The sequence below is a fragment of the Sinohyriopsis cumingii genome, chromosome 14 (genome assembly GCF_028554795.1).
Source record: "Sinohyriopsis cumingii isolate HCF-2022 chromosome 14, ASM2855479v2, whole genome shotgun sequence".
Lineage (NCBI taxonomy): Eukaryota > Metazoa > Mollusca > Bivalvia > Unionida > Unionidae > Sinohyriopsis > Sinohyriopsis cumingii.
The window spans coordinates 3,287,501-3,393,309 of record NC_142974.1 but is presented as its reverse complement, the minus strand read 5'-3'; the positions used below and the strand labels follow the sequence as shown (position 1 = coordinate 3,393,309).

The window sequence follows — 105,809 nt, the reverse complement described above, 5'->3', positions numbered from 1 at the left end:
ATTCCAGTTTCTTGTGTTCGTGTGTGTGATATGTATTCCAGTTTATCTTGTGTTCATGTGTATGATATGTATTCCAGTTTGTTGTGTTCGTGTGTATGATATGTATTCCAGTTTGTTGTGTTCGTGTGTGTGATATGTATTCCAGTTTCTTGTGTTCGTGTGTATGATGTGTATTCCAGTTTCTTGTGTTCGTGTGTATGATATGTATTCCAGTTTCTTGTGTTCGTGCTTATCATATGTATTCCAGTTTGTTGTGTTCGTGCTTATCATATGTATTCCAGTTTGTTGTGTTCGTGTGTATGATATGTATTCCAGTTTGTTGTGTTCGTGTGTGTGATATGTATTCCAGTTTCTTGTGTTCGTGTGTGTGATATGTATTCCAGTTTCTTGTGTTCGTGTGTGTGATATGTATTCCAGTTTCTTGTGTTCGTGTGTATGATATGTATTCCAGTTTCTTGTGTTCGTGCTTATCATATGTATTCCAGTTTGTTGTGTTCGTGCTTATCATATGTATTCCAGTTTCTTGTGTTCGTGCTTATCATATGTATTCCAGTTTGTTGTGTTCGTGTGTATGATATGTATTCCAGTTTGTTGTGTTCGTGTGTGTGATATGTATTCCAGTTTGTTGTGTTCGTGCTTATCATATGTATTCCAGTTTATCTTGTGTTCGTGTGTGTGATATGTATTCCAGTTTGTTGTGTTCATGTGTGTGATATGTATTCCAGTTTGTTGTGTTCGTGTGTATGATATGTATTCCAGTTTGTTGTGTTCATGCTTATCATATGTATTCCAGTTTATCTTGTGTTCGTGTGTGTGATATGTATTCCAGTTTGTTGTGTTCGTGTGTGTGATATGTATTCCAGTTTCTTGTGTTCGTGTGTATGATATGTATTCCAGTTTGTTGTGTTCGTGCTTATCATATGTATTCCAGTTTGTTGTGTTCGTGCTTATCATATGTATTCCAGTTTGTTGTGTTCGTGCTTATCATATGTATTCCAGTTTGTTGTGTTCGTGTGTATGATATGTATTCCAGTTTGTTGTGTTCGTGTGTGTGATATGTATTCCAGTTTGTTGTGTTCGTGCTTATCATATGTATTCCAGTTTGTTGTGTTCGTGTGTATGATATGTATTCCAGTTCGTTGTGTTCGTGTGTGTGATATGTATTCCAGTTTGTTGTGTTCGTGCTTATCATATGTATTCCAGTTTGTTGTGTTCGTGTGTGTGATATGTATTCCAGTTTGTTGTGTTCGTGCTTATCATATGTATTCCAGTTTGTTGTGTTCGTGCTTATCATATGTATTCCAGTTTGTTGTGTTCGTGCTTATCATATGTATTCCAGTTTGTTGTGTTCGTGTGTATGATATGTATTCCAGTTTGTTGTGTTCGTGCTTATCATATGTATTCCAGTTTCTTGTGTTCGTGTGTGTGATATGTATTCCAGTTTGTTGTGTTCGTGTGTGTGATATGTATTCCAGTTTCTTGTGTTCGTGTGTATGATATGTATTCCAGTTTGTTGTGTTCGTGCTTATCATATGTATTCCAGTTTGTTGTGTTCGTGCTTATCATATGTATTCCAGTTTGTTGTGTTCGTGCTTATCATATGTATTCCAGTTTGTTGTGTTCGTGTGTATGATATGTATTCCAGTTTGTTGTGTTCGTGCTTATCATATGTATTCCAGTTTGTTGTGTTCGTGCTTATCATATGTATTCCAGTTTGTTGTGTTCGTGCTTATCATATGTATTCCAGTTTCTTGTGTTCGTGTGTGTGATATGTATTCCAGTTTCTTGTGTTCGTGTGTATGATATGTATTCCAGTTTGTTGTGTTCGTGCTTATCATATGTATTCCAGTTTGTTGTGTTCGTGCTTATCATATGTATTCCAGTTTGTTGTGTTCGTGCTTATCATATGTATTCCAGTTTGTTGTGTTCATGCTTATCATATGTATTCCAGTTTGTTGTGTTCGTGTGTATGATATGTATTCCAGTTTGTTGTGTTCGTGCTTATCATATGTATTCCAGTTTATTATGTTAATTTGTATCATATGTACTTTATGTTTTTGCTTCAAGTATTTCAGCATTGCTTTATTATTTTGTTTATGTTTACAATAGGTTTTTTTCACCCTGTTGCCTCAGGAAGAATAGTATATTATAACCAAAGGGAGAATAGCAAATTATCACCAAGTATGGAATACTATATTATAACCAAAGGGAGAATAGCAAATTATGACCAAGTAGAGAATACTATATTATAACCGAAGGGAGAATAACAAATTATGACCAAGTAGGGAATACTATATTATAACCAAAGGGAGAATAGCAAATTATGACCAAGTAGAGAATACTATATTATAACCGAAGGGAGAATAGCAAAGTATGACCAAGTAGAGAATACTATATTATAACCAAAGGGAGAATAGCAAATAATGACCAAGTAGGGAATACTATATTATAACCAAAGGGAGAATAGCAAATTATGACCAAGTAGAGAATACTATATTATAACCGAAGGGAGAATAGCAAATTATGACCAAGTAGAGAATATTATATTATAATGAAGGGAGAATAGCAAATTATGACCAAGTAGAGAATACTATATTATAACCAAAGGGAGAATAGCAAATTATGACCAAGTAGGGAATATTATATTATAACCAAAGGGAGAATAGCAAAGTATGACCAAGTAGAGAATACTATATTATAACGAAGGGAGAATAGCAAATTATGACCAAGTAGAGAATAGTATATTATAACCAAAGGGAGAATAGCAAATTATGACCAAGTAGAGAATACTATATTATAGCCAAAGGAGAATAGCAAATCATGACCAAGTAGAGAATACTATATTATAATGAGGGGAGAATAGCAAATTATGACCAAGTTGAGAATACTATATTATAGCCGAAGGGAGGATAGCAAATTATGACCAAGTAGGGAATACTATATTATGACCAAAGGGAGAATAGCAAATTATGACCAAGTAGAGAATACTATATTATGACGAAGGGAGAATAGCAAGTTATGACCAAGCAGAGAATACTATACTATAATGAAGGGAGAATATGAAATTATGACCAAGTAGAGAATACTATATTATGACGAAGGGAGAATAGCAAATTATGACCAAGTAGGGAATACTATATTATAACCAAAGGGAGAATAGCAAATTATGACCAAGTAGAGAATACTACATTATAACCAAAGGGAGAATAGCAAATTATGACCAAGTAGAGAATACTATATTATAACTGAAGGGAGAATAGCAAATAATGACCAAGTAGGGAATACTATATTATAACCAAAGGGAGAATAGCAAATTATGACCAAGTAGAGAATATTATATTATAATGAAGGGAGAATAGCAAATTATGACCAAGTAGAGAATAGTATATTATAACCAAAGGGAGAATAGCAAATTATGACCAAGTAGAGAATACTATATTATAACCAAAGGGAGAATAGCAAATTATGACCAAGTAGAGAATACTATATTATAGCCAAAGGAGAATAGCAAATCATGACCAAGTAGAGAATACTATATTATAATGAAGGGAGAATAGCAAATTATGACCAAGTAGAGAATACTATATTATAGCCGAAGGGAGAATAGCAAATTATGACCAAGTAGGGAATACTATATTATAACCAAAGGGAGAATAGCAAATTATGACCAAGTAGAGAATACTATATTATGACGAAGGGAAAATAGCAAATTATGACCAAGCAGAGAATACTATACTATAACGAAGGGAGAATAGGAAATTATGACCAAGTAGAGAATACTATATTATGACGAAGGGAGAATAGCAAATTATGACCAAGTAGGGAATACTATATTATAACCAAAGGGAGAATAGCAAATTATGACCAAGTAGAGAATACTATATTATAACGAAGGGAGAATAGCAAATTATGACCAAGTAGAGAATACTATATTATAGTGAAGGGAGAATAGCAAATTATGACCAAGTAGAGAATACTATATTATAACCGAAGGGAGAATAGCAAATTATGACCAAGTAGAGAATATTATATTATAATGAAGGGAGAATAGCAAATTATGACCAAGTAGAGAATACTATATTATAACCAAAGGGAGAATAGCAAATTATGACCAAGTAGGGAATATTATATTATAACCAAAGGGAGAATAGCAAAGTATGACCAAGTAGAGAATACTATATTATAACGAAGGGAGAATAGCAAATTATGACCAAGTAGAGAATAGTATATTATAACCAAAGGGAGAATAGCAAATTATGACCAAGTAGAGAATACTATATTATAGCCAAAGGAGAATAGCAAATCATGACCAAGTAGAGAATACTATATTATAATGAAGGGAGAATAGCAAATTATGACCAAGTTGAGAATACTATATTATAGCCGAAGGGAGAATAGCAAATTATGACCAAGTAGGGAATACTATATTATGACCAAAGGGAGAATAGCAAATTATGACCAAGTAGAGAATACTATATTATGACGAAGGGAGAATAGCAAGTTATGACCAAGCAGAGAATACTATAAATAATGAAGGGAGAATATGAAATTATGACCTAGTAGAGAATACTATATTATGACGAAGGGAGAATAGCAAATTATGACCAAGTAGGGAATACTATATTATAACCAAAGGGAGAATAGCAAATTATGACCAAGTAGAGAATACTACATTATAACCAAAGGGAGAATAGCAAATTATGACCAAGTAGAGAATACTATATTATAACTGAAGGGAGAATAGCAAATAATGACCAAGTAGGGAATACTATATTATAACCAAAGGGAGAATAGCAAATTATGACCAAGTAGAGAATATTATATTATAATGAAGGGAGAATAGCAAATTATGACCAAGTAGAGAATACTATATTATAACCAAAGGGAGAATAGCAAATTATGACCAAGTAGGGAATACTATATTATAACCAAAGGGAGAATAGCAAATTCTGACCAAGTAGAGAATAGTATATTATAACCAAAGGGAGAATAGCAAATTATGACCAAGTAGAGAATACTATATTATAACCAAAGGGAGAATAGCAAATTATGACCAAGTAGAGAATACTATATTATAGCCAAAGGAGAATAGCAAATCATGACCAAGTAGAGAATACTATATTATAATGAAGGGAGAATAGCAAATTATGACCAAGTAGAGAATACTATATTATAGCCGAAGGGAGAATAGCAAATTATGACCAAGTAGGGAATACTATATTATAACCAAAGGGAGAATAGCAAATTATGACCAAGTAGAGAATACTATATTATGACGAAGGGAAAATAGCAAATTATGACCAAGCAGAGAATACTATACTATAACGAAGGGAGAATAGGAAATTATGACCAAGTAGAGAATACTATATTATGACGAAGGGAGAATAGCAAATTATGACCAAGTAGGGAATACTATATTATAACCAAAGGGAGAATAGCAAATTATGACCAAGTAGAGAATACTATATTATAACGAAGGGAGAATAGCAAATTATGACCAAGTAGAGAATACTATATTATAGTGAAGGGAGAATAGCAAATTATGACCAAGTAGAGAATACTATATTATAACGAAGGGAGAATAGCAAATTATGACCAAGTAGAGAATACTATATTATAGCGAAGGGAGAATAGCAAATTATGACCAAGCAGAGAATACTATACTATAGCGAAGGGAGAATAGGAAATTATGACCAAGTAGAGAATACTGTATTATAACAAAGGGAGAATAGCAAATTCTGACCAAGTAGAGAATACTATATAATAACCAAAGGGAGAATAGCAAATTATGACCAAGTAGAGAATATATATTATAATGAAGGGAGAATAGCAAATTATGACCAAGTAGAGAATACTATATTATAATGATGTTGTTGTTGTGGGGTTTAACGCCATTTTTCAGCACACGGTAGGCTATACATGGCGGCCAGTATTAATGGTGGAGGAAGAACCCGGGAAAACCCCGGAAAGAACCACCGACCCACGAGAAGCTACTGGCAAGCTTTCTCACATACCCACATTGGCTCAATCTTAGACTCGAACCGCCGCAGACAGAGGTGAGATGGCAGTGATCCGTAACGAAGAGCGCTTTAGACCACTCGGCCACTCGGGGCCCCATATTATAATGAAGGGTAAAATATTATATTATTTTTGAGAATACAGTATTATAACCGAGTAATTCTCATAAAATGAGTAATGTTGATATAATGTTTACCGTTACAATGGCATCATTCTGGCTATCAGTAAGTCTATGCAGTACACGCGCTGTGATAGGAGTTCAGTGCCTTCTCAGTTGAAACATAATGGAATTGTTACGACTCTATGCTCTTAAAATATGTAACAAAAGAGTGAAAGACAACAAGCTTTGTAAAATTTAACAAATAATTTATTTCTCTAGACTAGGAAGTGAAAATGAGAAAAAAAACTTACGGTATTGCGAAATAAATCCCGACATAATCCAAGATATACAGACACAAGTCCTAGTAATTTAAAGTCCTGAATACAATTCAGTAAAAGTCCATAATAAATCCACAAACTGAAGGTGATGACGTGTCTGTTATAGCTCCTAGTTTGTTTAGTCTTTTGTTGAATCACAGAAATATAATTCCAGGCTTGAATGTACAATAAATTCCAGTGAATGTCTCTATCCAAGAATTATATCAGAGCACTTTTGTATTTCTAGTGAAACTAATCGCTTAAATTCAGTAATTAGACGAAATAAATTCTCCACCCAACTGGACACAAAATAATACAACTTGAAAGTGCTAGATGTTAAGGCACAAATGATAAAATCCTCTCAGTTACAATACATATAGTTCTCTACTTGACCTCACATCACAATTAGCATTTCCTAAATATAAAAAACATTACCTACTGGAAAATAACTTTCTAGAACGATCCTGATATTTTTTGTAAAGTCAAAACCATGACTAAGATTATACACGGGAAATTCCAAAACATAGACCCAAATAAACATATTTACTTCTATTAATACTGATCATGATATTAGACCCATACACAGAGAGAATAATTTAGGTATGCATTAGTTGTTTACACAAAATAATAAAGTCAATCAGGTCAAGCAGAAATGAACTCAATTTTGGACAAGGTCAAGTCCAACATACAATGTTACATTTCAATAACATGTAATGGATAAAATAAAACTAACAAACTATGTAAAAAGTTTGAATCCATTAATTAATTGCCTCTTACGAGATACAGGAGAGAGCATCGGACTTAATGTATACAATCCACAGGGATATGAACAACGTAAATATACAAATAGTGCACAGCCCACAGGGGGATCAATAGCGAAAATGTATGCAGTGCACAGTGTAAATATAAAACAAACACTTTTGGTTCATTTTATCTTTATATGAAGGCCCCACCCATCCTGGTTTCGTGTTTGCTTGCTCGCTATCGTGCCTTTTCAATTGCTTGACTCCCATCCCCTTGCTTGCTCACCTACAGTAGCGACATTCACCAGTTAAAGCATGCATTTACAACTTTCCACAATTTCATGCGTGAAGGGTTACTATTCTCCTTTTACATGATGATTTCTGGAAAGAAAACTCTGCTTGAGATGAGCATTACCGCGGAATGGTGAGATGAGCATTACCGCGGAATGGTGAGATGAGCATTACGGTGGTATGTCTGCTATATATGAAATGGACTAATAACCAAGATTAGGTTGTTTGCCACCAGCCATTCTGTCGTTGAATGGTTTTTTAGCGGCACTTTCAATATTTTCTTTTACTATATAAAGCCCAAGAAATGGTACTGATTGCCTTTCTCAAGGGGGGGGGGGGGGCCGAGTGGCCGAGTGATCTAAAGCGCTTTCCGTTACGGATCACTGCCATCTCACCTCTGTCTGCGTAGGTTCGAGTCTCGGATTCGGCCAATGTTTGTATGTGAGAAATCTTGCCAGTAGCTTCTCGTGGGTCGGTGGTTCTTTCCGGGGTTTTCACGGGTTCTTCCTCCACCATTAATACTGGCCGCCATGTATAGCCTATCGTGTGCTGAAAAATGGCGTTAAATCCTACAACAACAACAACAACAACTTTCTCAAGGGCACACAAAGCAGCAGATTTATACAGGCCTTGGCAGGTATTGAACCGACCATTGCAGGCTATGTATAAATCATTACGATATCTCACCTTAAATGCCAAGTTTGTTTAATCTTGGGAACAGCGTGGTAAGACAACATGGCTATGGATAGCATGGTTAGACGACCAAGCAGTTTTCATCAGATGTTCTGTACAAAACCAATTTGTTATAGTTCCACTTTTATCGTGTCACTGTGGCAACATTTTCAAAAGAAGCCGAAATTTTAGAGTTTGCGATCTTTTTCAAAATATTGACCTGTATTACATTACAAACGCTATTTTTTAAATGACATATTCTTTATTAAAACTTAGAAACAATGGCATGTGGCGTGCAATAATACGCATTGGCCTTCACGACTGTACAGTATCTTCGCTTTCCTTGACAATTGCGTCACAATTCAGGTCCCCGTGAGACATAATATCAACCTCCATCGTCGTGAAAAGTACCGAATCGATATATTTTTTTCCTATGATGAACCGTGCCCATTAGTCTGGTTCGGTCATTGCATGCTACACGTTCATTTATACGCCTTACTAATCGGGACAATTGGACCACTTCGGCAATTTCTGCAAGAAAAAAATGTTTGAAATGTATGTCGGCGCACTAATTGACAGAAAATTAACTTTATTTTGCTCGCCTGAAGCTTCTTCTCGAAAATAAACTACAATTGATTGGGACTGTAACGGCTACATCAGCTATATGAATGACTCTAAAACTGAGCGTGAAGTTACGAATGAAAAAATAATTCGATCCATTAGCAACTTCTGGGTTAATCATTGTTTCGTAAATAGCCGAGGTGGTCCAAATGGCAGTTATCGGCATACTTTCGAGGTATGATCTGTACTTGACCTCAAAATTAAAAAGGTAATTGAGTGATACAGATCACAGGAGTCTGACATTTTATCAATAAAGTACGATGAAATCTCTGACAACACGAAATCACCTTATTGATTAATATAAATTAACACAAGGGGTGCAAGTGTGACCCCAACCATCCGCTGGATTCGACTTTTGTCATTGTGTTAATTATCTGATGCCGATATTCCTCGTGAAGTAAAGTCATGACTGGTTGAGCATGCGATATTTCTCGTGACGTAAAGTCATGATTGGTTGAATGTGCGATATTCCTCGTGAAGTAAAGTCATGACTGGTTGAATGTGCGATATTTCTCGTGAAGTAAAGTCATGCCTGGTTGAATGTGCGATATTTCTCGTGAAGTAAAGTCATGCCTGGTTGAACATGCGATATTCCTCGTAAAGTAAAGTCATGCCTGGTTGAATATACGTGAAGATGTGATGCCGATATCTCGTAAGTAAAGTCGTATCTGGTTGAAAACAGCGCGAGAGATAATGAACATGTGCACATAATAGCTTAACTGTCGCGAATACGCGTTATTCGCGTATGTGTGTGTATGTGGGGGTGATCAACCTACCGCGTTCCATGGATCCCCCCATGGCATCGAATATATGCCACTTCAACTCACTTTTCCCATAGTGACTATATGACATAATGCTTTCTGTCGTTATGGCATCAGTACTAAGCTAAACTGAAAGAAAGGCTGGCATATGATAAAGCCCAATCCACCCCTAACACGTCAACAGTTAACAGTTAAACTGTTCCTCATAATGACTATTTGACCATAACTATGTTTTCTGTAGTTATAGCAACAATACTAAACTAAATTGAAAAAAAGACAGGCATGTGATCATGCGCCTTTATCCTTCTCCCCCTCCTTCCGATTTATCCCTGACATTAATTTTAATTAAGTTTCACTCATTTTCTCCATCATGGCCCACTTACCATATATAATGTTTCCATCATTTTTCCATAATGGCCCATTACCATAAATAATGTTTCCATCATTTTCCCTTAATGGCCCACTTACCATAAATAATGTTTCCATCATTTTCCCTTAATGGCCCACTTACCATAAATAATGTTTTCCATCATTTTCCCGACCATGGCCCACTTACCATAAATAATGTTTCCATCATTTTTCCATAATGGCCCATTACCATAAATAATGTTTCCATCGTTACTTCAATAGCAATGAATTAATCAGGCGCCACCCCTACCCCTCTCATTTACACATATGATCAGTATTTGCAAAGGAGGAAAAAAAATGTAATCATGCGAGTAGAAAAAGTGAAATTTTAAAAAATGCAATGAAAATACAATAAATAAAAACCACTATGTTTAAGAGCAGTTAATGAATGCATTAGAAAGGACTGGAGTAGAGACGCCATAATAAATGAATGCATTAGAAGTAATAGGACTGGAGAAGAGACGCCAGAAGAAAATTTTAACTGATTTATGATCAACAAAAATTCTAAATCTTAGAAAATGTTACTGCCATTGTTACATGAAGAAATCGTGAGTACAATGACGTGATAACTGTACAAGCTGATTAATTAATTTTTTACAACTAAGCGTAACGTAATTGAACGCACGTAATTAAAACGGGTGTGTGTGTGTGTGTGTGTTTTGGATTTTAAATTAGCTTTAATAATTATTCAGTCATATCTCTACGATGTCTGCAGTGTGGCCGTTTCTAGCGATGTCTAGCACTGGGGCATCATGCCGCAGACACGTAGCATGATCACATTATCCTGACACCGGTCTCGTAATGCTGAGCGCCTGGCGAGTAGCTGTTAATACCATTTGTATAAGTCTTTGGTATGACTCGGCCGGGATTCGAACCCGCGATCTCCCGCATCCGAGGCGGACGCTCTAACCACTAGGCCACCGAAGCGGTCGAGGTGTGAGAGATATTATGTATGTATGTATGTATGTATGTGTGTACGTATGTCTGTATGTACGTACGTATATATGTATGTATGTAGTTACCTGCTACACTGAACCCACCAGCACACCAAAATGCAGAAAGATAAAGCATTTACAGATTTCAGGATAAAATAACATATTTCTGTGTTTAATGTACTATATTAAATGATTTTCCTTTAAAAACAATTCTACTAAAATCATACACAATTACATGCTCTGCTTAAAACATACACAATTTCATGCTCATCTAAAACATACACAATTTCATGCTCATCTAAAACATACACAATTTCATGCTCAACTAAAAACATACACAATTTCATGCTCAACTAAAAACATGCACAAGATCATGCTCATCTAAAACATACACAATTTCATGCTCTGCTTAAAACGTACACAATTTCATGCTCTGCTTAAAACATACACAATTTCACGCTCATCTAAAACATACACAATTTCATGCTCAACTAAAAACATACACAATTTCATGCTCAACTAAAAACATGCACAAGATCATGCTCATCTAAAACATACACAATTTCATGCTCTGCTTAAAACGTACACAATTTCACGCTCATCTAAAACATACACAATTTCATGCTCTAAACCGATGTTGATTGAACTAAAGCTATAATTTACGTCAATACGTTGAACAGTTTGTATTTTTACACAGTTCTAGTCTAGAGTAAAGATTGATTTTATTTCCCCAAATGAGTGAAACACGGGGTGACTGTAATTTAAGTTATTTGATCTTCCCTTATAATCAACCTTCTTACCGTGAGCTATTGCACAGTGTGCTATTGTTTGATAAAGCCTAACCTAAATAGCTTCGATCAACGAAGAATAGAACGACCTATTCCGTGTTCACACCGGTTGGTCGTCATAGCTACACGTGACGCCGTGCTTTTACAAGAACTGTGTAGTAAGGCTTTAGAAAGGCAAACAGTATTACAGTCTTATCTGATACATACATATATACATACTAACCAGTCATCATGGAGGATGAAAACAGAAAGGTAAGTTTGTTTTGTTTTGTTTTATTATTTTGTAGCTTTGTCATTTCTTTCTTGTGCGTTTTTTAACAAACTTTCCGAACGTTGTTAAGTGCGTGTTTTGTGGTCCAGATGTGAAAATAAAACATTTTCCATCTGCAAACTGCAAGTTTCCATTTCTAAATATACAAGTTTATCCACAACTAGATGTCAGTTATAGACAGGTACCCATTTTAAGCCTTAAAAAGAAATCCATGGAATGAGCTGTAAGATATATGTCTTTTGAGGCCGATCGTTCCACTTTGACTACTATATCCTCTGACAAATAAAGCACACTTTACTGTACACACCTGATCTGTCTGACAAATACTACAAATTTTACTTTGCAAACCTGCTCTGTGTCTCTCACTTGAAGATTTAAAATGGGCTTGTTCGTGGTGGTAATTAAGAGAAGAAGAAACGCAACAACAAGAACAACAACGTCAACACTGAATCAAAACAACCACAATAATAAATACGCAGACGACATAACACATTTAACTAATAAATGAGACAATTTGCCCCAAATAGTTTCCACCTGTCTGATATTGTTTGCCTTGTAGATAAGGGATAACCCTTAGATGGAAAGGGTATCGGTTGTGCCATTAGGACGAGATATAAGATCAAACAGTCAAACAAAAAGCGGCTAACACAGAATCAATCTTTTGAGGTTGTAGGAGGAAATATTCAATGCGAATAATTTAGAAAATATCAACAATTGTAAAGAGCATACAACATGTATCGTCAGTAGTGGCGTTTGCAATGAACATTATTTTAAATATCTGCTTTCAGAAGCAAGATATGTGTGTTATGAAACCGCCCGTTACTCGCCATACACATTGCTGGTAAATACCTTTATCAAAACATAAACCCAATGCCTCTATATTTCTGCAGCTGCTTCTTTATTACTTCAAGAGAACTTTTTCTCATTGCAAATATATATTTCATTATGCATTGTTTTACAAAGCCCAAAAAGGTGTATTCGTTCCTCACCCAAAGCTGAGAAGAACCGTGTTTCATAAACTAGTGCCCACGCATAGACTCTCTCTCTCTCTCTCTCTCTCTCTCTCTCTCTCTCTCTCTCTCTCTCATTTAATTAATAGGTGCTGGAATCATCTATGTGGACCTACTACGTAGCCACTACTATCTGAATATAGTTATTATGATTATTATTATTATGATTATTATCATCATTATTATTATTATTATTATTATTATTATTATTATTATTATTATTATTTTCAGTTGAATGTCAGTCCAATAACACATTTGTTGGACCTTAGAAAGCTCATCTATTTTGTTTGTTTCTTCGATCTGTTTTTTTTTTATATTATAGCTTTGCCCTTGCTGCCATTCGTATCAGTATCTAGTCAAAATAAAATGGCTGCCATTCGTATCATTACCTAGTCAAAATAAAATTGTTGTCATTCGTATCATTATCTAGTCAAAATAAAATTGCTGCCATTCGTATCATTATCTAGTCAAAATAAAATTGTTGCCATTCGTTTCATTATCTAGTCAAAATAAAATTGTGGCCATTCGTATCATTATCTAGTCAAAATAATTTTTTGTGTGCATAAAGGTTGCATTGTGCGACTTCAGTATGATATTTCATATACAATGATATGCACTGCACCTCCTCATTTAGCATTTTATTTCATAGTCAGAACAGATAAAACCAGTGTTTTGATAGAAATAAATTATAGTTGTGCTCTATGTCGTCAGTACTAATGTTATCATTGGATTCTCTCTCTCTCTCTCTCTCTCTCTCTCTCTCTCTCTCTCTCTCTCTCTCGTGTTCATGGTCTCGAGGTTGCAGAATAATATATCATGTCAATTCGTTAATGTGTGTATACAGAATTACCTTTCGCTCTGCGTCAAAACAAATTTGGTTTATCGTCACAACCGCATGAAGACGGTTAGTGATTAAGTACTGCTAGACAGGTTATTGAATCAGATGTATACATCTAAACCCGGTTTGCCAAAAATCTTGACATGTTACAACCTGCGATGGATGTAATCGAATATTGTCCCACACGGTCACCATCAACTCTTATGCTAACTTATAATGAGCAATAATTATTTACCTGTATTCCATGCATTTACCTTTAGGTGTATGGTCACGTGATTTAAAGTCTATCGTCTTTAAGATAGAGGTTTTGATTTTTATGTGTGTGTGTGTGTGTGTGTGAGAGAGAGAGAGAGAGAGAGAGAGAGAGAGAGAGATATGGGGGGGGGGGGGACAATGCAGACTGATTTCGCTGCATGGTTCGACAGTGTCTACAATGTGAACACTACATTGGAAAATCGACTATGCTCCTTCTCTGCAGGGGAGAAAATATTTCGTTCTGTTTGAACCATTCTTGTGATACGTGTTTGTTGAGAAGCTATGAATTAAAACATTATCGTGAGTAGTGAGGTACACATCCTGCCTGCATAATCTTTCCAATAAACAACATGGTGTATTAATTAATTGTAAAATTCTGTATTGGAATGCATACCATCGATTGACTTCTGCGTCACGATTCGCGAAGTAGATCGAATGTGATTGCTAGCAACGTTGCACTGATCCCACTATAAAAAGTGTTTTGTCTCTCGGGTCTGCTTGTCTCATAACATCGTGCTATAGAGTGTTTTGTTTCTAGGATCTGCTGTCCCATCACATCATGCTATAGAAGATGTTTTGTTTCTAAGATCTGCTGTCCCATCACATCATGCTATAGAAAGTGTTTTGTTTCTAAGATCTGCTCCCCCATCACATCATGCTATAGAAGATGTTTTGTTTCTAGGATCTGCTATCCCATTGCATCATGCTATAGAAAGTGTTTTGTCTCTATGGTTTGCTGTCTTATCACATAATGCTATATAATATTTTTTGTCTCTAGTGCCGGCTGTCCAATCGCATCATGCATCGAAAGGTAATGTGTCTCTAAGGTCTGCTGTTCATGCTATAGAAAGTGTTTTGTTTCTATGGTCTGCTGTCCCATCACATCATGCTACAGAAAGTGTTTTATCTTTAGAGTCTTGTATCCCATCACATCATGCTATATAAAGTGTTTTGTTTCTATGATCTGCTGTCCCATCACATCATGCTATATAAAGTGTTTTGTTTCTAGGATCTGCTGTCCCATCACATCGTGCTATAGAAAGTGTTTTATCTTTAGAGTCTTGTATCCCATCTCATCATGTTATATACAGTGTTTTGCCTTTAGGACCTGCTGTGCAATCATCCCATCACATCATGCAACAGAAAGTATTTTGTTTCTAGGATCTGCTGTCTCATAACATCGTGCTGCAAAACGTGGTTTGTCTCTTGAGTGTGCTTTCTCATCACATCCTGCTATACAATGTGTTTTGTCTCTAGAGTCTGCTTTCCTATCGCATCATGCTATATAAAATGTTTTGTTTCTAGGATCTGCTGTCCCATCACATCATGCTATAGAAAGTGTTTTATCTTTAGAGTCTTGTATCCCATCACATCATGCTATATAAAGTGTTTTGTTTCTAGGATCTGCTGTCCCATCACATCATGCTATAGAAAGTGTTTTGTTTCTAGGATCTGCTGTCCCATCACATTATGCTATAGAAAGTGTTTTGTTTCTAGGATCTGCTGTCCCATCACATCATGCTATAGTAAGTGTTTTGTTTCTGGGATCTGCTGTCCCATCACATCATGCTATAGAAAGTGTTTTGTTTCTAAGATCTGCTGTCCCATCATATCATGCTATAGAAGATGTTTTGTTTCTAGGATTTTCTATCCCATTGCATCATGCTATAGAAAGTGTTTTGTCTCTATGGTTTGCTGTCTTATCACATAATGCTATATAATATTTTTTGTCTCTAGTGCCGGCTGTCCAATCGCATCATGCATCGAAAGGTAATGTGTCTCTAAGGTCTGCTGTTCATGCTATAGAAAGTGTTTTGTTTCTATGATCTGCTGTCCCATCACATCATGCTATAGAAAGAGTTTTATCTTTAGAGTCTTGTATCCCATCACATCATGCTATAGAAAGTGTTTTGTTTCTATGATCTGCTGTCCCATCACATCATGCTATAGAAAGTGTTTTGTTTCTAGGATCTGCTGTCCCATCACATCGTGCTATAGAAAGTGTTTTATCTTTAGAGTCTTGTATCCCATCTCATCATGGTATATATAGTGTTTTGACTTTAGGAACTGCTGTGCAATCATCCCATCACATCATGCAACAGAAAGTATTTTATTTCTAGGATCTGCTGTCTCATAACATCGTGCTGCAAAACGTGGTTTGTCTCTAGAGTGTGCTCTCTCATCACATCCTGCTATACAATGTGTTTTGTCTCTAGAGTCTGCTTTCCTATCGCATCATGCTATATAAAATGTTTTGTTTCTAGGATCTGCTGTCCCATCACATCATGCTATAGTAAGTGTTTTGTTTCTAGGATCTGCTGTCCCATCACATCATGCTATAGAAGATGTTTTGTTTCTAGGATCTTCTGTCCCATCACATCATGATATAGTAAGTGTTTTGTTTCTAGGATCTGCTGTCCCATCACATCATGCTATAGAAAGTATTTTGTTTCTAGGATCTGCTGTCCCATCACATCATGCTATAGTAAGTGTTTTGTTTCTAAGATCTGCTGTCCCATCACATCATCCTATAATAAGTGTTTTGTTTCTAGGATCTGCTGTCCCATCACATCGTGCTATAGAAGATGTTTTGTTTCTAAGATCTGCTGTCCCATCACATCATGCTATACAAAGTATTTTGTTTCTAGGATCTGCTGTCCCATCACATCATGCTATAGTAAGTGTTTTGTTTCTAAGATCTGCTGTCCCATCACATCATCCTATAATAAGTGTTTTGTTTCTAGGATCTGCTGTCCCATCACATCGTGCTATAGAAGATGTTTTGTTTCTAAGATCTGCTGTCCCATCACATCATGCTGTAGTAAGTGTTTTGTTTCTAAGATCTGCTATTCCATCACATTATTACCCGATTCTATTTTGTTACCACAGTACAGACATATACATATTTCTTTTACGATTATTATTATTATTATTATTATTATTATTATTATTATTATTATTATTATTATTGACCAAGTGAATTATGGTGTATGGTGGCTCACAAAATGGAGGAATGGACGGAAATTCACGCATTTTGTGTGGGCATCCACCAACCTTTGCACAATGTTGATCATGTGGATTTAACAGAAAATTACAGAGGTACAAGCAAGTTTGTTACAACTGCGTGATAACAGTATAATATATCTCTGGTTCATATATCGACCGGCTTAAACCCCTGAATCAGTATTGTTGATATTAACACAATGGTCTCTTGGACTAAGAAACTTTATTTTTGCTCGGCAAGACATTAACAAATAACTAGAGACCTTATGGATCTTTTTAAGTGAGTCAGGATTACGATGATAGAAACAACCGGACCGACGATATATATATATATATATATATATATATATATATATATATATATATATATATATATATATATATATATATATATATATATATATATATATATATATAGCTAAATGGCGAATAGATGGGTATGTAATTAGTATCCAATGTACGACCCAGGGAGGTGGATTTTGGATGGACCTCAAAGTCAGTGTCAGTTACAACAATAAATCTTGTCACGTCTAGTAAGTGAGCATACGGTTATGGTTTGAGGATCTAAGTGACATGTGACACGGCTTTTGAGGATCTAAGTGACATCTGACACGGCTTTTGAGGATCTAAGTAGCATCTGACACGGCTTTTGAGGATCTAAGTAGCATCTGACACGGCTTTTGAGGATCTAAGTAGCATCTGCACGGCTTTCATTCTTGGGAGTTTAAAAAGGTCAATTATCTGACAGAGTTCAAGATTTAGTTTAATTTATGTGACAGTACCATTATTTAACTCTTTAGCCTCATCACCATAGGCCTGATAAAAATTCAAAATTTGTTCCAAAGTACCATTACTGACCCAAAGTTCCTATGCATACCTTTAACAGTGATTAAGAAGTCAAAGAACCTCACACACGTAGCACCATACGTACAGACGGATGGACAGACTTGTCAATCTCCCGGAGTTCTTTGAAAACACGGATATAACAAATATCTACAGCGCACATAATTAAGTTTCCAATAAACAGCAGCCACAATATATAATGCATGTAGATACTGAGGGGATTGCTTTAACTGAAGGAGTTCTTGCTGTTATGGGTTTAACGCCATTGTTTTCAACACATTAAAAGCTACGTATGGCCGCGAGTTTTTCTGGTGGTGGAAGAACCGGTGAAAAAACCCCCGAAAAGAACATGACCACGTTGACCGAGCCCAAGATTCGACTCAAACCCACGCGGACAGACATAAGACCGCTCGGCCCCCCCCCCCAGGCCCAGGCCCCATATACCTTAAGGAATATGAATGTTATTTGAAGACGATGAAGGTCATGTTAAGAGGTACAGCTAACGACATTGCAGATTTTTTCGTGCAAACAGCCATAACTCGGAGACGTGTAATATTAAGCGAAGTTACCTTGGTTTAATTAGTTGTAACAGAATAAATAGTTCCAAGAAATACGGATCATAATGGTCATTCCAGTGTTTTTCTACTTTGTGAATATTGGTACATACATAAAGATGAAGTCGCATGCTATGTAGGGATCGATTTAAGAATATTATACCAGCCTCTGATCTAACAAAATACAGGGGCCAGATGTAAGCCATGCCCAACTGCTTATTTGTTTCTGAAAGCTCATCCTTTATTTACTATCTTTCTCAATATTCTATTTTGCAATGTTTCCGTTTCTCATTCCATGTGAGTTTGAGTCGTCTCAACCAACGTGGGGATATAAGAAAGCTTGTCATTAACTTCTCATTGGACTGTGGTTCTTCTTCGTGTCTTCCACAGTTTGTCTTCGGTCAGCAGGGTTCTTCCTCGGTCGGACATACCTACCTACCTACCTGCATATAGAATGTCATGACCCTCTAGATTGACAGAGAACCTCCGTAAAATGACATATTATGCTCTGAAAGTTATCACTTAAATAATAAGAAAGGTGATGGTACCAGCGACGAATGAGTTTAAATCTGAATATAGCGACCTCTATTGACATTGTAACTTTTACAAATTAGTTGCCCTCAGCAGCTGTATTTACATTTTTATTACTCAAGGGCCTCCAATATGTATATCTCCAAACGTTTTAGTACTATGATCTCTCTCTCTCTCTCTCTCACACACACACACACACACACGCACGCGCGCGCGCACGCACAGGCACACACATTAAGGCTTGTTACGCATATTTGATTTAATTTATATTCGATTTAATTTGTATTTGATTTAATTGTTTGTAGGTTTTGGAATGTTTTTATTTTCTTTACATGTCAATATAATGTAATTTTGTTTACTAGGAATGTGATATTTTCCAGAAAATTCAGTTTGACCTGAATCTTTCCATAAATGTATAATAATAAAAACACAATTTCTATTTTTGACTTACTTCCTGGCCTTGATTGAGGGTCAAATAAACAACTTTTATTCTCGGAGTAAAATTATTGGTTCTTATCAAGGACATGCTGGAGCTACGTAATTTTTATATGTAAACATGATCACGTGATCCTGTATTTCGCAATTAGGCATTTCCAAAATGCGAAATACTTAGTATTAATAGTGATGTTTCGGGAGAGATCTCAGAGTTTTGGGGCTTTTAAACACTTGGTGTCAAGTTGTTTTCTTCTGTTGTGACCAGTATTGAGTTTTGAGTTTTATTTTAATGTTTTGGATTCTAAAAGATTAATTCATTTCTCAGGAGATATTTTTGCTCATACAGAATTCTTGAGTAAAGACATTTCTTAAAAATTTTATTTTGATTTCCAAGACCGGAGGAATAATTATTGTGTTTCTACAAGGAACTGTAGACTTCAACACAGTACAGGTTACAGCATACATCATCGCCTTCCATCTTGGATTCTTCTTCGGGACTCGAACTTGAAATCATTAGAACATTTCAATATTAGGACTTCTAAAGTTTTATTCGTGGATTATTCTTGGATTATTTTTGGATTTGATTCTTGAAACCGTAAGTTCTATTTTTTAAATTTTTTACAGTAATTTTCCAGGGAAATAAATAATTTGTTATTTTCAAAGTTTGTTGTTTTCACTCTTTCTTGTGTTGCTGTTTATTCGAGCCTAAACACGTAATAGACTAAACTACGCTGATGGGGTGTTATTACTTTCTACACATTTAATGTACTGACCAAACGGAATCTATGGACCCAATGAAATTTTGAGATTTGGAAGGAACAATAATTTAACTTTACCTCCATAACTATGACAGTCTATAAATGTATGAGACATTACGCAGGCTTTTGTTTTAATATTATGCATTGTCTAAACACTCAAGTTTCATATTCTCCAAATTAAAGATATGCTTACAAAATAAGTAATTTTTTTTCAGAAGAATATTCGACGCCCTTTATATCATACATCTACTCGTGTTGTTTCATGTAACGTAAATTTTGGACAAAATGAATTATCTTTAATTTTAGATTTCTGAATGGAAATTGACTTATTTTTCTTCTCGTGCATATCTTAAGTAATCTCATTATCTGAAAGGCTGGAAGACACAATTCATTCGTCTGAGATCAAGTGATGATTAATGTACTTGAACATAGTGATTTTCTGAAAGGTTAGGCTTAGATTTCTGATGGGGGGGGGGGGGGGGCTAAATACACTCACACAAGTCAAAGTCGCTGTTTCTGCATCGAATCAAGAATCTGCGAATTACAACCTGATCCGTATACTCGTGTTTAGACCCGGAGCAAGAAATTGCGTCTGCTACCAAATCCGTGCTTGCCGTTACTGGTATTAAATCCAGGCATATGGTTATGTATATGCATATGGGAATAAACAGACGAATGGAATTTGCTAAGTGTATTAACAAACAAATAAGCATTAGGAGGTTAGTGGTAGGACTGGTCGGCCTGATGTCAGGATAATGTGACTGGGTGGGTGGACATTATGCGACATGTCTGCGGCATGATGCCCTAGTCCTAGACAACACTATAAACTTGCTTCACTGCTGACATCGTAGCGATATTACTAAATGTGTTCACGCTAAGTTAAAAATCCAAAATCACACACACTTGATTATATTTGATCATATATCCCCATATATGCGTACCGTGCAAAATACGGAGACAAAGTTGGATATGCCATTCCAATACTCCATATCACTATGTCGAGTCGGTTACCGCATAAGCCCCCAATTTTCGCTACAGAAATTACAGCCATACTAAAATCTTTGAAATACATCGAAACCTCTTAAAACAAAATTTTTATCATGTATTCGGATTCCCTTTCAACATTAAAGACCTTGCGAAACCTTAAATATGACAGCCCTTTAATCTCAGAAACATTATGTGCTCCTTCAGTCTGGGAGACGTATTTTGTGCTTGTGGTAGTCTGGTTCCCTGCTTCGTATGGTCCCTGCGTTGCACTCAGCTAAACTTATGTACAGCGGAGTGCAACGCAGGGATCATGCGAATCAGGGAACTAGACTATACTTGTGGCTTCCTAGATATTGGTGTATAGGCTATTCAAAAAGCGCTTAAAAGCAGTCGTATGTGCCTTGCATTCGCCGGTTTCCGAATGTAAGATTCCATATATGACTTCAGATCAGCATGTGCGTGATACTTAACAAAATATACGGAATGAAAACGAAAGCAAATTTAAGAATATCAAAACTGCAATTGACGAGTTGCAGCCCTCTTATAGAACAAATCTCACATCTGAGGCGGTATTGTGCCGAAAGCGCATCGGATACACATACCTGGATCGTGCAATACTCTTGTAGGGGGGACCTCTTTCTGAGTGCATACGATACCAGTGCCTTCTGGTCAAGTGTGTTGACTTCCATTATATACTATACATCATCGTTAGTACAGAGTATACAGTAGTATGGTTATTACTGAGGATTATTACATAGCATGCAATAACACTATCAAATAGCGTGATTATTACTTGGTGCGCAATATCATGGTTATTATATAGTATGCAATATCATGAGTATTACAGAGTAAAAAAGATCATAGTTATTACATAGTATATAATACCTTGGTTACTGCCTAGTACACAATACCATCGTTATTACATAGTCTGCAATATCATGGTTATTACATAATATCCAATATCATGATTATTACATAGTATACCATATCATGCTTATTACATAATATACAATATCGTTGTTATTACATTGTATACAACATCTTGACTATTACATTTTCTGCAATATCATGATTACTACATAGCACGATTATCTTGATTATTACATAGCACACATAATCATGATTATTATATATTATACAATATAATGGTTATTACATAGTATACAATATCTTGACTATTACATGATATACAATATCGTCATTATTACATAGTATACAATATCTTGACTATTACATGATATACAATATCGTCATTATTACATAGTATACAATATCTTGACTATTACATGATATACAATATCGTCATTATTACATAGTATACAATATCTTGACTATTACATGATATACAATATCGTCATTATTACATAGTATACAATATGAATATTACATGACATGCAATGTCATGATTATTACCTAATGTATAAATCATGATTATTAAATGGTATACAATATCATTCACTTCTATTTTATTTATATCATATCTCCCAGTTAAAATTATTAAAATGTATGAAAACATTCAGAGTTTTGTCCTTGTCCCAATATAATCTTCGTGTGGTATTCGTTCTCATAGATCGTCTCAATTTCGTTGCTTGTTATATTTTCATATCTACCTTCGCGAATCCAAGTTTTGGTATGTAACAGTACCGTTGTAGATAAAAATAAAACTCTTCTATCCAAATTGTTAGAAATATTGATTCATAACCATCCATTGCTAAGCAGAAATTTGAAATAGATACGTATCTGTGTACGACCTAAATAAAGTTATAAATTTGAAATAGATACGTTTCTGTGTACGACCTAAATAAAGTTATAGATTTGAAATAGATACGTATCTGTGTACGAACTAAATAAAGTTACAGACCACAAGCCTGTCGCTTATGTTTCAACTATTTAGACCCTGTGAGGCTTTCGTTTTTGGCATATATGAAACTATTTATTGATCTCCGTTTTTTCTAAAGTCGCTAAATATCCCGCATACTAAGGTGGCTGTCTTATCCTACTTTGTGGGTGTCAAAAGACCGTTGCGATGTCTCGCTAAACTAAAATGGTTCAACTTTAATAGGTACAAAAGATTTTCAAGTGCTCTCAAAAGTTTCTTGGAATGTTGAATTATGATGAGATTCAAAAAGATGAAAACACGATTATTTCATTTATATTTACTTAATGGAGCATGAACACTGAAAGCAAGCATAGCTACATGAGGGTCAGAGTAAGTCAGTCAAATAGAATGATGTAGATTTGAATTTGCCACGAGAGAGAGAGAGAGAGAGAGAGAGAGAGAGAGAGAGAGAGAGAGAGAGATGGATATCATGGAAAATGAAGGATATTAATTAAAGTGACCATAAGTATTCTTGCCAGAGACATTTACGACCATTGCGATCAAGCATAATGCTTTTGAGAATTTTCTCAATAAATAATTGCGAATGAAAGTAGTACCTTTAGTACTATTTGAAATACCTGGATGATAAGTCAGTACGTTCCAAAAAAAGCGATTCTGTTGCGAAAAACGCAGTTTTAACTTGGTTGATAACTGCATCACAAATTCAATAAGCATTCATAATATTCGTAGTAGCATTGACAATAGTCACCATTAGGAATAAGCACAATACACTCAGTACATATTATTTTTATTCACAGACATATTGCTAATATTAGCATTGGGAATAATCGCACCTTTTTCTCCCTTGACAAGTTAGAATTGTTGCGCTGCCGTATTCTCTCGTGGCGCTTGTCCTGTGCACTAAGTCTTTCACTCAGCAATCCCCTCCCCCTCCGGTTTTAATACTCTAAATTTTTAATTTGTCCTCCTCCTCCCCCCCCCCCTCTCAGTGATAAGAATCCACTGTTCTTTTGCTATGTGCATTATATAAATGAGTAGCGTAAATCAAGTTTGACTGCAAATAATTTCCCTCTAATCAATCAATGACCAAATACATAATAACTTCACAATTACATGGCTTCTCCTTGTTAGAATCCCTTAGCGTAACGCCAGTTCTTCTCACCATGAAAATGCAAATCACAACTCAAGCACCCAGTGCGGGGAACTATTTTCCGATTCAGTTCGCAGGTCAGCCGAAACACAATTCTCAACCACATATCACATGTACGCATCCTCCAAGTTATTGTTCACAACAACAATAAAAGACATCTCCAAATAAAGGAACAACCCCTTATCAATGGCACAAAGTATTAGTCCCTGTTACATTCATACTGAAAGGCACAATCAGTCACCATATTTAGATTAAGATAGGAACTACTTCGCCCATCCCCATTTATCCGGCTCTGGACCAATCTCAGCTACAAAACTAATCCATGTCATCATAAGAATCTCCTGTTACGGTCCACTGTGACGTCACAATATTTCACAATTCCGACTTCCCATAGTCAAACAATTAATAATATATATACGGGCTTGCAGTCATATAAGATCTATATTCAACCATGTATCATTCTTTCCATTCCACATATCAACCAGTCATTGGTAAATACGTTCAATACTTTTCGTTTCATTTTTTTATATTCACTGCTTGTTATGGGCATTCTCAGTGCAACATATTATAGATATATTGAGTTAGTTCTGATTGCCTATTTACTAGCATAAATTGACTGTAATTCTGATTGCCTATTTACTAGCATAAATTGACTGTAATTCTGATTGCCTATTTACTAGCATAAATTGACTGTAGTTCTGATTGCCTATTTACTAGCATAAATTGACTGTAATTCTGATTGCCTTTTTACTAGCATAAATTGACTGTAATTCTGATTGCCTATTTACTAGCATAAATTGACTGTAGTTCTGATTGCCTATTTACTAGCATAAATTGACTGTAATTCTGATTGCCTTTTTACTAGCATAAATTGACTGTAATTCTGATTGCCTATTTACTAGCATAAATTGACTATAATTCTGATTGCCTTTTTACTAGCATAAATTGACTGTAATTCTGATTGCCTATTTACTACCATAAATTGGCTGTAATTCTGATTGCCTTTTTACTAGTATAAATTGACTAATTCTGATTGCCTATTTACTAGCATAAATTGACTGTAATTCTGATTACCTTTTTACTAGCATAAATTGACTGTAGTTCTGATTGCCTTTTTACTAGCATAAATTGACTGTAGTTCTGATTGCCTTTTTACTAGCATAAATTGACTGTAGTTCTGATTGCCTATTTACTAGCATAAACGGGCCGTAGATCTTCACTTCCATTTATTAGCCTGTAATAGAAGCATTTAATTAGGATCCCAGGCTGGGTTAGAATTCAACAAGTCATAAAGTGATGATAATTCACTTCAAGGAGGTGATTACAGGTGTATTTTAAGTACTAAAAGGAAAATAAGCATAACATCAGAGGTATACCAGTAGATTTTAGAATTGATATCTAACTTAATGTGTTATTATGGGTTTCTTTACATGTGAGGGAAAATTGAGAACATGTGTGCTAAAAGTGAATAAGCAGGCAACAGCCAAAGAAAACAAACTGACTACCTATATGTGTATGTATGTGTGTGTGTGTGTGTGTGTTGTCTATATTTCGTATTTGCCTTTGAAAAAGACTCATTAAAAGAGTCGAAAGCACTCAGGCTAGCTAGATACTAGTTTCGCACTGTCTGTTGTCAGTTTATTGCATATATATATATATATATATATATATATATATATATATATATATATATATATATATATATATATATATATGCGCAGATTTAGCTTATGTGTTAATTTATAAATGCTAGGTTTGTGATACTTAGGCTCATGTTTTCTACCTTCAAAAAATGGTAGGCTGGGTATGTCAAAATGCGAAACTATCCAGTGAGACTTCTGTGCGTGACTTCTGGATGGGACACGATTAGTGCAGATTAAGCCAGCAGCACACGCAGGGACCTAAAGCAGGCCAGGGCACTGTAAAACTAGAACACTGGATTATGAATTCACAGCGCCTACCACTAAGATAAGCTGCCTCTAAAAATAGGTGGAGCTGTGAATGTTCACATGTCGTCACTAAGGACAACGAGAGGTGTTTCATTTCATTCTTCCTTTCTTATTTGTTTTATTTATTTTTCTTCGTCTTTATGTGTCATCCGCCCTTAAAGGTCTGCGGGGTTTGAATCATGCCCTTTCCTGTCTTTTAAGTATTAGTCTTTCATGCGCCTATACGTGGTTAAATAACGGCCAGTCAAACAATCAAACAATAATTTTCTTGTTGCTTTGGTCGAAACTCAGATTTTGAATTTCTGGTAATTTTGCTTATCCTGGAAATATGTATTACTATGCGTTTGTCTCAGAATCCAATATTTCTGGAAATGTGTATTAGTCTATCTAGCTGCACGTGCGTCTGTTGATCTTCTATACGTGGCGGTGGAAGCTATATGGAGTATTCATTATTGATATCCGTTTCGAACAGTACGACAATCGTATCGCTGCATATTCTTTTCTCTCTCTTTCTCCGCGCACGCGCGCTCGTGTGTGTGTGTGTGTGTGAAACTCTTGCATATATCTGAAGTTGCCATAGAAGCCTAAATTGACAAATAGCTCACTGATGGCAGGGTAACTTCCGCGGACGACCATGCAACGAACAAAATTTGACCTATTGGATTATTTATGGTAAAACGATAAATAAATGATTTTATCGGTGTTCTAAAACAACTATATATCGACCGAAGGATCTCTTCATAACACATACTAGTCAATACACTGAACAGCGTCTAGCACGTGGTAAGGAGATAAGTAAACACAATCGTTACGACGGTGTTGTTGGTTACCCAAGTGCTTACCTCACGAACATTGTTTACGCTAACTAGTTTTTCCAATGTATACCCGTTGACAAATTCACGTGCTGAAGGAGAAAAGTTCACCGATACTGTGTTGATGAACGTCTTTTCATAAAACACAAATCGTTCCACGAACGGTTTTGAAACTTGGCTGTGGTTATATACTTGAGGTGAACACGTCCCTGTCTCTATGTGGTTATATACATGAGGTGAACATGTCCCTGTCACCATGTGGTTATATACTTGAGGTGAACATGTCCCTGTCTCCATGTGGTTCCCTGTCTCCATGTGGTTATATACATGAGGTGAACATGTCCCTGTCTCCATGTGGTTATATACATGAGGTGAACATGTCCCTGTCACCATGTGGTTATATACTTGAGGTGAACATGTCCCTGTCTCCATGTGGTTATATACTTGAGGTGAACATGTCCCTGTCTCCATGTGGTTATGTACATGAGGTGAAGATGTCCTTGTCTCCATGTGGTTATATACATGAGGTGAACATGTCCCTGTCTCCATGTGGTTATATACATGAGGTGAACATGTCCCTGTCACCATGTGGTTATATACTTGAGGTGAACATGTCCCTGTCTCCATGTGGTTATATACATGAGGTGAACATGTCCCTGTCTCCATGTGGTTATATACTTGAGGTGAACATGTCCCTGTCACCATGTGGTTATATACATGAGGTGAACATGTCCCTGTCTCCATGTGGTTATATACATGAGGTGAACATGTCCCTGTCTCCATGTGGTTATATACATGAGGTGAACATGTCCCTGTCACCATGTGGTTATATACTTGAGGTGAACATGTCCCTGTCTCCATGTGGTTATATACTTGAGGTGAACATGTCCCTGTCACCATGTGGTTATATACATGAGGTGAACATGTCCCTGTCTCCATGTGGTTATATACATGAGGTGAACATGTCCCTGTCACCATGTGGTTATATACTTGAGGTGAACATGTCCCTGTCTCCATGTGGTTATATACATGAGGTGAACATGTCCCTGTCACCATGTGGTTATATACTTGAGGTGAACATGTCCCTGTCTCCATGTGGTTATGTACATGAGGTGAAGATGTCCTTGTCTCCATGTGGTTATATACATGAGGTGAACATGTCCCTGTCTCCATGTGGTTATATACATGAGGTGAACATGTCCCTGTCACCATGTGGTTATATACTTGAGGTGAACATGTCCCTGTCTCCATGTGGTTATATACATGAGGTGAACATGTCCCTGTCTCCATGTGGTTATATACTTGAGGTGAACATGTCCCTGTCACCATGTGGTTATATACATGAGGTGAACATGTCCCTGTCTCCATGTGGTTATATACATGAGGTGAACATGTCCCTGTCTCCATGTGGTTATATACATGAGGTGAACATGTCCCTGTCACCATGTGGTTATATACTTGAGGTGAACATGTCCCTGTCTCCATGTGGTTATATACTTGAGGTGAACATGTCCCTGTCACCATGTGGTTATATACATGAGGTGAACATGTCCCTGTCTCCATGTGGTTATATACATGAGGTGAACATGTCCCTGTCACCATGTGGTTATATACTTGAGGTGAACATGTCCCTGTCTCCATGTGGTTATATACATGAGGTGAACATGTCCCTGTCACCATGTGGTTATATACTTGAGGTGAACATGTCCCTGTCTCCATGTGGTTATGTACATGAGGTGAAGATGTCCTTGTCTCCATGTGGTTATATACATGAGGTTAACATGTCCCTGTCTCCATGTGGTTATATACATGAGGTGAACATGTCCTTGTCTCCATGTGGTTATATACATGAGGTGAACATGTCCCTGTCTCCATGTGGTTATATACATGAGGTGAACATGTCCCTGTCTCCATGTGGTTATATACATGAGGTGAACATGTCCTTATCTCCATGTGGTTATATACATGAGGTGAACATGTCCCTGTCTCCATGTGGTTATGTTGTAACGCTCTATTCCATTTATCTTGAGGTGTGCCTCCTTATGGTGTTTAATGCATATATTATGTATGTTACTTTGTGTGGGCACAAATAGTCTACACATTTTGAGGCCGATATTGTGGGCACAAATAGTCCTACACATTTTGAGGCCGACATTGTGGGCACAAATAGTCCTACACATTCTGAGGCCGACATTGTGGGCACAAATAGTCCTACACATTTTGAGGCCGACATTGTGGGCACAAATAGTCTACACATTTTGAGGCCGACATTGTGGGCACAAATAGTCCTACACATTTTGAGGCCGACATTGTGGGCACAAATAGTCCTACACATTTTGAGGCCGACATTGTGGGCACAAATAGTCCTACACATTTTGAGGCCGACATTGTACACCATTACCGTTATATTTAGGACTTGACAGCAATGATGCACTCAAACGTAATATGGAGGACTTTGACAGCAGCAAAATTGTTATTTAGCTATTTAAAGCACAATTCACATATATCACATACAAATTTGCATTAAAATTATAACTTATTAATATTAATATTATTATTATTATTATTCAATTATTAATATTATTATTATTATTATTATTATTATTATTATTATTATTTATCAGTGAGTTGTTATTCGGTTTTTGTCCTCACGAACAGCCGTGCAAATTCTCCCTTCGGTCATCAGATGAGTTAAAAGACACAAAATAAAATTTGAATTTTACTGTTTGTTCCGCAATGGTGCGCACACTTGCCTCACACATTTACTAATGAATCCATTCATCAATCCCACCAGGCTGCACATTCAAGTCAGAAAAAGGTTGTATCGATCCCGGATGTAATTTCTCGGTATTGTTTTTCGATTCTCAGTCCAGATAGCAGAGACGATAGGAGTTCGACTTATGGTCATATTCAAAATTGGCTTCCTGTAGTTTCTGCATAGCTCCATTGCGGGCAGGGTTTGGCAAATTTGCATTTAATCTATCGGATAATTTAAATAGAATGTCAGGTGCTATCTGAATTTAAAAAGACCGTGTTAAAACGAAGGATACGGAAGAGAGTGAAATACATAAATTTGAGGAAATAATCTTGATCCAACTAAAGTCAGTTTGTTGATGACGTAAGCACCAGTTGAGTGGTTTCACTTCAGAAAGCATTTATTTTAATTATCGCTAACGTTAACTGAGAAATAAAATCAAACTCCTACAAGACAGAGATGCTTTTACAAGAGAATAGCTGTACAAAAGTTTTGTAGATCGCTGTGCACATTGGAATGGATATAATGTGCTTTGTAGTCTGAACATACTTCTCAAAAGTATATCGTTTAGATATACCCACAACATATATATTTTTGTTTACTTTGAACTTTGCTTCTCTTGCAATATTTTCCCTCCAGGGACACATTCCTTAAGTTACAGTTAGACTGTAGTTTTTAAGGTATAATAACGTGTGGGTAAGGGGTAAGTTTGCGTAAATAAGATAATTCGTAGCATTCACGACAAATTAAAAAAATATAATGTCAAAATAACGGAAAATTATGTATAAAATACATAATTCTAATCTCTCTCTCTCTCTCTCTCTCTCCGGGGCCCCGAGTGGCCGAGTGGTCTTAAGCGCTCTCCGTTATGGATCACTGCCATCTCACCTTTGTCTGTGTGGGTTCGAGTCTCGGATTCGGCCAATGTGGGCATGTTAGAAAGCTTGCAAGTAGCTTCTCGTGGGTCGGTGGTTCTTTCCGGGATTTTCCCGGGTTCTTCCTCCACCATTAATACTGGCAGACATGTATAGCCTGTCGTGTACTGAAAAATGGCGTTAAACCCCACAACAACAACAACAACTCTCTCTCTCTCTCTCTCTCTCTCTGATTTTTCTGTTGTCTTTCTGTTAGCGATGTAAAATTTCATATGCAATGTGTAAGTGTAGATTTATATTAACTAGACTTGAAAGGACTGAGTTATTTAAAACGATATTCGCAGATGATGGACTAAATCTGGAGTAAAGGCATTTGGTTAAAGCGCCCTGTTTTAAGGAATTCTTAGATTGATGTGATTATATGTTTGATTATTGGAACTCGGTGCAGTGGAAATATTTCTTAGCCCGAAATGATTAGCTAATTATTAGGAGCAAATGTCACAGAGTGAATTGTTAGTGATTTTCCATGATGTCAATCCTTTTTTCTCCCAGTAGCACCAGCGTTTTCAGGCATATTACACAAAGATATACGCATTCAAAAGCTCACCATACGATGCATTTGTTTGGGGTTTCTTTCCCTCATGGTCAGGAATGAGCGAGAGTTACTCTGGATAAAGATAATTGTATCGGAAACTGCTAAAAGTAGACCTCTCCGGTGGCCTATTGGTTACGGCGTTCGCCTCAGGTGCGGGAGGTCGCGGGTTCGAACCATGGCCGAGTCATACCAAGGACTTATAAAAATGTTACAAACAGCTGTCTCGCTAGGCGCTCAGCATTAAGTGGTTAGTGTTAGGACTGGTCGGCCTGGTGTCAGGATAATGTGGCTGGGTGGGATATCATGCTACATGTCTGGGGCATGATTCCCCAGTGCTAGACAAAAACTGCCACACTGCAGACATCATAGCGATATGACTGAAACATTATTAAAACTACGTTAACAAATCCAAATCCAAACTGATAAAAGAAAATTAAACCCTATAGGCAAGTTATGTCATCTTTCAGAAAAATTAACAAGAATATTTGTATTCAGATTATACCGATATCTAGGAAAGATGTTACAGAACAGAAAGGTTTTATACGCGATATATGCAGCATTTTTCACAAATATAATATTTATGAATTTATTGACAGTTTTATATGAGACAAAATATTTCCAAGAAAAACCACAATGAAAACAAAATTATAAAAGTGCTTTACAAACGTGTGTCATACTGACATGTCTTACAAAAGATAAAAAAATGTCCATACTTCTATAAACCCTAACTTTTGTGGCAAACTCGAAAAACAGCAAGCGAATTACAGTTAATTAAATCCCTTGCAAACGTTATGATAATTGTTCCAATTAATACCATGCAAGTTTGTTAGCACATCAGCTACTATTAAATACATGCATTTATTTGCCGTCAAAGCACTGTGCGACAAAGAAAACTACTATTAAATACGTGCATATATTTGCCGTCAAAGCACTGTGCGACAAAGACAACTACTATTAAATACGTGCATTTATTTGCCGTCAAAGCACTGTGCGACAAAGAAAACTACTATTAAATACATGCATTTATTTGCCGTCAAAGCACTGTGCGACAAAGAAAACTACTATTAAATACGTGCATTTATTTGCCGTCAAAGCACTGTGCGACAAAGAAAACTATTTTGAGCACATGATATAACTAATTCTGACATACCTTCAGATGAGGAAATTCTTGAACATCTCCTGGGCAGGGAATTTCCCAGCGGTATTGGAATAAAAGAGCTTGAAATAGACAGAAATGTTATAATATCTGCTTCAGTGTTCTCTGCATCTGTCATACATGGATTATTTTTTTTTTGTTAGTAATAAGATTGATTTTAAATTATCGAGATTTGGAAGACGTGATCGCGGAAATCATGACAGCCACGTCTTCTTGCACAACTATTTATGACATAACTAAAATATTACTTATTGTATAAAATTAACAATGATGTGTATTGTAATTATTTAATAAAAGTTTCGCAGGAGTAGCTTTACCATACAATAAATATAGTGCTTTCATATCAGAATCCTCAAAGGGAAGCTGCACTTCCATAAGACTTCCATAAGACTTCCATAAGACTTCTATAAGACTTCCATAAGACTTCCATAAGACTTCTATAAGACTTCCATAAGACTTCCATAAGACTTCCATAAGACTTCTCTTATGCGAATTATATAACTAATCTGTTTTTTCTGTTACTTTTTCGTATGTTTGTATCATTATCTCTGGAAAGAGGAAATAAAGACTGATGATGAGTTGTTTTTTTCTTCTTCTCAAAACCCCAATATATGAATATTTCTAATTATATTAAGTACGTTGTGCTGATGTATTTATAATACAGGAAGTAACTAAATATAAATAAATGAAAAGTGGCATTTAATAAATAATGGAGTTGCAACGAAATGGTAATATAATTTGTTTTTAACCGCGTTTACCTTTCCCCATAAGTACAAATCAGTGTGTGTATTTTATCATGGAGACAGTAATTTTAAAGCTACACAACTGAAAAGTTCGATGAAGCATAATGGGTAATTGAGTTTCCGTGCGGTAAATTATAAATTAGTTACCAAGGGTAACGGTTCTCAATATTTTGATATAACACTATTGTTTCTTTGAATCTGTCAATAAAAAATGTAATGCAGACCACAAATAGTTCACAGTATTAGGACAGTCAACAGGATTTTATTCCCATTCACAGTATTAAGACAGTCAACGGGATTTTATACCCATTCACAGTATTAGGACAGTCAAGGGGATTTTATACCCATTCACAGTATTAGGACAGTCAACAGGATTTTATACCCATTCACAGTATTAGGACAGTCAACAGGATTTTATACCCATTCACAGTATTAGGACAGTCAACAGGATTTTATACCCATTCACAGTATTAAGACAGTCAACGGGATTTTATACCCATTCACAGTATTAGGACAGTCAACAGGATTTTATACCCATTAATCGTCAACGCAAAAGTTATGTTCGTCCAGGTTCCTGTGTCTGGTTATAGTTGTATCAACTGGACGTTATTATGCCTCTGAAAAGTGTTGTCAAATGTTCTGGACACATCTGCTTACCGGTACCCCGAGGTATTCATTTAATCCATGAAAACACACTAAAAGTGTTGTCAAATGTTGTGGACACCATCTGCTCACCGGTACCCCGAGGTATTCATTTAATCCATGAAAACACACTAAAAGTGTCGTGAAATGTTGTGGACACCATCTGCTAGCCGGTACCTGAGGTTTCTATTTAATCCATGAAAACACACACACAGTTGTAAATCACCCGTAGTGACAAGCTTCCGAAGGAACACAGTGCCCAAACTTTGCCACATCCGCCATGCAACCCTAATGTAATTTTCAAGTGATTTTTGACGGTGTCCTGTTATCAAAGATTCGCAGAGGGTCAGACGATTCGAAAGCCACCGTGCAGTTTTCCGGAGTATGAACAGCACGACATGCAGTGAATACAAAATTCAGAACTTTAAACACTCACTGTATGTGTCTAATCGAAATCTGTCAAAAGGAAAAGGTACACAGCATTCATTGTATGTGTCTAATCGAAATCTGTCGAAAGGAAAAGGTACACAGCATTCATTGTATATGTCTACTCGAAATCTGTCAAAAGGAAAAGGTACACAGCATTCATTGTATGTGTCTAATCGAAATCTGTCAAAAGGAAAAGGTACACAGCATTCATTGTATGTGTCTAATCGAAATCTGTCGAAAGGCAAAGGTACACAGCATTCATCAGAAGGAAAGTTACTCAGCTTTCAAACCAATATAATTTTCTTGAAGGTAGCGCAGTTAACAGTATAATTTATTGTATATTTATCAGTGAGTTGACATTATAATTTTGCTTTATATTTATCAATGAGTTGACATTATATTCTGTTGTACATTAGCAATTAGTTGGTCTCAATGTTACTCAGTGTTACTTATTGATGGTATCATTGAATTCCTTTATTTCATTTGTTATTCGTTCATTTGATGTCAATTAACTTATTTGATGTAACATTCTTCCATTGGCATATCATCGTTCACTTGATACAAAACCTTTCATCATTTGGTGTAACATCCTTCATTTGGTGTAACATCCTTCATTTGGTTTAACATCCGTCAAGTTGATGTAACATCCTTGTTTTGGTTTAACATCCTTCGGTTGGTGTGGCATCCTTTAGTTGGTGTAACATCCTTTAGTGCTTCATAGTACTATAGAAAGTCATATGTGAATTTCAGTTTTTTGTTAAAACGTTCCACGTAGATGCCATCGTGTAAATTCGTGTGAATTCGCTCTCATTCGTGTATAGTGTAGCAACTTCGTGAATTACAGTGTTCTTAAACGTTCCACAAAGATGCCATCGTAAAATACCTTGTACTGTAAATTCGTTTTCAATTCGTGTGCAGTGTAGCAACTTCGTGGATTTGCAAAAACGACATCATCATTCAAGGTATTTAAAGTCTCGGATTGACAAAAGGGTGTAGGATTTGGATAAGGGGGTGCAAGTGTCTGGAACAAGGGTGTTGGAGAAGGGAAAGTAGGCGTTTGGAAGCGATATAGGTGGGTCTTACTCATTCGCAGAACGATAATTGATCCTTTGGTCTTTAAATTCGTGGTTTTCAGTAACCGTGACGTTCACGATATTTGGTACCAACTACGACATACAGTTGATACCAACCACGAAATTTTGTACCAAACCCCAAAAATACTATTTCAAGATCTATGTGTATCCATTCTCATACAGTTGCCATTGCTCATGTGTATATTCTCTATTTTGTATATCCTATATTAAGATCGTACCTACTCGTGTGCTCTTTAGGTAAAGTTGGTATAATATAGGTAAGGATCGATTCAACGGTAGTATTTATCGAATAAAGCTGAAATATCTTATGTTACGATCGTGTCTTCGGTAGTGATCCTTGAGTAAAGTTTGAATGTCATTCGTTTAGATCGTGATTACGTTAGTGTTCTCTCTAGTAAAGTTTGAATCAAATATGCAGAAGTTACTAGTTGTATGGTTTCAGAATGGTTAACCATCCAAATATTTAATTAAGAATAGGCATTACTCAAATCTTGTTATTTATATCTACTTTTTTTTATTTTTCTGAACCTAAATGGTAAAACCTATTACAAAACAGACCAAGTTGTTTCTCTCTTCACCTTTAAAAAGAACTAACTTTGATATCCCCAATGTCCTCCAAGTTTTGAAGCAACCATTTTATTGATTCTTTTAGTCAGCTTAGATCTACCTGATTGTGCAGTGCAATTGTAGTACGTGCATTACGTAGATAAGGCAATTGTATTACGTGCATTACATACATAAGGCAATTGTAGTACGTGCATTACGTACATAAGGTAATTGTAGTACGTGCATTAAGTAGATAAGGCAGTTGTAGTACGTGCATTACGTGCATAAGGCAATTGTAGTATGTGCATTACGTACATAAGGTAATTGTAGTACGTGCATTACGTACATAAGGCAATTGTAGTACGTGCATTACGTACATAAGGTAATTGTAGTACGTGCATTACGTAGATAAGGCAATTGTAGTACGTGCATTACGTACATAAGGTAATTGTAGTACGTGCATTACATACATAAGGTAATTGTAGTACGTGCTTTACGTAGATAAGGCAATTGTAGTGCGTGCATTACGTGCATAAGGCAATTGTAGTATGTGCATTACGTACATAAGGTAATTGTAGTACGTGCATTACGTAGATAAGGCAATTGTAGTACGTGCATTACGTACATAAGGCAATTGTAGTACGTGCATTACGTACATAAGGCATGCGCATATGGAGCTGAGAAGCCAATATTACCTGACGGTTCAAAAACCAATCTGATGTTGGCAAAGATTTCTAAATCTGTTTTTTTTTAATAAATTGAAACCTAACTTTTATAATACTAAGACAAAATAATGAAAACAAGGAGGTTTGACAACATTGTCCTCTGTTGCAATTAAAGGTCATGTGTAACTCTAACTGCGTAAAAGATAATTTATTCATGCTTGTTAGAATACCCATGACTTAAAATTGCACTCCAAGTGCATTTGCCAAAAGACTGTTATCGGGACTCGGAAGAAAATTTGGATGTTTATTGTGCACATCTATTACTGGTACATTTTTAATCTAATTTTTGTAATTTTCATTGATGACTGTAAATTGTACATGATATCTTTAGTAAGATTTTGCCATCGTGACCGGAGTCTGTTAAGATCGTGATATTACATAGGCTCTGTAAAACGTCCTGACAATTACTAATACTAATCTTAATAAGACTTAATGACGTCCTTTAGTTAAGTTTTCGTTGGCTGATGGGGTTTGGAAGGTTCTAGAAGAATTCCGTAACTTCCTATTGATTGGGCTAGGTCACATGATAAATTGAGTAGTAAGATCCGTCACGTGGGGTATATTGTGAAATATAGTCGAAATAGAAGACATATAAAAAGAGGGAACCAAGCAATCAGATTTTGGAGTTATTCTCATTTCTTGTCTTCCAATTGTTAGTGATTAATCTTGCACTCAGATATTATTTAAGAGGCAAAACATTTGTTTGGGCTATTCAGTGGAAATAGAAAGTACTCATTATTTGGACTAAGATATTATTTTTTAACAATTGTAAATTATTCAAAGGAGTTCTGGACGAAGCCATCTTGACGACGTCACGATTCTTGGTAGAACAGTAAATTTTCGGTTTAAATTTATACGGATGGTTTCATTCTTTTGAACTTTCATAGAACTTTATCAGAATTATTTTGGATTCACTTCATAATACTGTAAGTTCCTCTCACATTTTTGAACTTTGATAATTAAATTATACGTTAAGTTTTGCAAGACTTATTGGTTTTTCTTCTTTCTGTTACTTAGTTTGGGACTATAGTATCGTAACATGCTTCAGAGTATATAGGAATCTTGAATACTCGATAAGGTTGCCGACCAGAGTAGAAAAGGTGAGCTGAAGTTTGTGGTCCCTTTGCTCGAACGAGGAAACGCAAAGAAAGTTTTGGAAGAAGAAGGAAAATGAAGTACTGTTGTCCACTGTCGGTATCCAAAACTAACTTTTTAACATTCACCCCTCCATATGCTGTATATATTTACGGCAAGTGGCATAACCATTGCCCAACCAATTCCAGCAGCCTGGCGAAGGGTAAAAATTCCCATCAAATAACCTTTTCTATATGAATGGAGCCCCATAATTTAATTTTGCAGGAGGGAGCGTCCGAATTTATTTTGTACATCATTGTTTTGAATGACTGTATATATAAGGAGTCATATTTATTATTCTTTCGTTTGGTGTGTGCCCTCTTTGCTGATAGCGATAAGGAACCGTGCATCTTGCCACTGGAATGGTTTTTGTCACACTAATCCCTTGGCAAGATTTTACAGGATTTATTCTCAGAAATGATATAAATCGTAGTTCTAAAAGAAAAACAAGACCTGGGCAAACCCAGTGTTTTCACCTAACGAAACAGGCCTTAACCCGGTTTAGTAAGTATTTCAAAAAGCTTCCACTGCTATCATCAGAAGATAGCAAGTACGTTTTGCTCTAATTCGTTCAGTCAGTTAGGTTTGTTTTCTTTGATTTGAATTTAACGTATTTCCTTTTTAACCCTTACACTGCACATTGAACATTGTTTTAGGCAGTGCAATTGCTCCAAACAATACATCAGTTGAATGTTTAATATTTTGTCTTGATTATTGAGATGTATGTGTAAACAATGTGCTATAGATGAGACTTCCGAAGTAATACCTCTCTCTCGAGAACGTAGATTGTAATAACTGCATATAAATCAATACATACACATAACACTTCACAAGGCTGTAGCGCCTCTATAGAGAACGTAGTTGGTATCAAATGTATCTAAATCAATATATATAACAGTAGCTACCATTCACTTTCTCTTCTTGTATTAAACGACTTACGAACATTCCTCTTCTACTAGAACCGCATGTGTGGGTGCTTTGGATTTTTAACGTAGCTTTATCACTACGAAGTCTGCAGTGTGGCAGTTTATAGTGATGTCTAGCACTGGGGCAGTTTATAGTGATGTCTAGCACTGGGGCATCATGCCGCAGACATGTACCATGATGCCCCACCCAGTCATATTATCCTGACACCAGGCCGACCAGTCATAACACTAACCTCTTAATGCTGAACGCCCAGCGAGGCAGCTGTTAGTACCATTTTTGGTAAGTCTTTGGTATGACTCGGCTGGAGATCGAACCCACGACCTCCCGCATTCGAGGCGGACGCTCTAACCACTAGGCCACCGGAGCGGTAGAACCGCATGTGTGAAACCTATGTCGCTTGGTTTGTTCGTCCTTTTTTTTATTAAGTTAGCTTTTTCCATACCAATCTTTTCATATAGGTATATGTTTGAAAGTTTTTACATGGCGTATGTGGCACAGTTCGTTCTTCTTTCTTATATGATATACTACGTACTTTGTACTTTTGTGACACTAATCCTATGTACAACATATGTGTGAAACTAATCCTATGTACAACATATATGTGACACTAATCCAATGTATAAGATTTTTGTGACACTAATCCTATGTACAACATATGTGACACTAATCCAATGCACAACATATGTGACACTAATCCTATGTATAAGATTTGTGAGACACTAATCCTATGTACAACATATGTGTGATACTAATCCAATGTACAACATATGTGTTACATTAATCCAATGTACAACATATGTATGATGATAATCCTATGTACAACATATGTATGACGCTAATCCTATGTACAACATATGTGTGACATTAATCCAATGTACAACATATGTATGACGCTAATCCTATGTACAACATATGTGTGACACTAATCCATTGTACAACATAGGTGTGACGATAATCATATGTACAACATATGTTACAGCCCCAGTGGCCTAAGTGGTTTGAGCGTCCGCCCCGGATGCGGAAGGTCACGGGTTCGAATCCCTGCCAAGTCAATCCAAAGACTTATAAAATGGTACTATGAGTAAAAAATTTAAAGCTATCTTAACCCCCCCCCCCCCACACACACCATGTGAGGCTCTCGTTCTATGTATAACGTATGTGTAGTGCCACCTACGCATTAAATATACAGCATATATGTGGGGCCACCTTACGTATTAAATGTTAGAGCTGAATACATCGAAGAAATTTTGAAACACACTATTCATATGCCAGAAAGACAAAACCGTGTGCAGAAGTACATTAGCTTTTACATGTTAACATTTGTAACGATTGCGTGTTTTATAAATGTTAACATGCGTATGTATTCGTGTCAGGTATGCTTTACATGAATTGAAGCGTATGGGTTAGACTTTACCTGCAGTTTAGAATAAGTTCCATTGACTGAATGCTGTCAATGGGACAAGTGGAATACATACTGAAATATGTAAAGATATGTCAAGGATAATCTCACCACGCCATCGTTTTTGTCGGGTTCTTCCTCCACCAAATATACTGGTCGCCATGCATAAGCTATCGTGTACAGAACTATAGCGTCAAGCCCACAAACTCCCTCGCACCTCAACCCCCTCCCTACCCTGTCCGATTAAAATTGTCTAGGTCATTCAAGACACTACCTGATATGATTAATTTATCAGCAAGCTTGATGCGTGTGTAATTGTTGAACATAACCGAGCGTGCAAAATGTTTAAGAATATATTTTTGTGTATGACTGTTGATGTGTGAATGATTAGACATTAAATGTGTACTTTGTAACTGGGCATTGTACTCGATTAAAGACCAATTCATACAAGAAATCATAAAATCCATGCAGCGCCATAAAGATGCGTATTTTATATACCAGGCGTACATAAAGAATAGTAGTCTTTGACATATCGCAGAGTGGACGTAAACCCATTGTACAATACAAATTTATAACGGGGAAAATTGTATTGTTTACACCGGTTCACACAGGATTTATTTACACAAACAAAACATTTTCAATCTCGCTTGACAAATATAACTACTTTATTGTGCGGAGTGAACTATCAAATAACAGCAATCCAGTTTCGAAGAGGCAATAAAGAGAGGCATACATAAGTCGTTTAACTGCAGTATGGCGTATTAATAAGTTTATTGTACTCAATAATATTTCAAATGATTAAAATGGCAGGCCGCAGGGGAGAAATAAAGCCAATCAGATCAATGTTAGCTTTAATTGTTTTCACATGTGAATAGCAATATTGTTTTTTGATGTCATGGAGTCTGGATTTATAGATTATGTAAAAGAGAAACTCGTCTTAGTCGCGAGGGACAAATAATACAGTAATACATAAAATTACTAATTTTTGGAAACTGTGCAAACAGCAACGGGCTCCACGGTGACAAAAACGTGGAAGACAGCAAGAGTAACGAACGCAATACAGTAAACAGCAATAAACGACTATGACGAAAAAGCGGCAAGAAAATATCTGCCAACACCACATTATTTTTTATGACGCTAGGTGATATATGTTATTTTAAATTATTTTAAGTTTCCGTTATTTACCACTTTAAAGCCAACTGTTGGTTTCCTCTCCACATCCCCCATCCCCCATGTAGGCTTTGACAGGCTACACAATCAATATCTATATTAACTTTCCACCATCTGGGAATTATTGATGTTTACGCAATAGTGTATTGGTTATAATACTCGTCCAAACTTTGCCTGCAATACACAAAACAACACGTGTATTAATGATTGTATTTACATCTGTCTGCTGATAATACATCAAATCAGGACGAGTTCGCCTACACTCATCTACATTCCAGTTGTCTTCATTTCCCAGGCCACAGATGATATTAAACACGTAAACAAACAATACTGCCATATTAAAAGTAAAGTTTACATTCCAAATATGGTACAAACTTCTGAATGGATTAGCAATTATCCACGTGATAAAACGCATGATATATTATGATTTAATCAAGGTAGGCAGATTCTTTACAACTAATTTAATAGATTGTACATGTTCCAGTATGACCATGCCTGGCATAAAAGACACAGACAAAGTGTCCCACGAAACTGTAAGGTTTATTCTTCCATAAATATGGTGGAAAACAAAGCGGAATGGCAAATATAATACTGTATTGCCACTGGTCAGTGGAGTTCAGAAGTTTAGTTTATCTGAGGCCGTGCATTTTTATATCATTAAGTAGGAAAACGTGCCTTGATTGTCAGAATTAACATCATAAAGGGTGTAGCCAAGCAAACATACATCATTTTGCTATTTCGTGTTCTTTTGTGTACCAGATGCTTACGGGACCCCATATATCATTACTTTGCGAATATACATTTTTAAATGGACTGAACCTACTGAACTCTTTAAGTCCTTAGCACACTGAAGGATGTTTGAAAAAGGAGACATTCCAAACATATACTTTGAATCTAAACCCCTCTTTACATTGTGAAGGATATCTTAAAAAGGCAACATTCCTAACAAATATTTTGACGCTAATATTTTTTATATGTTTCATGATAGTCTGAACCAGTCGGAATTGAAATTTGGTCCCGGAGTATTCTAATGTGTGGGGTCTTTATGAAGTAACCATAATCACATATCACTCGAGGACAGACACCATAATTTTCACATCATACACCGTTTGAAGTATTGTATCGTCATCACAAGTATTGTATCGTCATCACAAGTATTGTATCGTCATCACAAGTATTGTATCATCGTCACAAGTATTGTATCGTCATCACAAGTATTGTATCGTCATCACAAGTATTGTATCGTCGTCACAAGTATTGTATCGTCATCACAAGTATTGTATCTTCATCACAAGTATTGTATCGTCGTCACAAGTATTGTATCGTCGTCACAAGTATTGTATCGTCATCACAAGTATTGTATCGTCATCACAAGAAATTCAATAGGCTTATATTTAACCATGACCAACTAAACTATATCAAGGTATGTAGCTTTGATTTATGTCTACACTCACATACATGGGTTTCTCTTCCCTAAATGACATTTGTTAATATGCCGTCAGAGAGCTTTGATTTAAACGACCAAATTATTTCATATAGTAAAGTTTGGCTTGAAAATGTCTTCAAACATAAATCTACGTATACATTTTTAATCTGTGTTGCTCATTGGACTTGGCAACGACGCAACAGTGGCCTAAGATTGTAATTTCCATCCCGGTTTCTGTAATTGCCTCAAGTATGCTAAAGGTGTGATTCTTGTCGTCTGCTAATGAATGCTGGATTTAAAAACAATTAAAATTTTTAAGTCTAGACAAAATAATTGACTTGATAGAGCGTCAGACCTCACACAATTGTGGTAAAGCAGTTCAGCATTCGATACTACTCCTACATGTTGTAGAAGGCCTGATACAAAATATGACGGGTGAATGAATTGTTTACTTTGGTGCAAGACATATCTTTCACTTTGATTTATATTTACTTGATTTAATTTGAAAAGACTGATCTAAACCATTGTACAGTATCATAAATTAAATATGTGCATATTTAATGTTCGAGGTTTGTTTCCTTTTGACCATATTTAATTCTAATTTAATGTTGTAAACTTGCTTTAATTTTGGTGGATATTGGACAAATCGTTTGTTTGATAATCCTATTGGTATACTTAACATGTTTTATAGTATTTACAGCACTTGTTTTAATGAAGAAAACAGTTATCAGATGAGTCACCTAATAAAATTAAATTATTACATTCATCAACCAATAACATGAACATAATCTACTGTTACGTATATCTATATTATATGTATTATCTTTCATAACAATAGTTTCGTAAGGGCCAGTACACGAGTTTTAGTGAGATGCCAAACTGACCTAATTCCTGATTAGTCGTGTTAAAACTGCTGATCTGTGTACTGCTGAAGAAATTTTGAAATGTCAAGAAGATTTAATCAAGCCTTGTATTGCATTCTAACACGAATTGGGAATCTGTATAACATAATTATTACGTAGAATTATGCATTCTTAATAGTACCACCAGTCTTTGAAGTTATTCATTTATATTAAAATGAGCTAATTTATTTAATTTAATCATTCACTGGAATTACTGTGATTATCTGGAATAATTACTATCACGGAAATAATGTGAATTCATTAAAATACATCTGAATTTATAGCTGTTTCTGAAATAATGCGAATTTATTTAAAGACATTTTGTGATTATATCATAGTGATTCTTCTGTATTGTTGAGGGGGCGCTCTAGCAGATGTTATGAGCTTTTGAGAGAGTGGCGTGTGTACGGTGAAGTTGTTTACGTTTGCAACATGCACACTGAAGAGAATATTGGCATATCTCTATGTTACTTTCATGTACTGTGACTGAGATTTCTTTTGGAGTTGTACTTGTGGATATTGTACACGATCTAAGCACATAGCTAACAAAAATGAGCGATCCCTTGTAATAGTCTAAAGTACGCTATCTTTAACGCTTATGAAAATAGTGAAAATGAATTTTGCCAGACAGGCTATACCAGCTTCTGAAAGTGCAATGAATGAATTACCAAATATCTAAATTGTAAAAAATAAAAAATTGTATCGGCTCTTTTTTTTTTTAACAATTTACCTCTGAAGTGAAAATGATCCGACGGAGCTAGCAGTTTCTTGAAAGATGCACATCTGAAGTTAGTCCAAGCTGCATAATCTATAACCCATATTATAAACATCAATCATACACCAAAATAAAGGAAATAAATAGAAAGTTCTTTGAACGATACCTATAATATACAAGGTCTTTTTTAAATAGCCCGTATATTCAGTAAGGAAAACCCGGGAAATTATGTTTGTTTAATAATCTAATCCTATGCAAAGTATGAAATTATAGAGCGGCATCTGATACGTCTTCAGTACATTACTGACGAAATACCTTTGGAACTCATTCGGATGACTTGTTACTTTTGGAATTGATAGAACATTTAGGACTTTAGGATATCATTCACCATATTCTTAAGCTATTTTTACTTTTTCATTTTGTATTTTAGTGAAATAAGTTTAAATTATTCAAAATTTAATGGTTTTTGTCTTTCTTTTTACTTATTTGACGAGCACAGATTCGTAACACCCCACTTTAACGAGCACAAATTCGTAACACACCACTTTGACGAGTACAGATTCGTAATACCCCACTTTGACGAGCACAGATTCGTAACACCCCACTTTGACAAGCACAGATTCGTAACACCCCACTTTGACGAGTACAGATTCGTAACACCCCACTTTGACGAGCACAGATTCGTAATACCCCACTTTGACGAGCACAGATTCGTAACACCCCACTTTGACGAGTACAGGTTCGTAACACCCCACTTTGACGAGCACAGATTCGTCACACCCCACTTTGACGAGCACAGATTCGTAACACCCCACTTTGACGAGCACAGATTCGTAACACCCCACTTTGACGAGTACAGATTCGTAACACCCCACTTTGACGAGCACAGATTCGTAACACCCCACTAAGTCTGGAATATTTCTGTTAAAGGTTGAAGATAATGAAGAAAATAGAAAAGTGACGGAAACATCTAAGGATAAAGAGAAAGAGACGAAATCGTCGACGACAAAGGAGGGAAAATCCGGCGACGAAAGCGACAATCGTAAGTTTGTATGTTGCGTCATGCATGCTTCGCGCAAACGGTTTGTTGACTCTTTCATTGGCTGATATGAATGCACATGTTGTATTATCGTGCACGTAACCAGCACACATTGCGTTCACGTATTGAACTTGAGTCACAAATAGAAGAGACTTATAGCAAACTAATAATGTTTTCTAGAAATGCACTTTGCATGGCACTTTTATTACGTCATCTTCTCAACATTAGTGTGATAAGATATTGCATTATCTTTTCAACATTAGTGTGGCATTGGTATTACGTCATCTTCTCCACACAGAATGTGGAGAATTTTTTTTACATACTTTTTTTATTTTGGTTCGATCTTCTCCTAGGATGGTATTGCGTCATATTCTTACGGTAGTGTGGTATGGTATTTATATGTTACTGCATTTTTATGGGAAAATATGAACGAATTTTTCGGATGGAAATACTGCACGACCTTGGGAATGCAGTATATCCATCCGACAAAACGAGTTCATATTTTCCCATAGAAATGCAGTAACCTTTTTATTATATGCTCATTTTCTTATTCTACCTAAGACTTAATTATGTAAACAAAAATACACTACACGAAACAGAGTAACTGAATGTATGTCGTATTCCAAACTAAATACACAAGCGCAGATTCATCATTACACAACAGCAAAAGTATTAATGTGCACATAACTCCGCCCTGATAAATTTGAACTAAGTCGCGTGCTAGACATAGCTTTGAAAAGAAAATGGCGTTTTGGTCTATTTAAAATTGAAAAGTTGGAGCCATATTTTGAATGAATGCGCATTGCTACAACTTTTCCATTTGATCTGGAATGAATAGATTCTGGTATTTTTGTCGTTTCTACGAAATTTTGTGTTTATAAACTGTATTTATGCACCAGTTCTACATGAAGTACATCGGATTTCAGCGGCGATAGAGCAGCGTGTTGATATCTGCAAGTGTTTCTGTTCTGCCGTTGAATGTTTGAAATCATAATGTAGGAAAAATATGAAGACTTTCAATTGCAATTATCAAAAAGACGCTATGGATTATAATGTTTATTTCATTTTGAGTGCAGTATGGAGGATGTAATTGCACTTGGAATATAATCGAAATTACAGTACAATTTCGAAATGTGTAATCAAGCTTGAGAACCCATGACAGGGCTCATATAATTCGGATTTGCAGAACTAAGAGAGTACAATTTGAGGAAATTCAAGATGTAAAAATCTAAGTATATTTTTTGATATTCTTATCACCAGCTAAAGAAGACAGTTTATGCCTTGTCACTTACATGCTATTTGTAAGGACCCTGTCTGGCGTCAATAGCTAGCCTAAATCCGAAACATTGTATCAAAAAAGTTAAAGCGGAATGTGCCAAATGTGGCAGTCCACGAAACATCTGCTTTAGTTCATTCAGTTGGTTTACTTCATCCGCAGACAAATAAAATAAATCAAAAGTGATGGCGTCTGCGTCCATTGTTTGTTTACAATAGAAAGTAGTTCATGTATTCACGTGAGTTCAGTATGAATTGCACGCTAGTTCAATATCGTAAAATACTGAACGATTCTGACAATATAAAGTTAATGGAGAAAAAAATGAGCATATATTAATATCATCTTCTCAACATATTTAAAACAGTTCTGTTTTGTCTTTCGTGTACGTCCGTCCGTCCCGTCTCGTCACGTTATGTCCAGTTTCACCTGTCGCGAATTTCATTTCTACTCAGTAACTTCTCAAACCAAATTTAATATGAGGTTTTCGTAAAGGTCATGTTCCATTTCCATATTTTTGCAGCAAAATGTAATGGAGCTTTGCATCAAAATATTACTGTTGCATGACATCGTGGATTCAAATTAAATTGGTATGCTGTTTTTTTTTTACATTAGAAGACCTAGTTCAAGGCATTTTTCTAAATTCCTTGAAAATGTAATAAAGTTCTAGTCCATTGTTTAACTAAGAACGTTGTCCATGAAAAAATAATGGAGTTCTAGTCCCTGTTTAACTAAAAACGTTGTCCATGAAAATGTAATTGAGTTCTAGTCCCTGTCTAACTAAGAGCATTGTCCATGAAAATGTAATGGAGTTCTAGTCCCTGTTTAACTAAGAACGTTATCCATAAAATATAATGAAGTTCTAGTCCCTGTTTAACTAAAAACGTTGTCCATGAAAATGTAATGGAGTTCTAGTCCCTGTCTAACTAAGAACGTTGTCCATGAAAATGTAATGGAGTTCTAGTCCCTGTCTAACTAAGAACGTTGTCCATGAAAATGTAATAGATTTCTAGTCCCTGTTTAACTAAGAACGTTATCCATAAAATATAATGAAGTTCTAGTCCCTGTCTAACTAAGAACGTTGTCCATGAAAATGTAATGGAGTTCTAGTCCCTGTTTAACTAAGAACGTTATCCATAAAATATAATGAAGTTCTAGTCCCTGTTTAACTAAAAACGTTGTCCATGAAAATGTAATTGAGTTCTAGTCCCTGTCTAACTAAGAGCATTGTCCATGAAAATGTAATGGAGTTCTAGTCCCTGTTTAACTAAGAACGTTATCCATAAAATATAATGAAGTTCTAGTCCCTGTTCAACTAAAAACGTTGTCCATGAAAATGTAATGGAGTTCTAGTCCCTGTCTAACTAAGAACGTTGTCCATGAAAATGTAATGGAGTTCTAGTCCCTGTTTAACTAAGAACGTTATCCATAAAATATAATGAAGTTCTAGTCCCTGTTCAACTAAAAACGTTGTCCATGAAAATGTAATGGAGTTCTAGTCCCTGTCTAACTAAGAACGTTGTCCATGAAAATGTAATGGAGTTCTAGTCCCTGTCTAACTAAGAACGTTGTCCATGAAAATGTAATGGAGTTCTAGTCCCTGTCTAACTAAGAACGTTGTCCATGAAAATGTAATAGATTTCTAGTCCCTGTTTAACTAAGAACGTTATCCATAAAATATAATGAAGTTCTAGTCCCTGTCTAACTAAGAACGTTGTCCATGAAAATGTAATGGAGTTCTAGTCCCTGTTTAACTAAGAACGTTTTCCACGAAAATGTAATGGAGTTCTAGTCCCTGTTTAACTAAGAACGTTTTCCATGAAAATGTAATAAAGTTGTAGTCCCTGTTTAACTAAGAATGTTGTCCATGAAAATGTAATGGAGTTCTAGTCCCTTTCTAGTCCCCGTTTAACTAAGAACGTTGACCATGTCCTGCTGATATCTAAATAAGGCTTGCTGAGGTCAAAATAAGGCCTGTTGATATCCAAGTAAGGCCCGCCGGGATATACATAAGGCCTGCTGATATAAAAAGGCATGTTGATATCAAAATAAGGCCTGCTGATTTCAAAATAAGGCCTGCTGAGATAAAAAAAGGGCCCAAATTTTCAAGATAAAGAGTATGCTCTTAATGTTGTATAAATTTCGTAGGACTTCAAATAATAATAATAATAACAAATATTCCTTAAAATAACGACATATGCATTCTCCTCATAATTGCCAATACCATCATATTACCTTTTATTAAAAACCTATCAATTTTCTACCCATGAATGAGCAAACAAATTTAGCTTAAAATCCGAAAAATAGGAAAACAATACTGTTGCTTTCTGATTCCGTAGTACCATATTCTCAGACAAGGATGGGTTTGTTCTTTCCTCGAGGTTTCTTGGTTACAAGTTAACAAGCGTTATCAACTATGTCATAGCCTCACTTGACAAACAAATGGAAATGAGTAGCATTTTCTTTAACAAATCTGTCTCACCAAGTTCCAACGATTTGTTCAGTCCTGCTGTAAATAACTGTTCAAATAACGCCGTCATTCCCATGCCAAGTCCCTTATAGGAACCTCTCACAATGTCCCGCCAGAAATAGTTCAAACGATATTAGCGCGGCCTTGGATATAAACTTTCCTAGTTATTCAGTTAGTGGAATCTTCTGTGATTAAAAAATTGAAAATGTAAAGATAGCTGTAAATCACATATATAGGTCTCCTGCCCCATACATTGAAGAAATCGTGTTATATAAAATGATAGTAGTGAAAAGAGTAGCTCGGTCACACGCGAGGCATTCATAAAAATTGATATTCATGTACCCCAAAAAATGAAATTCGGTTTATAACTTTAGATGAAGTTCATGTCAGAAACGTTGAAATCGTTAACAAATTTCTTTTGTTCAGTTAAGTTTTGGTATTTTAAAAAAATATTTTTATCTGAAAATAACAATAAATATAATTATCACAGTAATTTGATCTTGTTTGCTAGATCACGTTTGTTGTCAGCATGAGAAAATCCAGATCGTGACTCGACACTTCTTGTTTCGCAACGATCGTGATTTTCTGATTCAGACAACTCGACTTGATCTAGTAATCAAGACGGCATTACTGTTAAATTATTGTAGTTATTATCGTTATCATCATCATTATTATTATTATTATTATTATTATTATCATCGTCATTATTATTATTATTATTATTATTATTGTATCTCTCGAGGCTTGATACTTTTCTTTCTTCTCCTTTGGTCTTTTTTTCAGGTAAAAATACTAATTTAAAAGGTAACTTATAGGTAAAATTTCATTTTTCATCCAGACATGTGTAGACATTACAGCCTAGCTCAGTTACTAGACTTTTTGTTAATCTCTGGTAAATCTGGGATACAATTTGCTTAATAGTTTTTTTATTATTACACCGCTTGCTTCTGAGATGGATTTTTTTTTTGTTTCACACGTTATTATCGTATTCCATTATATTCTACGTCTGTGTTTCTTGGCGTCGGTAATAATAAATATGTATTACTCCATTTATATAGTATTCTGAACTCAAGGGTTTCAAACGCTGCATGCAAGCACACTTATAAATTAAACATTTATCTGTTTAAAATTCTTATCCATTTTAAAACAAAACAAACAACACCAACAAAAAAACTGACATGAGAAATTATTTGGTATATATACAAAATATATTTGATTGCTTATACCATTTTCAGCTTGATAAGTAAAATTATGATATTTCGTTGTATTATATCCAGGGTTAGAACAATCTGACTACAGCATAGTAGAATGAAAGATACCAGTCACATGGAAACTTTCTTTACTTTTGAGAGTGACATGGACGCTTTGAGAGTGAAATAGACACTTTGACAGTGATTTCTTGTCTTGTTTTGTTGTTTTTCTTGTCAACGAAAAAAATAAAAACATTTTTAAAAAATTTATTGAAAAATTAAAATGTTTAAACGAAAATACCAAAAGACACGTGTTGTCTGAGATTTTTTTAATTAAGTATAACTTCTTATGGCAAGAGGCCAGAGAAGCATCTGGAACATTCTGAAATACTAACACAACCTGTTGATGGATAACCTAACTGACTGACTAAACACACGAAGATGATTATTTACCAACATGCATATTTAAAATACAGTTATCAACCTTAAACACGTACCTAGATTGTTTCAGTATAGATCGCACGAGATTTTACTAACACCAATGATATTATTCCCTTAATGTTGCACTTCGTAGCGTAATACTCTCAGTCGGGACACCTCGTGGCTTTTCTGTCGGAAGTACTTCAGTGGAGCGATAAGTAAAACAGGCACAATTGCTGGAAGATAGCGGTGAACTGAATCACACGCTAAGCTCGCCTGACAAAATTGAACCTTGTCAAAAGCATTATGGTACCATTATGGAATTATCTGCACAAGTGCAGGCAGTGAAAGAATGTTCTCAAATGAGTTAATAGTTGGAACGAGTAATATGAACTGGTTCGGCCAAATATAAGTAATCTCAGTTGAGTTGTCGCTGTAATGGTGTGTGATCGATTTGAACATCACTTGGACATTCCGTCAGGTCGTGAATAAACATCGTACATAGTTGTAGGAATACATGTCAATTTCATGTGCCTGACGATTTGCTTCTGGCGGTGTGTACCACGTATGTTACAACGGCAAAGACCGAAATGGCTCCAATTGTGATTTTGTCTCCTTCCGCTGCCATGTTTCATGAGAACGAGAGCAGTTTAGAATATAGTTTTTATCTCTACTTGATGGAAAAGGCCGAAAGTATTCCTATTGGGTGTGTGATGTGTGCCCATGACGTCATTTGGTAAACACAGTAATATAACCACCATGTCGGCCAATTCTGCGCGTTAGGCAATTCTGCGCAATGATAAGTCATTCCCGTAAACATTGGATCACGTGTTATTTTGGTTCAAAAATCCATTTTGTATCAAGAAAGAACGATCGTACTTTAATTAAGAAAAGTGATGTTCATAAAGTGTACAAAAATATTCCACATTTCGACTCGAAAGGCATATAAAATATGATTTCTATATGTCAGCATGAAAATCCTATTTACTATGTATCTTTTAGAATAATACAAATAAATACATTATATAAAAGATGGAACTGTATACCTTAAAAAATTCTGCATCTTAATCCAAGTTTCCAATTTTGCAAGAACTTGTCCCACACGTACAATATCGTCTGCTACCCAAGATGTGAACTTGCCGCTAGAACGGCTTTCTCAAGAAATTTCCCAGCGTATAGTCTGTTTCTAATTTTTTTTAGTAATTTTTCCCCATAAACAAGACGTTGTAAACACATTACATCCTATTCATTGTTGTTTCTCTTCCACATAATAGCTTATTTTTTATATATAAAATGTTGAACTTAACTAATTTGTTTAACAAGATCGATTTAGTTTGCTTAATATCTCTTGCCATTTATTGGTATTGTTACGTTGGATTTTGTCAAACTAGCTTTAAACCTGACCTAGTTAATTGACTGAATTGCTGACAGGAACAGTCGCATTGCAGTATTTTATTTTCGTCAATAGGTCAAATTCGGTATGCGTTTGGACTTCAATATTAGAAACGGAAATCTTAGGTGCGCAGAAATGCCCGACTGCATTATATATGTAATGATGGCTCCTGTAGTATTCTGAGCTGCTTTTACGATCGTTCGCGGAAAGGGCTGAGTGTGTTTCGATTGACCATGCACTATTAACACGTAACATTTAGCAGGCTTTTTTAAAAGCATGTTTCGTAAGAAACCTTTTATACATTGATTTAAAAAAAATTACTAACAATTATGATTGTGTTAGGGTGAAAAGCTTCAGAGTTTCATTAGTTATAAAATCACTTGTTCGGAATCTGTTTCAGTGTTGGCTAATTCCTGTATCATTTAAACTTTAGTATGTAAAATGATACACATTTATTAAAAAAATGTACGTATAGATATCATATTTTATGTATAATCGTAGCAGTTATTTCAGTGTTCGAAATTGTTTAGTATATCTTCTAATGCGACTGCCAACAAAAGATTTGATTGTAATATAAGCAAGGCAGAAAATAAAACACAATCACAACAGGACCTAACATGGTTAGATTTGAATATGTCATTGGTAAGTACATTCAGTGCATACAAATTTTTGCAAATTAACTTTTATTATCGTGGTCGCTATGACATTTTTGATAAGAAAACATGAAATATTTAAGTCTATAGAACGTACATATTTAAGTCTATAGGACGTACATATTTAAGTCTATAGGACGTACATATTTAAGTCTATAGGACGTACATATTTAAGTCTGTAGGACGTACATATTTATGTTCCCTAAATGACTAAAATAAGTAAATGAAATGAAATTTCCAGTCTCTGTGTCATAGTTCTATTCAGTTTCTCGAAATTAGACTTATATTCTCTTTATGCTATTACCTTTGCACAAAAGATGCTTCTTTTCTCTCCTTCACACAAACGGTACATATAAGCGTTTCTATCCTTCACACAAACGGTACATATAAGCGTTTCTATCCTTCACACAAACGGTACGTATAAGCGTTTCTATCCTTCACACAAACGGTACGTATAAGCGTTTCTATCCTTCACACAAACGGTACATATAAGAGTTTCTATCCTTCACACAAACGGTACATACAAGCGTTTGCCTGTGACGTACTGCATAATTTGTGCTTGCTGGCAGTAGAAACACAGCATAGAAGAGTCAAGAATCCCTGTCTGAAATCATGATGCACTATATACATTTTGCTTGTCGGCTGTAGAAGCTTAGCATAGAAGAGTCTAAAATCATGAGTTTTACCGTACCCGATAATATATCCAACAATAAGCTCGAAAAATGTATCACCAAGCTTCACCACTCACTGTCAATGCTAACTCTTGAACTTTGACCTTTTTATATGTAACTTTCAAAAACAGGGAATGCCTTGATAGGTAAAGAACTGGGAAATATAAGATTCTGGGAAATGTGGGATTATATATGAACAAATACACCCTCGGCTTTTCAATCCTTTACTGAACATACAAAACTAGTGTGTTCCTTGAGAAAGTCAAATCTCAATCAACGAAAGCCTTTTTATATTTTCATTGCATTCATGGTCAGATGAAATCTGTATGATCTTGCGATCAGTGTTAAAAAATGTGTGGAACTCTTACAGAGAGTGTTTTATTACAAACTGTCAGTACACAAGAACATTATGTTACGAATGAAGGTTCTGTTATAAATGAAGTCGTCACATTGCAAGCGACACAAATGGTAAAACTGACTAATATGTATCTTAGAATATAAATACTCATTAAAATGACCAATAGGTGTTATGTGATAAGAACACTCATTAAAATGACCAATAAGTGTCATGTGATAAGAACACTCATTAAAAATTACCAATAGGTATAATGTGCTAAGGACACTAATGAAATTGACCAATCGGTGTCACGTGATAAAAACACTCAATAAAAATTACCAATAGGTGTCATGTGATAAGAATACTCATTAAATCTGGAATAAATCATACAGTAAGCTTTAAACATTTGGAATGATTAGGTAGTCCAAAACGTCACTTATTTTCAACTTATCAGAAAGTTTTAAAAAATCAAGGAAACAAATACTTGATTCTAATACCTGTTTAAAGGAATCATTGCAACACTATTTTCATATCCTGTTCAAGTAAGATCTTGATGATGGTTTGTGTAGTTTTGTTTTCCGGACAATACATTTATCAAAACTGGTGACTGATTGAACTTTTCAGTAGTAATGGTATAGCGTTTACTGGTCTAAAATACATTCCCGTATTAATGGTATACTCTTTTTTTGGTCTAAAGGACTTGTCTGTAGAAATGATATAACTTTTTTATTGTTATATAAAAAATAAATGGAGGAAGAATATTGACTTTGTTATCATAGATTGAATGAAAATGTTTATTTTTGGAGATAAGGCATAATCTGGTTACATTTTAAGTAAGGTTCTAATTCCAAGGTCATGAATCATTAGTATTTGTCTTCTTGCACTTGCATGTATGGTCCTCGTATTTATTGGTCTTCTTGCACTTGCATGTGTGTTCCTCGTTTTAATGGGTCTTCTTGCACTTGCATGTGTGCTTCTCGTTTTTATTGGTCTTCTTACACTTGTATGTATGGTCCTCGTATTTATTGATCATCTTGCACTTGCATGTGTGGTCCTCATATTTATTGGTCTTCGTACACTTTCATACATGGTCCTTATATTGATTGGTTTTCTTGCACGTGTATATATGGTCCTCGTATTTATTGGTCTTCTTGCACTCGCATCTATGGTCATCGTATTTATCGGTCTTCGTACACTTCCATACATGGTCCTCGTATTTATTTGTCTTCATACAGTTGCATGTATGGTCCTCGTATTTTTTGGCCTTCGTACACTTCCATACATGGTCCTCGTATTTATGTGTCTTCTTGCACTTGCATGAATGGTCTTCGTATTTATTGGTCTTTTTGCATTTGCATGTGTGTTCCTCGTATTTATTGGTCTTCTTGCACTTGCATGTGTGATCCTCGTATTTATTGGTCTTCTTGCACTTGCATGTGTGATCCTCGTATTTATTGGTCTTCTTGCACTTGCATCTGTGATCCTCGTATTTATTGGTCTTCTTGCACTTGCATGTGTGGTCCTCGTATTTATTGGTCATCGTACACTTCCATACATGATCCTCGTTTTTATTTGTCTTCTTGCACTTGCATGTATGGTCCTGGTATTTATTGGTCTTCATACACTTCCATACATGGTCCTCGTATTTATTTGTCTTCTTGCACTTGCATGTATGGTCCTCGTATTGATTGGTCTTCGTACACTTCCATGCATGGTCTTTATATTTATTTGTCTTCATACAATTGCATGTATGGTCTTCGTATTTATTGGTCTTCTTGCACTTGCATGTGTGATCCTCGTATTTATTGGTCTTCTTGCACTTGCATGTGTGGTCCTCGTATTTATTTGTCTTCTTGCACTTGCAGGTGTGGTCCTCGTTTTTATTGGTCTTCTTGCACTTGCATGTATGGTCCTCGTATTGACTGGTCTTCGTACACTTCCATACATGATCCTCGTATTTATTTGTCTTCTTGCAATTGCATGTATGGTCTGCGTCTTTATTGGTCTTCGTACACTTCCATGCATGGTCTTCATATTTATTTGTGTTCATACAGTTGCATGTATGGTCCTCGTATTTATTGGTCTTCGTACACTTCCATACATGATCCTCGTATTTATTTGTCTTCTTGCAATTGCATGTATGGTCTGCGTCTTTACTGGTCTTCGTACACTTCCATACATGGTCCTCGTATTTATTTGTCTTCTTGCACTTGCATGTATGGTCCTTGTATTTATTGGTCATCGTACACTTCCATACATGATGCTCGTATTTATTTGTCTTCTTGCACTTGCATGTATGGTCTTCGTCTTTACTGGTCTTCGTACACTTTCATACACGGTCCTCATATTTATTTGTCTTCATACAGTTGCATGTATGGTCCTCGTATTTATTGGTCTTCGTACACTTTCATACATGGTCCTCGTATTTATTTGTCTTCTTGCACTTGCATGTATGGTCCTTGTATTTATTGGTCTTCGTACACTTCCATACATGGTCCTGATATTTATTGGTCTTCATACACTTCCATACATGATCCTCGTATTTATTTGTCTTCTTGCACTTGCATGTGTGGTCCTCGTAATTATTGGTCTTCGAACACTTTCATACATGGTCCTTATATTTACTGGTCTTCTTACACTTGCATGTATGGTCCTCGCATTTATTGGTGTTCTTCTACTTGCATGTATGGTCCACGTATTTATTGGTCGTCTTCCACTTAAACGTATGGTCCTCAAATGTATTGGCCTTCATACACTTGCATGTATGGTTCTCGAATTTATTGGTCTTCATACACTTCCACGTAACGTCCTCGTATTTATTGGTATTCGTACACTTGTAAGGTTCTCGTATGTATTCTTTTGTTTTAAAATTTTAAGGATTTTCGTTATTCAGAAATTCTGAAAATATTTCTAAGGTCATTTTAGACATATCATCGGAACAACAAATACATAAATAAATAAAACATATGTAATAGTGAAGGCAGTGATTTCATGAAATAGTATGACTATATGAGTGATTTCATTAAATAGTATGACTATATGAGTGATTTCATTAAATAGTATGACTATATGAGTGATTTCATTAAATATTATGACTATGGGGCGATTTCATTAAATAGTATGACTATATGAGTGATTTCATTAAATATTATGACTATAGGGGCGATTTCATTAAATAGTATGACTATATGAGTGATTTCATTAAATAGTATGACTATAGGAGCGATATCATTATGTAGAATGATTATAGGAGAGATGATGTTGTGCAAGACAAATGGGAGATGCTGCCAGTGTGCAATGTGATAAGTATCCGTATTGTTTCTAGAGAATTCGTCTGCAGGTTAATATCTTATTCTGATCTTGTGTTACTATGATCAATTAGTAATGACGATTTATATTTTATATATACCTTACTATTATCAGAAAATTAATGGAATACCAAAATATTATTTGTAAAAGTTGGGCATTTTCATGATGTCTGAAAAAATGTTTGAAACAATCGTCAATCTTGTACGGAACTAATATTCAAGATTTTCTTTTATGTGATTTAATGCAAAGGCAATGCTTTTATAATACTGTGGTATGCTTATGAATTATGGCGTTCTTCTTTTCAGTATATTTATTTAACATCATTTTACCAAATTGTACACTCACAACTATTTATCCTCCATATGATTGAAATACTATAACTAGCGAGACTGTACTAACGAGACTGTGCTAACGAGACTGTACTAACGATGTAAAATAACTCCAAATATTAACAGTCACTTACTTGGAAGACTCGAGGAAACAAACAGAAACAGTCACTTACTTGGAAGACACGAGGAATCAAACAGACGAAGTCGCTTACTCGGAAGATACGAACAATCAAATAGGCGAAGTCACTTACTTGGAAGATACGAAGGATCAAACAGACGAAGTCACTTACTTGGAAGACACGAAAAATCAAACAGACGAGCAGGGAACGTCAAAAATGAATGTTACAATAGAGCATAGACTTGAATCAAAAGAAACGAAAAACGACGAGGCAGCTATCGATATGATGTCGGAAAGAAATAACGAAAAGGAGAACGAAACTGCCGAATTGGTAAATTATCCATTATCGCCTATATCAAAGTCATCCAGAGGGGAGGAAGACTTTTTTCTCAATGAAAACGACGAAGGGAAGAAACTGGAGAAGACAAATCAAATATATACCTCTCCGATTCAAAGTGTAAAGAAAACTTCCGAAGGCGTCAATAGAGACTTGGAAGACGGACAAGCGACAGTAAGCCCATCAAGGGATGGCGCGAAACCACCCATACAAAATATGTCTAAACCAGTTAATGTCTCAGACTCCGAAAAATTGGAAGTGGATGACAAGGATGAACAATCTTCACGCACTTCTAGCGAAGACTCGGTTTCAGAGCTTCGATTTACATCAACTAATGGGGAAAAGGGGAACGAGGCATATAATTTGAACGACTCTTACGACAAATTATCGCCTAAACATGGCGAACTCCAACAGCAAGAGGACGAGGTGGGTACACATAACAGTAGTTCCAACAAAGACGAGGTCATACCAGAACGACAAGAACATACAGCTGAAATGTCAGCGGAACAGGATACTTTTCCCGATGAGGGAACTTCAGACGAGTCAGTCTATACGGGACATAAATTGAAAACAATTTCAAATCAACAAAAATTGGAACCAATGGCAGAAAAGAAAGATATTAAGGGACCTATACACGATAGTCCACATTCAAAAATCAGTGAAAATGACAAAAAAAGCTTGGTAAAAGACGCTAGATTAGAATTGGCCGTAAAGAGGAAAAACTCTCAAATACAGTTCAGAAACAACTCTCAGACTCAACCCAAAAGCAGTTCCCAAATTCAGTCTGGAAGCGGGATTCAGACTCGTTTGAAAAGCAACTTAAGAAATAATGAAAAGCAAACACCAACTACAGGCCTTTCATTTTCTACAAGAAATGGCCCATCTAATAGGAGTAGTTCTAGAAACAGTGGAACATTGCGGAGAGTAAATGAATCAACACCGTCTGGAAAAGAGATTGTTGCCACGCAACACCAGCGACGCATGACCAAAAGCGCCACACCGACTCTGTTACAGATGAAAACAAGACCCGAAACACGGAGTTCAAGACCATACAGCCAAGCAAGGACAGAAGGTGACAAATTTGAAAACTAAAGAAAGTAGAATGTTAGAATTTTTTACCCCTCGTTTTATACCTGAAATGTTGCATGACAGTAGATCCCGTGCATGAAACGAAGACTCAGGATAGCGCAGCATGTATTTTCTTTCCTCGCCATATAATGGTAGAATATTATAAACTACATAATAATCGCCTTGCGATATTTATATGCATTTATCTATCCATCTACCTATTTAAATAAACCATATCACTTATAGACGGTTTACGTTTAAATAAAATCATGCACTTGTAGGTAGATAATCCAAGAACTACAGAGGTATGCATTTTTAAATATGCTTTACATTTTATACTATTTATAGATTTTAGATTCCTTATCTATTAAAACGTAATTTGTGTAATATCTTTCTGTAATACCTTTGTGTAATATAGTTGTGCCCTTTTTCAATATATATTATATATATATATATATATATATATATATATATATATATATATATATATATATATATATATATATATATATATATATATATATATATATAACTGATAAATACAGAATGGTTCTTGTTCATAAGTTAGTACACAATTAAAATATTTTTGCAAATGATGTTATCCAACAAATGTTTCGTGTGGCCAATAAAATGAAAACAGTTTGTAATTTAGATTTCAAAGTACCATTATTAATTGTATCAAAATGCATGACAAGTCTGCTGGTGACGCTCATTTTGAGTAAGCCCTAAGCTTTCTGCTTTGCTTTAAAATCGCTTGCACCAACCGCACTTAACACTTCTTGCATAACGTCTTCATGCCTAACACGTCTTGCATAACGTCTCCACAATTAACAATCTACTTTCACTGTGTTCCAGCACTCGACAGTCGCATATATTCTTGCGGGATGATTCTGTTGTGACTGCAAAAATGAACTGTATTTTCTTCGAAAGTGCATTAAACATGGGTCAGTGGTAACAAGGGGAACTTTTACATTTTGAACAATCTGCATTTTTTTTTTTTTTACCCATTCGGGTTCCCATTGAAGAAATCATTTTTCGACTGGTGCCTTGCACTGGAGATCTACCAAACACATTGTTTTAAAGAACAGAATTAATTTAGTTACGCTTAACTTTACATTGGTTACCGTACGTACTCGTTTATATGTAGAGTACAACTGCGAACAACATAGTCCTATCGGCCGTCCCATAAGGCAACGACAGATAAGGATATACGGTACATGTTCTACTGATTACTGCAAACAATCTACATAGATGCAGATATACAGATGCATTATGCGACGGCAGCTCTGTGTCTGTGCAATTTGCAGCTGGACTGGACTTTGACGGGTGATGGAACACACGAAACTAACAAGATCTCGTACGATCATTTGCTTTGGTGTAGGATTTTATATTCTTATATTCATACAGCAACCATTTCTTGTAAATAAAAAAACGTAGTCATCTGTATTAGTTCAAAATGAAAATCTTAAAACTTTGCCAAAGGTCAACAGTAAAAGAGGAAGAATGGTTCTAGTGGAAAACAAAACCTGACAGATGCAGTTTTTTGACGAATGATAGGCGTGAAAAGGTAAGAAAGGTGGACAGTGAGAATGAGAATGATTAAAAAAAATGAAATTTATAACACTACCTCATTATTGAGTAGGAACCCTACCTCATTCATTTGTCATTAATACACAAGACCGAGCTGGTGTTTTGTTTTGCATCTTCAACGAAATTGATGTCCTGGACATGAGAGTGCCAGTGTAGTTTTGCCTTGATAATATACTTTTCAGGTTGAGTTGTTGCTGTTTTAGCATTTTAATTTTCTGTATTTACAAAATGTATCAGTAGTTTAAAGATGAATTGATAGTTTACACTTTAGCTTTTTTATAACAAATGTATTGCATACATTTAAAATAAAATAGGAGAAAAAGATTTTATTATTATTATTATTATTATTATTGTTGTTTGTGGCGATCATGATGATTATGACCAGGATATATATATATATATATATATATATATATATATATATATATATATATATATATATATATATATATATATATATATATATATATATATACAAGAATCGAAGAAAATAAAAACGGCACTCGGTGTAACTCTTGTATGTATGTGTTCGAAGGGATGTAACCCCCATAGTTACAGAAAGGTATGGTATTCTTCAGCGCTTATCGAAGACTAGTCCTCGACGCTAATAGTTATGTTTTGGGGGTCAAGGTCTTACTCCGTCAATAACGAAATATCTCACACCCTTGGCAGCCCATAACGACGCTTTTCAACAAGTTCAAGTCATTATTGCTTAGTCAGACTTTACTTACTATGGTGTCTTTTCTAATAAATTAAAATTCTCGCAAGTAAATGGACCTTCTTTTCAAGTTCCGTCGGCCTACAGTTCAATTGGCTGGAATGCGATGGAAGCCGGGAATGCCGAAATCAGTTAAAGGGATGATAAGTATTTGAACGAAACGAAGCTATCAATATTAATTAGGGCGCTCACGGTTATGGATCACTGCTCGGCTAACGTGGGTACGTGGGAAAGCCTGCTAGTAGCTTCTCGTGGGTCGGTGCTTCTTCCCGAGGTTTTCCAGGACACACGGTACTAATTCAACTCCAATAGTAAACATATGGAAACACCATCATATTCAAAATTCAATAACTTAAAATTTCTGGGTGCTGATGATGAGACCTATAATTATCCATGCACATCTAACCTTGGTGCAAGCTTATGTGTGGATAACACCATATGACCCGCGGCATTTTGTTTACATACATGTGCATGAAACACATGTTATTGATTCTGCACCAAATGAATCAGGTCCTACTTTCATTATTGAGTACTCCTGAGTCAAGCCTGTAAGAATGCTAAAATTGCATCAGTAGAAATTTGTCTATATTTTTTTAAAATTACATATAGGATAAGCTCTCAAAAGATATTTTTACTAAAATTTTAATTTTCATTATTAACCAATTAGGGACCACCATACCCGTAAATACTCTATTATTTCTTCACCCATTTCTACACTGGTTCACAGTTCTTCCGTATAATTAGTACCGTGTGTCCTCCAGTGTTCTTCTTCCAGTTATACTGGCCGCCATGTATAGCCGATCTTGTGCTGAAAAATAGCGTTAAACCCTACAACAATATTAATATATTTTTATTCGTTTAGTTAAAAAGACTCATTTCAACTTAATCCGATTTCAGAATTCCCGATTTCCGTCGTATTCCAGTCAACTAAAATGTAGGCCAACGGAACTTCAAAAAAAAACAACGGAACTTCAAAAAAAACAAACAAAAAAAACAAGAAAAAAAGAAAACAAACCCCGTCCATTTGCTTGGTTTAAACATAAACAACACGATAGTATTAGGAGCCCCCTTTCGACAATCAGGTTCGAAATTATAATTGATGATTGAAGTTACGAAGTTTTGTACAGTTTTTGATGATTAATGAGGTCATTCACTTTTAAAACGGGTGGGTGGGGGGTACAAACTGCAAGGGAAGTATAAGGCTGATATTAAAGTCATTGTGACGTCAGATGGGTTATTTGGACGTAGCAACAATAAAGGGCTTGAGGGCAGTTCATAATGGCCATTATTTACATGCGAAGGACGTTCAGATTTACTTTTTCAGAATATATCTCCACTAGAAGGCTGCTTTGACCCGATGGTAATATAAATCCGTACACCGCCCTTGTGCACTGATACACGTTGACTGGATTCTACTTTATGTCTATTATAAGAGATTGAAATCTAATCAGAAACTTGGTATGAACAACAGTGTAAGGCGGTTCAGACTGAGTTCATTATGACAATATCGATATATTATGACGTCCGCCACGTACAAAAATGTAATGTCGTCAGCTCTGCGCTTCATCTCTTCCGTTAAAGAAATTCTGTCATTTTCCTCCTACGTAAAATCTTAACATTTTTATTTAAAGTCATTGTTGAGAAAAAAACGCAGAAGTGCCATATAAACTGGGCTTGATACGGATATCAATGCTTACGGTTTCTTCATGTGTCATTTTACCACCAAATTTACAGCGATGTGGCGGTGGCACCATCCTTCCAAAGGAGCGTGCTTCAGCAATAATACAATGGAGTGATACAACGTAGAAATGAGGCAAATATCCAAAAAGGGCGGATAATTTATTCACAGACTAGAGGCAAATTAGAATAAAAATTTGCATTATTTACCATCCTTCAGTCAAAGGAAGACATCATTCATATTTAAAGAGGCATTAATAGAGTTGTATGTCGCAAATATTGGAATATTGTAGCGATTGTCATATATATATATATATATATATATATATATATATATATATATATATATATATATATATATATAATCAATTATGTATTTTTTTTTCCTTTTATAATTATGAAATTTCTTAAGCAAATAATTTCAGTAATATTTCTATGGGACAACGTTACATGAATCAGAAGAAAAATAATATTTTAAGATACTGCTAGTTTGACTAGTCCCAGAATTGAGCCATGCTATATGCGACTGGTATACAGCATGATTAAGACTGGTATACATCGTGATTAAGACTGGTATACCGCGTGATTAAGACTAAGCCTCATTGGCTGTTTTCTATATGTAATACCTACACATATTCTTACTGTCATTTATATTTCTGCATGTTAAGGATGGACGACGTGGGATCCCCTATCTCCTCTACCTGCTTTTTCTAAATCAGTCTGGAATTTTGGGGAAGTGTTTGCTGTAGCTTATTGTCTCTTATTATTATCTCTTCATTTACCTATTATCTGTCTACGTCAAGCTATCCTTCGTCGTTAATGTACCCTTTCTTATGCACGATTCAACTGGTGTAGTTATCACAGTATTTGCTGCCTTGTACAGGAAACGGTGTATGTTTGCCTATTATAAAAGTATGTTTCTTCAGTACTAACTAATCACACTGGTGGTCACTCCTCTTACTAACTCTGTGGAGGAAATACCCTGTCACTTATGCCTGGAGTATATTAGTATCATTTTTACATTCCTAAAAGTGTATATGAATTTCTGTCAAATATTGTCTACCCTCTCGTGGTTACTTCAGCGTCGCCACGTTCGTGGTATTGTTTATAATTTCATAACTAGACGAAAAAATGTAGAGACCTATTAGGTCTTTAAAAATATTTTTGCTAAATCTCTGTAAAACCAATTTAGTTGGCTTATGTCATTTAAATTAAGGTCCTATTTTCTCAAAATATATTATAATTTTAACTGTAACGTGTCATTGTATTTTAGCTGACTGCAGAACTGATACTAAAATCATAGGTCAAATTTTCGTGAGCGTATCTCCAACTGCCTTGTCCCTCAAATAACGGTGACAATTTGCCTAAAGATTGGTATATACCAAGTCAGTTGATTTAGCACATCATTATTCGAAGACTCATGATAAATGCAGCCAATTGCAAATATTTATTTTCTTGCTCTCTGTGTTTTTCACAATGGTAACATTTCTTAATGATAGAGATTAGGATAGAACTTACGCCAGAGTTGTCTTAGAGTCAAGTATAGACTTAATACACTCTGTTGGTTAATTAATTTCAGAAATTAATTTCCGTGAATTGGATTGTTGAATTGCAAAAGTAAGTTGAATTCATATATTTCATATATAAGTAAAACTGGTAAAATCAAGGCAGGAGTCAGCATTACGAAATTTCTAACTCAAGTTCAGACTTAATTAATAATGATGTAATTGACAACGTCAGAACATCGACCAGTCTACGTCAGTAGTGTTAGTTACGTATGTGCATTTTTTAATAAAAGAAATTTACTGCGACATTTTTAACAGTAATGTGAGATAACTCTTAATTTTTCATATTACTATTATTTTTGTCGATTCAGGGTATAGACTTTTATTTTTTTTCCCCAATTAACCAAGGCCAGAACTGTCGAGTAATAGGAATGGCCACTTTATTTTGATTATTGTATTACGAGTCTAATGACTTTAAATAAATAATAGAAAAGAATGGGAAGCAAAAAGCTTGTAAAATTCAACAAATAACTTATTTCCCTTGAATGCAAAGTGAAACATGTAAAAAGAACGTACGGTATTGCGAAATAAATCCCATAAAATCTAGACTTGCAGACACAGGTTCTAATAATTAAAGTTCAGAATAAACTTTAGTGGAAATCCAACTTAAATCCAACGCTGGAAGTGTTGATGTGCCTGTGGTGGCCCGTGTCAGTGTGTTATGCCAACAGCTTTTTTTTAAAAATCACAATGATACAATCCAAGAACAAATTTTTATTTGAAATTTCACTATAAATCCAAGTTTCTATTTCCAAGAATGTTATTTGTGATGAGCACTTTGTATTTCCGGTTAATATATAAGTTAGGTAAATAAACTCCAGCCCAAATGAAACACCGGACATTGCAATGATTCTGCCTCAAGATTTTAGATCACGAATGAATAACTTCTGGGGGGAAGAAAACAAGGTGATATGGTTCTCTACTTGACCTTAGGTCAGAATGAACATTTTCTAAGGAAAAACTATTACCTAATGGAAAATTTCATCCTAGATGGTTCCCATTGTTTACAAAATAAAATCTTAGTTATAGTTAGAAGGTCTGTTACTAAAATTATAATACAGAATGTGGAATAGATCAGATAGGCAATGCATATTTATAGAGGAATTCATATAAGTTAGTCCCGGACCCAAATAAATGTTTACTTTTGTTGATAATACTCCTAATATTAAACCCATACTCTTAGAGAAAATACTGGTTATGTATTAGTTCCTTACAAAATAAAAAAAAAACCAGTGGTTCAGGTATAGTATAAAATGAGGTTAATTTTGGAGAAAGTCATGTTTAACATACAATTATCGATAACATACAATGAAATTAAAAATATACGTGACCCAGGTGCGAACTAACTATACAATGTAAAATATATATATATATATATATATATATATATATATATATATATATATATATATATATATATATATATATATATATATATATATATATATATCTTATCGTTGTGAATGATTACTGAAGTATTTTGTTTTTAAATAATAAAGCGTAACAAATAACTTTCACTGTCAATCAATTAAATATCAGTAATATAAGATTTACAGATCGTTTAAAGGAATCGAAAGATAATTTCCTAATCTGGTGATTCAAATACACGACCGTGGTATAATACCGTGGTATAAAACTCGAATCTTGCAAAATGTTGTAGTCATTAGCATTTCGGCTAAAAGTTAGACATATTAAACAAAATCTAATTTTCAGAAATCACAAAAAAACACTCGAGTTTTTATTTCTCAATTTTTAGACTGTGTAAAGTATCTTCGCCGTAATTATTACTCTCCAACAATTTTTATTTCACTTGAAAGATAGTAGATGTGACAAGGTTTGGTTATTGTTTCTGAATAATTTTTTTTTATGTTCAGACAGTTTTAAGCATGGATGGTGGGGATAGGGTACAAGTATTCCATTTAAGACAAACCTTTAGTGTTTATTATTTTGCTCCCCTGCATGACCCTCCAAATCAGTCGCTATAATTTTGCACCTTATTTCCAATTCAGCATCCTTTTTGTTTTTCGTTGCAGTGCCTTGTTGTGTCACCATATGATTTGTATCAGTAACAGCTAGAGTTTGTCTTTTTTGAGACAACATGAGATCTTCTATAGAAACGATTGTCTAAAAGAAACAAGGGCAAATTTTTATGTATTACCATAAAACAATACAGTATGCTGAGGGAAACATATTTATATATTTAAAGAGGTGTTATCTGTATTTCAATATTGCGTAACTGAGTCTGTAACTGTTTTCTTTATCAATGGCCTTTTTTATTGTGGCTGAATGTGTGCCAGATATACAGGAAATTACAAAGGAGATAACGTTTGCATCCGATTCATTACTTTGCGTTCGCCCATTAGTTACATACCAGAAGATACAGGTCTGTTTGATCTCCCAGTGAAGCATTCATAAGAGAACTGGCTCACTCAAAAATTTTATAGTTGACGGATAATGCACGTCGTCGTAACTGTTTACCGGCTGAACCAGCTTTTAGTAACTCAGTGTAATGAAGGTCAAAACAGACAGGCAATGCATACCATAGACAACCGTGTGTCTGATATGTATTGTAAAGTAGCTAGGAAACAAAATGGTTAGTCAAAATTGTGATTTCATGACAAGTATGCATTTCAAACCAAGAAATAATAAATCTTTATTGTTATTTTCATTTTTGGTATGCAAATTAATGCATAAAAATATGTGGTCCGGAGATCAATATACAACAGAATTATTTTGCCACTTCAGTATTGTACATGGCCACACTTTTCTGTTTTAGAACATATAAACAATTCTTTACATCATTCCATTGTCTCGTGTTCTTTCCTATTTTTGTTTCCATTGTACTTATTTTTTTTCTTGGACTAAGTTTGGAAATGCATACAAATCTTGATGCGTAATGGTGTCAGAAAGGAGAAAGAATACTTTCTACAATCTGTTTTAAGTATTTAAAGAATTTTCATTGCTTTCCCTCTCATGTTTTTTGTTGTTGTCTAAAAGCATCTAAACTCCATAACTTCTTTTAATAAATAGCTGATCCAATTGGAAAAAAAAATATTTTTCCTGTGGTGCCAACATTCATAAAGGTAACGCCTCTTTGATATATTTTATTACGAAATTGGAAAATACATTAAAATGCGCTAAAATGACTAAAATATATAGATTTTATGAAAATATTTCCTAGTTAATACTCTTTCGTAATGATTTTCATAGTTTCTCAGGATGGCAAAAAGAAGCAAGAATTCTTTAGATTGGAACTCCGACGGATTAAAACCGGTCTAGAAAAGGAAGCAAGCAAGATTAAAAAGCCAAAAGAGTAAGAATTTCTCCAACATTTATTTTATAAGTACAGCATAACATGGTCCATCTATGAATTTCTCATGAATGTTAAAGAGAATTGTACATTTATCTATTATTTCACACCATATTGTGACGTATTAATCTCTGTCAAGTACATGCTGTCCATACAGGCTGGACTGAGTTCAGAATATCACATGTCTGTCTTGTAGAATAATATTGCACTGCCAGTCAGATCAAAATTTCAAAAATGTCCACAATGGCAGATTGATATATATATATATATATATATATATATATATATATATATATATATATATATATATATATATATATATATATATATATATATCTACGATGTATGTTTGTAAAATGTTGCAGAACCTTAGTGAATCATTATTTTTTCCACAGGAGAGATTACTATCCGTTTGTATGGACAAGTCTAGCACCGTACTACGATACAACAACTGCCCAATATTTAATTCCCCTGGTGAGTAGACATGATACAATGGTGTCACTTCTTTATTTCTAATTATTAAAAGAAGTCCATAAATTTGAGCTAGAAATGTGACATGCCTTTATTTTACATTTGCTTTTGTTTTAAAAATATTTAATGTAAATGGTTGAATTTTTAACAATTTTGATTTAGGTGTACAATTTTCCTCCAAGTTAGATGGATAATTAATGTTAATCCTTCTACAATTTTTAAACATTTGTTATTTCTAAAAGTCAGAGAAAGATTTTAAATCAGTGCAAGGTAAATATTGTGCAATGTGTCCTGTGTGATACATCTTCCATCTATGTAGTTTGACTTTGTGCTATGTGTCCTGTGTGATACATCTTTTAACTATGTAGTTTGATGTTGTGCTATGTGCCCTGTGTGATACAGCTTTCATCTGTATAGTTTAATGTTGTGTTGTGACCTGTGTGATACATCTTTCATCTATGTAGTTTGATGTTGTGCTATGTGCCCTGTGTGATACATCTTTCACCTATGTAGTTTGATGTTGTGCTATTTATCCTGTGTGATATATTTATCATCTATGTAGTTTGATGTTGTGCTATGTGTCCTGTGTGATACATCTTTCATCTACGTATTTTAATGTTGTGTTGTGTCCTGTATGAGTCATCTTTCACCTATGTAGTTTGATGTTGTGCTATTTATCCTGTGTGATACATCTTTCATCTATGTAGTTTGATGTTGTGCTATGTGCCCTGTGTGATACATCTTTCAACTATGTAGTTTGATGTTGTGCTATGTGCTCTGTGTGATACATCTTTCAACTATGCAAGTTTGATGTTGTGTTGTGTCCTGTGTGATACATCTTTCATCTATGTAGTTTGATGTTGTGATATGTGCCCTGTGTAATACATCTTTCAACTATGTAGTTTAATGTTGTGCTATGTGCCCTGTATGATACATCTTTCATCTATGTAGTTTGATGTTGTGCTATGTGTCCTGTGTGATACATCTTTCATCTATGTAGTTTGATGTTGTGCTATGTGCCCTGTGTGATACATCTTTCATCTATGTAGTTTGACGTTGTGCTATTTATCCTGTGTGATACCTCTTTCACCTATGTAGTTTGATGTTGTGCTATTTATCCTGTGTGATACATCTTTTATGTATGTAGTTTGATGTTGTGCTATGTGCCCTGTGTGATACATCTTTCAGCTATGTAGTTTGATGTTGTGTTGTGTCCTGTGTGATACATCTTTCATCTATGTAGTTTGATGTTGTGATATGTGCCCTGTGTAATACATCTTTCAGCTATGTAGTTTAATGTTGTGCTATGTGCCCTGTGTGATACATCTTTCAACTATATAGTTTGATGTTGTGCTATGTGCCCTGTGTGATACATCTTTCATATATGTAGTTTGATGTGCTATGTGTCCTGTGTGATACATCTTTCATCTATGTAGTTTGATGTTGTGCTATGTGCCCTGTGTGATACATCTTTCATCTATGTAGTTTGACGTTGTGCTATTTATCCTGTGTGATACATCTTTCATCTATGTAGTTTGATGTTGTGATATGTGCCCTGTGTAATACATCTTTCAACTATGTAGTTTGATGTTGTGCTATGTGCCCTGTGTGATACATTTTTCAGCTATGTAGTTTGATGTTGTGTTGTGTCCTGTGTGATACATCTTTCACCTATGTAGTTTGATGTTGTGCTATGTGCCCTGTGTGATACATCTTTCAACTATGTAGTTTGATGTTGTGCTATGTGCCCTGTGTGATACATCTTTCATCTATGTAGTTTGATGTTTTGCTATTTATCCTGCGTGATACATCTTTTATCTATGTAGTTTGATGTTGTGCTATGTGCCCTGTGTGATACATCTTTCAACTATGAAGTTTGATGTTGTGTTGTGTCGTGTGTGATACATCTTTCATCTATGTAGTTTAATGTTGTGCTATGTGCCCTGTGTAATACATCTTTCAACTATGTAGTTTAATGTTGTGCTATGTGCCCTGTGTGATACATCTTTCAACTATGTAGTTTGATGTTGTGCTATGTGCCCTGTGTGATACATCTTTCACCTATGTAGTTTGATGTTGTGCTATGTGTCCTGTGTGATACATCTTTCATCTATGTAGTTTGATGTTGTGATATGTGCCCTGTGTAATACATCTTTCAACTATGTAGTTTAATGTTGTGCTATGTGCCCTGTGTGATACATCTTTCAACTATGTAGTTTGATGTTGTGCTATGTGCCCTGTGTGATACATCTTTCACCTATGTAGTTTGATGTTGTGCTATGTGTCCTGTGTGATACATCTTTCATCTATGTAGTTTGATGTTGTGCTATGTGCCCTGTGTGATACATCTTTCACCTATGTAGTTTGATGTTGTGCTATGTGTCCTGTGTGATACATCTTTCATCTATGTAGTTTGATGTTGTGCTATGTGCCCTGTGTGATACATCTTTCAACTATGTAGCTTGATGTTGTGTTGTGTCGTGTGTGATACATCTTTCATCTATGTAGTTTGATGTTGTGATATGTGCCCTGTGTAATACATCTTTCAGCTATGTAGTTTAATGTTGTGCTATGTGCCCTGTGTGATACATCTTTCAACTATGTAGTTTGATGTTGTGCTATGTGCCCTGTGTGATACATCTTTCAACTATGTAGTTTGATGTTGTGATAAAGTGTCCTGTGTGATAAATCTTTCAACTATGTAGTTTGTTTTGTGTCTGTGGCAGGTATGAAATGTCCTCCTTACTTTGTTATGTGCTTTTTATGTATATTGTATGTATCCTGTGTGTTAAGTCTTTTGTCTGTGTAGTTTGCTGTTTTTGTCTGTATATTGTGTGATAATCTTTTATTTGTGTAGTTTGCTTTTGTGTGTCTGTGTCCAGTGTGTTAGGTCTTCTGTTTGTGCTGTTTTTGTGATGTTTGGGTTTATATCCTATGTGCTACATCTTTGATCTGTGTAGTCTGTTTTGTGTTGTATGTGAATGCATACTGTGTGATACAGAATCCTTATATTACAAGTAATAGGCTCCATCATTGTAATAATGATGATGATGATGATGATGATGATGATGATTATAATGATAGTGATGATGATGATGCATTGATATTAATCACTGTCACTGAAATAAAACATTGCATGATGAATAACAGACATGCAAGAGTAAATTTTATAATGAATAATTGCCTTGCATGAGTAACTCTCATGCATGAGTACATATCATAATGAATAATTGTCATGCATGAGTAATTGTCATCATGACTAACTCATGATGAGTTATTAATGAGTAACTGTCATAATGAACAATTACCATTAGTAATTGTCATGCATGAGTAACTGTCATGCATGATTAATTGTCATGCTGAATAATTGTCACACATTAGTAATTATGATGGGTAATTGTAATGATGAATAATTGTAATGATGAATAATTGTCATGCATGAGTAATTGTCATGAGTAACTGTCTTGCATGAATAATTGACATGATGAGTAACTGTCATTCATGAGTAACTGTCATTTGTGAGTAACTGTCATGCATGAGTAATTGGCATGATGAGTAACTATCATGCATGAATAGTCATGATGAGTAACTGTCATGCATGAGTAATTGTCATAATGAGTAATTGTCATTAATAAGAAACAGATACATTAAATCTTTTTTGAAAGTACAAACATTTTTAACAAGACCTGTAAATTCACATATAGCCAAAAAATGCAGAAATAATTTCTTTCTGTTTAACAGAATACAGAAGAAGACAAAGACAAGGAGCAGAAAGATGGAAAAGAGGAAGTTGCTGATGAAAAGCATACCAAGAAGAAGAATCCAGAAATGGAAAAGCTTGCTGTAAGACTCGTATAAAGCTTGCTCTAAGACTTGTATAAGCTTGCTGTAAGATTCGTATAAAGCTTGCAATAAGACTCATATAAAGCTTGCTGTAAGACTCATATAAAGCTTGAAATAAGATTTGTATAAAGCTTGCTGTAAGACTCATATTATTCTTGCTGTAAGATTTGGATAAGGCATGCTGTATGACTCATGTAAAGGTTGCTGTAGGACTCATATAAAGCTTGCTGTAAGAATAAATTGTTCTTGCTGTAAGATTCGAATAAGTCATGCTGTAAGACTCATGTAAAGGTTGCTGTAAGACTTGTATAAAGCTTTCTGTAAGACTCGTATTATTCTTGCTGTAAGACTCGTATAAAACTTGCTGTAAGACTCGTATAAAGCTTACTGTAAGACTTGTATAAAGCTTGTTGTAAGACTCAATTATTCTTGCTGTAAGATTTGTATAAAGCTTGCTGTAAGACTAATAATATTCTTGCTGTAAGATTCATACTAAAATTGCTGTAAGACTTGTATGGAAAAAAATCATGCCCTTTCAAAATTGAACAGGGTTCACAATGAATGCAGATGCTTTTATCACATTGATTTAATAGGTCTGTGATTGGAGTTCGATTTGTTATCACATTGATTTAACAGATATATTATTACAGTTTGATTTTAAAAACTCATCATTTTATAAGATCCTGATCACCTGAGTATCATTCGCATTATTGTTGCTCACCTCATTACATTCAAGTTATCTAAACAATGGTAAAAGAACAGCAACCTTTGTTGACAAAACTCCTTCAAATGACAGTCATCATACCAAACATTAACAGAAAATGCAATGTCAATCAGATGACAAAGTCATTACACCAAACATGAACAGAAAATGCAATGATGACCAGATGACAAAATTCATTGTACTAACATTAGTACATGGTCAAACTAGGCTTCAGTTTTAGGGAGAAGTGACTTCCACAGAACATGGAGAAGAAAGTGGGAGCTAAACAGGAAGAAGTCTCAGTATGCATTTAACTTTAGTTTTAAGAAATACTTTATTTTCAAGTTGAAAAATGTGTGTTGTATGTTTATTATCAACACATTTTGCATGTGTAAGCAAATTATTATATTCAAACCCACTGTATTCCTAATTGAGGATCGGATTGAGATGCGTGCAGTGCATTTTGACCATATGACTTTAAAAGAGCATAACATAAATTCCATGTTGTAATTAATTTAGTTGATAGGAGTAATGAGATCAGAATCATGTAATTGTAAAAATGTTAAATAAACCACTGTGTTTGTATAAAATTGTAAAAGAAGAGTTGAAACTCCTTTGAAATGACCTCTGTAACATGTACATGGGAGCAAATGACTTAATACTGTTCATCATAATTTCATTGTTGCCAATAAAATATTATGGTAACTATTCATAGACAACACAGTGAATGATTAAAATTGATATATGACTGAACTTCTTTCCAACGGAACTGACATGAACTAGACCCTTCTTTCCAACCAAATTGACACAAACTAGACCCTTCTTTCCAACCAAATTGACACAAACTAGACCCTTCTTTCCAACCAAATTGACACATACTAGACCCTTCTTTCCAACCAAATTGACACAAACTAAACCCTTCTTTCCAACCAAATTGACATGAACTAGACCCTTCTTTCCAACCAAATTGACATGAACTAAACCCTTCTTTCCAACCAAATTGACATGAACTAAACCCTTCTTTCCAACCAAATTGACACAAACTAAACCCTTCTTTCCAACCAAATTGACATGAACTAGACCCTTCTTCCCAACCAAATTGACACAAACTAGACCTTTCTTTCCAACCAAATTGACAGAAACTAAACCCTTCTTTCCAACCAAATTGACATGAACTAGACCCTTCTTTCCAACCAATTTGAATGAACTAGACACTTCTTTCCAACTAAATTGACACAACGAGGAACATGTATTGTGCCATTGTGCATCTATGTTTAGAAAGAGGTCATTTCTTAACATAATGACTCACTTTCTAGCTCATTACAACAATCCATTGATAGGAGTGCAAAACATCCATGCCCCAAACCCCCAAAGCACTCAAGCCTTAATCCCAAAACATTAATGCAAAAGACCCCGAAACAGCAAGCCTAAAACCCCAAACAGTTCAACCTAAGACTTCCACAAACACACAAACCTAAGACAACGAAACAGGCAAGCATAAAACACTAACACACTCAAGTTTAAAACCTGCAAACCCTCAGGCCCAAAATCCCCCAAACTCTTGCCTAAGACCCCAAAACAATTGATTTTTAAACACATAACACTCAAGCCTCAAAATACTCAAGCTAAAAAGCCACCCAAACACTTAAGCACACAACCTCAAAACACTCAAGTCTAAAATGCCCCCAAACTGTAGCATAAAACCCAAAACACTCAAGTCTAGGACCTCAAAGCCTTTAAGCGTAGGACCCCAAACAAGGTTGAGTTGGAAACTCCAACAGGCACTCAAATTAAAAAGATATGGTAATTCTGAAATTCAAATTATGTTAAAAATAAAGATTAAATTGCATAATTTTCAGACATTCTGGAACATTAAAACTCTTGAACATGAGTTGGAACATGAGCTTGAGATTGTTGTTTTGACCATTCACAAATGACCTTTTTGACCACTCACAAATGACCTTTCTTGACCACTCACAAATGACATTAATTTTTTGACCACTAACAAGTGACCTTTTTTGACTCACAAATGACCTTTTTTGACTTTGCACAGATGACCATTTTTGACCATTCACAAATGACCTATTTTGACCACTGACAAATGGCATTAATTTTTTCACCACTCACAAATGACCTTTTACACCACTTACAAATGACCTTTTTACACCACTCACAAATGACACTGCTTTTTTGAAAGCTTTGGTGTTCATTAGATGATAGTGAAATTTTAATCTCAGAATGAGGCTTAGAGTTTTAGGATCCCCAGAATGAGGCTTAGAGTTTTAGGATCCCCAGAATGAGGCTTAGAGTTTTAGGATCCCCAGAATGAGGCTTACAGTTTTAGGATCCCCAGAATGAGGTTTAGAGTTTTAGGGTCCCCAGAATGAGGCTTTGAGTTTTAGGATCCCCAGATCTGAACTTTGTTTCTTATTTTATGATGTTCCTCAAGTATTATTTATGATATGAAGTATTTGAGCCTAAGTTTTGGACATTTAGATGGAGTTTGAGTTTTGTAATCAAAATATTTATAGAAATACAGATCTTTGTCTTGAAAAGAAATGCAATAACTATGCACATGTGTCCAAAAGTGTAATGTTTATTATGTTTGTGTTTATTTATTCTATTTACTTTTACATTATTTCACAAAATTATGTTTGTATGCAGTACAATACTATGAACTGTTCACAAAAATGCAGTGAGCATTTAAAAAGTCAATCCTTAAAAGAACGAACACATCTATAATTTTCTTCCTTAATCCTAATTTGCTGTTCCTGATGAAACATATAAATTAACTACAAGAAACCAAGCTGTGCAACATCTGTTGCCTCCACCACCACCCCAAGAGTTTCATGATCTGTTTTACAATAACAGTAATATTGACTGAAATCCTTTTGCCTGCAACAGCATGGTATTCTTTTAAATTTTACTTACACTTAAGAAGAACTTGATCTCATACTAGGTGTGAATTGTATTGTCCATAAGAAGAGCTTGATCTCATACCAAGTTGGATTTGTATTGATTGTAAGAAGAGCTTGATCTCATACCAGGTGTGAATTGTATTGACTGTAAGAAGAGCTTGATCTCATATCAAGTTGGAATTGTATTGTCCATAAGAAGAGTTTGATCTCATATCAGATGTGACTTTTATTGACTGTAAGAAGAGCTTGATCTCATACCAGGTGTGAATTGTATTGAATGTAAGAAGAGCTTTATCTTATATCAGGTGTGAATTTATTGACCATAAGAAGAGCTTGATTTCATACCATGTGTGAATTGTATTTATCATAATAAGAGCTTGATCTCATACCAGGTGTGAATTGTATTGAATGTAAGAAGAGCATGATCTCATACCAGGTGTGAATTGTATTGAATGTAAGAAGAGCTTGATCTCATACCAGGTGTGAATTGTATTGACTGTAAGAAGAGCTTGATCTCATATTAAGTTGGAATTGTATTGATTGTAAGAACAGCTTGATCTCATACCAAGTGTGAATTGTATGGAATGTAAGAAGAGCTTGATCTCATACCAGTGTGAATTGTATTGAATTTAAGAAGAATTTAATCTCATATCAGGTGTGAATTGTATTGAATTTAAGAAGAGCTTAATCTCATACCGGATGTGAATTGTATCGAATGTAAGAAGAGCTTGATCTCATGGTATGGACTGTATTGACCATAAGTGGGAATAGTACTGACCAGAAGAATAGCTTTATCTCATACCAGGTGTGAATTGTAAGGACCATAGACAACCCATTTAACATTAAACTGATCATTTCCTTTCATTATGATTGTTATAGAATGGAAACAACCCTGATGAATACCATATTTCAAAGTGAACATAACAATTCACCGCATCAATCATGACAAGACAAGGCGACTATATTGACTTTCATTAGACAAATTGAACTGTACTGATGCAGAGTCAGTACATAACTTGCAGACTGTGTAATATATTACCATGGTTACAATAATATACATAGACATTTTCAGAGGCAACAACCATAACTGCTTCAATTTAATAACGATCTTTAATAAGCAATACTTTTGTTCACATAAATAAATGCATGAGCATGCATGTGCACACACACACACAAACACGTCTTCCATCAACTCCCACCCCACCATCCTCATTTATCATGCCCATTCTCTGTCAAACACATCTGAGTCATCATTTCTGTCAATTTTCTTTCTTTGGAACATTTTCTCATTTGCATGTCAGATCATGTATCAAACAGTCTTTCATCATCTTTGTATGTCATATCATGTATTTATAGGTTACTGCATTTGTATGGGAAAATATGAACAAGTTTTTCAAATGGAAATACTGCACAACCTTGAAATGCAGTATATCCTTCTGACAAAATGAGTTCATATTTTCCCATACAAATGCACTAACCTTTTTATTATGTGCTCATTTTCTTATTCTACCTAAAGCTTAATTATATTAACAAAAATACACTACAAGAAACAAAGTAACTGAATGTATGCCATATTCCAAACTAAATACACAAGCGCATATTCATCATTACACAACAACAACATTATTACTGCACACATAACTCCGCCCAGATAAATTTGAACTTAGTCGCATGCTCGACATAACTTTTGAAAGCAAATGGCATGTCTAGTTAAAATTGAGATTTGGAATCATATTGTGAATGAATGCACATTGCAACAACCTTTCCATTTGATCTGGAATGAATAGATTTTGGTTTTTTTCTTCAATTACATGAAATTTTGTGATTATGGACTGGATTTGTATGTGACAATTCCACATGAAATACATCGGATTGAAGAAGCAAGGGAGAAGTGTGTTGACATCTGCAAATGTGTTTCTTTTTCTGTCAGTGAATGTTTGAAATCATAATGTGAGAAAAATATGAAGTCTTTCAATTGCAATTATCAAAAAGACACTATGGAATTTAATGCTTATTTCATTTTGAGTGCAGTAAGGAGTACAATTTTGAATGTGTAATTGAGAACCTATGACATGGCTCATATAATTTGGATTTGCAGAACTAAGAAAGTACATTTTGAGGAAATTCAGGATGTAAAACTGTAAGCATATTTTTTTGCCATTCTTATCACCAGCTGAAGAAGACAGTATATGCCTTGTCATTTGTATGTTTTTTGTAAGGACCCTTTCTTGCATCTGTTCTATAGCTGCCTAAATCTGAAACATTGTGTCAAAAAAGTTAATGCAGAATGTGCCAAAGCAGCTGGTATGTGGCAGTTCATGAAACATCTACTTTACTTCATTCAGAAACAAATTTAAACAACCGCAACGTAAAGCGCCTACTACGTGAGTTTACATGATTTGTTTACAAATCAAAAGTGCTGGCATCTGTATCTATTGTTTGTTTACAATAGAAAGTAGTTCCTTTATGCACATGAATGCAATATGTGTATTTGAACACGAGTTCAGTATCCGGTAATATTGCACGATTCTGACAATGTAAAGTTAATGGAGAAAAAATGAGCATATAATAACTAACATTATTTCATCTTTGTACGGTATGTCATATTATGTATGTAACATTATTTCATCTTTGTACTGGTATGTCATATTATGTATCTAACATTATTTCATATTTGTATGTCATGTCATGTTTCCAACATTATTTCGTCTTTGTATGTCATATCATGTTTCTAGCATTATTTCATCATCTTTGCAGTATGAGAAAAGTATCCGAGCATACCTGACCCGTAACACAGCCATTGGATTATGTGACCCATGGGTTGATCTGAACATGGACAAACGATTTTTGGAGTTTCCTAAAATTGAAACACCAGAGGAGAAACAAAAGAAACAAGCTGAAGAAGCGGCCAAAGGTTCATCGGCAGAAAAAGGGTACTACTACTATTACTAATACTGTTGCTACTATTGTTACTGCTGCTGTTACTACTACTACTACTACTACTACATCACAAGTAATGAAAGTAGGGTAGAACTTGAAGCAGCAAGTGATGATGGTAATAGTCATGGTTGTAGAAGCAGAGCTCATGAGACAAAGATATTAGTAGCAAAAACAGCAATAATAATAATAATAATAATAATCACATTATTAACAACAACAGCAACAGTTGGTTCTAATATCCCATTGTATGTTGATATTAGTGCTTTTAACAATGATGGTAGTGGAAGTAAAAGTGATAACAGTGGCATAAATGGTTGTTAGTTTGAGACAATAGCAACTAATACTACATTGTATACTACTACTACTACTACTAATAATAATAATAATTATAATAGTAAAGCATTTTGTTCCAATTGCAGAGAAAAAGCTAAAAAGACCAGACCTCCTAAAGAGGGTAGCACACGACTTCCAAAATTTCCAGTTATTACCTTGGAAAAGAAAGAGTTAGCTACCAAGCCATTACATTACAATGACGTGCCAATGCTTAGGTGAGTATATAATAATACAAAATATCTACAAGCCATTACATTACAATGACGTGCCAATGCTTAGGTGAGTATATAATAATACAAAATATCTACAAGCCATTATATTACAGTGACGTGCCAATGCTTAGGTGAGTATATAATAAAACAAAATATCTACAAGTAATAATACAAAATATCTATAAGCCATTACATTACAATGACGTGCCATTGCTTAGGTGAGTATATAATAATACAAAATATCTACAAGCCATTACATTACAATGACATGCCAATGCTTAGGTGAGTATATAATAAAACAAAATATCTACAAGTAATAATGCAAAATATCTACAAGCCATTACATTACAATGACGTGCCAATGCTTAGGTGAGTATATAATAATACAAAATATCTACAAGCCATTACATTACAGTGACGTGCCAATGCTTAGGTGAGTATATAATAAAACAAAATATCTACAAGCCATTACATTACAATGACATGCCAATGCTTAGGTGAGTATATAATAATACAAAATATCTACAAGCCATTACATTACAGTGACGTGCCAATGCTTACGTGAGTATATAATAATACAAAATATCTACAAGCCATTACATTACAATGACGTGCCAATGCTTACGTGAGTATATAATAAAACAAAATATCTACAAGCCATTACATTACAATGACATGCCAATGCTTAGGTGAGTATATAATAATACAAAATATCTACAAGCCATTACATTACAATGACGTGCCAATGCTTAGGTGAGTATATAATAAAACAAAATATCTACAAGTAATAATACAAAATATCTACAAGCCATTACATTACAATGACATGCCAATGCTTAGGTGAGTATATAATAATACAAAATATCTACAAGTAATAATGCAAAATATCTACAAGCCATTACATTACAATGACATGCCAATGCTTAGGTGAGTATATAATAAAACAAAATATCTACAAGTAATAATACAAAATATCTACAAGCCATTACATTACAATGACGTGCCAATGCTTAGGTGAGTATATAATAAAACAAAATATCTACAAGTAATAATACAAAATATCTACAAGCCATTACATTACAATGACATGCCAGTGCTTAGGTGAGTATATAATAATACAAAATATCTACAAGCCATTACATTACAATGACGTGCCAATGCTTAGGTGAGTATATAATAAAACAAAATATCTACAAGCCATTACATTACAATGACGTGCCAATGCTTAGGTGAGTATATAATAAAACAAAATATCTACAAGCCATTACATTACAATGACGTGCCAATGCTTAGGTGAGTATATAATAATACAAAATATCTACAAGTAATAATACAAAATATCTACAAGCCATTACATTACAATGACATGCCAGTGCTTAGGTGAGTATATAATAATACAAAATATCTACAAGCCATTACATTACAATGACGTGCCAATGCTTAGGTGAGTATATAATAATACAAAATATCTACAGGTAATAATACAAAATATCTACAAGCCATTACATTACAATGACGTGCCAATGCTTAGGTGAGTATATAATAATACAAAATATCTACAAGCCATTACATTACAATGACATGCCAATGCTTAGGTGAGTATATAATAATACAAAATATCTACAAGTAATAATACAAAATATCTACAAGTCATTACATTACAATGACGTGCCAATGCTTATGTGAGTATATAATAATACAAAATATCTACAAGCCATTACATTACAATGACGTGCCAATGCTTAGGTGAGTATATAATATACAAAATATCCATCCTATGGTGAGTATTTAGTTTAAAATTCAAATATCCAAATTTTGGTGAGTATTTAATAAAGCATGAGTATTTAATAAACGTATCTGATGATCAAATTCATTAATGTAATCTAATCTACAATTGTTTAGTGACTTTTCTTTGCAGTTTTATATGGTTATCTCAAGTTTCGCAATTTGTTAAAAAATCTAAAGGGTATTTTTAACCTGATCTACCCCACTAGTAATTCTTGTTATAAACAGGTAATGGATTGATCTGGGTTGGGAGTGCACAGGCAATGGATTGATCTGGGTTTGGGAGTGCACAGGTAATGGATTGATCTGGGTTTGGGAGTGCACAGGTAGTGGATTGATCTGGGTTTGGGAGTGCACAGGTAATGGATTGATCTGGGTTTGGGAGTACACAGGTAATGGATTGATCTGGGTTTGGGAGTACACAGGTAATGGCTGGAACCACATGTATAAAGCATGAGGCAAGTCAATTCCTGGAATCACATGTAGAAAATATAAGTCAAGTGAATTCCTATTGCCTACACTTTGCACATGCCACAATTGTTTGACTAGTTAAGTAAACTTAATCATGTCCCAATCATCTGACAGAAGTAAAACATGCACCAAGGGTAATTTTGTACCCATTTGTCTGACACCAAAAGGTAGTTTATGTAGTCCTCTGACAGAAGTAAAACATGCACCAAGGGTAATTTTGTACCCAGTTGTCTGACACCAAAAGGTAGTTTATGTAGTCCTCTGACAGAAGTAAAACATGCACCAAGGGTAATTTTGTACACAGTTGTCTGACACCAAAAGGTAGTTTATGTAGTCCTCTGACAGAAGTAAAACATGCACCAAGGGTAATTTTGTACCCAGTTGTCTGACACCAAAAGGTAGTTTATGTAGTCCTCTGACAGAAGTAAAACATGCACCAAGGGTAATTTTGTACTCAGTTGTCTGACACCAAAAGGTAGTTTATGTAGTCCTCTGACAGAAGTAAAACATGCACTGAGGGTAATTTTGTACTCAGTTGTCTGACACCAAAAGGTAGTTTATGTAGTCCTCTGACAGAAGTAAAACATGCACCAAGGGTAATTTTGTACCCAGTTGTCTGACACCAAAAGGTAGTTTATGTAGTCCTCTGACAGAAGTAAAACATGCACTGAGGGTAATTTTGTACTCAGTTGTCTGACACCAAAAGGTAGTTTATGTAGTCCTCTGACAGAAGTAAAACATGCACCAAGGGTAATTTTGTACTCAGTTGTCTGACACCAAAAGGTAGTTTATGTAGTCCTCTGACAGAAGTAAAACATGCACCAAGGGTAATTTTGTACTCAGTTGTCTGACACCAAAAGGTAGTTTATGTAGTCCTCTGACAGAAGTAAAACATGCACCAAGGGTAATTTTGTACCCAGTTGTCTGACACCAAAAGGTAGTTTATGTAGTCCTCTGACAGAAGTAAAACATGCACTGAGGGTAATTTTGTACTCAGTTGTCTGACACCAAAAGGTAGTTTATGTAGTCCTCTGACAGAAGTAAAACATGCACCAAGGGTAATTTTATACTCAGTTGTCTGACACCAAAAGGTAGTTTATGTAGTCCTCTGACAAGTAAAACATGCACCAAGGGTAATTTTGTACCCAGTTGTCTGACACCAAAAGGTAGTTTATGTAGTCCTCTGACAGAAGTAAAACATGCACCAAGGGTAATTTTGTACTCAGTTGTCTGACACCAAAAGGTAGTTTATGTAGTCCTCTGACAGAAGTAAAACATGCACTGAGGGTAATTTTGTACTCAGTTGTCTGACACCAAAAGGTAGTTTATGTAGTCCTCTGACAGAAGTAAAACATGCACCAAGGGTAATTTTGTACTCAGTTGTCTGACACCAAAAGGTAGTTTATGTAGTCCTCTGACAGAAGTAAAACATGCACCAAGGGTAATTTTGTACCCATTTGTCTGACACCAAAAGGTAGTTTATGTAGTCCTCTGACAGATGTAAAACATGCACCAAGGGTAATTTTGTACCCAGACAACTGACATTAAAATACAAGATAAATGCAATGTTGTACACACACTTCCATGACAATTGACATTAAAATACAAGATAATACAATGTTGGGCACACACTTCCATAACAATTGACATTAAAATACAAGATAAATGCAATGTTGTACACACACTTCCATGACAGCTGACATTAAAACACAAGATAAATACAATGTTGTACACACACTTCCATGACAACTGACATTAAAATACAAGATAAATACAATGTTGGGCACACACTTCCATGACAAGTGACATTAAAATACAAGATAAATGCAATGTTGTGCACACACTTCCATGACAAGCATATCCTGACATTCTTAACATTATTAGAAAAAAAACCCAATTTATATAGACTTATTTTGTACATTAGGTAAATTGACAATATGTTTGACAAGGTTCTGTTAAGCCACTGGAGGATACTTCAAATTGTATGAACGTAATAATTTCTAAGTTATTGGTGTTGTACACTGGTGTCATAAGATTCATATACACATACAGGGAAACTTAATCAAACTTAATATATATATATATATATATATATATATATATATATATATATATATATAATGCACATTTGGTAGCATTTATATTTTGTGCATATTTAATGATAAAATGTTTTTTTAAAAATACATCAGCAGGTGATTTATAGGAAATATTGTTCAAGGATGGTTTTATGTGGTTATTAAGAATAAAATTGCAAAATGAAAAAAAGAGGGGTCAAAATCTACTCAAATGATTAAGAAATTCTTATTTATTGCCGTTGCATTGTTTTTTTTAATGATTTCATTGGAATGAAGCTTTAGTTGAACAGCTAATATCCAAAGATCAAAAGTTTGAAATATCAAAGTCAGCCATTTCTAATGGTTGATGATAAGTTGGAAGAAATGTTATCCAACACAAAGTTTTAAGTTATTTTATTAGATTTTCTTTTTGTCTGACCTTCCTTACTCCTGCAATATTTATATCACATGCTGCTATTGTTAATCTCATATACTTATAATTTATATCTCATATACTTGTAATTTTTATCTCATATACTTGTAATTTATATCTCATATACTTTTAATTTTTATCTCATGTACCTCTAACCTTGATTTCTTTTTAGAAGTGAATTTGAAACCAGCTTTAGCCTAAAGTCCAAAGAAAGGATGAAAAAAGACTACAAAAGAACGAAAGAAGACTTTTACCGAATGGAACTAGACCGACTAAATGAGATACATAAGTTGAATAGGCCTCACATGCGGCAAGCTTATTTCGCCTACCTCCAGAACACCCCAGGGTCTCGAGAGGCCATCTATGACTGCATGCTGGAAAGTGGATTCATGAAAAAGAAGAACAATCCACCAGAAAAGCCAAGAAATGAAAGCCCTACTTCTCAGAACGTGGAAGTGAAGGCACAATAGATGGTATACGTGTTGTATTTCTCACTGTTTAAGATGGCAACATTCTGTACGAGAATTTCTACAAATTCTCTTAGAGGTATATCAGAAATTTTCATTGGTTTATATTTGAAACAAGTCATAATATATAATGTCTTTAAAATATTTGGTGTTTTATCCGAAGGTGATTCTATTCTGGAAAACACTATATCCATTTTTGTCTTGCTATCTTTCTTCATGTTGTATAACTGTTCAAACAGGCTCTATGTTTTTGTTACGATGAGTCCAGAAGAGTGATAATGGGAACAATCAAAATAAGATAAGAGACATTAACATGTGTCTTTTAGATACTTTTAATTATATTATTTAGTAAATACTAAAACAATTAATGCAATCCTCACTAAGTTAATTCCATTTTACTATTGAAGTACAGTTTGGTAAAATTTTGGCACTTGAGATTGTGTTAAAAAGTGTTGTCATAGATTCTGATAATAATTTGTGAGGGCATTTATTTTGTTTTTGTCTTGGCATTTTTGAAGAATCCTGTTTGAACCCGTTTTTTCAGTATCTATTTTTCAATGTATGATAATGAAATAAGTTACGAATAGACCTGTGCGTCAGTTGAAATCCTATTGCCACTCCAGTATTTTTCTGTAAATAGAAAGATGATGACTTGAAGTATGTACTGAGAGATCATCAGGAATTATTGCCATGCCAAAATCACAATAGTCTGTACAAACTAGAATATATAACAAATATCATGGAGGGACAGTATCAACATCAGTGGCTGCTTTATGTGTGTAGTAATGTCTTCCCATATGAATTAATATGGTTTATGAGAAAAAGCAAATAAAGGAAATTCTTCAGAGTGCTTTATACTGATAACAATATTAAAATCAACATCTTGCAACACTAGCTTCTAAACTACAAACATACACCATACCTATAATAATAGTATCTAAAACACCAGTGTACAACACACACACACACACACACACACACCAGGGCTTGTGTTTTTGAGAAGCACGATTGCTCTCCCGTGCTGTCATGCTCCTTAAATTCCTTCTAGGAGAGTGACCCATTGCTCCCCCACCCAAATTTATTGTTAAAAACAAAGATTTTCAGATGTTTTCTGAGCTAACTTCTCGTTTTCCCCCAGATTTCATGGCATTTTCCTTTCACTAATACTTACATCTTTACAGGCTCTGCTGTTCTGATATATGATGTCACGTGTCGTAAACAACGAGAAAAATATTTGAGGCGAGTGAATACATCAAAAATACATGTAGAGCTGTTCACAGCTTTCCTGCATTGTACAAAACATGGGCCCTGACACACACACAAACACATACAAAAATACATACAAATGAACTAACATCAGACAACATTGTAATACATTGAATATATGTATAATAGGCTCATTCTACTGAATGTTTTCTGAATGTAGGCATATGATTTGCAATTATCAGAGAAACATTACTGAGTTGACTCTTCATGATCTAGTTTGTACTGCAATGACTGTTATCACTTATTTTCTTTCACAAATGTAAATGTGTTTGACTTAATCTGAAGACATCTGTGATATGAGTGTTAGAACATAAAATAATGAATGCATGAAATGTTGTTTTTTTTTTTGTACATTAAATATTATCAATTTGTTAAAAATTGCATTTATATTGTATTGTGATAATATAAATTGTATTCCTTCCGTAACATGCTTTCTTGTCTGTGAGATATAAGACCTTCAATGCATGCCACATAAAATAAAATAGATAAATTGCATTTTTCTATTTTAAAATGGTGATGATGTAATATTTCTGATATAGCAGAACAGTTTTTTAAAAAAGTGGTTGTGTACGTATTGAACAGTATTCAAGACAAGCATTGAGCTTGAAGAGGTACTTTTCACATCTTTTACGTCAAGAAATGAGCTGTTGTGAATTTTGTCCTGGTACTTTTCACATCTTTTACGTCAAGAAATGAGCTGTTGTGAATTTTGTCCTGGTACTTTTCACATCTTTTACGTCAAGAAATGAGCTGTTGTGAATTTTGTCCTGGTCCTTTCACATCTTTTACGTCAAGAAATGAGCTGTTGTGAATTTTGTCCTGGTCCTTTCACATCTTTTACGTCAAGAAATGAGCTGTTGTGAATTTTGTCCTGATCCTTTCACATCTTTTACGTCAAGAAATGAGCTGTTGTGAATTTTGTCCTGGTCCTTTCACATCTTTTACGTCAAGAAATGGGCTGTTGTGATTTTTGTCCTGGTCCTTTTACAAATCAGATGAACAACTTATTCGAAAATAATGAGACATTTCCATCCATGGGACTGTGGATATTGATTTTTGCAGTTTTATGCAAAATTGGCATCACAGTTCATTGGCATGAAAAAGATGCATGATACATCTGACATCATTTGACACAAAAGAAGGGGATCCACCAAAGTATGACGTACAATCTATCTACAAATATTGAATTAAGAGTTTTGCCATTGATATATCTTTTATTTATGACATGTAATAGATGAAATTTAAACAGTTTATCATGTTTCTTATTATTATTCTCCGTGTTCTCAGACAACAAATATAGGTCAGTGGGTTAGGGTCTTTGTACTCATGACATGCACTGGTATAAAGAAAGTAAAGAAATACTCACAAAAATGTAATGGAAGAAAAAAAGTAAGGGTGTGATTACCTTTTATTCAAAGTAGGCATGAACAAATTACCTACTGAGTTTCTTCTCAATGGATCGCTAAAAATGCTTCTTTGATCGACATGTTTCATTGACTAGTAAATGCATTATGTTAGTTTCCATCGGTTGTCTGTATGTGAACACGAACTAGAGAGAAAATATAGACAGAAATAATCATGAAGACTAATCTGTTTTTCCCTTTGTGAAAACGATGGACAAAGTTAAATAAAACAGGCATACAGTGACATCATCCACTTATAGATTGCCACTAAATAAAACAGGCATACAGTGACATCATCCACTTATAGATTGCCACTAAATAAAACAGGCATACAGTGACATCATCCACTTATAGATTGCCACTAAATAAAACAGGCATACAGTAACGTCATCCCCTAATAGTTTGCCACTAAATAAAACAGGCATACGGTGACATCATCCCACTAGGAGTTTCCACTAAATAAAACATGCATTCAGTGACATCATCCCACTAGGAGTTTGCCACACAAAAAACAGGTATAGATTTACATAATCCACTAATAGTTTGTCACTAACTAAAACAGGCATATAGTGACATCATCTCAATAGGAGTTTGCCACACAAAAAACAGGTATAGATTTACATCATCCACTATGAGTTTGCCACTATCGACAAGGGTAAATGAAACAGGTATAGAGTGACATCCTCCTACTAGGAGTTTGCCACAATAAAACGAGCATACAATGACATCATCCCACCACTAGCAGTTTGCCACTATCGACAAGGGTAAATAAAACAGGCATAGATTGACATCATCCGACTAGGAGTTTGCCACAATAAAACGAGCATACAATGACATCATCCCACCACTAGGAGTTTGCCACTATCGACAAGGGTAAATAAAACATGCATACAGTGACATCCTCCACCAATAGTTTGCCACTAAATAAAACAGGCATACAATGAGATCATCCACTAATAGTTTGCCACTAAAACAAACAGGCATACAATGACATCATCCAGTAACAGTTTGCCACTAAAAAAAAACAGGCATACAGTGACATCATCCACTAATTGCCACAAAATAAAACGGGCAATCAGTGACATCATCCACTAATTGCCACAAAATAAAACGGGCATACAGTGATATCATCCACTAATTGCCACTAAAAAGAAACAGGCATACAGTGACATCATCCACTAATTGCCACAAAATAAAACAGGCATACAACGACATTATCCCACCACTAGGAGTTTGCCACTATCGACAAGGGTAAATGAAACAGGCATACAATGCTACCATCCCACTAAACGTTTTGCTAAATAAATCTTGAGACAATACTTATTTTTAAAAATCTATTTATAGTATTTCAGAGGCTTTCTTCTTAAATTCCTTAAATGCTCGCCATACTTGATGATTTGCCTGTTTACCATAACAACAACAACAACAACAATAATAACAAAAATTAATAATAATAATAATAATAACATAAGATAAGGAGAAAAATAAGAAAGAGGAAATGGCTAGTCTGTCATGCTGATTGGAGCTTTAGGCAAAGAACAGACGATTTCATTAATATTTGTTATTCTTCTGATTTTACACGCACTACACTTGTAGCAACCACATCGACTGTAAATATTGCCCAAGATTTCAAGAACAAGAAAGTTCAAGATGTTTTGGTAGTATCCAAGGAAGTTAAAGAAGTATGTCTTGTATCCAAGGAAGTTAAAGAAGCCTGTATTGTATCCAAGGAAGCTAAAGATGACTTAATCATACGAATATTGATGAAATTATGATTAAATGAATTTCACTCTATTTTATATCGAGTTTCTGCTTTTTCTTTGGACCTGTTATTCATCCTGATGATGATGTTGATGATTTTGGTATGCTGATTCTTTTTTAGTTAAAAAAAATCCTACTTTCATTTTACATTATATACATAGAAATGTCTGTACCACTATTGTACTGACATGTCCGTACCCCTGTTGTACTGATACGTCCATGCCAATGTTGTACTGATATGTCCGTACCACTGTTGTACAGATATATCCGTATCCCTATTGTACTGATATGTCCGTACCACAATTGTACTATGTCCGTACCCCATTTATACTGATATGTCCGTACCACTATTGTACATATATCTCCATACTGATATGTTCGACTGATACTTTGTGTGGATACTGAATCAGGACAAAAGTGCATCCTATAAAAGATGTATAGAAAAGTCTGGAACACAACGTTTTTCTGTATTAAAATTCACACTTCCCATTTTGTGATTTAGTGAAAACAAATAAGCAAACAAAATCACGTGTTCATGCAATGAAATGTAAGCATTTATAGAACAACCTGATTGCTAGAGACTTTGAAATTGCCCCTAACATGCTGTCTACTTAGGTGTTTTCCAGACTGTTATATTTATTTACCTATCTCTGTCTTCATGTATTTATCTCCAAAAATGTTTGACTTCAAGAGCTCTGACAAAATTTCTAGCTTTGAAAGAGCAATGAAACATTATAGAATGTGGTTTTTTTTATGCCGAAAAATGTGGGTTGTGCCTGTTTGACTGTGGCAGAATATCGACATTGATCTGAGTTAGTTCTCTTGAATTATTAACCACGCTTATGTAGTACATTCATGATGTAGATATAACCAGGGCCAGATTAAGCCTTATGCTCTTCCTCCTGTTAGCCTTAGGCCCCTCCTCCTGTTAGCCTTAGGGCCCTCCTCCTGTTAGCCTTAGGCTCCTCCTCCTGTTAGCCGTAGGCCCTTCCTCTTGTTAGCCTTAGGCCCGTCTTCCTGTTAGCCTTAGGCCCTTCTTCCTGTTAGCCTTAGGCCCCTCCTCCTGTTAGCCTTAGACCCTTCTTCCTGTTAGCCTTAGGCCCCTCCTCCTGTTAGCCTTAGGCCCTCCTCCTATTAGCCTTAGACCCTTCTTCCTGTTAGCTTTGGCCCCTCCATTTGTTAGCCTTAGGCCCTTCCTCATGTTAGCCTTAGGCCCTTCTTCTTGTTAGCCTTAGGCCCCTCCTCCTGTTAACCTTAGGCCCCTCATAACCTTAATTCGGCCCTGGATATATCCATTTGTGATGCATTGTACCTATCCTTGAAATTTGTTAAATTGCAATATATTTGGATATGTACATGTGTGATTATATGTTGGTATCCAGAAATCTAATAAAGCATATAATTTTATACAGTATTGATTAGAGATGGGTTGGTATCCAGAAATCTAATAAAGCGTGTAATTTTATACAGTATTGATTAAAGATGGGTTGGTATCCAGAAATCTAATAAAGCATGTAATTTTATACAGTATTGATTAGAGATTGGTTTTTGAACATTCATTCATAGTTTTACCTCTTTGTTGTTTGTAAAAATTCTCAGTTGTAAGATATGATAAATAAACTTCTCATAAAATTGATTAGTTATTTTATATGCCTTCTTAATTGAAGCTATTTTACGTTTTCTTAATTGGAGTTATTTTACGTTTTCTTAATTACAGTTTCTTTATATGTCTTCTTAATTATAGTAATTTTGAATGTCTTCTTGATTGCAGGTATTTTATACGTCATTTTTAATTACAGGTATTTTATACATCATTTTTAATTACAGGTATTTTATACGTCATTTTTAATTACAGGTATTTTATAAGTCTTCTTAAGATATATCTTTAAATTGTTAATCAAAGAATAGAATGTTTGAAAATCAAAAGATAAAACTTTAAATCTACTTTGCCATTTTCAATTCATCCAGTACCTTGCTTTTTTTTCTTCTGAAAACTGGAGAGAGGGAAAAGGAAGAAGGGGAAGTACGTTATCAATAGTAGACGTCAAATCCAACCTTCAACCTGTATTCGCTCGATATTTTCAAGTTTAAGTTGTCCCACAATGGGGTAAAAATGGTACTAGCATCTGCTTCCCAAGGCGCTCATCACTAAGAGGTTAGTGTTAATGACTGGATGACCTAGTGTCAGGATAATGTGACTGGGTGGGACATGATGTTACATGTCTGCGGCATGATGTCTGAGTGCTAGACATCACTATGGACTGCCACACTGCAGACATCCAAACGATATGACTGAAATATTGTTAAAACCAGCGTTAAAATCTAAGTCACACACACACACACACACACACACACACACACACACACACACACACACATACCCCTCCGGTGGCTTAGTGGTTAGAGCGTCCACCTCGGAAGCGGGAGGTCGTGGATTCGAACCCGGCCGAGTCATACCAGAGACTTACAAAATTGGTACTAACAGCTCCCTCGCTTAGCGCTCAGCATTAGGAGGTTAGTGTTAGAACTGGTCGACCTGGTGTCAGGATAATATGGCTGGGTGGGACATCATGCTACGTGTCTGCGGCATGATGCCCCAGTGCTAGACATCACTATAAACTGACACACACACACACACACACACACTGGGATACACGTAATATTCATTATCTTTTGTACCAAGAACTCTAATTCTGTCTCACTTTCCAAGCGGTTGGCTTTATTAAGGTTAATGTTAGTACGTCTACTTCTTGTTAGAGTCGCGTGATTGGTGGTATCATGGCGTCTGCGCGTTGTTGGAGGCGCGTTTTTGGTTGGTATCATGGCGTCTACGTGTTGTTAAAGTCGCGTTTTAGGTGGTATCATGACGTCTACTTTTTCATAGAGTCGCGTTTTTTTGGTGGCCTTAGTACGTCTTCTTGTTCCATTAGTCACGTTTTTTGGTGGTAAAATTACGTATAATTAAAGTTATAGTGTTATACTTGGACATCTACTTGTTGTTAGAGTCACTTTCTGGTGGTATCATTACGTCTACTTGTTCATGGAGTCTCGTTGTCTGGTGGTATAATTACCTATGATTTATGCTAGAGTGTTAGAGCCCTTTTTTGTGGTATCATTACGTCTACTTGTTAGAGACGCGTTTTTGGTGGTATCATTTCGTATACTTGTTAGAGACGCGTTTTTGGTGGTATCATTTCGTATACTTGTTAGAGACGCGTTTTTGGTGGTATCATTTCGTATACTTGTTAGAGACGCGTTTTTGGTGGTATCATTTCGTATACTTGCTGCTAGAGTCGTGTCTCGTGTTGAAAATATCTGGCTATGCACCATAGATTTCTTGGATAAATCCAAACTGTACTTCACCTTGAATGTTAGAGTTAACGCTAACCCAACATATCCAAATTGTATTTTACTGAAATTCTTCAAGTTTTTTCACTTCCGTCTTTGAAAGAATGATCGATCAAACAATCACCAATGTTACTCAGCCGGCCATTTCTTGTATTCATCCCTTAATCATTGGTTTGCTGGACAGTTGGCCTTCATATCTATCTATCTATCTATCTATCTATCTATCTATCTATCCATCCATCCATCCATCCATCTATCTATCTATCTATCATTATGATACATACATACATGCATACATACATACATACATACATACATACACACACATACATACATACACACACACACATACACACACACATATATACATACATACATACATACATAAAAACGACACACAAACATATCTCTATCTGTGTGTGTGTGTATATATATATATATATATATATATATATATATATTACAAGCGGTGAAAGAAAAGAAGTGTAATGTAAACTAGCAAACATGTAATGTAAACAAGCAAATAAGTTTATGGTATGTATTTCAAGAATGTTTCCAAATTTCATTCGTTACTATCAAAATCGACGATAATTACTTTTAATAAGGAAAGTTTGATAGTCATTCGAGTTACAGATAGTGGTGTAATATGGATGTAATATGACTCTCAGGTAAGGGACCAGGTTGACTGGAACAAGATCAAAATGGCTGCCTCCATTACAGGCATCGTGATGTTAACTCGTTGCATCTTGAATAGTCTTCATGCAACAAGACGATGACAATGCAATAGCTCACTACTATCTCAATGATAAATTATCAAATTGCCTATGTTAGCTCGTACATATACATTTTGGCGGAAAACAGAATGTCCCTGAACATGTAAATAGAAGGATTTTTTTAAAGTTAATAATTTAAATCTTTTCTCTTATTATATACTACAGGTGAGTTTTGGCTATACTACACCCACCCACCCCGTACCAAATCCCACCCACCCCGTCCAGCTTATAGTGTTACTAATGGCACTTAAGTGTGACCACAAAATGTCTTTGCGGGGCAAGAGTTATTTCCCTTATTCTTTTAATGGATAGTCGATTACATTTTCAAACCTAGCCCTTTAATCCACTTTGTCATTCGTGTTTATTGTTGTACCTTTTGCGTGGCTGTTGGTGGGTCACAGCGTATACAGCTAAGTTTTAAGTTTGTTGCGCTTAAGATTCATGTGAATTTTTGAAAATGTTAACCTCTCTTTCCAGAGAACGAATCATCGATGCTAAATGCTATAAAATTGTACACGCTGTCTTTAGAGGTTCTGGAGACGTGTGCAATGTAAGGGCTAAACTGTCCAATACTTTTAGATTCTTTTGCCAACATTGAATTTTAAGTTTTTTGTGTGACTAAAAGACAATATTTAGGTTCTAATTGTCATTAATGACACTCTGTATTTGCACCTCAAACTTTATATTTACACCTAACACATTGTATTTACATCTAACACTTTATATTTACATCTAACACTTTGTATTTACATCTAACACTTTATATTTACATCTCTAACACTTTGTATTTACATCTAACACTTTGTATTTACATCTAACACTTTATATTTACACCTAACACTTTGTATTTACATCTAACACTTTGTATTTACATCTAACACTTTATATTTACATCTAACATATTGTATTTACATCTAACACTTTATATTTACATCGAACACATTGTATTTACATCTAACACTTTATATTTACATCTAACACTATATTTACAGTCACAGGTCGAGAATTACTATGAATTTCTTCGCTAGAGGTCACTCTCGTGAACGGACCGTGCTATTTTTAAACAAGGAGGCTGCTTATCGTTGCTGTGAAATTCAACAGATAAAATCTAAATACTTTCCATATGAAATTGAACTTTCATCACAAACAGTTGCATACAACGTGTGAATTAGGGATTCTTGACATCTGATATTGAAATTTCAACCACCGCTGTGTAATTCAAAATAAACTGTAACACAACGACATAGGAAATATAACTTAAAACCACCACTGTATAATTCAACACATAACATCTAAAATCTCGATCTAGAAAATGGAACTTTAAGGACATGCCATTTCATCCAACACGTGATATTGGTTTTCTCGACATACGACATCGAAATTTCAACTGCAACCTTCTCATTGGACCAGATCTTGTCCGCTACGGCGCCTCATGGTCCTAACACAATTTTAAATGAACAATTCTGTGCTGAGTAGAACCGCACCAATGACTGCCCAGTGATTATTAGTTAGTTATTCAAAATCGAACATCAAACATTCTATGCTGAAGTGACGTAATCGTATATATACATCAAGACAGAAGACACGAGACACGCTAAAAGAATTAATTCTAGAGATTTCAACACGAATGATTACAAATACAATTCTAACTACACAAGACATCGTGCATTTAAGATGTAAGTAGTCAAGCCGTTTTAATCAAAAGTCAGATCAGTTAAAAATACGTCTCTTACAACATCCGTCGACAACACATCGTAGCGGTAATACGCAACATGTGCTCCGCATGAACGAACTTTAAAATCGCATCTGCTGAAATAAGTCTACATAACTGTGAATTAATACTGGGACCTTTTAAGTGTAACAATTACGTATAACCAATAGAGTCATTCGTAGTTGCATGAAATAGCTCACTTCATGAACAAAATACATGTTATGATGGTGCAGTGAACGAGAAATGTCATGCTGTAAACATTGCTAAAGATGACGCTGTGGCCTAAGCTAGATGTACCGCCATAACAGTATTTACACCTAACACTCTATATTTACATCTGACACTCTATATTTAGACCTAACGTTCTATGCTTCAACCCTACACTATATTTAAGCCTAACACTCTGTATTTACGCCTAACACTCTATATTTACACTCAACACTCTAATTTACATCTTGCATAATAGTTACACCTTACACAATATTTACAGCAAACACTCTGCTTTTACGCGTATCACTATTTTCACACCCAACACTCTATATTTACATCTAACACTCTATATTAACACCTAACACTCTATATTTACATCTAACACTCTATATTTACATCTAACACTCTATATTAACACCTAACACTCTATATTTACATCTAACACACTATTTTTACACCCAACACTCTATATTTACATCTAACACTCTATATTAACACCTAACACTCTATATTTACATCTAACACTCTACATGTACATCCAACACTCTTTATTTACATCTAATACTCTATATTTAGACCTAACACTCTTTATTTACATCTAACACTCTATATTTACATCTAACACTCTATATTAACACCTAACACTCTATATTAACACCTAACACTCTTTATTTACATCTAACACTCTATATTAACACCTAACACTCTGTTAACACCTAACACTCTTTATTTACATCTAATACTCTATATTTACATCTAACACTCTATATTAACACCTAACACTCTATATTAACACCTAACACTCTTTATTTACATCTAACACTCTATATTTACATCTAACACTCTACATGTACATCCAACACTCTTTATTTACATCTAATACTCTATATTTAGACCTAACACTCTTTATTTACATCTAACACTCTATATTTACATCTAACACTCTATATTAACACCTAACACTCTATATTAACACCTAACACTCTTTATTTACATCTAACACTTTATATTAACACCTAACACTCTGTTAACACCTAACACTCTTTATTTACATCTAATACTCTATATTTACATCTAACACTCTATATTAACACCTAACACTCTATATTAACACCTAACACTCTTTATTTACATCTAACACTCTATATTTACATCTAACACTCTACATGTACATCCAACACCCTTTATTTACATCTAATACTCTATATTTACACCTAACACTCTTTATTTACATCTAACACTCTATATTTACATCTAACACTCTATATTAACACCTAACACTGTATTTACACCCAATACTAAAAACTTACATTTAATACTCTATATTAACACCCAGCACTGTATTTACATCTAACTCTCCATATTTACATATAACACTATAGTTACATGTAGTACTCTATATTTACACCTAACACTATAGTTACATGTAGTACTCTGTAGTTACATCTAACACTATAGTTACATGTAGTACTCTGTATTTACAACTAACACTATAGTTACATGTAGTACTCTGTATTTACATCTAACACTATAGTTGCATGTAGTACTCTGTATTTACATCTAAGACTATAGTTACATTTAGTACTCTGTATTTACATCTAAGACTATAGTTACATGTAGTGCTCTGTATTTACATCTAACACTATAGTTACATGTAGTGCTCCATATTTACATCTAACACTATAGTTACATGTAGTACTCTATATTTACACCTAAAATTCTGTATTCACAACTAACACTATAGTTACATGTAGTACTCTGTATTTACATCTAACACTATAGTTACATGTAGTATTCTATATTTACACCTAAAATTCTGTATTCACAACTAACACTATAGTTACATGTAGTACTCTGTATTTACATCTAAGACTATAGTTACATGTAGTGCTCTGTATTTACATCTAACACTACAGTTGCATGTAGTACTCTGTATTTACATCTAACACTATAGTTACATGTAGTACGCTATATTTACACCTAAAATTCTGTATTCACAACTAACACTATAGTTACATGTAGTACTCTGTATTTACATCTAACACTATAGTTACATGTAGTGCTCTGTATTTACATCTAACACTACAGTTGCATGTAGTACTCTGTATTTACATCTAACACTATAGTTACATGTAGTACTCTATATTTACACCTAAAATTCTGTATTCACAACTAACACTATAGTTACATGTAGTACTCTGTATTTACATCTAACACTATAGTTACATGTAGTATTCTATATTTACATCTAACACTATAGTTACATGTAGTGCTCTGTATTTACATCTAACACTACAGTTGCATGTAGTACTCTGTATTTACATCTAACACTATAGTTACATGTAGTACTCTATATTTACACCTAAAATTCTGTATTCACAACTAACACTATAGTTACATGTAGTACTCTGTATTTACATCTAACACTATAGTTACATGTAGTGCTCTGTATTTACATCTAACACTACAGTTGCATGTAGTACTCTGTATTTACATCTAACACTATAGTTACATGTAGTATTCTATATTTACACCTAAAATTCTGTATTCACAACTAACACTATAGTTACATGTAGTACTCTGTATTTACATCCAACACTATAATTACATGTAGTACTCTATATTTACATCTAACATTCTGAATTTACATCTAACACTATAGTTACGTGTAGTACTCTATATTTGCACCTAACATTCTCTATTTACTTCTAACACTATAGTTACATGTAGTACTCTGAATTTACATCTAACACTATAGTTACGTGTAGTACTCTATATTTACACCTAACATTCTGTATTCACAACTAACACTATGTTTTTACAAGCCATTTGTATTTTAATTATATCTATGTCACAAAAGCAACCCAAGTTTGTCTTAATTATGTTTGTGAACAAAGTAAGCAATTTTTTTGTGCTAATTATGTCTTGTCAGATCTAATTTTGTTTTACACAATCCCCACCTGAGTCTGTGTCATAAAGCAAGTCATTTTTGTATAAAAGTATTCCCTACGTGTATCTATGTCATAAAGCAAGTCATTTTTGTGTTCAGTACTCTCCACGTGTGTCTATCTTAAAACAAGTCATTTGTGTCTTAAGTACTCTCTGCGTGTATCTGTCATAAAGCAAGTCATTTTTGTCTTAAGTACTCCTCACATGTGTCTATGTCATAAAGCAGGTAATTTTTGTCTTAAGTACTCCCCACGTGTATCTGTCATAAAGAAAGTCCATTTGTCGTAAGTACTCTCGAGTGTGTCTCTGTCATAAGGCTAGCCATTTTTTTAATACTAATTATGTCTGTGTCATAAAGCAGCTAGCTCTTTTCTGTTAATTATGCCTATGTTATAACGCGATTTTTGTATTCATTGAATAGATGTCATAAAGCTGTGTTAATTATATCCATGTCATAATGCAAGCCATTTTGTGTTAATTATATGTTGATATATCCAGTTGTGGGTTATATGATCCTGCGTGGCATTTGGGAAGCTACGGTTGCATGTACATCTCGTGAACTGGAAATCTCTTGTGATTGGACGCCTTATAAATATGTATTTTTTATTGTGATCATTAACAAATTTTCCAGTAATATCTATATCGACAAAGATGATACAAGGACAACATTTTATCTCGTCAATATTTTTACAAATAGGCGTTTCGTCATTCCGAAATCATGTACCCCCTGTGATTTTTAATGTCAATTCACACTTGAAGTAGATCATCTCCTTCGAGCATTCAGAATAAAGTGTGTAGCTAAGGGTAAAGTCAACTATAAATATTTAAAACATATTTCGTGTGAACTAGATTTTTATGGTCAAATAAAATTGACTCGTCTAACATTTCAACACATTTAAAGCAGAAAATAAAACGAAGCACTGACCAACTAAACCACTGACCAATCCAAAAATCAGCTAGATGTTAATAGTTGATCATATCTTGACCTGGGTGACGTTTTCTGTGTTTGGGAAGAGAAAATGGTACATCTGTATTGTTTACCCTATTTGACGTAAACAAATGTAAATCTTTATAAGTACAAAATATCTTGTTCAGTTTTAATTAGCCTTCGCCTCTTTTCAACGAATTGAATACGTAATCTTTAATTGAATTTTGCAAAGATAACTAGTGGTAATTACTTATCGTTAAATACATTATAAAAGATAGTGTGTGTGTTTGTGTTTGTGCGTGTATATGTGTGTGTGTGCGTGTGTGTGTTAGATCTTTTTTGCGTAGCTTTAATAATTTTAGTCATATCGCTACGATGTCTGCTGTGTGGCAGTTTATAGTCATGTAGAGCACTGTGGCATCATGCCGCATACATATAGCATGATGTCCCACCCAGTCACATTATCCTGACACCAGCCCGACCAGTCCGAACACTAAGTTCTTAATGTTGAGCGCCAAGCTAGACAACTGTTGGTATAATTTTTATAAGTCTTATATATGAATCGTCCACATCTGAGGTGGACGTTGTAACCAATTAGGTCACCGGAGCTTTGTGTTGATTGCATGATTGTACAATATACTACAGTCATGCTCTAGTTGTAAGAAGATATCACAGTCTGAACTTGCTTACAGAATGAAAATGTGAGTGCGCAGTCGCTCTGGTTAGAATCGAAAAAAAGTATGCAAAGCACCACACACATCCTTGGAAAACAAAGGATGCTCAAATTTTACCCAATAATCAGATACAGACGGACAGACTATTACTTGGAGCAGACTTAATTTCGATGGAATTTGAACCACAGGAACACAAAGTATACTCATCAAATATATACCTGTACTTGTAAGCAAATTTGATGCATAGGACATTGTGTGCATCACATAGGTAAACCTAGATGTTAATCAGGCTACAAGCGCTTCATGTTGATATGCATAATTTCTTTATGAGTGCACCCAGACGTAATACGCATGAATCAACATTTACATTCGTCTTATGCAATAAACAAGATTCACAATACTTGAAAGCAACGATCTATCGTTATCTCGCAAAATCTCGAAGTTCTGAAACGAGGCACTCACTGCTGGGAGATTAATATTGTATTCTCGCCTTTTTTTTGAACATAACAGAATAATACACGCATGCATAAAACATGTTAATGTTTATTTCAAATATCCAGTTAAACTAAAAGTTTCAAATTTTCGGAAGGAAATAAAATGCAAAAGCAGAGATAAAATGCATGTTATATTCAACATTCATGACAGTTTCTGTCAAATTTCAGCAACTATTTCAAACGGCGGTCTCCGCTTTCTGATTTGTGTATACAATCCACACCATTCAGTAATAACCTCCTTTTGATTTGTGGTGAACAATATCAGGAACAGCAATGGCTACGACTCGGACATTGTGAATTACGTTTCTCGGTATGAACGAGTAGAATTTATTAATCTTCTTAATAACAGCTATTGTCTATGACACACATTACATAAAATGTATATCGGACCTATGTAAGGCTAGTATAAAATTTATATCTGAACTATGTAAGGCTAGTATAAAATTTATATATCGGACCTATGTAAGGCTAGTATAAAATTTATATCGGAACTATGTAAGGCTAGTATAAAATTTATATCGGAACTATGTAAGGCTAGTATAAAATTTATATCGGACCTATGTAAGGCTAGTATAAAATTTATATCGGAACTATGTAAAGCTAGCATAAAATTTATATCGGACCTATGTAAAGCTAGTATAAAATTTATATCGGAACTATGTAAGGCTAGTATAAAATTTATATCGGAACTATGTAAGGCTAGTATAGAATTTATATCGGAACTATGTAAGGCTAGTATAAAATTTATATCGGAACTATGTAAGGCTAGTAAAAAATTTATATATCGGACCTATGTAAGGCTAGTATAAAATTTATATCGGAACTATGTAAGGCTAGTATAAAATTTATATCGGACCTATGTAAAGCTAGTATAAAATTTATATCGGAACTATGTAAGGCTAGTATAAAATTTATATCGGAACTATGTAAGGCTAGTATAAAATTTATATCGGAACTATGTAAAACTAGTATAAAATTTATATCGGACCTATGTAAAGCTAGTATAAAATTTATATCGGAACTATGTAAGGCTAGTATAAAATTTATATCGGAACTATGTAAGGCTAGTATAAAATTTATATCGGAACTATGTAAGGCTAGTATAGAATTTATATCGGAACTATGTAAGGCTAGTATAAAATTTATATCGGAACTATGTAAGGCTAGTAAAAAATTTATATATCGGACCTATGTAAGGCTAGTATAAAATTTATATCGGAACTATGTAAGGCTAGTATAAAATTTATATCGGAACTATGTAAGGCTAGTATAAAATTTATATCGGAACTATGTAAAGCTAGTATAAAATTTATATCAGACCTATTTAAGGTTAACAGAAAATTTATTTCGGACCTATGTAAGGCTAGTAGAATATTTACATCGGACCTATGAAAGGCTAACAAAAATATATTGGATCTAAGTAAGGGTATCAGAACATTTATATCGGGCCGATGCAAGGCTAGCAGAACATTTATATCGGACCGTTGTAAGGATAATTAAAAATCGGACATGTGTAAGGGTCACATAAAATTTATATCGGACTTGTATAAGGCTGAAATGCTAACAGAAATTTAATATCGAACCTATGTAAGATTAATACAAAATTTATATTGGACCTATGTAAGGTTACATAAAATTTATATCGGACCTACGTAAGGCTGGCGCAAATTTTATATCAAACTTCTGCAAGGCTAACAGAAAATTTATGTCGGACCTATGTAAAGAAAGCAAAAAATTATATCGGGCCTATTTAAGACTAACTGAAAATGGAACCTGTGTAATGCTAGCAAAAAAACGTCATATAGGACTTGTGTAAGGTTAACATAAAATTTATATCGGACCCAGATAAGGTTAACAGAAAATTTTATATCGACCTAAGAAGGGCTAGTAGAAAATGTTATATCGGGCCTATTTAAGGCCACAAAAATGTATATCGGGCCTATGTAAGGCTAATAGAAAAATTATATCGGACCTATGTAAGGCTAATATAAAATCGAACCGATGTAAGGCTAACAGAAAATTTATATCGGACCTATGTAAGGCTAATATAAAACTTATATAGGACATATTTAAGGCTAACATAATTTTATTCTCTATCGGTCCTATGTAAAGCTAACATAAAATTTATGTCGAACCTATGTTAGTCTACATAAAATTTAAATCTGACCTATGTAAGGCTACCAAAAAATTGCTATCAGACCTATGTAAGGCTGACAGAAACTCGGACTTCTTTAACGCAAACAGAAAATATCTATCGGACCTATGTAAGACTACATAAAATTATATCGGACCTACGTAAGGCTACATAAAATTATATCGGACCTATTCAAGGCTATCAGGAAATCGGACCTGTCTAAGGCTAGCAGAAAATTTATATTGGAACAATGCAGGGCTACAGAAAATGTATATCGGATCTATTTAAGGCTAATAGGAAATAGGACCTGTCTAAGGCTAGCAGATAAGCTGAAAATGACCTGCTTCAGGCTAACACAAAATTTGGATCAGACCTATGTAAGACTAACGCACTTTCCAGCCAACTTTTGTGTCAGAAGTCATATGCTTGTACTTGCAAATATTTCCTATTTGTACTTTTTGTTACTAACTGTACCAGAATTCAGATATACGATGTCATATTTTGTTACTAACTGTACAGAATTTAGATATACGATGTCATATTTTGGTACTAACTGTATCATCATTTAGATATACGATGTCATATTTTGTTACTAACTGTACCAGCATTCAGTTATACGATGTCATATTTTGTTACTAACTGTACCAGCATTTTGATATACGATGTCATATTTTGTTACTAACTGTACCAGCTCTCAGATATACGATGTCATATTTTGTTACTAACTGTACCAGCATTCAGCTATACGATGTCATATTTCATTACTAACTGTACCACCATTCAGTTATACGATGTCATTTTTTGTTACTAACTGTACCAGCACTCAGACATACGATGTCATCATATTTTGTTACTAACTGTACCATCATTCAGTTATGCGATGTCATATTTTGTTACTAACTGTACCAGCACTCAGATATAAGATGTTATATTTTGTTACTAACTGTAACATCATTCAGATATACGATGCCATATTTTGTTACTAACTGTACCATCCTTCAGTTATACGATGTCATATGTTGTTACTAACTGTACCAGCACTCAGATATACGATGTAATATTTTTTTTACTAACTGTATCAGCACTCAGATATACGATGTCATATTTTGTTACTAACTGGAACAGCATTCAGTTATACGATGTCATATTTTGTTACTAACTGTACCAGCATTTAGATATACGATGTCATATATTTTGTTGCTGCCTGTACCGACATTCAGGTATACAGTGTTATATTTTGTTACTGTTACATTAAGGTTCTTAATAAACGCAACAAGAAAAGAGTGAAGACAACAAGCTTTTTAAAATTTAACAAATAATTTATTTCCCTAGAAAAACTAGATAAAAATGGAAAATTGAATGTACGCTTTTAGGAATAAAATACAAACTTAATCCAAGAATAATCCACGAATTAAAAATGATTAGTCTTAGTAATATGATGTTCTAATGAATCTGAGTTCGAGTCCCGACGAAAATCCAAAATGGAAGGTGATGACGTATACTGTAGGCTGTATAGCACTTAAGTGTCAACAGTTCTTTGTTGAACCGCAGAAAATAATCCGGTGTTTGAATTTCGAATAAAATTTCAATAAATGTCTTTGTCCAAGAATTCTGTATGAGCACTTAAATATTCTCCAGAGAAAAAAATTAATCTCTTAGAATCCAAATAATATGAAGAAAAATTAAAATATAACTCCAACTGGTCACAACATAAAAAAAAACACCATGATATCTAAGTGTTTAAAAGCCCAGCTGAGATTATTTCTCATTACATAAGTATTGAACCTATCTACTGCGCAAAACAGATGCTCGTATGAGGGTCACGTGATCACTTTCCAAAACAAAGTAAAAGGTTTACATCACATACTCCAGTACAGCCTCGATTTCACTCTTTAAAAAAGACACTAAGAATGAATAAAAAAGAAGCTGTTTACATCAGCTGTTACTAATTCTGCATCAAGGTCAGGAACTAGGTCAGCATAAAGATACAAAGTTCTATTTTTAGATGTTTACGACAAAACAGTCAGGTCAAACTAATTTCTGGAAATGGTAAAATTCCAGTAAACAAGATTACATTACCATAACATGTAATGGAATACAAAATTTAAAACTAATATATTATTACTAACTGTACCAGCATTTTGATATACGATGTCATATTTTGTTACTAACTGTACCAGCATTCAGATATACGATGTCATATTTTGTTACTAACTGTACCAGCATTCAGATATACGATGTCATATTTTGTTACGGTTCACGACACTTTGTTGAGGCATTTTCTACTGAATTTCAAATATATGTTTATACCTCCTTTGGACAAGACACATTTGAGAACGTATTAATCCGACTTTACGTCTTTATGTGTCCTAACTGTAATCCGACTTTACGTCATTATGTGTCATATCTGTAATACGACGTTACGTCTTTATACGTGTCCTAACTCACTAATCCGACTTTACGTCTTTATGTGTCCTAACTGTAATCCGACTTTACGTCATTATGTGTCATATCTGTAATACGACGTTACGTCTTTATACGTGTCCTAACTCACTAATCCGACTTTACGTCTTTATGTGTCCTAACTGTAATCCAACTTTACGTCTGTATGTGTCCTAACTGTAATCCGACTTTACGTCATTATGTGTCATATCTGTAATACAACGTTACGTCTTTATACGTGTCCTAACTCACTAATCCGACTTTACGTCTTTATATGTATCCTAATTGTAATCAGATTTTGCGTCGTTATGTGTTTTAACTGTAATCCAACTTTACGTCTTTATATGTGTCCTAACTGTAATCAGATTTTGCGTCGTTATGTGTTTTAACTGTAATCCAACTTTACGTCTTTATATATGTGTCCTAACTGTAATCCGACTTGGCGTCTTTACGTGTAATTATTGTAATCAGACTTTACGTATTTATGTGTGTCCTAACTGTAATCCGACTTTACGTCTTTATGTGTCCTAATTCACTAAAATGAAGTTGATTATGACAAAAGTTCAGTGTAGCGAAAAACTGATATTTTGATATACGGTATTGCTGCCTCAACAATTTAAACACCTGCGCACACACACTACAGTATTTTGTTCTCTAAGCTCGTTAAATATGTGGTGATTATTTGTTAACAACATAAAACCAAACACGTTATAAAGGTGACGCATTCTATAACCCACCAATGATCTCGATTTAATGCGTGGGCGATTAACCATCATGGAAACATTTGCCTCGTAAACGAACATCTTGCTAAACTTGAAGCTTATGTTAAAGTAACAACAGTAAGAACAAATGTAAAGATTGAGTAGACAAATTAGGACACACACACATACATACCTACCTACATCCACACACACACACACACACACACACACACACACACACACATACATACATACATACATACAATGTGTCTAACTTTTCAATTGTTTGAAGTATATCAATCTAAAGCAAGCCAGCCCATCTATAATCCCCCTTTGTGCCAATGACATGCTTCAGGTAATATTGTGTGTACTGCATAAAAATCTTGTTTAATCAATCACTTGTCAACATATAGCTTTAATAAAGACAATTTCAATATTGATCTTTAAAGTCAATATTTATCTTTCTTATCTACGTGTAGTTCCTATGATGCGACAGTTAACACAGGACTGCAATATTGGCTATCACATCAAGGACAGCCAAGAAAATAAACAAATAGGAAATAAAATCATGGAACTATGGAAAAGTAAAGATATTAGAAAATGAAGATTTAAATATTCATATTCCTCAGTTTACATTACCTGTCATCGTGTTTAAACTAACAAGCTCTAGACTCCACTAAATCCTACTTGCATTTTGGCTTTAAGTTCTTTACAGCTCAGAGCTTCCACTTGAAAGAAAAATGCCATTATGAGATGCCATTTATCAGATGCATTTATGAAGTTTCAGGTACTAAA

The 105,809-nt window shown here is 34.7% G+C and overlaps 1 protein-coding gene across 6 annotated transcripts; it reads left to right on the top strand.

The window, feature by feature from the left end:
* Window positions 1-11,784: 11,784 nt before the first annotated feature.
* On the top strand, window positions 11,785-90,286 carry LOC149783106 (uncharacterized). 6 transcript variants are annotated; one of them, XM_089931324.1, is made up of 9 exons: window positions 11,785-11,906; window positions 45,054-45,165; window positions 49,689-49,709; window positions 67,491-67,593; window positions 67,986-68,064; window positions 71,803-71,904; window positions 78,283-78,458; window positions 78,885-79,013; window positions 83,926-90,286. In XM_089931324.1, the coding sequence occupies exons 1-9, from the start codon at window positions 11,886-11,888 to the stop codon at window positions 84,221-84,223; spliced, it is 1,041 nt and encodes a 346-aa protein (XP_089787450.1). In that variant the 5' UTR covers window positions 11,785-11,885; the 3' UTR covers window positions 84,224-90,286. The 6 variants fall into 6 exon arrangements, 3 of the variants coding, with proteins under 3 accessions (XP_089787450.1, XP_089787451.1, XP_089787449.1); XM_089931325.1 differs by lacking the exon at window positions 49,689-49,709; XR_016413545.1 differs by lacking the exons at window positions 11,785-11,906; window positions 45,054-45,165; window positions 49,689-49,709 and adding an exon at window positions 57,374-58,734 and having other exon boundaries at window positions 83,926-87,960; window positions 88,048-90,286.
* Window positions 90,287-105,809: the final 15,523 nt, after the last annotated feature.

Bases quoted from the DNA above. Each gene is read 5' to 3' on its own strand.
- LOC149783106 (XM_089931323.1), top strand. From the start codon at position 57,543: ATGAATGTTACAATAGAGCATAGACTTGAATCAAAAGAAACGAAAAAC. The intron at 67,594-67,985 runs GTAAGAATTTCT...TTTTTTCCACAG, and splicing joins AAGATTAAAAAGCCAAAAGA to GAGAGATTACTATCCGTTTG. The intron at 79,014-83,925 runs GTGAGTATATAA...ATTTCTTTTTAG, and splicing joins AATGACGTGCCAATGCTTAG to AAGTGAATTTGAAACCAGCT.